Raw genomic sequence first — 144,179 nt, forward strand, 5'->3', positions numbered from 1 at the left:
GTATTGTTTACATGTGAAAGAACCTACCGCTGCCTTCTTTTTCAGAAAAGCTGAGAAACAAACAGGCTTATTTCTAAGTTAGTGTCTGCTAATAAAATAACACGCATAAATGTTGTAGAGAAGAGCGTTAAATGGTATTTACCACTCTCTCTCTCTCTCTCTCTCTTCCTCTCTCTCTCTCTTTTTCGCTCTCCTTTCTGTCAGCGGCTGTCAGAAGAAAAGGAGGAAGAGGAGGAAGGGAAACCAGTGCGGCGACAGCAGCTCACTCCGCTGACGGACTAGACAGCAACACCTCAGCAAACAAGCAGCCACTTCTCACAACTCCAACCAACACCAACAACTATTTTTTTTTTTGCTGTTGTTGTTGCTCTGCTTCAATAAGCGCTCTTTTTTTTTTCTTTATTTTTTTTTTCCCACTCCCTTTCTCTCTTTTCTGCGCACCAACAACTTCGACGTGCCGAGCGGTTTAAATTGAGCAGCGCGGAGCAGGAGCCCCTGAACCCGGGAGAATGGCAGACTCGGCGGCCACCAACAGCGACGGGGAGGACGGACCCAAGCAGCCCATGCGGGGCTTCGCGCGCCAGGGTGCGCTCCGGCAGAAGAACGTGCACGAGGTGAAGGACCACAAATTCATCGCGCGCTTCTTCAAGCAGCCCACCTTCTGCAGCCACTGCACCGACTTCATCTGGTGAGGAGCGGGCGGGTGGTCGTTCGTGGTCTGTTTCAGTTTGGCTTTTTGAACAGTTGTTGCTCCACATCATGATACTGCCGCCATCCTTTTTTTCCCCCTATTATTATTGTTTTTTTTTTTTATTGGGTTACCTTTCACAGATATAGAAACGTTTCCAGTTCATAGAAAAGGGAAACGGATTCTAATACGGCCATGTTAACTTGCCCTTAAGAAATAGAATAGGTGGCTGCCGTCTTCTTAAAATAACCGACTACTTCAGCATTCATCACACTTGTTGATGCTATAACTGTACACCAAGGCAAAAAGGGAAGACCAAGAAATATGTGGGCTGTAGTGTTAAAAAAGAAAGAGTAGCTGCAGACCAACATTTGATGGAATGAAGTAGGCTGAAAAAGTGAGTGGATGAAAAATGTTTATTTATTTTTATATCTTTTTTTAGAACAAGCCTGGCAGCTGGAATAACCTGGGAGAAAATAATTGATAAGGGACCTTTAGCACATACATGTTTAATTGTTTTTCTCCCTAATTTCTCAGTGATAAATGTTTAACATTTTGCTATGGGTCATACGGCTCACCACCAAGGCAGACACAGTCAAGAGGGGGGCGACAAAAATGGTTGAAACAATGGTCAACTTTTATTTACACCCCATATTTCTTTTGCTTTTTTTTTTTTTTTTGCATCTCCAGGAAGGGGGTAGCCTCCCCTGGTGTTTGGCACCCCTTTGAATTTACTGTATACTGCAGGTGGCTATGAAGGCTGACGCTTGCATCTGATTTCTAGCTTTTAGCCTAATGTCAAACAGATGAAAACATTTAAGTCCTTAACGGATGTGATTAACTGAATGATAAAGACGGGCAATTTATAAGTAGGATGGGCTTCAGCAGGGCAGCCTTTCTTTTTCTGGGTTGTGTGTGGGGTTTGGGGTGGGGGCCTAAAGAAGAGGCTTGCCTGGGGAAACTATTCAGGCAAAAACTCCCACTGCTTGTCAGTAACCTGTGCAAACATCTCACCATCCATGCAGGCCACCTGGGTTTACTAGACAGTCGCACAGATCTGCACTCAGGTTGTTAAATTAATTTAGTGCTGGAGTTTGGCCTAATTTGTCCCGTTTATTATTATCTCTGCACCAGTCCCAGAATGGCTGTTAGTTCAGACCTGTGACAAGCTTTTTAATTTGTGAATGACTAAGTGATCTGACCTAGAAGATTATGTTGGGGACTTTAGATCCCACTGGCTGAAAAACTATCTATCTATCTATCTATCTATCTATCTATCTATCTATCTATCTATCTATCTATCTATCTATCTATCTATCTATCTATCTATCTATCTATCTATCTATCTATCTATCTATCTATCTATCTATCTATCTATCTATCTATCTATCTATCTATCCTAGGTCAAAAAGCAATGTGAAAAAGAACAATGTGCGCACTGAGAGATGTCACACCTGTGGAGATTATCTATTTGTAGCTACACTATGAAAATGAGCTGGGCAGAGTGTGTGTGCTACTTTCTGTGTAGACGTCTGTGTGTGTGTTTTCATACATGCACCTGCAGCCATCCCCATGTACCTTTGGAGGAGGTGTGTCAGATCATTTTACCTCGGTGCAGCTGCCGTACTTCCCAGCTGAGTTGTAAAGTTTAGCTTGCGTTCACTCCACACACAGAACAGGTCATGCCCCAAGAAAATATCTGACACTGACACACCTCTCCTGGTGTGTTTTTTAATTTTCGATGGTTAACATTTTGCTCTATGCAAATATCGGACGTTATTGATCTATGTATGTGCTTGCTCAGTCAGATTTTGCATTTGTGTAACTTTTTCCCTCTGGTGTTTTCTCTCCACAGGGGATTTGGGAAGCAGGGATTCCAGTGTCAAGGTAGGTCAATTGAAAGTGCACACACATGCACTTTTCTCACATTTGCCAAGCTCTCTTGATTCTCAAATGACACAAATTCACTCAAAAGACAAAAATACAACATGTCAAACATTGTTCTTTAAGTGCACTTTTAATTGGTTTGAAGAAACCGTTTCCTACGCTCAGTTCTAAACTTAAAACAGGCCACCCAACATCCCTGGTGTGCAATTAATTTTGACTGGCACAGAGAACAGCATCACAAAGCTCTGGGAATAGAATAAATGCCGGTGAAAAGAAAGAACTGACAATAACAATGATTATTAATTAATGCTTATGAGTGTTTTGTTTGTCAAAACTAATGGGGGGTGGAACAGTGAAGTGTGCTTCAAGCTTGAAATCTTCAAGTCGAAGCAAATAAATATTTGCACTGACATAATCAGAGTGTCTGGGCCCCTTGTTTCATGAAGTTGCGTATGTAAAACAGCAAACGTTTAGATTTAGGCGACAAAAACAAAAGCTGAAAAAAATGTCACTGAAAGCCCAAACAAATTTCCTGTCCTGTCATGCATGGTTCAGTGATGAGTGTTTGAGAAATTATGTAACATGAAGGTGAAACTACACATGATGAATAGAGTTACAGGGTCAAAAGTTTACTCATTTTGGAGTTTTGCAAGTGTTTTACATACAACGTGCAAACATACCACCACAGAATTTCACTTGGATTTTCTGTGACAGACCAACACAAAGTAATGTAATCAAAAAGTGGGGGGAAAATTACACATATTTCAACATTTCTTGCAAATATACAATCTGGAAAGTGTGGCATAGATCTGCCTTTAGCTCTCTTGACGCATAATGCTACGCATTAGCAGCAGGGATTTGTAAACAAGTGATTGGAAGGGACTGCAAAAGACTCTAGACTGAAGCAGAGGCTTAATTCATCCTAATGAGAATCTGTGTCAGGCTTCGAAACTGGTCCTAAAAATACTCTCCATCCATTCTGACTGAATTTGAGGTACTTTTACAGAGTAAAATGGTTAAAAATTTACATCTCTAAATGTGCAAAGCTTACAGTGACATACCTTGAGGAATTGTATTGTGATTGGAGTAATAGCACTTACTCCAGAGTTTAAATTCAAATGCACATCACAATTTACACTTGTCATTTGCAAAACTCTCAGCAATTATGCTTCATTTTTTCTTTCCAATTCAGCACTGTGCACTGCTTTGTGTCGGTCTATCAGAATCACAGGCAGTGATGTGATAGAATGTGAAAAAGATTAAAGGGTATGAATATTTAACCCTGCATCGTTAATAATTTATCTGACCTGGCAAACAACATTTAAAAAAAAATACGTAGCAAGACCATTTTAAAATTTGCTTGCCTAGCTTCCGTGGACTCAAACCTTTAGAGTCAGATGCATCATCCCTGTTCTCCGGTCTTCCCTCGACAAATGATCTAATCAACCACAGGAATATTTCAAAAAAAAAAAATGTGGAGGAGCTTTTGGCGGTTTTATCTTTATTCAGTTTGCTTGAAGTCTATCTTTTATTTTCTCCCCACTGTGTTTACAGCCAGTTGGATGTTCAAGGATTTTCTCGTTCCTTAGCAACAGCGAAGCATCCAGACACAGCCCTCTATAGGCTCTGGGATGTAGGAGGTGCTTTTCAACACAGCAGTTGGTTAGCTGGTAATTAGCACATGTGTACATACGACGTGTAAGCTGTCAGTGGTGTGCTTCTAGGGACGTCTTACTTGTTTGACTGAACTCGAGCTTTTGTCCAGTATGACAAAAGTGTGTGTTAGAGTAAACACTAGGCACCAGCAACAATCCAGCTATCTTGTTTCATGTGTGATTTGACTTGTTTTCCGAGTATCACTCGGGGAATTTCTCCACAAGGTCAAACAGATGCACATGTAGACGCAAAAGGAATGAAGCAACACACCAGTGTTTGGGTGTGCTTCACTTCTTTTCAGAGTCACACAGATACTCTGTGTGAATGTGGCAATATCTACCAACTGATATCTCACATATATTATGTACTTCAGTCCTATTTGTAGCCAAACATGCATGCCATTGGTTGTTTATTGTCCAGACGACCTAAATAGTTTGTCCATCTGTTTGAATTTACAGTAGATTCAGCAAAATGCTAATCAGCTATGTTAACTGCACATGGCGTTGCTATTTTTTGCACTGTCAGAGTGGCAAAAAAAAGGAAGTTGGGCTTGCATTTGCAACGCCCTTGCCCATTTGCAAGGGGCTTTGTATGTCTACTTTTGCTTGTACTTTAAACAGTTAGAAGAGCAGTAAATAAAATATATTGCTTCATTCAATTTGGAATGGCTTTTATCCTGAATGAAATGGGTCCCTAGTTTATGGTCTGCTGATGGGTCCTAAACATTGGTTTGTGCCAGCTCTCAGAAAGCAGCAGAGACAACCAGCAGCCACATGTAACACTGCATATAATTAACAAGGATGTGGCCTGTTGCACTTCCTTTTCACTGGCCTGATCTGATGTTGTTTAGATCTGTTGAAAGTCTGTGTGGTATGAAATGCTTTCTGTCATCAGACCTTTATTTAAAAAAAGTGTATAAGCTTGAAAAGATACACATGCAGCTTGTGTCCCTTATCGAACGTTATGTGAATTAAAAACTTTGCATTTACATTAGAGCAGCAAACATTTGTTGCAATGCACAGAAAAAGTTACACTGCATATGAAAATTAAATAACAGTGACCTATGGGAGAACATGCTGTGCAGAGATCACATTCTGTTTTTAATCAGTCCTGTAGCATCAAGCATCACTTTGTTCCCTCCTATTCTGCATTAGGGGCTTTGACTGGTGCCAATTTTAAAATATGCCCTGGAAGCGTCTATTTTAAAATCCAGTCAGATCAATTCATTGTCATTTCGGGATTTCTCTGGGATCCATGACATATTGGTGCAACAAACCATGCAAAATGATATATGGAAATATGCACAGTCTTAACAGCAGTTTAGCATTTCAACAGCACAAGGCAAAAAGCAGTGTAGTTGTCTGATGGTTCTGATTTTGATGGCAGCAGTTTAAAAAGTTCATGGAGAGGATGGGAAGAGCTTTTGTCTGCAGCAGCAGTGCTGAAAAAGACTGTGAATGGATTATAGAGGCTCTCCAATAAGCCATCCAGCTCCCGTCACTAACCTCTGCAGGGCCCTGTTGTCCAACAAACTGCATCACATGGAGGTGCAGAATGTCAGCCCGATTTTCTTCCAATCCCTGTGCAGTGTTGTGAGGATGCAGGTGTGTAGTGATGCTGTTTTCAGATTACTTAAAAAGTGCAGTCTTTGCTGTGCTTTTTTTTCCCCCACACAATTCTCGTGTTCGTTGGTCACCAAGGGGAAAACGATTTTGTGCATTATTGCCAAATTGTGGTAAAGTTCATAACAGCTGGCTCAAAATCTACAATCAGTTTGTGTTAATTCAGCACAAACTGAGGTAAAGGTCAAAGTTTCCAATAGGAAGTGTGAAAGTATGTTAAATAAGTGGAGGATGCATCTGAAAGTCTTGTAATGTGCAATCAAAATAACTTGCAAAGCAAACGTTGGCAGCGTGCCAGTGGATTAACGAGGTCGTCAGGTTTCCCATATTAGTAATCAGTGTTGCATAAAGTAAATGTCCTGTAGGGGGCGTAACAATCTCCCTCCTTAAGATGGCGTCCCAAAGGAATCTCCAAACAGGTCTTTTTACACCTTTCCTGCTATATTCTAACTGGTAAATTATCAAATATCAAACAATAATGATTAAACAACAAGCCTCCAGCTGCTATGGCCTGGCTCACAGACCACAACCAAAAGGGAAGAGGTGTGGAACATTAATTTATTCTGCACAAACTAAGGCTAAAATCAAAGTTTTCAATATGAAGTGTGAATGTTAGTAAATCAGCGGCGTATGGTGTGCACGAGTGGAAAGTATTGTAATTTGCGATCCAAAAAATCTGCAAAGCTAAAGCAGCTTTTAGTTCTCCGCTCTCATGGGGAAGGGGAGCAGAGACAGAAATGCTGTCATGTTATCTCTACCCGCTACTTTTTCCTTCACATTGCAAGTTAAAGGCATTATGCTTGGCTTGAACCTGACTTCATAAAGCAAAGATATTGTGGGCTTTTAATAAAGTTATTGTTTTATTATTTAGTATATCATTTGAACTCTACAGTGTTAGGAATATTGTGACCATCCATCCAAGTGGCTGGTGAATACTGCTATGACATATTCGATTATGAGCATCCCACTCCCTTTTTTGCCATCATCATATTTGCTCCACCATTCTGCCTGTGTTTTCTCAGGCAGAATAGTCAAAGTTCATCCAAGAGGCCAAAATGCATTACTGGCATCCAGAGCTTCACTGCATGACACCTGCAGTCTAATAACCTGCTAAATACATGATATATACACCAAAAACCAACATAAGACCTAATAAATTAGGACGCCTCCGAGTTGATTCCCAATTTTAATACCTAGGATTATTCACATCATTTTAGGTTGGACGGATTAGAACACTTCTACTCAGCATTTTGAAGAGTTGCCATGTTAAAACCTTAGATATTAAGTTATCCTTATGATGAGATGCGAGTCGAGAGGCCATCTTAAACATTCAAAATAATTGCCAAAATGCCCACATGTGGCCGTCCATGCAAGTTCACTCTAAAAGCAGGCTGCAAATAAATCCCACCATGAGTCATGTTGAGTACGAGATGCTGTTTGGGGATAATGCTAAATAACATGTTAAAAAAAAACTGATTAATATCTATTTCATTAATATGAATATAAAATAATTGTTTTCCCATCAACGAACTGTTTGCTTCAGTATCTTGCCTTTAAGACTTTATGTCGATTCATTTAAATAATTTCAAAATGAGAATCAGAAATGCGTATTTTAATGTATACTCTTCTGACTCCACAGATTTGTCATTTTACACAGATATAGAAAAAAAAACACAGATTGTTCATAATAAAACATAATAATTCTTGGGTAAGCACAGTTGTTTATTTGCTTGGGTGTTCACAAGCTGTAAAGCCGGCTGATATTTGCACATGGTGCAAAGTTGTGTAAAACGTTGCGGGTACAAGCAGCTGACAGTGTTTACAGTGTTGTTGCTGTAAACAATAACCTGGAAAGCCTCAATGGGATTCAGCTGTTTTATTTTCTAACCTCTTGAAATACTGTGGGTCTGACTAAACAGGGACTTTTTTTATTATATCATCTTAATTTCTGAGACTTTTCTTTTTTTCTTTCAGTTTTGTGTATATTCAACACTTGTGAGATGGTGTGTACATGCAATGTGCTCTGTGTTTCTGTTAATGAGTGCCTATTTCTTTAATGGCTGCCTGTGCAAAGCTGCATGCACTCCATTTGCTTCCATGTGATTGCCTTTTGTGTTTTTGCGTCTACACACATGCTTGGAAACGAGTGTGTTAATAAAGAGTTGGGTTTTAGTTTTGAACACGGCTGTTAAGTGTCCTCCACTTGCTCCTCACAGAGTTAATGGACATGGCATCCCTTCGTGGAGCTGGAAAGAGATAGAATAAGCAGGCAGCGAGAGGAAGGGAGTGTGAAACGTCACAAGTTGGAGACGATGAGGGGAAAGAGAGAGAATTAGAGGAGCAAAAACAAATAGAAAAGATGCATAAAAAGATTTTAAAGGCAAGACAGGAGGTGGAGGCAGAAACAGAGGAAGACTCGTTGACTAATTGGGGGAGGAATTCATTGAGCGCACAGGGAGAGAGGATGGGAATGTGAGTGGGAAGGGCGTCGAACGGGAAGGAGGCCTACGTGAAATTTTCTTGAAAATTAATAGACGCTCGTGTCAAGTGCAGGAAGGAAACGGCTTTAAGAGCTGCAACACGATGTGAAGTGATTTACAAGCAGTAAACAATCTACACTATTTATACTGTGTGCAGATTATAACTCCTAACTTTAATGTTTTTTTTTTTTTTTAGGATTTTAAGTGATTCTCCATGACATTTGTGAAGTGAAAGGAAAATGACACATAATTTTATGCGTTGTTGTTCAGTTCATCTGAATTACATTAAGGCTGCTGAGATATCTTATTTGTACCCAGAATTCTTTGCAAAAATAATTGAAGCAAAATAGTTCCCTTTGAATAAAGGAAATCTGTGAACATTTAAATTATCTTCACATACAGATCTGGACTTTGACTGGGCCATTCTAACACATTTGTGTAATTTGATCTGGCTCTAAGTTTATGATCATTGTCCTGCTTGAGGATCAACCTGCGCCTCTGTTTCAAGTCTTTTCCTGCCTCTGTCACAGATTCTTCCTGTATTTAGCTCTATCTTCAACTCTGACTAGCTTCTCTGTCCCTGTTGAAGAAAAGCGTCCCCACAGCATGATGCCACTGCCACCGTGTTTCATTGTATTAAGCGTGTTAAATTCGGCCACACACAGTGTTTTGACTGAGCACCTTCTCTCGCTTATGCTGTGCCGCCTACATGGCATTTGGCACACTGTAAACAGGACTTCTTGTGACTCTACAATGTATTTCTTTCATAAACTCCTAATGTGTTTCACGCATGATGTTTGAATGTTGTTTTCTTGAACCATTGGAAATAATTGCATCATTTATTTATTTTATTATCTGTCGTTTCTTTGAATTAGGAAATTAAGCTGGACTGGTAAATAATAGTGAATACATGTCCTCTTTAGAATCCTAAATATAACCCAATTTCTAATATGCTGCATGTAAATCTCAGTAGATATTTTTATTTACATGTGATGCTGCCGGCGGCTCGAGGGTAATCCACTGTAAATAAAACAAGGCAGATGGTTAAAACCGAGTGGGGGAAAAAAAAAGGTGTGCGGGAATGATATTCCAGCAGAGAGTTGGCTGGAGAGACTTTTTTTTTTGCCAGGCACAGAAGATAATGGATAGGGAAGATGAGGTAGAAAAGAGGGAAGATAACATGGTGTAGGCGTGCATAAGAGGAGATTGCACCTAAAACAAGCCCATGAAGCTATTGCATGGGGCAGCTATTAGTGCTTTTCAGAACAGATAATACGTAGTTATAAAAAGCCCCATTTAAGAGGTTTGTTGAAGCTTACTTGAATGTTGCCTAACTGGGAGTCATCCAGCAGCTCCCTGGACTCCGAGGGCAGTTCTCCTGGACGTAAACAAAAGGTTTCTTTTTGCTTTTTCATGCTTCGGTACAGCTTCAAATGAGCTGGTGGAAATTTGCTAACATCGCACGTCTGATCGCTGCTCAGGTGCCTCTGCAACTCCAACCTGCGTGGGTGGGAGGCCGAAGGATCCAATGCCTGCCTCCCACACACACACACCGAAACACACACACACACACACACAAATAAAAACGCGTACAGAAAAACGAAAGGAGTTTTCATGCATTAACATGCCATGAGCACATATTGAGGTTTATCACTGAGGTCCTCGATCCAAAAGAAACGGGTTAAAGCATTTGACTGCCATCCAGTTTTTTTTTTTGTTTTTCCGCTACTTTTATGTTCTTAACATCTCTGATCTCTCCTTTCCGACTCCCTACCTTTCCTCTGCTTTCTGAGCTCTGCATTTGTTTCCTGTTTCTCTCCTGCTTTCTTTTCATTTACTTTTTTTCTCTCTTCTGGTTTCTTTTCATTTTCTTTTTTTCTTTCTCCTGCTTTCTTTTCATTTCTCTTTCTTTTCTCTCTCCTGCTTTCCCTCTAACTCCTCAATTTATCTCCACTTTTCTTTTTCTCCCCGTTTACCCACAAGTGCCTGTGTGCTATTTGTGGACTTTGATGCTTTTATAAATAGATTGTATCACTGAGAGCACCAGCTGGATGGACGGATGGATGAATATATGGGAGAAAGAGGAGAAGGCCAGACTTGGTGTGTGTAGGTGTGATGGGAGAACAATATAAACAAGAAGAAGGCAAAGACGAATTATTGACAGTGGGAAGTATTTATTACAAAGCAACATTTTTTGGATCATTTCAATGCTGACAGTCTCAGGAGAATGCTTGGCATAAGTTAATGTTGAACCAGGTCCTGAAAGGATATTTTTCTTGTTTGTTTTCCCTCTTTTGCTTTAGAACATGTTGGTATTCACTGATGCACATGTTCAAAAAGCTTTACAACGGTAAGCTATGTTGAAGGGACAGATTGAAAATCATTGGTCATCTTTTTTCCTGCTACCTTTTCTGCTGCGTGTTCATGGAAACGTAAAAATGAATAGTTGTTTTGGCCAATATTAAAAACACAACATCTTCAAAACCTGAAGTGTTCCCCCACGTAGATGTGACATTTTTTCATTTGCCAAACACTGCTGGTATCGGTCAGCACCCGTCTTGCCGTTTCCTACCTTGCAGTTTTTCTTGCTGCTCTCCTCACTTTTTCAGTGATGAAAAGGTTGAGGGTATCGCAAAATGTTTCACACCACCCGTGCATCAATTTGTGCACGCTATGATGTCAGTTCTGCTGCTTTTCTTTTCCTCTTTTTGCCATCTTTGCTCAATGCGTCTCTCATAGGTGAGAGTTTCTCCTTAGAAAGTAGCAGAAGTGCACATCATTCAGGAAACATTACAAAATAGAAAGAAGAAAAAATTTCCTAAATTGAAAATATATTTTAAAAATGTTTGTTTTTTGACAATCCCATTGTTTTTACAATTATTTTGGAGTTCTGCTGTCTTGATATCAGGAAATAACCTCTCTACATGGTAGGGTTACTGAGCTCAATATAAATAAAAATAGCATTGTGTAATTTGGTGCTGTGTTATCCATATGAAGATAATGGATAGATGGACAGTAAGGATGTGGTGGATATACTGAGACCATCAGCAACCCGTGTTGATCCTAGTTTTGGCAACTTGTCCAATATCCTGACTTATATTTGGAGGAATCGTTGAGGAAAATCTGGTAGAAAAAGCTTCAGCCTCTCCCTTGCACAGTCTGTGTGGGAGCCAATATTTTAGTTATCTGCAGTTAGATAACGTATTACTGAGGTGTTACGAGGTGAAAAAACTTGTCAAATTTCTTGTTTAGAAATTAAACTATTGTCCCAGGCAGTTTGCCACTCAGATGATTATTGCCATGCACCACAGAAAAGATTATCAGAACTTTTATCTTCATCCAGAAAGCTTGAATTGTAGTCTTTTTTTTCATTAACATTGTGAAGTACTAATAAAAGGAGGCTCATTTACACCAAGATTTTCAGGTTGTTGGATAAGTTTATCCAATCCCTGAATGCTGTTTTTAATGCTTTGTTCTGATGCTCTTTTTGCTTTATTTTTTATTAACTTTACATAATTTTTTTCTAATTTCTTGATATATTTTTTGTGAAACATACCCTCGGGTTTCTGAGTGTCATTTTTCTTGCTGTTACCATTGCACCCAGATTTTGCTTCCAAATGTCAATCACGTATTTCTAATTCACCACATTATATTTGTGTATGTTTTTCTGGAGTGGTTCTTTTGCAGACATTTTACTTCCAACATCCTGCACCTTGCAGAGCATACAGTCAATGCTCTGCATGAATTCTGTAAGTCTGTATACTAACACTTGTCAGTCCAGGTCTGACCCGACCCAAGCGACTTTTCAAGCACTTTCTTTGTAGTGTTTTGTAAAGGTTCTGGTTATACAACAGCACTCTGCGGTCATTGGTGACTTACTGCTGCAGTCTTTACAGTGAGCCTCAGTCAACTTATTGACAGTGCCAAAAATATTGCAGCATTATAGTGCATTGATTTCTCCATCATTCCCCGGTGCTTTTCAGACACAAAGAGCTTTCTCTCGAAACAGTTGGTGACCACAGCGCACAGCAAAATACTGTGAATCGAAGAGTGTAGGTGAAAAGCCGCTCTCTGATTAGAAGTTGTGGCGCAAATGCTGAGGTTTGTCCTTCCTCCGGATTGTTGTGAAGTTACAATGTATGCTACTGTTAGGGCAAAGGGGCAGTTAAATCCTGAGTTTATGATAATAAGGAACAAAGTACAGATATTACATAGTATTATGATATTTAAAAATGTAAAAAAATGCATTTCATGATTTAATCGACTACGAAACAGTACTCAAATCAAATTATGGATCAGTAATTTTTCTGTTAGCTGTTGATTAGCAGACACACAGAGAAGGGGCATAAAAACATAACTTGATTGATTTATGGCTACACCACAAAAATCAACAAAGGAGAGCTATCAAGATATTTTCAAAGATTTTAAAATGTACACAACTGTGTCACAGATTGCCAGTCAGTTTCCTGAAGGTACATTGGGAGCCTGCTAAGCTAATGTTAGCTTATTAAGTAAGTCAACTGCCGCAGTAGTTAGACAGATGAATGTTGCTAACTTTGCCACTTTGTAAGTAAGTTAAGCAATCTTCTTTTGAAACATCTATAAGCTTCGACCCTCATTCCAAACACTCACAGACAGGGCCTCATGAAGGAGTCAGTCCCTCCCAGCTGTAGTCAGAGCTGCTCCCTCCACATCCACTATGTAATTAAATCATGCATGTATGATTTAATTGGCTTATCAGTTTACAGACAGAAGTGTACATAACTATAAACCTTTCTTTGCAAAAATGAATTATTGCATCAAATAAATAACACCTCTGTTATTATTATTATTTTTTTTTTTATTTGTTAGCTTGCTAATATAAATTTTACGCAAAAAATTGTCCAAACTTGTGTCTTTGTGTGACTCCTTGTGGGTTCATAGGTGAATAGGTTTGACAACAAAAACAGGCATAAGAAAACGACACAAAAATGAATAAATATATAAACGGTAAAAAAAAAATTGTTGCAATGTAGTTCTTAATGAAGTCTTGGTGTCTGTTGTTGCAGCCTGAACCTACAACCTCAACCTGTTATTTTGAACTTGTTTGAAGTGAGGTATTAGGAAGTTATTATTGGTAATAATTTCCTCACCTCAGCAGAGAGTCAACATTTCACCATAACCAAGTTGAAAAGTAACAAACTCTTTGGAAAAGTGGATGTTTAACAAACTAGTCAGGTGTAAACTGGTTTAGCTGACTGGCAATTTTAAACAAATTAAACTGAAGTGTTCATGTCATGACTAGTTTGCTAGTGAAGGATTTGCACTTCCAACATGCTCAAGGTGAAATTACATCATACTTCTATTATAGAAGCGAGGAACTATTATCATTAACAACTTGGAAGAAGAAAGATCTAAAAAAAAATCTTAATTAACCTTTAAAAAGGAAATCCACTTTCCTTTTAAGTAGATTCTTACACCTTTTCTTTCAGTTCATTCACTGATGCTATTGACAGTGTGAAAGCTGTAACTGAGGAAAGAACAGCTTTCACACTGAAGAGCGTTAACATAGTAACACTTAGAAATGGTGTGTTCACTTGTAAAAAGTAGAAAGTAGATAGGATTTTTGAGTTTCTGACCTACATGACAATAAAAAAAAAAAGACCAAATGTGGTCACCACCCAATTCTTTGATGGATTTCTAGTCACAATGCATGTTAAGTTAGTACATATAATTTGTACTTCAAAAAAGTCTGAGGGAAGGCAAATACTGTAAACAGTGAATTGCAAAGAAATTGCATTTTACTGAGACAAAGCGGTGGCTATATTTATGGTTAAAATATGAATTGAACACTTGCCCAGTATCACCCATTGCATTTCTGTCTATAATAACTTTCTCCTGTAAGTTGAATGAGGGCTAGTTATAAAGGTCTATTTGCGCTGTAGCCTGTTTGAGGTTTGAGAGCAGAGCTAATGTGTGGAACCGTGCATCCGTGACTTCATCATTGTCGTCAGAGAATAAGAGGACAGAAGCCAAGCTGCAGAGGGGAAAACAGAGATTCTCTCTGGGTTGTTTTTTTAATCAGACCATCAGTTCTAACTGCTTGATGTGTGCGTGTGTGTCTTTGATGTTCCACAGGTGTGTAAAAGAGAGTTTGCGAGATAAAGTCTAATTTTACTTGTCACCGAGGACCAGCTCCTTTTGCGCTGATCTACTTTCACACATTTGAAGACTGATCAATGTCAGCAGTTTGTTTGTGTGTGTGTGCCATGCTTTAAGATACAGATTGACAGACGATCCTGCAGGGCTTGGGCATCCTTGCTGCTCACATTTGAGGCAACTGCATTTCCGTTGCTACAGTGACACCTTGGAGACATGTCGGCATGGGTCAAACAGTTAATGTGGGTCGAGTTGGTATGACATGCTAATGGCCAAGCACACAAGCGTACAAATTCTGAATTCATGTAATTCCTCATGCTTGTTTTATCTCATAAATAAAAACTTTTAGCATTGCTTCCTAATCATTCTATTTTTTAATCTATCAGCCATAAGGGCATCTAATCCTCATGCCTTATGTAATCCCTATTCCTCTTTTGCTTGTGAAAGAGTTGATTATAGTTCATCATTTCAGGCATTTCTCCTTGCTGTTTCTCTTTGTTTTTGCCAATTATTGGATATTTATGCCTCCATCTTCTTGGATTGGAATTTTGCCTTGTGTTGCCTGTCATTAATTTCCTCCATGTTCCTCTGCCTGTGGTGGTTCTTGCCCAATGAACACTGTCCAGCCTTCCAGCAACCCTGCAAAGGCTCAATGGGTGTAGAATGATGGGAAGAGTGTAAGGATTAGGTGCAAAATAGTCCAGTAGGATTTAGGTTCTCAAAACATTCGAGACAGGCGCTGGACATTTCATTTTTGTCCTTTGACATTAAGATCAGTGAATGGTGTGGGAAATGTGGGTGGATTCACCGGCAATGGAGATATAAAAATTTGGAAAATCATAGCATATCTGGTTTACCTCAGTCCGACAGCCGTGTAAATGTGTGAACATAATGCAACACAGTACTAGAACAAAACGCAAGCTTATGAGATGATGAGTTTTTTTTCATTTCTAGAATAACTGGAACCTCAAAGAGAAAATGTTGGCTGAAACAGTATGAGAGCGAATGTTAGCCATTTTTGAAAACTAATCCTTCAGCAAAGGTCCTCTGGAGAGCAAGATGCCATTCAATTAAAATTTCTATGAAATCTACGTATTTTATGAATATTTTACTCAATTTTTTTAGATGTTTCATTTCTAAAACATGAAATCCACAAACTACTGAAATACCTGCAGGCACATTGATTGAGCTGGTGACAGTAACTTTGAAAACAGCCCAACCACCTTTAACACACCTTTTGTGAAAACATTTTGATACTAGGTAGGAAGGAAATGATGGACAGAGATGAACACCAATGATTTCTTAATATTTTGACATCTAGATCTGTTTTAAGAGAATATTGGCTGCATTTGATTATCTGAATTTTAAGTTTATGCAAAGCTTTCCTGGCCTAATCTAATTTGAATAACGTTACAACGAAGAGAGATTTCCTAAAACTAAATTAACACATTTATGAAAACAATTTTTCATTTGTAGAAACTCATAAAAGAGCATTTTTAATGTGTGAGAATTAATCAAATATTCCCATTTAGATAAACCTATATCAACACCAGCTCCAAAATCTCTACATACGAACTGGTTAATTATCAATAAATGTATTTATAACCTGTATCCTTCGACTTATTACAGTTTTGTTAAACCAGTTTTGATGAGAAACTGATTCATGTGAAACAAATATTAGGCATTGTCTCACCTCCTGAGCTAAATTTAATCACACGCTGTATACTTTAAAAACTGCACGTTTCTTGCAACATATCAAAAGAAAATTAAATATTAAGCTTGAGGTTTTCAGATCGCAGCTTGGTCAGACACTGAGAAAATTTGCAAAAATCTCAGAGGGAAAAGTTGTTTTTTTTTTGCTATCTATTTTTGTCAGTGTGGACTAAGCTTTATTTAAAGGCCTTAAGTTCCTGCTTTTCATGTACAGCATTGCCTTTCCACCTCATTGACTCCTGACTGTAGCTTGTTGTGGTTGTCCAGCAGGTAACCAGGCAATCTTTATAGCCTCTCTGGAAAGGATATGAGTTTCCCATCTTATCAGATCCCTGCAATAATTCCCCATAGCCAGCAAGGCAAATATCTGTCTTTTTATTGCTCCCATCAAATGTTATCACAGTAATCATTTGCTCTGGCTTATTATATCAGGTTGTTTGTTTGCTGGTCAAAAAACAAGATCAGTTGTCAACTTTTCAGCTTACCTTTCTTCATAATGCAGGTAAAAAGACAACTTTTTTTGTTATTAAACAAAGTTTTAATAACAAAACACAGTTACATGACAACATAACCAAAGTGTTATGTTGTCATGTAACTGTGTTTTGTTATTAAAACTTTGTTTTAGCAAAGTTCATCTTGCTATCTTATAGTGTCTACTTTAAGATAGCAAAGTAGATAGCAAAAAATTAAAATGTCTACTTTTTTGTAAATTACCTTCCCATTATGTTTTTAGGCTTATGGTCCACTTGTTTTTTATAGATTTAGTTTCACTTCCTCTTGCTGGTGCAATCACTTGCAGATGTGTTTCACTGGTGTCTTTTTTCTCTGCCCTTCGTTGCCTGTTCATGAAGCATTCATTGCCTCTGACCAAATTAGGATTTCTGATCAAATGGGTGAAAAATATACAGAATGACGATGTATTTTCTGTATTGGATGCTATGAACTAAACATTTTGAAGAACTATGTTAGCAAAATATGGATTTCAAACAGATTTAATTTATTTTTTCGCATTTCTTTCATCTGATCAAGCCCAAACTATACTCCTCTAAATATTTTCTACAAGGTTAATTTTTTGCTCTGTTTTAAAAGGATTCCAGTCAAAATTTATTTAATATTTGTGATACCAGTACAGGGTCATAACATTGACATTAACCCAAATAAAATTCGAAAGAAGACCATGATTGTACCGAAAACAGTTCAAGGCTAAAGATTCCCTTAAAGCAGCTGTGGTTCGTATTCTCTTCAGTCTTTTCTCTCTGTTAATAACACCTTGAGCTCAAATTTGAAGTGTAACGGAAACAGACAAAGTGAGAAAAAGAGAGGGGAAAAAAAAACATTAAAGGCTGATGTAATTTCCAAAAGCAGATAGTGATAATGGACAAGCTGACCTCTAGTCATGGTGTTTAATTATCGCTGGGTGTTCAGTCTTCATGTATACTCCACAAGAAGAGTTTTAAGATCATTTAAACTTTGGAAACCTTTTTGTGTTTTTTTTAAAATGATATGTAAATTGCACCAAATTCTCCTAAATGCTTATCAGTGGTAGGTGCAAATTCAGCCGAATCTCCCGGTTTATGGTAATTGGGAGAACTGACTCTGCTGAGCTGCCATAGAGTCAGTTCTGTTGCGATTATTGGTAGCAAGAATATTCCTGTACAGGAATAATCCTGGTAGATTAATGCATAATAACATCTTCCTTTGTGTTATTTCTCAACACAAATATTGTACCATTTACTTTGAATCTCTAATTCTTTCACTCTTTTCTGTCTGAGTTGTGTAATTTTCATTTGCCTGCAGAACTAATAAACTTGACAATATTTCATATCTTCTCTATTCATTAATTGTATGTGATAATGCTATTAAGTGGTTAGTCTTAAGTCTTAAATTCATTTTCCGTTTTATCAGTCTCACGCTAAAATAAATTAAGAAAAATCAAGCCTTTATTTGTACATTTGCTAAACTATTGAGATTAGTGAGAATTATTTTGTCATTGGTAATTTTTTTTTGTTAAAACAAGTAAAAGTTGTATGTTTATAACAGTTTTCAGATTATGCTACAGCCATGAAAGTTGAAATTATTTTAAGGCTCTATTTCACACATTTTATGACCTTCAGATTGCTTTGGTCCTTTAAGAAACTCTGAAATGCTGTGTTGGAGTGATGCAACGTTTCTATTACTCTGCATAATGTTTTCTTCGCAAAATATTCAGTAAAGTATTGGCTCCTTGTTCCGTTTGTGTAACTATAGTCTCTGGGTGTTTCTAACTGCATTCCACCCACTCCACTCTCACCACAAAAATCAATTGCCACCTTTGCTCATTTTTTCTTTAATTATTCACTATTGCAACACTTGGCTCCTGCATTATCACAGGACCTCTGCCCCGCTCAGTTTTGGATGTCTGCAGCGTAGGTGAGCGGATTGAACTCCATCCATTGTCCATCACAGTCAGGGCAAATTGGTGCGCATGATGAGATGAGCTAAATGTCTAAAACTTGAGTCATGATGTGTAGGTGTGATGGCCCACCTGGATTACCAACTGCTGAGGGGGGGGAAAAAAGAGAAAAAGCTGCTGTTCTTGGTTTAAAAGTGTTCTTTGAAACTGACTACGATTGCATGACAAGTTAGATTGCAAACCGAGAAAATGGGGTTATATAATTTCTCGTTTTTTTGGTTTTTACGATTTCACAGGATCCTGTTACAAAGATGCTTCGTCCTTTTATAGTTAGCTATGGTATTTCAGCAACAGCCCTTGGTGTTAAATTGATAAATCAGCCAGCATGTCTGTTATATGTAAATACTGTAAAACAAGTAAATACCCATTTGATGGCATGCTTAGTGTGTGTACACTGGCATGCAGCAAATATATGGTGTGTTTAGCTAGAGACATCTCTAGCTATAAAAGAAGACATGCCGAATATCCGGTACATGTTACCGGACAGATTTCCCGTCAACATTTTAACTTAATTATAGTGCTGGAAAGAAGTATTTGCTGCCTTACAGATGACTTTTTTTATGTTTCTGCTGATCAAGTAAATTTTGACATATTTGTCAAATGATTATTTCATTTATTTTGGAAAAAAAATCTATCTGTGAAAACATAACCAATGTTTTGTTAAATAATCAATTAACTGTAATTTACCACTGTTTTCATTTTCAATTATTACACCTTGGAAAAATTAATATCCAATCTGAAGATCAGCAACTTGTCTGGGAACGCAAAGTAGACTTAAGGATAAATAAAAAATACTCCCATACTTTTTAGAAACCGATACTTCATAATGCTACATAGTTGGCATCCATTAGTTTGGAAAAGGGTTACAAAGCAATTTCTAAGGCTTAAATGAGCCTTTATCCACACATAGAAAAAATATTAAACAGTGGGAAACCTTCCCAAGAGTGGCCAGCCAACCAAAATTACTCTAATAGCATTAATCTAGGATGTAAATAAAAGAAACTGAAAAGAAAATGTGAAGCACTCGTTTTGGTTGAGGTCATTGTTAAGTAAACAACAAGAAAGGAACTGGTCAAAAATGGTAAATGAGACTTCCGAGGCCAAAACCTGCTGACACGTCTCGCATTTGGCAAAGAACATCTAGATGATTGACAAGACTTCAACAAAATACTCTGCAGACTCATGTGAAAAAGTGGAACTTTGTGGAAGTAATTTGTCCTGCTACATCTTTCCAAAAATAAATAATTACACACCTGCTTGAAAATGTTACAGAATTAAAATGATCAGCAAAGAAGACTGGACCAAAATTCTTCCACTGATGTAAGAGACTCGAGATCTGCTATTTTGAAAACCATAGCCCTTTTTTTTTATAATCGTCCATGAAGTTACCTGCCGTTTTGTGCTCACTCAGGTTATATTTGTCTGATATTAACACTTATTTGATGATCTGAAACATGTAAGGACGATGAGAAGAAATCCCTCCCAACTGTACGAGCGATCGTCGCGGTGCAATTCTGCAACGGCCTAATCTGAACACGGATCCAGACGCTGTTGTGACTCACTCCATTTTTGTGTATGTTTCAAACTTGTGTGTGCGTTCTCTGATGCAGACCAGCTAACTGTGTCACTGTTGCTCCTGAGATACTTTAACCCTTTCATCTCTTGATGGTAACCTAGCAACAGGGGCACGAGCTGACAGAAGTACAGGCATCTCAGACCTCTTTTTCTGTCTTTACTTCCATTTTTACATCCTTTTTTTAGCCAGTCTCCTTGTAGTGCAGCCACTTAATCCCTCAACTATGTCGTCCATTCTGTTCTCCTCCTTTTTTTTTGTCTTGAATCCAGCTTGCTCGTCTCTTAATGCAATAAGGTAATATCATATCTCAGGTTATGAGTGCATTTCTTTGAGTACCAGGACTAAAACTTTGCTTTTAAAGTTCATGTCAGCCATGTAGATACAGAGCAAAAGTATTCATACCATTTAGGACATTTAGTTAATCTGTGACAACAAATCCTAATATATCTGAGGATTTTAAAAGAAAAGTGGTTTGCACATTTTTCTGAAAAAAAAACCCAAACAGATTCAGCCCTCTATTTTTGTTTATTAAAAATAGAAAACCAAGAAATCACATCTAAATAAGCATTCACAACCTTTGCTTAATACTTTGTTGATTCACCTTTGGCAGCAATTACAGCCTAATGCAGGGGTGTCAAACTCCAGTCCTTGAGGGCGTCTGTCCTGCAACTTTTAGATGTGCCTCTGCTGCACAACACCTGAATAGAATAATTAGGTCATTAAGGCTCTGGAGAACTGATCTACACAAGGAGAAGGTAATTAAGCCATTTCATTCCAGTGTTTTGTATCTGTGGCACATCTAAAAATTGCAGGACAGCGACTGGAGGACTGGAGTTTGACACCCCTGGCCTAATGGCTTTTTGAATGTGATGTCACAAGTTTAGCAAATCTATCTTTAGGCAGTACTTCTTTGCAGTACTTTTCAAGCTCCATCCAGGTGGATGAAAGATGTTTGTGCAGCCATTCTCAGATATCTCCAACAGACTCACGTCAGGGATGGTGATGACCCGTGTCTGGTTTTCTCCAAACGTGACGCCCAGCATTTACACCAAAGAGTTCAATCCTTGATGAGAATTCTCCTGGTCTGAAAGTTTGTCAGGAGCTTTTCGACAAACTCCAGGCAGTGGCTTTCATCTGGTCGCTTTAACACACAGGTCTGATTTCTTCAGAGATGGTTGTCCTTCTGGCAGGTTCTCCTGTCTCCACAGAGGAACACCGGAGCACATTCGGGTTCTTGGTCATCGATCAGTCGATCCAGCTGCTCGTTTGCGCAACTCCAGTGATCGGAGTATCCGACACAGCACTTTTTAAAACCAGGTCTCAGGGTGAAACTTTTTAGTCGCACTCCCAGTGGAGATGTGAAGTACTCAGCTGAGGTGAAAGTGCACATTCAAAGAATGTACGACTCCAGGCTTTGTTCTCTTCATACATGGACAGATAACAAAAACAATAGCAGTTAGCATTGTTCTATGTTGTTCTACTTAACTTGTTGAGTTTCTGTGTCACATGAGCACTTGGTTCAAAATCCAGGCCTAATTTAAATAAGGAGCACCACCATTATTGTATAGCTTTATTTGCTACATTTGGGCTCTTGTCCACTAATACACACACAAAACCAATGGAGAGAACAAACAGATGGCCCCATATGTTTGTGTATTTATCATTGAGATTGATGATTGAGTAAATTATGCAATACTGCCATCTCTACTTGTCGTTTTCCGTTTGATTGAAATCTTGTACTTATATTAAGGAACCGCCAGCTATTTTCTTTATTCATCTTAACTTTTCTGCATTTAATTGTTGAATTACAACTCAGTATAAACAAATAGGTTTTCACATGCTGTAGTGCTTTGAAATAAAAGAGAAGATCAGACCTCATAGAAAACTATATGTTGGTATCGTCTTTTAAAAAAAACCCGATCAGTACACTTCCGTTTTTAAACTCACATAAGGAAACAGATACCATCACTATGCATGTTCTATAAGGAAACTGTGTTAGTGTTTGCATGCAGGCTGAAGAGTGAGCTGGGAAATGCAGATAAATTAATGCAAAAAGTTTGTGTAAAGAAGATCCAGAACTGAAGAGCAGGCTCCTTGAAGGGGCACCTGTTTAGGAATTTAAGTTGCTTTTATTAATAGCAATAATTTGATAAATGTTGTTTTTATGCATTTTATTTTACAGTGAATCCTGGCATCTTTGTAAGATGTACTTTGTACATTATTCGGTATTCAAACGTCTCATCAGCTCCCTCGTTATCCGCAGCTCTCCACTCTCACCTCCGCGTCCTCTCTCCCACTCTTTCTCCCTCGTCCTCTTCATACCACCTCTCTCTCTCCCTGAGTTAATGAGGAAATCACCAGATAAAGCATCACAATGAGGATAATGACTGCTTCTCTGCAAATTAAATACAGGAAACAGGAATGCTAAAAAAAACACACACACACACCTACTGCACACACTTATGCTTTCCGTTCCTCAAATCTGTTGTCCTTATCCTCTGTATTTTTCTTGCCGTCTGGCCCAAAACAGCAGGTTCTGTTTGCGGGGGAGTTAAGAGAAGCTGAAAGGAAGTGGCAGTGAAGGGCGGAGGGAGGAAAATGTGAGGGATGGAGACAAAAGCGAAAGTTGATATACAATACAGAAGGGTTACAGGATTTGGTGTGTTGCTGTGTGTGTTTGTGAGTTGGCTGCACATGTTCAGCGATTGCGGAGGTAGATGTACTTCTGCAGTAAGAGTACATAAAAAGCCCTCCAGACACTTAGACACACACACCCAAACGCACACAGCAAGCACACACACTGGCACACGCTTCAATTATTGTTAGTGCAAAGACTAACAGAATAAATGCCACACTGGTTTACAATTAGTTCTGTTTTTCAGACATGATGGGGCTGTTAAAAACACATTTTCTCATTCGAACGCACTGTTTTTCAAAATCGCCATTGATAATTTATTCTGAAATATGTGTTTTTGTACTTCTGTCATACTTTATGGGGATGTTAAACATCTGCTTGCTGTATTAAACATTTAAACATTTAGAAAAAAAATTGCACCTAAATGTGAATGTGAGGTAAAATGAAGTAAAGAAGACTTTACAGCATTTGCAGTAGGACTGTTTTTATGCAAAATAAATAAATTAAAAATCCATAATCAAATTGCTTTGATTTAAATCAGAAAAACACAATTGTTCCAGCTACCGCAAACTAAAATATTGACTTCTAGAGTAATAATATTATCTACAGCCTTTCTGTGTTATTTTAAATTTGAAAAATAAACTATACCCCAAATTTGCACAAAATTTATTAGTAGACCTACCACACAGTTTGCCAGCTGTTCTTATTAGGAGTGATTTGTGGCATTACTTTAGCATCGTCTCAATGATAAAAAGTTTATTTTTTTGTCTTTGGAAATATTTTCAGTCGATTTTGTGGTTTTTCTTAGTGAGGAAGAATTATTGCAGATCTTCGTATATTTTACTATTGAGACTTAGACAACAGTTACAAGTTTGATGGAGGCTAATCAGACATTTAATGGACCTAAATGTCATGGGAGATGCTTCGCTGAATTTCTCCTCCCACGTCTAAGGAGAAGCAGAAAATGGCCGAGGATGGGGCAGCAAGTTAGAGTTTTAGAGTGGTGAGAAGCAACAAGTTCATAGTTTTAGTGCATTTGATTTTTTTTTTTTTTTTCCTGATTTATTTATTGAACCACTTTCACCTCTGGAGTGATTCTGCACTTATTTGATGACTATTTGAAAGAAAATAAACTTGAGGGCATTTATTTTAATAAAATTAGGATTTTGGGGTTGCACATGGTATGCAAGTGAATGGGAGCAATTGACAAATATATTACACGTCAGTCCTGTGGTCGGTGTATTAAATACTATAGTGGTCTTTGGATATTAACCACCCATGGCCTGGGTCATCTGTTAGGCAAGGTATGCAAGCCAAACTGCAACGGTCATGCCTTAATCACAGTGATCTTTGGAATATTTTATTAATCCGTGTAATATTGCAATCACTGCTTAAAAAAAAAAGCTATTTAAATAGCAAAACTTCACTGTGATGGGGATACTGTTTGTGGTGATATGGAGTGTGTGATGTCTGTCAGGCTAAAAAATTTTTAAAAAAAGTATCACGAATAAGCATTCTAGAGAGTGAAAACTTTTTATAGGCAATGTACCCTGACTAATTATCCAGCAAATATCAGCTTGATGAACTTCAGTGTTACTCTGTAAATAACAGAATTGGGGGGAGATAATGTTCAGTGCAATAAAGAGTTGAAAAGTACAACTTGCAAATGCCTATTTACAAAATTGCTTTTCCATAAAGCAAAAACAACCTTTGCTTTTGTTGTAAGTTTTTAGTTTATTTATTTTTTTATTCTTTATGTCCGGTAACCAACCCAGTTGTTTAACAGTGCTCTGGTCGCTATGTTAATACCTCATTTTGCATTCATTTTGCTGAACATCCTCATGCATTGGCATGTAATTGGTTTGTAGTCTTTCTGCTTATCAGTAAAGGCATTTCAGTGTGAATCATGGCAGACATCCATGTATCTTGTCTGCTCAGGGTCTGATGGATATAAAGTCAGACAAGACAGTGAATGAGAGGTAAAGAGAGAGATGGATGACTTGAGAGAGAGAGACAGAATAAGGATGGAGGTGTTTGCTGGAGCAGATAAAATCAGAATGTGCCAGAACTTTCACAGAGCTGGCACAGAGCTGAAACGGATATAAAACCAAGCATGAATCTGGCCAGACTCCTGAAAAAGCAAGAAATTGATTGTCTTGTCCTTCCCTTCATTTGAAGGTGTAACACATTATTGAATTATATTCACAGTGAGTGTTTTCAGTTGCTTTTCACACTGCAGTTCTGCTAATTTAAAAACTATGACATTCTCAGTCACAATTACAGTTTAATCTGTCGCAAAAACAAACAAACAGAAAACACTTGGGGGGCCTTTCGAAGAGTTACTTGATACCGGGATAGTTGCTCTTCTGGATTTATGAGATTTATCCTGGTTCTACAAGTCAAAACTCCCTTTTTGCAAATTCAAATTCAAGCAAATTTGATCTTCAAAGTAATTTGTTTTTTCTAGCTTTTATTGAAAGGCTCATTCAAAACTGAATGTGGAGGGATGACAGACAGACGGCACTGTGCTCCATGTGTTTGATTATTCCACAGGATCATTCTTCTGTTGGTTTTGCTGGCAGCTTTAAAGCTTGCAAATGAGTCCACAGACCGACAGATTTTATAGAATTGAGAAAAGGCCTCGCTTTAAATCACATTACATATTCACTTCCCTATTACCCTAATGGTCTTTACTTAATGATTTTGTGATTATTGTTTAAGGCTTAAAATCTTCTGTCAATAAGTATTAGTTTTGGGAGACAGACTTCAGTCCAACAAAGAATCTGTGGAGGAAACTAAAGATTAGGGTGGTGGCGAGGAGGCCTTCCAACCTCAAAGACTTGGAAGTTATTGATAAATGGCAAAAAATACCATTGGAAACACTTAAAAAGCTTCTCACCAACTATAAGAAGAAATTTGATTTCTGCAAGGTCAATAAATGCTTTTACTGATCACCTAAAAGGGTAAAAATAATATCCAATATGCTAGTTTCTGCACAGTTATTTTTTTTCTGTAATAATGCGATAACCCTTGAACATCACTGCAGTATCATGTTCAATCAGAAACTATTTGGTTGCATTTGCTAAATTACTTACCTACGTCTGCAACATCTATGAATAACTTTGGGCTTAACTGTGAATTTTGTAACACTTATAGAACTTGTGCTTTAGGTAGAAACATGGGTCAATATGATCACGTACAAGAAGCAAATAAATAAATAATGCCTTATACTTTTTACAATTTAATATTATAAATGTATAAACTTTAAATTCAAAATTCTAGGCATGGACAGGCATCAGATTCTCATAACCTTGAGTAAAAACACCTTAATGTCATTTGATGTACATAAATTGTTCAGTAAAACAGAGAATAAGAAGACATTTAAAATAGAGAAATCTAAAATAGCATAAACATGGTTGTAAACAACAAACATGTTGCCAAGGACATTTAAACAGACATAGCTTAGCAAATATACAGGCGAACTAAAACAGAATAGAAATACAACACTTATTCTTTATTATTACAGCTATAATAGCATGACCTATGGTAATTGCTTATTGTTTTGATTTTAATATCTGGAGTAAAGCCAAAACCTTTAACAAAGTAATGCAAATATTAGTGTTAATATTGCTGTCATTGATAGTAAGGCTATCCGCTCAGGTAGCTAGCATGCACTCGGCTGCTTAACAGACATGCTTTTTGTAGATTCACAGCTGTTTCACTTTACTCATTAAAAGTGATGGATGGAGGTGCTTTAGTTTTTGATAATGTAGTGTAGGTATTTTTTGTGACTGAAAAAATACCGCAGAAAACACCGCATTACTCTAAGCTCCACACAGTAGGCTCTAGTCACGACAGTAGTTTCTGTGCAATCTGGTTGAAATAACTAAACCACAAGAAAGTTATTTATTTATTTATTTTCAATTATCAAATCTGGCAAAGGAATTTAAAGTTCAAGAATCCTGGTAACTTTTTCTTCTTTTTCCCCAGGGCCACACCTTTTACACCTGTGTACTCAAAAAAAAATTTTATCTAAATGTATACGGGGCTGCAATTACTGTATTGTGGCAGCACCCTCAAATTAAAAGCCTCCTTTTCATAATAATTAACTGCTTTCTTTTGGAAGCCTTGTCTTTCACACGACTAAACTAAAATTGTTTTGTTTGCAGCGTTGCTTATCATGCAGTCGTCACAAACTAGAGGTCAGTGTTTGCCTGCCAAGTGAAATCCTTTGTGCTTTTGTAAAAACTGCGCCAAAAAAAATTGTAGATGTTGAGCCGGAGGAGGACAAAAGAGGATGAGTTGATAGGAGGCAGAAGGAGGAGGAGTGATATGGGTATGCTGACTCAATGTGACCCTTCTCCCTTCTCCACCAGTGGCATTGTGGGTATTTATACATTGGCGTAGGCTGTTCACCCCCTTATATAAGCCCGTACACACATATGTTCTTGCACAGACACGTGGGGAGGCGCCCAGGGTGACTGATGCATTTTGTGTAGATCATTGACTTTACTCTGCCTTCGATTCTTGCGTCGTCTTGCTCTCGTCTTCTTACTCCTTGTTGCAAAAGCCTCGTCTTTGTGTCTTCCACCCCACTCACAAGGATGTTTCCTTTCCTGAGACGGTAGGAAGAGAGCAAGACACAAAAATGGCAACAGGAGTCTAGCTCGCCAAGGCCTCTCTCCACGCTGTTTAAAGCCCGTGCCAGGTCTGCCTGGCTGCAGTCAGGAAACAAGATCTAATGCAGGTGTTTGTAGATGAGCCCAGTAGACTCTTGTGAACGTTAAATGTTCAGTTGGTGGGGTATTTTGCCAGTAACATGATGCGTTCGTTTAGTTGTAGTTCGGGAAATGACAGAGACTGAAGTAACTTTCCTATTGTGTGTTTGTAATCTGAGCTGCTTTGTTCGATGTTTTGCCACGCAGTCCTGCCACTCACGTCATCTTCCTCTTGCAGTTCAGATTGTTCTTGCTGACAGGACTGCTGGCATTTTCTTCTAGCGAAGAAACATCGTTGTTTGGTTAAGCGGCATCCCATAAACAAAGGGACAAGATCATAGTCAAAATGCTAGTGATATTCCTGAGGTGGAGAAGTGTACAAGCTCAGTTGTTGTGCTTTTGCCCCAGTGGTTTCAAATGTCAAATATGGCACAATTACTTTCTTCGTGCCACAAATAAATTAAAGCGATTTCCTTTTTAAAAAATGCAGTTAAACAGATTAAATTAAGGCAGTTTATGAATTTATAATAAGTATGCAATGTTATAGCCATTAACTTCCATCCATCCATCCATTGTCTATATCTGCTTGTTACTAAAAGGCCTGTGCCTGTTACCAATGTTTATAGATATGACAGTGTTTGATACACTGAATTATTTGTGGCATTAATAAACAAACACGTAAATTAAAAAAAACTGTGGGAGAAAATCAAATAATTAAATCAGACACAGAAGTTGCATTAGAAGTCCAATAAATGTGTCCTTAATCCGTCTCCAACTCCGAACCATGGTTTCATTCACGCCGAGTTTACGTACAGCGGCTCTATTTCCCTCCTGTACTGCCAGATTGGTAGCCCTCAACTTAAAAGCTTCATATGAGTTTGAAAACAGTTCTCCGTCGTGCCTGCTGCTAGCATGTGCTTGTTCTAAATGAAAATTAGCGCTTTCTTCTTTGATTTTCAATTTTGACTTCCAATGATTCACTTCCTGCTAAAGAGCCCCCTGGTGGCTGGAGAAAGATCCACAGAAAAGCCGCATGATTCAAAGCGTGGGGGAAAAGTAGCGGCTTATAGTCCGAAAAAAGCAGTATTTATTTCCAAAGTCAAAACTGTAAAAAAACAAATCAAATCTGGCGAAGAACATTGAAATATGGTGGTGGCATCATCATGCTGTTTTAAGTGTAAGGATATTCTTGTATGGCCTGGTATGTTTTTTTTTTTTTTTAAATCCATGTCCAACCAAATGTTTAGATCATGATCACGAACTGAACCACAGAACACGGTGTTTGCCTACGCTTATATAAAAACTTATTTATGACGCATTAACAAGGCTATATGTTGAGAGACGTTAGAAAATAGAAATCTCTGTCACTCTAAACATGGCTGCAGAATCCGACAGCATTTAAATCTGGGACATCGTTGTACAGCTTATCACTACGTTTCGCAAGCACACACAAGTACACACATGTTGGCAGTTCATTAGAGGGAAACGCTGCGTACAACAGCCGTGATCTGTCAACATTTCATGAAGAGGATATACTGGAGCAACAAGAGCAGAGGAGAGGAGATCGGTGGAAAATAATGCAAATGAAAATAAGCAACAAAAGGAGCAGGAGATCACAAATTGTGGAAAGAATAGGTTAAAAATAGATGATGCTGATAAATATCGCACAAAGGAAATGAGAGTGTCATGACTGAAATCTCACACATCCTGTTCATTCAAGGCTAAAGACTTAATTTATTTATCTTTACTCAAGACAGTGTAAACCCAAAATATTAGCTTGTTGGCTCCAACAGTAAAGCAGACGCTTCCACCAGAGGAGGTTCAACCAGCAGTTTGTTCCCACATACTAATACAGGGACCATGATGGGAAGTTCATATCGATTGACTATTAGTTGTTGCGTAATAACGGCGGGCGACTGGTGCTCATAGATTGAGAAAACATGCAAAACTGTGAATATTTCAAGCCACAGGCTCAGTGGTTTTGTGACTGCAAGCGTGTCAGTCAGCTATGCTTGCTTGCAAACGTGCAGCAGTAAACAGAAAACTATTGATACAAATCTGAAAATTGTGGCATCCATTTTTACTACTTCACCCCTGAGTCGATACTTAATAGATTTGCCTTTTAAAACAGTTACAAATGAAAATCTTTGGCCCTCTAATAGCTTTTTACATTCAGAGAATTATTTTATTATGTGCAGTTTTAAGGTGTTTTTTTTCCCCAAAATCTTTGACTCCTCTTACATACTGAGCTCATCATATAAGACACTTCTCAGTGCAATCCTGGCAAAGGCTCACCAGCATAGGGGTGATCCGTGTTTGTTCATGTGTTCATCTGTGGGTATTGTTTGGAAAAGAATGGCATGGAAAGACTTCAAGAGCAGTCCTGACAAGAGGTCGGAGGAAGGTGTGAAAGATGATGATTAGCTCTATAGAAAATGGCAGAAGTCGTGACAACATTTTGAGTTGGAACGCTCATTTTTCAAATGAAGAACAATTGAAACCAGATATTTACATATGCTGTATCAAAGATAGCCTCACTGCCTGAAGGTACAGTTTGTAGGCCAGTCTGGTGGTTCAGGCATGTATGGGCCTGTACCTACTACCTGAGGGTATCAGATGGAACAGAGGATTCGCTCGGTGGAGGTGATTGTGCATATCTTTTGTGGATTCTTCTGACACAACGGAGGGAGATTTCTGATTTTTGGGAAAAAAAATCTTTGATGAATGCTGTCCTTACTCAGGCTGTCATTTAATTTGGATGGTTATGGCCTGGGAGGCTTGTTGTTGTGACCTATTCAAACTTCCCATGACTGATAGACCTGTTCTCAGTTAGATGTTTGAGGCTTAGGGTATCGTTTCATTCTGCTGATGTTTTTTATGATAAAGATTACAGTTATTCACATTATTTGTTAATGTTACATAATGTATTGTTTATAAAAAAATAAATTATTATCCGCAGAAGCCAGAATCTGCTCTGTAAATGGTGGTGATGGCTGAGCAAGCAGTGGCATGCTCTCCCTTTGGACAGAGACCGATTTCTCTTTGGTCAACAACATTAAAACTCACATTGAAATAGCAGCAAAGAAGACATTAGTATACATTATGTCATACAATAAGTTGGCGTCTGTGAGTATTTGCCGATTCCTCCTAACTGCGGGGAGCAAGAATTATTGTTTTTTTAATCAACATAAATGTTGCATGAACTCATGCAGTCGCATTGTTAAGCTAGATGAAGTGTTGAAATATGCAAAAAATATGCAGGACAGAGAATGTTGATGTGTGAAACTAGAATTTGCGTGGGAGAGAGCAGAAATTTATGTGAAGAGAATACAAAACAGAGCTCTAAGAAATGGACATAGGCATGATTATTTTGATGCATGGATGGAAATAATCCTGTAACCCCCTCACTTTATCCTGAATTAAATCTAATACTGCTATCAGGAAATATGTGTCACATCTTCACTTCTTAAATGTGGAATGTTTTTTAAAGTAAAGCAAGAAGCAAACAGGTAAAACTAGAACCAGTTCAGATGTTAAAGTAAACAAAAAATGGAAAGAGCTAGCAAACGTCTGATCGCTATTATTAGCTCTATAGAAAATGGCAGACAACATTTTGATTTGGAATGCTCATTTTTCAAATGAGGAACAATTGAAACCAGATATTTACATATGCTGTATCAAAGACAATGTAAATATGAAGAGGGAGTTTTGGTAGCCTTACTGCCTGAAGGTAGAGTTTGTAGGCCAGTCTGGTGGTTCAGGCACGTATGGGCCTGTACCTAATGCCTGAGGGTATCAGATGGAACAGAGGATTCGCTCGGTGGAGGTGATTGTGCATATCTTTTGTGGATTTTTCTGAGGAAACGGAGGGAGATTTCTGATGAAAAAAAATCTTCTGTGCTGTTTTTACCACCTCCTGGAGAGCCTGCTGATAATCTTGGTGCAGCTGGCAAAACGCACTAAAAATCCATAAATTAAAACGTGTTTATGGCAAAGTTACAAAATATTTACCATCAACTGCTTTGGGATTAGCATACTCCTCAACTTCCTCAAGGAGTACAGCCTATGCGTTGCTTTATTTTACCCACATCTGAGGAAATGTTTTGCTCCAAGTCAGGTCTATTTCAAGTTAGTAATGTTCTCCACCATCTCTCTTCCAGCGTCGAGAGTTTTGTTGTTGTCTTGATGTTATTGTCGTGGAGTGGTTTTGTCAGTTCTTGTGGAAATCCTGGATTATTTTTGCTGTCCTCTTGATGTTATTGTCGTCACACGATGCGGCTACCTTGGCCCTGTACGGTGTGTCGTTGATCATTTCAGCAAATTTCATGACATTCAAGTAACAGTAGCTGGAGGAATGGTGTGATAAAATTGTAGAGTAGTGAGCTTAACACACCCTTGGGGCGCTCTGGAGTTAGCGAATGTCGCTTAGTGTTAGACCGTAATGTAGGTAGTAACAAGTTGGAGGAAAAGATGTTAGCTAACTCAGCTGTGCAGCCTTACTGGTCCTGGTGTAGCAGTCCGTATGCTCCAGGGCCCTTTCTGACCTAAAATAGCAAAAGTTTAGTCAGATTTTATGTCCCGCAATGAAATAAAAAGGTTATTTCTATTCTTATATTGTAGCTGTAAATACTGGGTTAAATTGTGTCTACTGGAACAACATCAAATTTCATATTTATTTGGCTTTCTGTGCGTCATCATCAAAAAAAGGAAAAATAAACATCCTTCTTTACGTTCAATAATTTAAAAATAAAGCCATTCTTCACCTGAAGAAATTTACCAGACCAGATTGAAAGACTCCCTTCAAATCCACAAGATTGTTTATAATTATTCCTTCTTAGTCACCTACTGTATGTCTTCAACCTGCTACTCTGTATTCATGCAATTAGATCCGTTCCATCATCCATTTTTTTAAAAGCATGGGGTCAGACAATTGGATTTTTTTTTTGTAAATATTAGATAAAGCGATCAGTAATTATTCTGGTTACAGAAAATACGATCGCATTTCAGACCCGGCGCTATTTTTGTTCAGATGTGATGTTTGGTTTGACCTCCGAATCGTACCATGGAGAACACGCAGCACAGTTTTAGTACCATCATTATGCGTATGTGTGTGTGTGTGACTGTGTGCTTTGTTAAGTATTTGGCAGTAGCAGTAGCCCAAAAAGAGCAGTCGCCTTGAAGCAATCTGTGCGAACAGCTCACACCAGTCCTAGATGTACTCGCATCCCTCCACCTGCACGTTCTGTTTTCAATCTCATGTCGTTTGAGCGAGGGGGAGGTTTTCTGTGTGTATGTGTGCAGTACAGTATCATTGCTGTGTGTAGGTGGTGTAACCAGAGAGTGAATATTGCGTGGGAGTGAAGTACCATTCAGGTGCACATGTGTGTTGTAATGTGTGTTAGAGTGGAGAACGTGTTCTGTGTTAATTATTCTCCCTCTGCTCAGAACCTGTGAGAAGAATTCAGTTAGATATGATGTGGTATCTGGCCTCTGAGGTAAATTTATTCAAGGATAGGACCTCATTAAGGATAGGTCATGTTATATATCAAAAAATAATTTGTTTTTGTGACTAGAAAACTAATGTAAGCACTATTGATATCCAGTATATCTATGTTTACATAATACTTTGGAAGTAAAAAAAATATTGCACAGCTACTTTCATAAGTCAAGTTAAGTTTACACCATTGAAAACATAATGCAGTAAACAATTATCAAACTGCGATAAACGCTACATTTCATTAAAAGCCAAAATCATAAAGCACAAATACACATCAAATATATTAATCAATGGTCCAGTTTTGAATCAAAGGCGGCTCTAAACGGGGGTGTTTTTAGGCTTGACATAAAGGAACTCAGTGTTTCAGCTGTCTGGCAGTTTTCTGCAAGTTTGTTTGTAATTCATAGTAGTTGAATGCTGCTTCTCCATGTTTGGTTCTGGTTCTGGGGATGCAGAGCAGAACCAGAACCAGAAGACCTGTTGATAGAACAGCAGCAGCAGATCTTTAATGTATTGTGATGCTACAACCATTCAGTGATTTATAAACTAGCAACAGTATTTTAAAGTCTATTCTTTGAGCTACAGGGAGCCAGCGTAGGGACTTTAAAACTGGCGTGATGTGCTCTGTCTTCCTGGTTTCAGTGAGACCTCGTTAAATCCTTGGCACACCTTTATGTCTCTACCTGCCAGCTCAGGACGTACAGTATGTTGTAACATCCGAAATGTTTGTTTTTTTATCGTTTTAATGTTCTGAACATGCTGAGACGTATGCCCTAGTTACCATGAGACTGCACATTATCTTGATTTTAAAGCGAGTGTCTGTTGGCAGTGAGAAACATTTTGAACACATTCTCCCAAGCGTGGTTTACTAACACTGAATCATCTTGTAGGCAGGCAAGTTCATCTTCAATACAGTAGGCCGATGTGGCCTACTGTATTGTCTCCCTCAGGCTGAAGATACGGAGGTCCAACACACCAATTATCTTTTTTTGAAGTAAATGTTAACATGATTAAAATTAACCTTGATCTGCTGCCGAAGCATGGTGCAAATTGGTGCATAAGGATGCACGCCCAGTGTCCCGGAACTCGTTTTCTGTGTGGATATGTGGTGGGCTTTTTTTTTTCCCCTCCCAGTTCTTTCATCTAATTTGTCCACATTTTAATCTGCCTCTGCATCTGCTGTCTGAACTCATTATTGACAGTAAATATGTCCATAAGGAGTGATATAATAATCACATATCTGTCAGTCAACTGTTTGTATACGGTTGATGGGCTTTTAAAAATATTCACAATCACATGTAAATGACAACTCTGGATAAACAGTGTTTGATGCTCTTACAGTTTTGCTCTGACAGAAGGTATTCTTGTACGTATTTTTATTTTTTATTTAAAACTAATTTTGACAACCTGTCTCCAATAATAAAAACAATTTGTATAACTTTCTGTCAAGCTTCTTCTAGTTGAAACTAACAACTTTGCAGTCGTAAACACCAATTTACAAACTATTAATTATGAAACAAAAGTTAATCATTTCTTTTTTATTTTAGTCCAAACAACCTACAGTCTTTTCCACATAATTACCAATTATTAAATTAATAAACCTAACTAAGTAGTAAAGATGAATCTGGAACAAAGGATTTCTTTAAAGGGTTGGTATTAAGCAAAATCAACATTTTTGAGTTTTATATCATGTTCTTATGTGATTCTCTCATGAAGAACATACCTGGAGTTTGACTTTGATTTTTTTCATGCATTTTTGAGAAATGCTTGAATCTCACATGGTTAATGCTTCCTCATACAATGCATCCCCCACATACCCAACATTCTGCCTAGGACCTTCAGTCTCCAGCCCAGCTCCTGCCCCACAGAGCACCATAATCCTCCTACACAAGCGGCAGCAGCGATTAAACAAAACCTGGAACTGCACGTCTGCTGAGCTCATCACACAAATTACTTCTCAGTTCAATTCTCCTAAGAATGATTGTAAATGTCATTATGGAGAAGAGTTGTTCCGATGATGCACTGGAAAGACTAGGAGGTTCTTAAAGAGACAGAGGCCCATTTCATGGCTATAATGCAAAGTCAAGTTTCTTTTAAGTTATTTTTGGTGTTTACAGCATTTCCAGACCAGCTGAAGGTAACAAATTGAGTTGATTGTGCTATGAAATGACTCTATGAAAATTTTATACTCTGTGAAAACACATAGTACGCTCCCTTTAGATCAGCAACAAAACCTTATCGGAAATTACCTTCAAAATGACTAAAATCACAAATCTATTTTTGTTCAAAAATCTGGCCAAAATTAGCAAAAACAAAACATTCATGCCATAAATCTTGTTAAAGATTTCCAAATGTATCAATGTTATGGTCAGAGTAGATTGTATGTGTTGCTGCTACATTCTTAGTGTCAATAAGTGTATAAAACAATCAGCTGGAAATGCACAATCTTTAAAAAAATATAAAATGCTATAACTAATATCATGTGAACAGATTAGTGTGATGTAACCTGGATTGACTTGAGCTTTCGTGAAACCTGTTTGCACATTCAGTGCATCTCTTTGGGCCTTTCTGTCATTCCTCATATGGACTCCAGGGCATTTTTGTATGAACCGTTTCTCTACGTCTGTCTGTGATATTATTACCCTTCTGTGTTTGTCTTGGCTGTCAAGTGGAGCTGTCACTGATCGGGGTGGAGATGACAGGCTCGTTGTGCATCAGCGCTTCCACGTTTGTGCTTCGCTGATTGTTACCAACCTGGAAAGTGGAACCGTGTCACGCTTTTCATCTCATTTGGCTGCAGATTGCATAAGATTTCTTTGATGTAGATCCTTGTTGTTTTTCTGCAAATTGGAGGACCCCAGGGAGGAAAATGTGTAATGCTTGCCCATAAAACCCCATAAACAGAAAGGAATCTTGTGATAAGGAGATGGTGCCCATTGTGCGTCCAATAGGCCGTCTGACTAAATGACAATCCTGCAGGAGTTACAAAAAGACAGACCCACAGAATCCTTTTGTTCCACTACTTGAGCTTTTAAATACTCTGATATAAGTGCTGCTTCCAAGAGCGAAGTCACTACAGTCAAGAAGTCTCCCTAAGAGCATCTGTAATTTGCCTTAATTTCAATAAAAACATTTGTGTCAAGTCAGAAGTGCTTCCGCATCAAGAGCTTTTTAGTCTCATTTCTCCTGGAAGGAAGTCATTAAAAGGCAGAAAATCTGTAATTGGACCCTTCAAAGTTCGTCATCAAAGAGCTGCAACAATATAACACGGCACAGTGAGGTGATGCTAAGCGAAACGTCTTCTACTCGCAGCATGGTTTTATTTAAGTGTTACTATATTATAGACTGGTTGCCCGCAAATGAAGCTTATTTTAGCTGCAGTTATTCCTCTTTGTTTGCATTTTTTTATTTTCAAAAGAGGAAGGGGGACGCCTCTATAAATTTGGCCATGCATGAACATTTTGTTGTAGCTGACAAGCTACAATTTATTTCTGGATCACTATTTGAGTAATTGCAAAGAAGAATTGAAATTGAGCGCCATTTTACACTTTATAACTGCATTAGATAATATCTGCTCTTTGAAATGAAACAAAGCGGAAGGAGAGGCCATTTTAGAGGGGATGAACGTCAGCAGGTCTCCTTTATGAGAGTTTTGAACTCGAGTGTTTTTAATAAGCAGTAAGGCTTTGTCACTTTCTGCTTAAGAGTAAATGCTCGTTCTTCATTTAAATTACTTTTTCATTTTGTTTCATGCCTTTAGTGAAGTTTTTTCACTGCATTTCCTTTTGTGGTTAAACACTTTAATCTGTCTTGTATATAATGGTGGTGTACAGATATACTTGCCTTTCCTCTTTGCCTTTTTTTTAAAGGTATTAGTAATTTAAGCTGAAAGAAAAAGGGGAAATAGACCTCTCCATCCTCAGCGAGAGACTAATAATACACATGTGGTGTTTGAGAAGCGTTGTTCCAGCTCAGTTTAATCTAAATCGTACAGAATCCATTTTTTCTTCTTCTTTTGATACGTTTTGGTTTCCATTTTAGCTTCAGTTTGAAATGTTGAGGCTCGTTTTGGGAGAATTTAACATGTTGTATATTACTGACAACTGTTGCGAGAAAAATTTAATAAATGTGAAATTTTCACATTGAATTTTGATGCATTTTTTCTCTCTCACACTCTTTTCACAGTGTGCTGTTTCGTGGTTCATAAACGCTGCCATGAGTTTGTCACTTTCTCTTGTCCAGGCGCGGACAAAGGACCTGCCTCAGACGTGAGTACAGTCAGATTATTAAAATTATACATCCCTCAGATTTTCAACATTCCACCAAGAGGTAATGCAAAATTGTAAACTGAAATGGAAAGATGTGTGATTTTTAAAACATTTTTAACAGGTGAAAAATTAAATATTGTCGAGTAAGTTTAGGTCTGGAATTAGACAAGATCATTCCAACACCTGGAAAATCTTTGATCTGAACCATTGTATTGTAACTCTGGCTGTATGCTTAGGGTTCATGACCTGCTCTAAGGTGAAATTCCACCTCAGTCTAAAGTCTTTTGCCACTTTTCCATAAAGGCTAGATTTGTGAACCTATCAGCAGGTTCTTCAACCAGAACCAAATGTGTCTTCAATTCCTCGAGTTACCCGAGAAGCCACATTTTATTTGGCTGCTTTTCTGATTAATGACCTTCTTGACTCAATCCTGTTACATGGATATGTTTGGTAGGTTTTCAGCTGCATCATACTCTTTTCACCTTCAGGTAGTGGATTGAACAGTGCTCTGTGCAATATTCAAGGTTTAAAATATTGTATTTCTTGCTCGTCCTTCTTCTTTTCTTCTCCACAACTTTATTCCTATCCTGTCTGCTGTCTGATCTTCACATTGCATTTTGTTTAGTTGTGTTTTCTAAAAAACCTCTCAGGTCTATGAACTAATTAGATGGCTTTTGAAGATGATTAGTTTCACTTTATTTCAGTCGGGGGTAAAAGGAGGTACATACGAGAACACGTTTGCATAAGACCACGTATCTTATACGATATGTGGTCTTATAAGATCACATATCACAATAAAATCCAATAAAATGGATTTCACTGACCTTCAATGGTCCATAAAATCCATTGAAGGTTGTGGTTGTAATGTGAAAATATGCATAAAAGTTCAAGAAATATAAATTCTTTTGCAAGTCACTATATGCGTCAAGAAATATGTGTTAAGTAGTAGAAGCAGTGATTGCATAAACCTTTTTACTTCTTTCGTTTCTACTTTTCTCAGTAAATTTATTACTGTCATATGACTAATGGGACTTTCTTTAACATTTTTTGACTCTGCTGTCAATATGCTATCGAAAGAAGCTATGTCAGAAAGCGAGTCTATAGTTTCATCACTGAGTTAAACTTAATACATGCAGTCCAGGAAGATTTCTGCGATTTCAGAGAAAAACTCGGGCTCTTTGTTGTCATTCTACTCTTAAAGCATTCTAAGAAGCGCTCAATCACGGGTCTTCAAGAAACGAAACGTTCTCATCTCAGGGAAACTAATGATTTGGCCTTTTCTCGTTAGTGGGCTTGAAAAACCCTTCTCAAGTTCCACCTGTTTGCACCTCCCTCTGGAGTGCCCTTTCAGCCTGACGAGCGTAGACGCCTCCAGAGGAAGCACTTGTGTTTGCCTTTTGGTTTTCTGACTGATGAGGCTGTATCTGTGTCTAAAACCCACCTCTGTTATTTTTCCCTGTGTTTCACCTGACTGCTTTAGCATTTCTTTCTTGGTGCCATGATTCAAATAGCGTCTCATTTATCATTTTAGTTTCAGAAACTCACAAAGGTCCAAGCTCTTTCTCCAACATTTCTTCTTCATCATCTCTTTGCCAGCATCTATTTTTTTAGAAACTCAAAATTTTAAACTTTTCTGTATTAAATATTGCAAAAGTCCATTTTATATAAGCTTATTCACAACAGTCTTAATGCAAGGCTTGTTTCATGTTCTTCCCTAGCATTCATGGTTAAAAAAAAAAACATGATTGTTATGTTTGTCTCTAATGCCTCGGTTACACTGAGCGGTACGGCATTGGTCGGTGAGGTTCGGTACGCCACTTTTTCTGTTTCCATCACAAAATCATAAAACTGTCTGGTCCAGTATTACACAACACAAACCAGAAAAAAGTCACTGCTTTTGACAAGCACGAGACCAACTAGTGCACCATGTTTGTCATCACATTAGTCTGACGTCATGTTACGCGTTTGGGTTTAACCCATCCAGTTCAGACTTGCAACATCAAGTTAAAGACAAAACTACTAAAGAAAACCGCATATTGCAGAAAATACAAAGAAGTTACCTGGGATGCATTTTACACATCCCAGGTAAAATGCCAAGTTTTGATGATATAAATAAGTGACCTTCAATTTGCCATATATTTTATTATTCAAATAAAAAATAAACTAATCTCCTATAGGGTGAAACATATAATGAGTATTTGATTATTCATCTGCTTTTTTTAATTTTTTTTAACTGATTAAAGAACTAATCCAAAAATCTCCTCTTGGGCATCTCTTATTTTTAAGCCAGCATTAAGCTGCTGTTTTTTTTTTTTTTTTTTTCCATTTGTCACTTCAAATCTCACCATCCACCTCTATCATCTTCTTTCTATTTTCCACCGGCTTCATTTCTGACACTTGAACATTTCTATATTTGGTAGACATGTACTGTAGCTCTCCCCTTGTATGAAAATATCTCCCACTTGTCTCCCTTTAAAACAAACCTGAAAACGCCGCATACGTTGTCTATTTTAAAAGCTCATCCACCCAGGGGTCTTCTGCTCTTAATTATGGGGCCGTGTCACCATCATCATATTGTTTCTTTAATAAGTTCATGACCTTATGACCTCCGTCCCTGGGAATGTAGGCTAGCTCTGCTCCAAACTAGTTGCTTACTTTATTATTAGAGATGGAAATGGAGCGGAGGACTTATATCTGTGCATAAGAGCTCCTACCGAGAGGAAGGAAAATAACCAAGATGTACATTAATTTAGAAACAGATGTATAATGTTATTTAGAGTGATGCAGTCAAATCTAAAAACAGTTCATCCTGGTGTGCGCAAGATCATCTCTCTGTCTGTAGTTCCTTAATTCCCATACTACCTCTCATTTTTCTTCCCTTCCGTCAGCTACGTATGTATAAAAGAAGAATTCAATTATAGATCTGGGTTAATAGAATGGGTTCCCTGTGGGAGAAGTCGAGGGATGATGTCCTCTAATGAAACCTACATTTCAGGCCCACAGCTTGCTAATGGTATAGAACATCTGCGCACGTTTTACAGACGTCGTGTTGGACATGAACTGATTTATGGTTTCAAGGTTCAGCGGTACAGGCGTAAAAATTATGGTTTCAAAACTGCAGGAAAAAGCTTACACAGGATATAACAGTTTTTGCATTTTAGATGTAAAGGAATATTTGCCCTTTGCCACCTGTTACGTCAAGCTGTCTCTTGTGTTCTGTGGCTGGATAGAGGAATTTGCTTAAACTTTTACCAGTGATGGGGGAAAAAAATGACGAAAATGCTAAAAAATGCTAAAAAATTATTACTCTGTTTTGAAACAAACATAATGCAAAATGCTACAAACGTTAGCACATCTGCAGGTAAAATAAATAGCATGGCTTGTAATGCAGCTAATTTACAAGCTAACATCACATTGTCAGGCAACCAGCATTACTTTACAGAGAAGAACAGAGAAGAAATGTTTTATTTATCTAAGTTGCTGGTAGTTAACTTGTTGTTTTTAACTTGTTTGTACAATATATATCCTTGAGTGTTTTGAAAAACACATTTAAACAAAATGTGTTATTATTATTATTACCATCATTAATGTGCTGCACAGTTAACATTTATTTTAAATATGACTAAAAATGGGCATAGGCGTGATTTAAAAGTTTCCTGTGTGGATAATTTCAAGGAAGAAAATAAATTTTTGCTTCACCAACTAAGTGACTCTGAAGCCTGTCTATCACAGAGTATTTCCAATAACATGACAGCATGTGTTTGATTTGTGTGTTGGCGGGAGATGACTAGTGCCGTTGGCAGGAAATATAATTGGACAGGAGAGTGCTGTGATAAAACAAAGGAATGGAGAGAGGGGGAAAGGATAGACATCGACATGGAAATAAGTAAAAAAATAAATAAAATATGGACCTTATAATGCATACCTTAAATGTATGGTTGTATGAAAGTTTTCATAACTGTCAAAACAGCTACTTTTGTAAATCTAGGAGTTTTAGCTGTTTGCTGCACTGGAGCGTAGAGATGTTTGTTTACACACATTGACCTTAGAGATCAATCTCAGAAGGGTTATGAGGCAATTTCCAATTAGGCCATTTTGTTGGACAATACATTGAACTGAACGTAACTGTACCTCCTAGCTGCTCATTTCTTCCTCTGAAAGACGAGAAAAGAAAAATTAAGATATGAAAATGATTCAAACTTAACGACATACTAAGACATTCCTATAATTTGAAGATGTTGAGTATAACTGAGGCAATGGTCAAAATGCTACATTAAGTCCCAGGACAAATGCAGACTAGAGCAACAATTCAGGCATATAATTTGTTCTGGCTTTTGATTTGAAAGTTCTGAACATTCACAAGAACTGAGAATATGTCGCTTCCCTCTGGACATCTGTACTACCACAGAGCTCAGATGCAGGTGTGTATTCTCTCCACTGCGGTTGCAGGTTTCACACATGCATGAACTCACGTGGGCGCTTGATAGACAGCAGACAAAAATAGACTGTGTTTCCCCCTCTCCCTGGTTCCACATTTAAATATATTTTCATAAAGAGGATTTGTTGTACAATTTTCACCTCAAAGAATGTAACCAATATCAGTCTCGGCAAAACATCAAAAATAACTATAATCGCTTTTTTGTTGTTTGAGAATTGAGGGGGAGCATATTAGGGGTTTTATTAAGAAAACAGGTCCTTTGATTCAGAGTGAAATGATGCCGAAACCTGAAGGCAGCGTTCCCCTAAGAAATCACAGTCCACCTGGAGATATGGCCCGCCCTCCACACTCCCACGTAAAACCTCTAATGTACAGTTAAAAGCAACTTATGAATGTTAATGTGCAGAAATGATTTAGTCACAGACAATAGGAAGACAAAGAGTGTGCAGGTGGTATTCTCTCTTCACTGCAGGAATTGTCAAAAACTCTCACTGTAATGACTGTAGACCATAACATGAAAATGATCCATCAAGCACTCGCAGTACGCAGTTTAACAGTTTACAATGACTTATTTAGAAGATGTTTATGTACATGAGATGAATAACCTAAATTACTTTAGTCAGAAATTTTAAACTTTTCGTTTTGCAATTCTTAGATGTTATTTGAGAATGACAGTACAATAAAAGTATTCATATCCCTTGAACTCATCCTCATTTTATCACAAACTTCAATGTTGGCAGAATTTTAGATCAACTCACTTATTTAACTTGAATGAGTTAAGTGTAAGAGTTGAGTGAGTCATGCCCCTTCACTCTGACACATTAAGTAAATTCCTTTGTGGCCATTAGTCTTTAGAATGTCACTGAATTAATAAATACTGTAGAGTCCAAATGTGAGTATTTTGACCACAGTATGAATCTGTGAAGCCTTAGCAGTTTGTTTAAGAACATTACTGGGGGAAAAAAGCAACACCACAACACCATATAACTCAGCAGAGAGATCAAGAATGTCATCATCATACAATGGTTAAGCAAAGGAAATCCATGTTAAATGGCCCAGTCAAAGTTCATACCTAAATTTGATTGAGATCTGTGAAAACCCAATCTAACTGAGCTTGAGTTATAAAAAGTCTCCAAATATGCTAAGATGGTGGAGACATACAGCAAAACCAGAAAAAAAAGAATAGAATTTTCCCAAGTTGAACGGACCAAAAGCTAACAATTTAGCAAAATTTTAGAAGAGGACAGGTAAGAAGTTTATGAATAATGTCAAAATCTTCCTTCAGTATTGCTTTTCTTACAGCACAATACGTGACCACCAACATCTGCAGCAGTCAGCAGCTGAAACGGTTCAGCTTTTGGCCTGTTTGCTCATGGCGAACGATGTTGCTGCTTAAAATTGGTTGAGCTTAATCTTTGAGCTAGGATGCAAAATTAAACCAAACAGATATTTTACTTGAATGCATTTTGCCTCTAAAACTTCGTCTCTCTTTCGAAACATTAAAATTTCCAGGTCTAAATCTCTCTTCGTGGTTTGAATAAAATGTGCCTAGAAACCTGTCGTGTCATTCCAGCAGCTGCATGGATGTTCATGATTGTTCAACAGACCAGTATCAAACTTCACGGAAGACTGACTTCCTATTAAAGACAGTTGTGCCAACAGAACTGCGCGCACGCTCACCTGCACGTGCACACGCACTCAGGCTCTGAAGGGAGCTGCTTTTATTGCCTCGCAAAACTGATGAGAATCAAAGCAGTTCAGAGGAAAGCTATTGTTATCAGACAACAGTCAACCCCCCTCTACATTCACCTACCCCCATATAAACTTCCTGTAAATGTTCACAGCAGAGGAAAGTCTGAGATGAATGGCTTGTGGTGAAAGAGACGGAAGATCATTTATTTGCTCTTTGATTCTGCAAAGTTCCCCTTCTTTAATCGTGTATTGTGAAATGTTTGCTCCGATAAAAAAGGATATTTTTAAGTGCCTGTCAAGTTTTTAATGTTTCTCTTAATGTTTCTCATCAGGACCCGAGGGCAAAGCATAAATTTAAGATCCACACCTACTCCAGCCCCACCTTCTGCGACCACTGCGGCTCCCTACTCTACGGCCTCATCCACCAGGGGATGAGATGCGACCGTACGTGCTCCAAACTGCACATAGCCTCTCAAACCTGATCATTTTTGTTCATATCTACATGAAAATATTTACAAATTTTCTTTTATTTGCATGTGGATTACTATGTGGCTTCCTTCAAACATATCCAAACACAAACAGTTTACTCTTGATGTAATCTTGCATGTGCTTTTCAGACTGTATGATGAACATCCACAAGCGCTGTGTGCCCAATGTGCCGAACCTGTGTGGGACGGACCACACTGAGAGGAGAGGCCGCATCGAGATCACCGCCGAGGTCAAGACTAACGTTCTCACCGTCACCAGTGAGTGTATTTCAGGAAAACGCGCAGATGCAAAAACACAAACACATCGACTTGGAAGTGTTAGGAATGCAGGTGTTTGTCTCCCTCTGCTGTAAGGATGGCAGAGATGAAGGCGTGAATACTTGCTTCATGATTTAAGGATTGATCTTTTGTTTTTTGGTTCATGGTATTTTGCCAGGAGACTCGCCGTTAAAATAAATCATTTAGGCCTGTTAGTGATTTATTTGATTTATTTCAAAGTCCCTTATCGAGCTACAGAGAAACCAGATGCTTTTTTATAGGTATTAATTTCTTATGTCATAATTGTGGCTGAATTTTTAGTTGCTCTTTTTTTTTCAGAAACCGTACACTTCGATCTGTTTTTCTTTTATTATTAATATATTGCTCAACATTTGAATGGAGGTGAGGCCAGGGCCATATCTGAGGCTTGAGGCCTTTCAATATGTATTCAGTCGTGTTTTGGTTCATTGTCCTGTTCGAACACACATAAGGCACCCAATCCAAAACTGAGGTACCATACACCGACTGTCGAACAAGGTTGAACACAACCGGGTGTTGCGGCAAAACGATGAGCCCAAACCCTCGTCCTTTCGAATGTTTAAAGTTGGCGTACATTTAGTTTTTGAAATAGAACATGACTTGAACTTGCACCCTCCATTTAAGAGGCTCTCTGCAATAATTTCCTTAAATAAGAATCTAGATATTAGACATTCAGAAAATGTTTTGGGAAAATAAAATAATTCCCTAAACAAATACCACATGACCAACCTCTTCCACTTCCCCTCCAGAATAAACGGCAACAAGATGAGAAGAAATATCGCTTGTAAATAGTGGTCCAGTTTTATTCATCACAGTAACATGATAAAAAATGACTAATATCAGTGTTAGTGTCGATATAATGTGCATCCATATTAAAATTCATTTGCTATTTTAACATAATACTACTTTAAGATAAGGTTAAGCTTTTATTTAGTTAAGGTATTATCTTTCTTTTTGTACATTTGGAAATATTTGTATTGCTGAACATGGTATAAATGTACTTTTAGTAATTCTGGACCCGTTTTGCTTGTTCAGATTCTGCCAAATGAAATCTGCAAAAATATTCACAATACACCAGTTGGACATTCTGGAACTTTTAAAGAACCATTTAAAAATTACCAAATGAATAATTAACTGGACAATCAGATTACTGTTGTGGATAATAATCCGGCTGAAATTTGCCAACATCAACTAAGGGCTTGCCAACAAAGCAGGAATATTTTATTTCTTACCAAAGTAATATCTATAAAATAAGTATTGTAGTTGGGGTTTCACTCTGAATTTTATTAGGTAATCAGAAAGAAATTTTAATTATGACTTATGAATTTATTCATGTATTTATACTCTTTGTTGTTCTCTCAATTTTCTTATGAAAAATAAAAACCTGCAAAAATGTGTCCCTTTGTTGTCAAAGAACAAAACTACCTTAATGTACTTGACTTAATTTAGCTTGGAGCAAAAATTGTTTTGCTTTTAATCTATTATATTTAAAAGGAGCCCAAAATAAAAAGTAGAGTTGGTTTAATAGAATTAATTTTTACGTGTAATGCCTATTTTCACCTGAAGGAGGCAGCAGAGGACTATAACAAGCGTTCTTAGAAGTCAGCTTAATTTTAACAGTACACGCATCAAGCTGAAATATATCTTGATTTATAATAAACCTTAGTTATAATACATTATAACTACTATTACCATAATATATTTATAAATTTTCTTTACAGTAATATTACCTCTAAATGGCTGACTTGAGAGTGGAAAACCTGAAAAGCAGGAATAGAAAAAAGTTCAACTAAATCTTTAAATTAATTTGACTTAAGCATCTGTAATATGTCTTTAGTTTAGTGTATTAAATTCAATATGCAGTAAATATTTGTCTTATTCTGTGTTATCAGACATGAATATTATTTTGGCGCTTGAACCAATATGCTGAATTCTCCTTCCCTGCTGCTCAGTGTGATTTAGTCTCATCTTTGGTTCTGGTTCCCACGCTCCAACACGGGATCATTAACTGCTCGTTAATGTGGGGAATGATAAGAGAGTGCACTTATCACACACACACTGCCAGGACAGCAGTAAATCCACTTAGCAGACCAGAACGGCAAACTAATTCAAGTATGTAAATGTCCAGGCAAAAATTATCTGGACATTGTTAAAGGTTTTGTTCAACATCTAGCTATTTTCTTTTTGGTTTTATGAGATAACTCTTTAATGGTAGAAGCCAGAGGCAGTTCCATTTTTTCCCCGACAGGGATCAGTGTGGAGCCCTGTGCAACATTCTTATTTCAGTGCTGAATAAGAAGCAGAGAGTGCAAGCATCTTCCCTTAAGCTTAATAAAGCAGGATCTGGTAAACAAAATATGGCTGCTCCACTGAGAGACTTGTTTGTGTTGACTCCGATTTTGGATTTCTTGAAGCTGTTGCTGCTGTTGTAAAGCAACAGATTCTTCACAGACTTTCTCTTATCGTAGGTAGTTCAATGTTCATGGTGATACAAAGCTCATGGGAGCAGAGAGGGCCTGGCCTCTCTTTTAAAGGGTCTCCAGCACGGCAAATGCAGTGTAGGATATCGAACCAAAATCTTTTGGATGCTATTTTTCGTTGTGTCGCCCCCCGTAAGAGAATGTGCAAGACAGAAATAGTTTAGTAAACAAACCTTCAATGGGAAAGGAGTTATTGTGATCAGCTGTTGAAAGACTGGTTTAAAAGTGCACAGGACTTTTCAAACCCTTCACACCGGACAAGGAGCACATCATAAATCACAACCTGTTTAATCTTTAACTCTTCTACGCATGCACAAAACTTGTGTAGTGAGGTCTTGGTAGTATAACATTGTGCTGGCAACTTCTTTGGTTTCTGGAACATGCCTGAAGGAGTGGTAGCTAATCCATTGCTACATGCCTGACTGGTAACACCTAAAGTAATTTATCCCAATGTTATTGGTGATGCTGTTGCTGTGAATCACTTGCATTTGCCAGTCCTGTGGATGCAATAACAGGCATCTCTTCCAGCTGAAATGAACAAACCATAATCTTCCTTCTCATAAGTACCAAGTATAAGATCATGCTAAATCATATTTTATTTAAAAACTGATGTACCTGAGATTATCGAAACAAAAAGCTTAATGACAAGAAGCTGCTGGATTAGTTGCGTTTCAATACAAGTGAAGATTTTTTCCTTCTAGTTTAGATCTCAGTAAGCTGTTGAAATGCCTGATGACATTAGAATAGGGTGATTTCTGTGAGCTCAATATTGTGCTAGGGAACAGTGCAAACAGAAACAAACTGCATAATTAAAGAAGCACCCCAATTAGATTGGGTGAGATTGAACTTCTGTTTAGTAATTGCTTTATTTTAACATAACTCTTTGTCTCATCTTCACCAAAATCCTTAAAGTTCCCGCGAGCATCTTTCCTTGTGTGAAAACCCTTATCTGTAAACATCAAGTTGATTTCTGTTGACTGAAATTGATTCTATCATCACAGAGAATATTATAAAAAATGATATATAACTTTACTGCTAAAAAAAGGTGACTTTTACTCAACATAGGCTGAAAAAGAAAGAGCGTCAGAAATAAATTGTATCTTTGGCTTTTTAATGGGGTTTTTTTTTCAGAATAAACCTAACTTCTGAAATGATCTTAGTGATAGATATCAAAATGTTATATTTTGAACTGAATTTTGTATTTTAAATTGTTTTATTTGAATCAAAACCTGTCACTAGATTGTCACTAAATTTGCTAAGAATGTTAATGAAAAATCAGGTACATTTTGCACTTAGATGCTTCTATTAAAATTCTAATAATATCCAGAAATACTGATTAACCAGTGAATGAATCCTCCAGGTTTGGGTGTCTTAGTACTAAAATCATTTGAGACACAAACACTGCTTTTAAGTGATCTACATTCTAATAATTTTCATTATTTTGTAGAAATAAATTTTCACTTTGACATTAACCTCTTAGGTTTCATGCAGACATCAGACCATTGTTTTTTTTTTTTTTTCTTTTTTGGTCAAAAATTGTGTTGATCACAATCAGTTTACATAAACAATTACAAAAATAAAACATCCAAGGTGGCACTGTAAAGTAATCTGCTGTTCCGTTTGCTTCCATTGATATGTACGCTCGATCAGATGCGTTCATTTACTCACAACAACAAATTTGCACACATCTTTGCTGTTTACTCTGTGTCCTCTGGGACTATTTGGTATTCTGCCCTCTTTACAGCTCTCCTCCACTGCTATTTGATGGTCACTTTAACTGGCATCATCTAATATTTATTGGCCCGCTCTGCTGAGAGTTTAATGCTGGGGTCTTCACTGCGGTTAACCTATTGGAGGTTAGTGAAGAGTAATGCTTTAGCGGCAGCATTTTTCCTGATCTCCTGGGAAGCTCTCCTTTCTGTCTTGGTTCAAAGGAAACTTACATGCCACCTTATGAGACCTTTAGATGTTTATGGGACAAGTACATGATTTTCTTTCACTGAAATATGGAGGGGAAAAAAGCATGGCAACTATCTACAGTAGTTAGTAGATTGTCATTTTTCTCTTATCTTGCTAAAAACGTTATAAAAGCTAGCCTGACAAAAAAAAATAGTACATAGGCAATCAACATAATCGTTCACAACGTCTCTTTCTGATTTCTGATTGGCCCATTTGAGATTCTACCAGAGAAATTCAGCTTAATGGGAGAAATTCCAGCCAAAGTAGAGAAGAGAGATGAGAATCAAGCGGAATTGCATAGGAAGACAATGGCCAGGTCAGATAAAAGCAGCCAACTCCTCACCAGATCACAGTGTAAAAGCATTGTAAAAATACACAGTTTTTTAACCTGTAAATATGAAAAGGCTGCCATAAACATCTAAACTTGGTGAAACAAAATTTGCAAGTTTTAGCTGCACTAGTTTATTAGTTATCCATCCATCCATCCATCCATTTTCTAACACCCTGGTCCTAGTGGGGCTGGGAGGGGTGCTGGGGCCCATCTCCAGCTAACGTTCTGGGCGAGGGGTTTATTAGTAATAGTTTATTTTTAATTAATTTAGAATTTAATGAATGACTAAAGAAATTGTATTAGAACACATGTGACTTGTTAAGTAACTTATGTAGGGTTTTGCATCTTCAAGAAGAAACCACTTTTTTTTTTAAAATTATACATTTTATAAATCTTTTTCCTTTGTGTATCTTCTTACATCGCTTTAATTGGTCTGCTTTTTTTTTGGATTTCAATGAACCAAAATTAAATGTACTAATATGTACTTACAGTGTTACTGTGGATCATGGCTGGAAAAACTTACTACCCCACCCAACATGCACCAGCATCTCTTCTGGTAATCGATGTGAACTTGCAGGTTGACCCACAACATTTGTTGAACACATACACACAGTGGGGCAAATAGACACACATTTTTATTACATTAATGGAGTACAATTGCCTCTCGATGACAGGCTGTCTCAACGAAAGGATTAGTATTGAAGTTGGCAACGTTCCACGGTCATTACAATCAGATCTTCCAACCCTGTGAAGGGTTATTTCCTTTGTCTGCATCGACATCTATGAACACTGCAGTCACATTTTGTCACAAAGGTTCTGAGTAACGCTTATGTTGAAAACAAAAAACTGCACTTTCCTCTTGAATTCTCCATCAATCTGACTCAAATAGCAAAAATATGCCACTACTTCTCTAATTTCCTGTCCTTATGATCTGTGCCGTGTTATTTTATTTCTATCCAAATTCAGTTTTCTACTTCACTCCAAACAGTTAGCATAGGCAACTTGAACGTCTTTCTTTTTAAGCTAATCGTTTCAGTACCTTTTAGATGCTGCAACCCTGGACCACCACAAAAGAGACAACTGTCCCTCCAACAAATGCTTTTTAAATACAGTGAGAATTGAAAAAGTTAAATTATTGGTGACTTTGACCTGCTGTTTTTTATTTACTTTGCTTTCTTCAGTTAAAGAGGCCAGGAATCTGATTCCTATGGACCCCAACGGTCTGTCAGACCCATACGTGAAGCTGAAGTTGATCCCAGATCCACGCAGTGAAAGCAAACAGAAGACCAAGACTATAAAGTGCTGCCTAAACCCCACATGGAACGAGACCTTCAAATTGTAAGAAAGTTTAACGGCTTCTTATTGCTCTCATTAATATCATGTCTTCTTCTTAATGAAAGAACTACTTTCAGGCCGCTGCATTGTACCGCTCTTCCCATGCTCAAGTGACCGCCGGCGCTCGGATGAGAACATCTGGCTTCCTGTGTCTTGTAAAACCTTGCTTTTGGGGTTGTTTTGCTGCTGCTGCATCCTTGATAATCCTCACGACGATTAGTTCGGGAGAAGACTGATAACTCCAGGCATTTCAGTGCAGATGTTCAGGCTTAGAGGAACTTTGTGCATCTTTCAAGCCACCAAAATAAGAAACAAGCGAGCATCGCGCTTTAGTAAACAAGTTTGTAAAGACAAAAAAAATAGTTGTTTTGGGGCTTTTGCTTTTTGCGCATTCTTTTGCTGTGTTTTGTAATTGTCTTAGCTCTCCTTCATCTCTGTCCACCGCCCCTTGTGAGTGCTAGTTTTTAGCCATTTCTGCTTTATTTCCTGTTCTCTTAAGTTTGTTTCACATTTAGTTGATCAGACGCAGCTGCTTAATGTTCCTGTGATTACCAGTAAGTAGTAATTAATACTGGAAGAAGTTTCACCATTTAAACCTTTCAGTTTCTTTCGGTGGATTCCTTTCATGTCACTTGTTGTTTTGTATGTTACAAGTCTATTCTTGCATTTTCCACAAAAACGTATTTATAAAATCAAAAATATTGGTTGTAGGCACATTGAACTTTGGTTCACCAGAAACTTCTATAAACACCAGATAGGATTTAAGTTGATAACTCTTAATCAGAAATAATTACTGATTCAATTACCTCTTAATTGAAGGCTTTGCCAATTCATACATGCACTATTGTCATGCTAGCTGCTAGAAACAATGAGCAGTGAATTGAATTTCATTTTGTACTTGTACATGATGTAATGTCACAAAGTAGAGTTTTGTATCTCGGAGAATATCGCCACGCACAAAACTTTCCCCCGTGTCTCCTCCAGCCACCTGAAGGAGTATGACAAGGACCGCCGCCTGTCGGTAGAGGTGTGGGACTGGGACTTGACCAGCCGCAACGACTTCATGGGATCACTGTCCTTCGGCATCTCAGAGCTCCAAAAGCAAGGGGTGGACGGCTGGTAAGACATGGAGGCTGGATGAATGGGTGGAGTAGGGGTGTGGAAACATTTGAGGCGGCGAACACAAGAGAGCAGGAGGGAGAATGAAGGTGACCTTGTTCATTACCGTAGCATAGGAGAAAAAACTTTTTTTTTCTTCTTTTTTTTTGGAGCTCTTCTTCCTAATCTGGTTATATTTAGTGCCAGAGTAGCTCTTCCCCTGTCTTTTTATCTCTGCTTCTTTATCTCTCCTCTCCTCCACCCTCGCGCGCCCCCTCCCTCCATCCCTCTCCCTCTGTGTCTGCAGCCCAATCACTATCTCTCTAAATCTTCCTCTCTTTTTTTTTTTTGCTGACACTGCTCTGTCAGGGTTTTTAATGAGATGCCAACTTTTGAGGTGAGACTGGGAGGTGGAAGGATGCCTCGGTACACCTGATATTCGCAGTGAGCCTTTTAAGATGCAGGTTTTCCTCTAATCCACCTCTGTGCAGCTCCGTACACTTACTGGCATGACAGGAAAGGGACAGAGACAGCATGAGAGAGACTAAAAGATCTTTGATTGGATTTGTTAGTTTCCATATTGATGCTAGCAGATGCCACTTTAAATAGGAACTAGGGTCTTATAGAAATAAAATGTCAGAGGTTTGTTGGACAATGTTTGGGATCGGACAGCATCATGAAGGCCAAGGAACATAACAGGTCAGGGAGGAAGTTGTGAAGTAGATTAAATCAGGGTTGGGTTATAAATCAATACGCCAATCTTGGAACATCTCATGTATTGTTTAGTCTACTGTCTGAAAATGGAAAGAGCATGGCAAATCTACCTAACAAGGTTTGGCTGTACCGTTATCCTGGCCAGGCCAGGCAAGGAGATTGTTAATCAGAGATACAGGCAAGAAGCTCTTCCTGGTAACTTTGGAGGAGCTGCAGATATTCAGAGACCAGTGGGTAGATTCTGTAAATGGCAAAAACTCTATAAATATGTTTGTTTTTTTTAATGGAAGATTGTCAAGATGAAAGACATTCTTGAAAGAAAGTCATGTTTCTAGTTTACAGCCAGCCATGTAGGAAGCACAGCAAACCTGTAGAAGGCAAATTGGGTCAAATTGAGACAAGGATTAAATTGAATGCTGCATGTGGATGAAAACTCATATTGCTCTTTATCCTAAACACACCATTCCCACCATGAAACCTTGTGGTGGAAGCATCATTCTGTGGGAATTCTGTTCTTCAGCAGGGACAAATCTGAGAGTGTAATCTCACTGGGTTTAGGCTTTTAGTTGAGAAAGGTTTGTGGGAAAAAATCATTCTCTGAATGTGCAAAGCTGGTAGAGACAAACTCCTTGAAGACTTTTAACTGCAAAAGTAGCAAAACGTGAATCTACAAAGTCTTGACTTGGGGGAGCTGAATATTAATGCATTTTTCAGATTTCCTGAAAAAAAAACTGTAGAACCATACATCACTTTTGTTTTAATTTACAATTATACTCCATTTTGTGCCATTCTGTACCATAACATTTCTCATAATGCACAATGAGGATTCATCAAACGACTATGAACACTTTTGCAGACGACTTGTAGCTGGGATACATCATTTCTAACCGCATTTTGGTTTTGATTGAAACATAAACATATTTTGCTCTCACATATTTTTGTTAAAGAAAAAACAACAACATTCGACGTAGGCTGTCACCTCAGGGAGCGTTTATCTGATTTCAGGTTGCTGAAGGTGAAACCGGAGGATCTGTGACAATAAATCAATTCTCTAAAAAACTCTGCACTGGTGAAGCCGTGTGGTTTGTGCTTCAGCCAAGAGAAGTTATTTTTATTATGGGAAAAATGTTTCCCTTTTAGCCCTATAAAAAATAACCATTTCCCCCCGGTTATGTATGTAAGTCAATCATCAATCATGTAAGAATGAATATCTCTTCATTTCAGGTTTAAGCTCCTTTCTCAGGAAGAAGGCGAGTACTTCAACGTTCCCGTGGCTCCAGAGGGAGAGGAGGGCAACGAGGAGCTACGGCAGAAATTTGAGGTGTGTGTGTGCGCCTGCGTGCGTTTAAATGCGTTGTGTGTTTGGGAATGTGTGTGAGCAGTTGACTTTGGCCACTCTGTGTGCAGGCGCGTGTGTGGGTGTGTGTCTGAGTGAGAGCCACTCTGGGAGAGCTGTTAGCAGTTGGCAGGCACACTTACAGCACCATCCGGTTTGGCACACGGCAGGTCCAGACGTGTTTGTGCGTGTGTGGGTGGGTGGGGATGCTGGGGGGGGCCTGACCAGTAGGCCCATTCATTAACACATTTGGCAGTGATGAGGATCACCCCACTCCGTGATTTTCCCTTTTCCTTCCTCCTTCCTTCTTCTTTTCTCCATTTGTCACACTGACTGCAAGCTGCAAACAGGAGTCGTCTTCTGAAAGTGTGTTAAGTTGCAGTTTGCAACACTTAAGGGGAATGCACTGGGAAAAATAGAACATAATAATACTCCTTAAATGTGGTGATGCAATTGCCTATTTGAATCCTTCCCCTTTATTGTCCTCATGTTACTTTTTTCCTCTCCTCCTGTTATTTGTTTTTTGTCCTCTGATTCTGGACTGTCTTGTGCGTTTCTTACCCGTTATCTATTGTTGTCTCCGCTTTTCCTTAAGGTCGTGGTTCTGGGTGGCTGGGATTGGCGGCGCACATTAATAAACAAATACACCAGCTCTTGTGATAGCTCTAGGGGGAAAGCTCCCAGGAGGAAAGCAAAGACCTGAAAAGACACAGACAAAGACAGAGAGTTTGAAAGGTCGCGTTGGTGACATGAGATGCATGTTCCCATGTAACCACAGCCACACACTCATAAAGGTTTATATACAGTATGTGGATTTGGCAAAACAAGAGCTAATTCATAGAAGGTTCCAGTCAAACACTATATAAAAAAATATTAATGTTACATTACATTTCTGTGAGTGTTAAAAATGTTTGAACTGCTCGGATTAGAACCTCAAGTCCCACTGGACTGGGTGACTGGCTGTATTCCATATTTTTGTAAACTAATTTTGCTTTAATTTATTAAGAGTTAATTAAATCTTACTGATTTAAGCTTATTGACTGTTTAGCTTCACAATCTTAACCTACCTTAAAGAAGCTAGCCTGCTTGAATCAGCTGGGAAGAGAAGTGAACTTTGGTTGAGCCAGCTTGAGGGAAAGGAGGTGATGAAGGCCTTTTTAAGTTTCAAATGTTTTAAAGACAACAATCACAACAAATTTGAACCGTTAGACTTTGTGTATTAACTTTGTCAGTAGAAGTCAACCCCAAGACTTTCACACTTTAACTAAATTCAGCTGCATCGTCAATCCAGTTCCTTTTCTGTCAAATCAAAAGATGCTGGACTGGAACATTTAATTAGCTTCTCAAATTCTTAAGTATTTCGATGGAGGTTTGTCTAATTTATTATGGATGCAAGTGTATTGTTAAGCCATTTCTCCATTTGTAATCTTTGTCATTTCAGAGTGTAATAAAATCCTCCGACAAAAGCAAACACTTTTAAAATAAATCCTCCTGTGAGTGTCGACGTGTTTGTGAAAAAACAGAACTTTTTATCTGTTGAGAAATGGAAAACCATAAAGATTACAAACACACACATACTGAAAAAACTGAAACAAAAGAATACAATATTCCTATTTCTCTTTCCCTTTATTATACGTACAGTTTCTCTATATATTTCTATCTTTCTTGTCCATCTAGAGGGCTAAAATCGCAGTGGGCAAAAACACGGAGGGAAAGTCAGCGAACGCAGCCTCCCGGTTCGACTCCAACGGCAACCAGGATCGCATAAGGCTATCCGACTTTAACTTCCTGATGGTGCTGGGCAAGGGCAGCTTTGGCAAGGTGAGAACTACGTGTCCTTGTGTGTTTACCTTGTCTTTGTCACTTAAACAACTGTTTGACTCCTGATTACCTGTCCGCTGTGTGCTGTGGCTCATGCATTATTTTGTTTTCAGACAATCTTTGCAGTTCCCAAACAAATTGTAATAAAATGCTATAATAATAGAAAGACATTGGTTTCAGCTACTGAGTTCCTGAAGGGTATAGCTTATGCAAAGCAGCCATCATGCATATGCAAAACCACTATTTTAACAGGGTGGCGTAGTGACCGCCTCAGAGGACTTGGACTGAGCTTAAACAAGAGATGGAAGGATGAAAAATTTACACAGAAAAAAAAGAAGACGAACACAGAAAGAGTAAGTACAGATAGATAGAAATGGATGAAGGGAAGGAGACACAGAGGAGGACATGGGAAAGTGATGAAAGGAGAGGGAGAAGGCGATGAGATCCGTGGTGACAAGGCTGACATGAATGAATCGAGAGAGAGGTAAAAACGTCAGGATGAATGAAAAGCGAGTCAGCGAGATAGGTGTGAGGGGTCCTCGGAGATGGGGAGAGCGAGGGGAATGGTGTTGGGAAAGAATGAATGGAAATTTGGGAGACAAAAAAAACAAAAAACGGGCAGAACAGGAAGATGCGACATGAGAGAAAGAATGAGAGGAGGATTTTGGGAGCCAAAGATGAACGGAGCAGTGGGGTGGAGAAAGACTGAGAGTGACATAAAGAGCACGACAGAGAGAGAGGGAGGGGGGAAAAAGACCATTGTCTGTGTCAGACCTGTACAGCAACTGCCTGTTTCCATGGTAACAGGGATTTAAAGCTACACTGATGTGTCACCGCGGAGAGCCTCATTCATTATTGGAGTCGTCATTAGCGGAGTACCTGACTCACATGCTTAAGCGTGTAAATAAAAAAAAAAGGACATTCCCGAACGCAGGCGTCTTTCTCTACCGGGAACGCATTCGAAAAATGCAGAAGCGGACGCTCATGTGACGCGGAGCACTTTAAGGGTTTCTCTGGCGTCTGTGTGGGAGGCTGAGGATGAATCCCTCAGAGCTGTTTTTATGGGGGTCTTTTTGTTGTTTGGTTTTTTTCCGTGGCCAGATGAGTGATGTTCTGTTTGAAGTTTAAGCTTAGAACCAAAAAAAGTGTTATATGTTTTAGTAATAAAAGACACATATTAACAGATGTTTCCAATATAGAAATGCATGTATTTGTTAGCCCACTGACAGTAGACGGTCTGATGCAGACTACCTGTTAGCTTCTTCTTTGATTTAAAAAAAAAAAAATGTTACTATTGAGACAGAGGAAAATAAATGCCAAACGTCTCTGATGTGTTTCGTGCAAACACGGAGGATATAAATAAAGGTTAATGTCTGAGAAGAAAACATTAAAGTCGAGCAATGCAGGCTTTTCTTTTGCAGCAGGAAGGCTCGCTGGTTTACAGAGGTTTGCTGTATTTGCTGCAAAGCCCTGTTTGCTATGATTTATACAGAATCTGAGAATAGGAATAGTGTTGGGAAATCCATGCAGGTTCATATTTGACATCTTAACTCTACCTGAATTTGCGCATTGGTGATTCAGAGTATGCCTCTCTTTGATAGAAGCATTTTAAATGCCAAAGGGCAGAAATGTCTTGTTGTGGAAAACTAAAGTATTTTGGAAATATTTTTTTGTCATTTTGTACGTTTTAATTTTCATCTTCCTCTCTTGACAGGGATAAACATCATCGTAACACAATATGACAATTAAGCAGCACACAATCACATAGATTAAATGAAGCATTGAATTAAAGGCAAAAAGCCTCAAGGAATTTTTTGTCAGCAAGTTACATAATAAATTGTTTCCATCTTGCTTGCATATATGCTGTTCCTATACATTCAGCCATTTTCTTTCTCTCAGACTAGCCCTCAATATAGAGTTTCAGTCACACATGTTTGCCATTTTGCTAGATTAGACATTACACTGAGAGGATGAGGTGAACGCATAAGGTCAGAGTTTTCTTATTACAAGGTTTCATGCTGCCATGGCAATTCACATTAGTCTGGCAAGCGTGCTGTGTTGGAGAACAACACTGCAGCGGCTGAACTTTTTTAGCACCTGGTGTGATAAAGGACTAATGGCTTCCTACCTTGCTTTCTTTTCATCTAAGGTCACTGACCACAATTTGCTGTCTGCCCTGTGAGTGTCAAACAGTGAGGGAGAGGCGGCAAATGCCAAAGAGAAGAGCCTGCGTTTCTTTGTTTATTTGAATCAGTTGAAAAAATGTTGGAAACAAACTGCAGAAGAGAATGAAAACTGGGATTTGCTCCTTTAAAATGTCTGCTTTATGTCAAGTCAAGTTTATTTGTAGAGTGCATTTCAGCAACAAGGCCGATTAAAGTGCTGTACGTCATAATAATGTCATAGAGTCATACAGTTACAAAATCTTCAGGCGTATTTTAGCATATTAAAGTTGAATATGTGTTAATGTGACTTTTGCTGTGATTACTAAATGCCTGTAGAAAAATAAGAGAAATGGCTGGAGTGCTACACATGGATCCTATTTTTGAACATTTACCTAAAGGCTACTTTAGTTGAGACTGATTCAGGTTTACAAAATGTAGTTTTGTGTTATTGTGACACTAGAAAAATTAAGTGAATTGAACAGTTTGGCTCTATAATTCACAGATTTTTCTCACTTTTTGTTTAATATTTTTCTGCTGCTGGATACTTTCAGTTTCATTTGCTGTTTTTTTTTAGGCTTAGCCTTTAAAACTACTCGGGTTTAGAAAATTGTTCTCATTTGATTTAAATGAAAGCTTTTCAATCTCTTGCAAGCTTACTCAACACATTTTCAATGCTTTACACATTGTACTGACCCTTGCCTTCAGAATCACCTTAATTATTCGTGACATTGTAAGGTGTCAAAAGATTCCTGAGAGACTTTGGTCCATGTTGACATGATTTAATCACTCAGTCGCTTCAGATCTGCCAGCTGAACATCCATGATGTTCCAGCATTGCAAAGGCGCTGTGTAGGTTGAGACCTGGTGACTCTTTATATCATCGGATTACGGTCTTATCTTGCTGGAAGTAGCTGTCAGCAGATAAATAAATAGGTAAATAATACATCACCAGGTTGCCTCTAAGCATATAAATTAGTATTTTTCTAAAGGTGCTGCATTATTTTGCAACTTCTCCTGAAAAGAGATGGTTTTCACCTCAGTTTTTTCTTCTTCTTAATTATATGCAGCTCAGTGGATAGAAAGGTTGCTGCATATATTATAAGAATGATGGCAAAGGCCTTGCGGGTCCATCCAGTGCTTGTCGAGTGTTGGTTAGTTAATTTTGCCTTGATAGAGTCGCTCTCCAAGGTCATCAGAGAAAACACGCAGTGTTCAGCGCTGTTTACGTCACACGTCGGCTAATATCCTCTGGGCTGCTTATTGGCAATTGACCCCGAATAACTTTTCATGAATGAACCACTTACACACGCCACAGTTCACACTGCTCTCTCAAGACTACGCATAACTTTGGAGTCAGATTCACCTTGAGAAACGCACTTCTGCATTTGACTCGGTTCGGTTCATTGCGCTGTGCTGCGCATGTTTAGCTTGTTGAAGTGTTTTCATTTCTGATATGCTTCTCTGGTTTCCCCATCATCGTTTGTTCTCTTTCTCTGAGCGTGTCCTTGCAGTTCTGTGAATGAACTTTGGGCCAGATGGTGTCCTTTGGTGTCGCTGTTTCATTTTTAAAGCGTTTTTTTTTTTTTTACATATTGTTACACTGCACCATACGCCGAGTTCATGCACACACACACACACCCATGCAGACACATATGTTTCTTGCTAGAGGTCTCCAATAATTTCAATGTTGAAATGTTTTCATCTGTGTCAGCCTTCTGTGCAGAAGTACAAATTGCACATCATCAGATGGGCGAATACACACACTGGCACATCTTCACACACAGTGGATCCATTTGTGCCACACTTCAAGTAGGATACCGGTCCCAATAATCTCACAGCATTATCATACTTGAATATGTATAAAGCACAAGCGCCTGAGATGCTAATTTTCAATTTTGTTCAATTTGAAAAATGCGCATTAACCTCTTAATTACATGCTGCGTTTGTTTAAAAAAAAAAACATTTGTTAGGTCAATCTGCAAAAAACATGTCAGACTTTCTGGTGTATTTAGAAATGAAATAAGTTGATCAATGTTTGTTATTTGAGACTATATGCAGGATTAGAAAAATTAGAAAAGAACCTGAAACATCACAGTTAATTTTATACAGTAAATATTCAAAAGCAGATCAACACGTTACGTTGATTTGTTGCATTTGTTAATTTGAAACCCAAAATTTGTTTTTTTCTGAAAATGTAAATCTTACATAAGAGCAAAAAAAATAAGAACATCACAATTTTAAGGGAGAGCATTCAAAGCTTGGATAAACCATATCATGAACCACATTGTCTCAGTCATTACTTTTTTCTTTTTTTTTTCTACACATTTAAAGCTTGATGGAGTCAGAACAATGAAGGATAAATGTCCAAATCCCAGTGTTTTAGGTGTCTTAAGCCTAGAAAGTGGTAATAGGCATAGATTAAGTAGGGCCCATGACATTTAATTTTAAAAATCTTCATTTAAATATTGACATTTGTCTGTAGAAAACACAGTTTAAACAATCACCACCTCTGTGTGTACATGAAGAAGTGTAGACGCAGCAGGAACTGCCCGGCCTTGGACAAAGTGAACTGCAGATTTGATTACAGTTTCTTTAACTTACTGGTTTCCCAGTCATGATCTTACTCAGGTGTTCCTGGACGTTATAATTTAAAACGAGAGCAACTATTCCTTTTATTCTCTTCTTTCTTCACCTTCAGGTTACGCCACATTTTTTTGACCTACTTACTTTTTAATCCCACTTTTTTCACACTGCAACTGTCCTTGATCTCAGCTCACCTCTAAAACTGATCTTACTGAAGTTTCTGGGTAAAAAAAACAACAAAGTTACAAAATCCTTCTATTCTTGTTCTCATTTTTTCTGTGAGATGTTTCTTTTCCTCTTAGTGTCCTTCTCAGATATTGTGAAGGGCAAAGAAAATCCCCATGGAGAGATCTTAGAGAAGCACTATATCTTGGTGACTTTCAGATTGCTGCAGCTCATGTAAACCAAATTTTATTCTCTCAGAGTGAACCCCGTGCAGGAAATACTGACAACTGACAGAAAGAAACGCATAAAATGCTGAAGGTACGGTAAGATGTCTCAATAGTTAATTTTAGATTGACAATACAAACATCTAAGATGGAGACGATCTATCTTTGGTTTGGACATTTTGACACATTTTACCTCAGTAGATCCTTTACATTAGTTTAAGCACTTGCAGTGAGACAAAGAAGACTGAATCAGTACTTTTCTGTGTTTTCAGGCTGTATAATGCACAATTCAAGCTAATATTTAGATTTTGTGACTCCTATTTTGTTATTGTCAATATTTATCTTTTCATAAAGGAATTTTGCAGCACAATTTCTGCTCATAAACATCTCAGCGTGTCAGAAGGTTTCCCCGTGGTTTCTCTTTTCCACCTGTGACATCTCAAAATATCATGTTTTTTTTTTCTTTTGTCACTCTTTATATTTTCCCAAAATGGAAACAGTCAATGTACTATGTGGATTCTTTCCATGCCTCCCTTATCACTTTCTCCCTTTCCTCCATTTTTTTTTTTTATTATTTCTTCTCTCTGGACCATGAAAAGTGTGTGGAAAATTGTTTTATCCTTGTCTCTTCAACCCCTGCCTTTGTTTCTCTCCTCTTCCTCTCTAGGTGATGCTGGCGGAGCGTAAAGGAACGGAGGAACTGTACGCAATAAAGATCCTGAAGAAGGACGTGGTCATCCAGGACGACGACGTTGAGTGCACCATGGTGGAGAAGAGGGTGTTGGCTCTGACCGGAAAGCCTCCGTTCTTAACGCAGCTGCACTCCACCTTCCAGACCATGGTGGGTCGATTGGCTTATTCCTGCGACTGCTTTGTTGACACTAAAGTAAACTTCTCATATTGCAAAGTGGAGTCAGGCTTTTGATTATTTAAATCCAATGATAAACACTGCCTTTTTCCAAAGACTGTCTTCTAATTACAGCAACAGTTGCAAACATAAAGGGAAATAATGTTCTATTTACTTCAATACTGCTATAGCCTCATATTCACTGAAGATGAAACACTTAAAATTATTATCATAGTATATTTTTTTAAACAGAAATCAAATTAAACTTTTACAACCAGCTTGACACACATAAAATAATAGTTTGTCATTCTCACCGCTATTCTTTGCAACTCCTGGTAAAAATATGTAACAAACAATCAGTCGCATAGTTTCACATTTTAAAATCAAGGGAATCAAGTTTTGTGCATGAATACTTTTATTCATTGGTGAAAAATTGCATCTTAGGAAATGCATCTATGACACAAACATTTGTGAAACAAATGTTCAGCTCCTCAGATTTTCAATAGGATTTAGATCATTTATCACCATGGAAAAAGGTTTATTTTGTGTCTGATGAACCAGTTCTTTTTTTTTTTTCAACTGGTCCTATGTTTTGGAGAACCACTGCTGACCAATTTTCAGTTTTCCATTAGAGTCAACCAGACCTTTATTTAAAAGTGTGGCCTCTGGAAAAGAAACAATCCAGCAGATTCACAGATACTCCATCAAACCCCACTGTGGGTATGAGATGCTTTTCACATTTTCATCCTGTTGTATCTCAGTAAACCAACATGCAGTGTCTGCTGCTGAAAATCTCAGTCCTAGCGTCAAAGTACAGGGTTCCAGTTAAAGTCCTAGTATTTTTTAGCAAACGTTACACCTGTACTTTTTAGACACAAATGGCTTCCTCACCATCCAGTTGCCTTAAATGTTTTATATATTCCTCTGACTGTAAATTTATTATTTTTACGTTACTACTTGTTGCCACTTCCTGACCTGTGGAAATCAAGAAAACATGAGCCTGACTTGAATATCATGTTATCTTGTCTGTCTCATTTTGAAGAGAGGCAAAGAGAAATTTGTCATATTTATACTCCAAATTAACAGCAGTAGATTACATAATAAAATGTTACTCAATGCTCAAAATAAATAAATAAAATCATGCAAATGGAACACTTTGGTTACATTTATTGAATAGATTATGGGTTTGCCAACAGTAGGGACACCTGTAATCTTTCTTGAAAAATATTTGTTGATGCAGTTTATAAGCTTTTTTAGGAAGGCAGCTAAAGAAGCATCAAGGCACTTGATGTTTAAAGGGGAAAATGCGCAGATTTTCCCCTTTAAATGTTCCACCGATAACAAGACAAAACGGAGCTGCCTTTGTTGATCTCCACACTGTCAGGTTACGTGGGAACAATTGTAAGAGCAGCATGCTGCTGCAGGGCGCGCAGGGAGCGCTGTGGTCTTAACAGCAGCTACCTCGACTGCCGTCACCAGCTCCCAGCTGGAATACACAGCCTGAATTCATGCTTGATTCATGCTCAACTTGTGATGTATAATCCGTATTACACCAAAGATGAGTCAACGGGGGAGTAAATATAGCTTGGTGGTTTCATGCGTAGCCCTCAGTGCATGACATTTCATTTCACAAGCCATAAACGCACACTGTTATTAGTGATGCGTTGTCACTTGGTTGAGAGATGCCACAAACTCAGCTGACCTGATCCACACACATGCCCACACACCCCACTGAGAGTGGATGTGCTAATCCAGTTCAGCAGTAATTCTCTCAGCAGAGGAGGACTTTGGCCATAAAATTTTGTTGCTGTACATGACTTGTGGTGCACACATGCAAGTACATTTTTAATCGAAAGACACACAAGTTCAACATATTGCTCTCAAAAGGTCAGTTTATGAGGCTTATCAGACAGTACAGACCCTAACACACACACACACACACACGCCTACACACCTACATATACACTAGATTTTCTGAAACACTGAACCATATTGGCAATTTCTGTAGATAAGTGAAGACAATAGGTTCTTAAATTGATGTCCCTTCAAGACTGATTGGCTGTACTTACAACAGCCCAGTCACGTCCTCCTCTCTGTCCCCTTCCTCTTTCATCCCCTTATGACTGCTCCTTTCACTTCTAGTGTCATTTGTTTCACATAAGCAGTCTACCCCTGGGCAAACATTTTTCGGGCTACAGTAATTCACCATTTTTGGTCCTTGTCCTGCTCAATCTGCATTTGATATTGTGGACCGTTCAGGACCAAGAGGTAGACTGTCACGAACTGACCCCGGTCCTGAAACGGTTTAGCATCAAAGCTTTCAAACCTTTTAGTTATTAGGTAAATTGTGGTTTTCCACATGGCTCAGTTTTAGTTTGTTGTTCTCTAAGATGCTTTGGGAAAATTGTAAAGAAACATGGTGAAAATTTCCACAGTTATGCAGATGATACTCTGCTGTGTTTCCTCCTGACACAAGACCTGTAGATGCTCCTTTAACTGTACCTTGATGTCTGCCATCAATTTCAATACAATGCTAAAATATTTCCTATATCTAAACCAGGAAAAGCAGAGGTATTGGTTATTGGTCCTGAGACCGACGCTCTTGCAAAAATACACTTACGACTTTCTCTACACTAATTCTGATTTATTTTATTCCTTCTGGTCTCAATTCTTGTGTTTTCAGTCATTGGTTTAATGTGAATCTCCTGTAGAAAAACATTGGGCTCCCTCATGTGCCATACCCTATGATGACATCACACCGCAGCTGACCTCTTTGGTTTTGATTTTATTTGCCACAAGTCTCATCTGTCTGATAGATTGTTTTATATACAGTACAGACCAAAAGTTTGGACACACCTTTTAATTCAATGAGTTTCCTTTACTTTCATGACTATTGACATTGTAGATTCACACTGAAGGCATCAAAACTATGAATAACACATGTGGAAATATGCACTAAACAAAAAAGTGTAAAACAACTGAAAATACCCCTTATATTCTAGTTTCTTCAAAGTAGCAACCTTTTGCTGTGATTACTGCTTTGCACACACTCTGCATTTTCTTGATGAGCTTCAAGAGGTCGTCACCTGAAATGGTTTTCACTTCATAGGTGTGCCCTGTCAGGTTAATAAGTGGGATTTATTGCCTTATAAATAGTCATGAAAATAAAGAAAACCCATTGAATTAGAAGGTGTGTCCAAACTTTTGGTCTGTACTGTATATGGATGTTTTTTTATATATACAGTATATATATATTTGCACTCTACACTGTATTTTGGTGTTCTTTTTTATGAAATCTTAATTATACTATACTCATACTTAATTATACAAAATTATTTCATGTCACCTTTTTTGAACATTCTGATGAAGCATAATTAATGTAATGAAAGATCATGACACTGTCTGTTTTCCTTCCTGACCCTTCTCTCATCACCCGCCCTCCTGTTTCTCTCCGTAGGACCGTTTGTATTTCGTCATGGAGTACATAAATGGCGGAGACCTCATGTATCAGATACAGCAGGCTGGCAAGTTCAAAGAGCCCCATGCTGTGTGAGTACACAAAACATAGACCTCATTCCTGCCATCAGTGTAAAAATCTCAATCCTCCGGAGATACTATAGATGTTTCACAGCTCAGTGATGCTGTTTTTCTCTCAGTAAAGAAGCTACCAGCTTGGGGTTAATTAGTTTTATAATCTGCATCTGCGAGAACTAGGTGTGTGATATAAGACGTGTGTCTTTCTCTGGGTACGTTTTCTGCTCAGGGGAGTGTTCGTGAGTGGAATAGCATGCTCACAAAAGAACATAGCTACTCGACATGTATGCAAATATCCCACAAGTCTAAGCGCAGTCCCTAAATACCAGTGTGAACGAACTGAGGCTTGTCTTTGTAATCTTTTGGTCTTTCATTACGTCCAATGTGTTGTCACCTCTGATTAGTCCTTGAAACATCTCATCATTGTCATAACGAAAGAGTTTGAAAAATTTGACCTGTTAATCTACACAAAACATAACACCGCCAACACTGTGCATCTTAGTAGAAACATTGTTTATTTGTGCCATTAAAGTAGTAGAACATTTATAATAATTCTTACTTTTTGTCCTGCATTGTGTTCACTAACAAACATTCCTCATTTTAAATTCAGATAAACAGACATCAAGTTGACTCTCCTTGTTCTAACCTGCCTGCCCACCTTCAGATTGTCTTCTCGTATATTTCGTGAACAAACCACGTTGTTCAAACATGGCTGCCTGCGTGGTCAGTCTGTTAAAGGCCCTTCCTGTTGATCTTATCAGCTGTTCTTTGGCCTTCAAGAGACAGCTCTGACCTTTATGCAGAGTAGACACACGCAAATTAACTCCCCTGTTTTCCCACCGTCTCTCAACCTCACTGTAATTGGTGCTGCTGTTTGTCTCTTCCTGCGTTTCTTTTGTAGGTTCTACGCTGCTGAGATAGCCATTGGCTTATTCTTCCTGCATCAAAAGGGCATCATCTACAGGTAACATCCACAATGAACTGACTGACTAAAGTGCAAAGGTAGCAAATGGAGCAAAATTGTGCTAAAATGCATAAATATCATTTATGCAACTCCCATAAATATCAGCCTACCTAGTTGTTGGAAAGCAGAAGGAGTTGTGTTCACACAACAGTACATGTATTTTATTCACCTGCTTCATGTAAAACCTCTCTGAAGAACAAGATGATCTCAATAATTCACTTTATCTGTCAGTAGTTGCATGATCTAGCAAAGTGGAGTGTGTTTAACAATGCACGCACGCTGGCAAATTTAAAGGAAATGTGATATATTTTTTTTAAACTGGACTGTGGGAAGGGTTAGCAAAGTTTAAAACAACAGATAGAAGTTTCAGAATGGTGAGTTTTTAAGTAATATTCAACATTACACACATCAGATTATCTTGATCTTTATATTTTTCATTTAGTATCTACTAAAAAAAATTGACAAGCATCTTTTGAGAGTTGAACCACTCTAAACACGTATGCCGTTCATGACACAGTTCTCAAAAGTACAAATCACATATTTACTAGATCAGTTTAGCTGTAGCTAACAGAAAACTGCAGGAAGGTAATAAAATTCAATTTCTTTACCAATTTTAGGGATCTGAAGCTGGATAATGTAATGCTGGACTGTGAAGGCCACATTAAGATCGCAGATTTCGGTATGTGTAAAGAAAATATGCTTGATGGAATCACAACCAAGACCTTCTGTGGAACACCAGACTACATCGCTCCTGAGGTATTCAGTCCGTGTGTGTGGTGCTCGCAACATTCGTTAATCAGGAAAACTCAAATTCAAACAGTTTGGTCAAAGTTAGAGAACGTGTTCATTTTAAAATCTGGCTATTTGCTAAGTGTTTAGGATTATTAAGTGTTGCTGATTATTACAACTGTTCTTGTTTAATTTCAGATTATTGCCTATCAACCTTATGGGAAATCTGTGGACTGGTGGGCGTTTGGAGTATTGCTTTACGAAATGTTGGCTGGACAGGTTGGTCTGCAGCTTTATGAAAACTAGAATGTTTTTTTTTTTTATTTATTGAAAAGAAAAGTAATACTTTATCGGCATTATTTATTTGCTCTGTAAAGGCTGCTGATAACTGATTGCAAATTGGATTTTCTGAATTAGTTTTAAGGTATTAAAATATTTCATAATTGAACATCTTTTGCCCTCTCCATTATTACTAGCATCATGTGCATGTTTATATGTATGAAACTCAGATAAAGGGATGCATGGCATTACACTGAAAATTAGAAAACTTTAACTTTTAAACTGATCGAATTTGTTCAGTTTTTGAGAAAAACAAATTAAAACATTCAAAAATTTATACAAAAATATAATAATAATTGTGTTTAGCATACCCTCTGTCTGTCCTGTGTTACATTTCTCCTTTTTCTCCTCAACTCTTCCCTCTCTTCTGCAGCCCCCATTCGATGGTGAGGATGAGGACGAGTTGTTTCAATCCATAATGGAGCATCATGTCTCCTATCCCAAATCGATGTCTAAGGAAGCTGTCGCCATATGTAAAGGAGTGAGTATTCATACACACACACACACACACGGCTGCTTTATCAAACACACACAAAGTACCAGGGGGTCTTCAGTTAATTTAGAAAGAAAAGGGAGTAAGGAGGACAAACAGAAGAACAGAAAACATTAAAATGTCCTTCATAATTGTCACATGCATCGACTACTGTGATCAGATAGCATAAGCGTGTGTGGTTTGCTCAGCCTTTACCAAAATTATGATCTGATAACTTCCAGCTGCGTTGTGGACTGGTGTGTGTGTGTGCGCGTGGGTGTGTATGTGTGTGGGGGGGGAGGGTGGGCTGATTACTACAACAAATGGAGTCGGTACTCTTTATTAAACCTCTGTCTCATCTGCTGCCTCTAAGCTTCACTGCAGACTACACACACACACACGCACACACACACACACACACAGTACCGGCTGATGGATGGATGGTAACATATGTTCGGTCCTTTTTATTTTGATCATGTTGTCTCTCTACAGCAGCTTTGCTCATGTTATAGATCTAAGAAAGCTTAACAAAAATCAAAAAGATATTCAAACATTAAACATTATCTCACATGAAATAGGCGTCATTGATTCAAAAGAAATCATATGTTTTTATTTTAGCCTTTTTTTAAATCAAAGTACACCGAACTGCACTTATTCTGGCCCGATACTAGTCACACTGCCTCCTCCTAAATTTAAAGGCAAAGTCATTCATCAACAAATTAATGGCAACAGTGGTCTCTTAGATACATACACACACTCACTCATAGTCTGTCAGTGACACACAGGCTGTATGTTATGTATTAGTTATGATTACAGTGTTGTAGTGCTATGAGAGTGAATCTTCACTGGAGCATGAAAGCTCACCCGTGTCCACCCCCGGATTTCTCTGCTCCCTGCCAGTGCTGCCTGGGTTAAGTCATTTTGTGTCTGTGCATTTGACTGGATGAGCCCCGGCTTTTTAAACTCTACAAGTAATTTCCATTAGAGAAAAAGTAGAGCTGACTTTCAGGTATGTGCACAGAGAACAAATGCGGAGGCAGACGTTATGTCAGCCAGAAACAGTGGCCAATTTTGACAGATTATTATTTTTTTTCCCTTAAGAACAATAAATGAAACCTTTAGAATATTTAAGGACAGTATGGACGATTATTCCGTTGAAAATCATGCGTACTGTGAATTATAAAGTGGAGCTGCATAAAAGGGATCGACATGTGAAAAACCTTAACTGCAGGACTACCAGTATAATTTCAAAGCTCCTTAAAAGGATGTGCAATATTTGAATTAAAAATAAACTGTCAGATATGTTAGGTTTTAGATTTTTTTTTTCTAATTTTTAAAAATAAAAACAAACATTCCCGTAGATTGACATCCCTTTAAATCTCTGTGTTGCCGTCTCTCAGTTTTTGCATCGTAGTTTGTAAAAAGTTGAAAAAGTTTTACAAACTTTAGTGCTGCATATCTGTTTTACTTACGAGTCAGAAGTTTTATTTTGATCATAGATTTAATACATTTCTTTAATTATTATCTCCTCTACTTTAATTGTACTCTTTAAAACATGTAAGATATGCAGTTGAGAGAGCAAATCCAGTGTATTTTACAAGTTGAAAGTGCTGACTTCTTTGTTGCATGTTTTATAACGGCCCGGGATGACTCTGCTGTGGATTGTATTGTACATCTTCATTCACTGTGACATTAACATCGGATATAGGTGATGCTAACAATGTTCACGCAGCAGCTTAAGCACAAAAGGGACAGCGAAAATTAAGCAGCACCCCCGTTGACAGACATGTTCTTTGTACAACACGAACAACTGCAGATGATTTACAGTTCATAAATAATTAATTTGGTGGAAGGAGATGGTGAAGGAACAACGAGACCGAGAGGGAAAAGGTCACTGATCCACCAGGCCGGAGCGCCGGCGGAGAATGTAGGTGGGAGAAGGTGGCGCGATGCGCATCAAACCTGCGTCTCTCTTGTCTGTTTCTGTGCAGCTAATGACGAAGCATCCGGCCAAACGACTGGGCTGCGGTCCGGAGGGCGAGCGGGACATCCGAGAGCACAGCTTCTTCCGCTACATGGACTGGGAGAAACTGGAGAACAAGGAAGTGCAGCCGCCGTTCAAACCCAGAGCTGTAAGTCTGTCGCACAGATCAAACACGAGATGTTCAAAAGACACTCGCCAACTTAAGCAGAGAGCAACGCTCCTTATGCCGGATCTCTCCTCTTGTCTTTCTTTACTCTCACATCGCGTCTTTATCTGTTACTGCCTGTAACTTTACACTCTATCTCTCCTATGTGGCACTGTGTGCACAGGTAAGTCTGAACATAATGAGGGTTGCTGAAGGATGTGTGGCTGGGATGGGGATAGCATTGGATATAACGACGGTGGTGATGATAACACCACTGTGGCAGTACCGTGCATGCACAAGATCGGTGCTTTGCAGTTTGCAGTGCAGATGTGCTCTGCATGAGCTCAGAGGGGGGTTTTGTTTTTCATTTTGGAATAAACCTCCAGGGAGTAGGTGCACGTCCTTAAAGTTTCTGAAAAAAAACAAAAGAAAAGTCTTGAAAATAACTCTGTTTGTGTGTTTCTTCTTGTTCTTTTTTTTATTTCTCTTTCTCTGACAAGATGGGTTTGATCATAACTGTAGTCAGAATGATGTCACCTAATGCTCACACACACACACACACGCCATACGGACGCTCTCACAGCCTTGGGCCCTTCTGCTGCTTAAGAGTTTCTTTTTTTAATTTCTCTGAGTTTAGCTTTTTATGCATCTTTCTCTGCCTGCAGGGTTTTTTTTTTATGTTTTATTTTTTTGGTGGACTGTGTGCTTGATCACTAATGCGGCTGTGTGTAATCATGCATGCGTGTGCATGTGGGTTTTTATTTTAAAAGTAGAGGTCATCCCGAGGACCTGGCTGTTGCAACACAGGCGGATCTAGAGTAAATTCCTGTAGTGCGAGATCAGACAGAAGCTGTCTGATCTCTTTTCTGTCTATATCTGTCTCCTCTTTCTGTTGGATCTCGACTTTCAGACACCTATCGTCTCCCAGGCCTTTGCCTCGTCTCAGACTCCTCTCTTTATATCTTTTCTATTAATAAGAACAAACAGCGTTAGTCTTTTCTGGACACTTTCGGCAGAGGTTCTTTGATCCTTTATGGTGGCCTATTTCAGTGAGGGAAGTTTGTTTTTGATTTGTGTTATTTTTGATAAAGTGAATTACTTTCTTTTACTAAAAACACACCAAAAAACGTGCCTTATCCTGTTGTATATTCGAGATATTTAATGCTGATCAAAAACTGTTTTTTTTCATCTTTGGTTTTAAAATGCTGTTAATGCCTTTGGAGAATCTGCTTGATGCGAAGGCACATTAACTTGTGAAGGACTCGCACACCGAGAAACAGACCAGCTGAATGGCTGGTTCATGCATTTACCCAGCACATAAACATGTTCACGCCGTCACTCTGAAGCTTCATTTGAAGGTATCGCTGTGCGACCGTCTTCATTCATCTGTCCTCTCAGCGATCAATTGTCAGTTCATTTCTCCTTCATCGCCTCTCCATCTGTTCACATCTGCCACGCATAAACCCATCAGCTTCATCTCATCTGCACATTTTATTTGTCCTCTCAGTGTTTCAAAGTTGTCTGGGTATTTCTGTTTTATTTGCATGCTCTGGGGTTCAGTCTCAAATTAAACCTGTCATGGAGTGCACTAGAAAAAAAAAGAAGAAGTCACTTGAAACCGTGTCAAAAATTTTTCCAGAAACATCTGAACAGGTGTAGTGTGGAAAAACACTAACAAGCCTTTAAAGAAGCATTTTAATCTAAATTAACTCTGCTGCGTCCCTTAGCTTGTTCACTATTACAAAGTCCTTTGTCTCAATCAGGTACAGATCAGTTAACGATACCAAAGTATATCAAGGATTTAAAAGGTTTCTATCATATTGTTCTGACACAAATTATAAATAGCATGACCTACTGTATTCAAAGAGCAGCAATGATTATTCATACAGCTGCTAGAATGATGAGTTTTAGTTATACTACAACGTTTGCTAACATTCAAATTAGCCAAGTCCTGTAGCAAATGACATCTTAAATGTATACACTCATCCCTGCCAAATAAACTAGTAAAAAAAAATAATCTTTTTAAATATTAGATGGAATAAAAATATAAACACTTGCTAAATTACTTTTCAGTTTAATTATTGTTGCTGTTCTTACAGAGAAGCTACATATTATAACAAGCTAGTTTAACAAAAATATTGTATGTTTAGCTCGTTAGCTAGTCTGGCTATTTGCTCGAGTAGCAGGCCTGCAGTCTGCTGCTTGACAAACATGCTGCTTGTAGCTTGAAAACGCTAGTTTTAAAACACTGTTATGTCAACAGCACTGTAGGGCATTACGCAAGAGTGAATTTGTTTTAGACTGCAGCATGTGATGCCGATTTTTGGAAGCCCATCTTTATACCTTGATACCGTTAACCGCTCCGTAATTCATCCAGATACTTCTAAACTTCCATTCCAATTTTGATTCTCACTTTGTAAACTGTCCCAAATCTCACAGCAGTCAGTTAAATTTCATCTGGAGTTAGATTTAATAACTTTCTAGTTGTCCTCTGGGCGATGTTGTCAGAGAATGCAGGATCATTGGTGTGTTAATTAGAGCTTTGCATAATGATGGAGATGGGAGGAAATAAGTCCCTCTGAAGCACTTTCATGGGGAAAACTAGGTTTTAGAGCTAGCGACTTGTTGGATGTTCATAAAGAGAAGCCCTTCTCAGGGGTAAGCTTCCCTTTTTATGTGTGCGGTGGTCATAACTTTTTCTCCCAAAACTGCTTTGCCAAGAAGGGAGAAAATTGTAAAATCTAAAATTCTCGCTGAAAGGAAATCATGAATGTTAATCTTTTCAGTTACAAATTATTATTTATGAAACCAAAACAAATGTGGGAATTTAAGTTAGTTAAAGTGGTCCTTAGCATCTTAGCTGATTTAGTTTATTTCAGCAGGTTTCAACAGCTGCAACATCAAATTAACCTGCAATTAACCCACAATTATTCAAATAATTATCTCGTAGCTCTGAGGCTGTTCTTGTGTAAATAGAAAACCAACTCTAGCTCCAACAGTAATAAAATAAGACGCTTTGGACACCAAATTTTTTGAACTTTGCATCACACATGCATGGTTGCCGGTTCAATGCAGTGCACTGCTCCAGGATGTTTGAGACGTTTTTTGCTGTTTGAAATTTGAGAATACGCTTCAAATATTTGAAAAAGGAAAGCAAAAGTGAGGTGTGCTTCAGTTATTGTCTCCCGCTCGGGGCACAAAATCGAGCGCACCACAGTTACTTTGCTTGTTCTGATATTTGAAACCATTTCCAAGTGATGTCATCTCACACCTTGGTTCCATTCCCTTTTCTTTTGTTTTTCCTCTCCATCTACCCTCACCCGCTCCATCCATTCCTGTCCATCCCCACTCCTCCTTTTCCCAATCCATCCCCTCTCCCGCCCTTCTTGACAGTGCGGACGGGAGGCCGAGAACTTTGACCGCTTTTTCACGCGCCACCCGCCGGTGCTGACCCCCCCTGACGAGGAGGTGATTCAGAACTTGGACCAGGACGAGTTCCAGGGATTCTCCTTTATCAACCCTGAGTTCCCAGCAAGTGCTGCTACCGCCGCCACTGCCGAGCAGGCTTGATTTCAGCTCCACGCACCGGAACATGGACTCACACGCAGAAAACTCCACGGCACACACACAAATACCCAGGCTGTCAATGGACACAATGACGCTTTGAGCACAGATTTGTTGTTCAGACTTTCACGTCTTATGCTAACCCCAATCTGAGGTTCAAAACATAACTGCATGAACTGTAGCGCTCTGGAAGTATAAACAGCATAGTTAAAATAACTACAGTATCTTGCAAAAGAATTGGTAGACCTTTTTCATGTTAAAAAAAACTAATTTAAATGTATTATATCTGGGTTTCCAAATGATAGAAATACACAAAGTAGTTCATAGTTATGATATACGAAGGAAATGATCATTAAATAACAGTTTTCTTAATAAAAATCTGAAATGTGTGACATGCATTTGCATTAAATTATATCTGTAAATAAAATTTGCCAAGATAAGACTAAGCAGGCCAGGCAAAGAGAAATTAAAGAAAAAACCCCCGCAGAAGTCACCTTTAAAGTTCCCCACAAGTCACGTAGGAGCGAAAACCAATATGTGGAAGAAGGTTTTTTTGGTTAAAGGGATCAAAATTTAAGACTTGAAAGTTGATACACAGATGCTCTGTAAGAACTTTGGCTATTTTGGCGAAAAATTGGCAGAAATCTCAAAGCTCAGGATCTCAAATCTCAGACATCAAAAAGCTGAAAGTGTGACTACAGGTTTAATTTCTAAAAATATTAACTTTTCACCTTTTCCAGCTGTGAAAATATGCTCTATAGTTTTGGTTGGTTCCTAATAAAATACCTTTACCTTCTTAGTTGTTACTGGGACTTTGCAAGATACTGCAGCTATATTCTTTATGCTTTTGCTGTCCAGTTTTTGCGACAGCATAGTAAAACAAACAAAAAAAGTATGCCATCAGTGTATTAACCAATGTATTATAAGGATATGCATGATACAGTGAAAACTTTTATAGATAAAGCATGGAAATCTGATTCACCCAAGTTTTCAGAATCATTGTTAGCTTGTGTTTATTGCAATGTGAGCAAAGATTTGTGTTTAATAACTATCAGCACATAACCAAAACAAGGACGGAAAAATAATTGGACGATTAAATTGCTCATAAAATGTCAATTAGAACAGTTTAAAACAATTATATCACGCACAAATAATTTAACTGACAATCAAATTACTTCTTATTACCATATATATACATATATTAGTAAACTTTCGGCTAATAAAGGCCAAGTATTGAAAACAAATGCAGATTTTCTGTGTAAACAAGCTCTGACCTTTGAGATTTTTACTTAATTTTTTGGGGGGGTTGAAACTAGAACATTTTAGTTAGATATGTGCATTTTAATGAGTATATACCTGTATGAGTGTCTGTATGTTTATCCTTATCTAAAACTGGAATGCTTCACATACTTGCATGGTTTCTGTATTAGGAGTTTCTCTAGACTTTTGCTCCTTCCTGTTTATTGTAAGTCATTTTACAAAACCTTGTTTTACCCTAACAAGCCAACATGTGTACAGTCTCACTTGCACCACAAATATCTAATTCTTAGTGCATGTTATTGCTTTCCATCCACTGGATCAGTATGGCAAAATGCAGTTGAGAACTTGGTGTTACTGGAAGGCTTGAAGTAGTTCATTATCTAGATAACGCTCTTTCTTCTACTCGGATCGGATGTGTTGTTAAGTATTTAACCTGGAAACGAGCCTTTTTTTGTTTACGTAACAAATGCATGATTCCTATACCTGGACAAATTGTTTACAACGTGAGTGTGTGTGTGTGCATGTGGGTTTTGTCAAGTGTGTATGATGCTTGTATGCAGAAAATGTGAGGGTTTTTTTGTTTTTTTTTTCTTAACACGGACAGCTTCACCTGTCCTCGCTTACATTTTCTCATCTGCGGAGTGTTAGCATGGCCACCTCATATCAGTTCAGCTTTTTTTGAAGTAATTAGTCAGAAGCCAATACATTGGCAGAAATAGATTGTTAAAATAGTTTTTAACAACCAAGTGAACTTCTTTTTTTATTAGTATTATCTAAAAGTATAGTTTCCATGAAATCCAGAAATGGGAGGAAAGGAAAGTTTGGATTCATTTTTGTATTTTCCAGATGTAAACAACATTGGGTTAAAACGTGATAAAACTGAGAATTAAAATAAAAACTACACAGCACACTTTTTACTGTTTTTATATGATGCATTACATCACCTCCTATTAATTGACCCTAAAAACAAAAACTGTACTGTACAGATTATATTCTTTCAGCTTCTTCTCTCAATTGGCATGAAAATTTGTTTAATTGAAGAATAATCTCTTTGGTCCACTTCACTTTTAACTAATTGCTTAAAATACTGTATGCAGGAAACGTCATTCCAAGTACTTCAATAAACTGCTCAGCAGGTGAGGCAGCTAAGTATTGATCATGTTGGTTTGCATACATGACACAAATGGAGACAATTAGAGAAAAGATGAACATAAATCAGTTACAAAATCATTTATTGCAAGGACTTAAAGACAAAAATTGTATGTCACTTCCTCTAAAATGTCCTTCTTTGCTTTGCTAGAAAGTTAATGGGGGGAGTTGCTTTCATACTCCTCCCATGCATCCACTTGCAAGGTTGACTTGCAAGTGGATGATTCAGTAATTCAGAAGTCCTGCAAACAGATCTGGGCTCTTACTGTAAACGATTCAAATGCTAGTAGCCAGTTAGCTCCATTCACAAAACTGAAAATGGAAACAATTCATAGCTCCTCAAATAAAAATTAAGAAGTCAAAGTGTTTGTAATAGATCTAAATTAGATTATGTTCAAAGTTTTCAAAGAAATGTTATCCTCAAACCCTGCTAATTTCAAGATGTTCGCTACACTGGATTTTGATGAGTATTTTCAAAGATAATCGCTTCTTGGGTTCACACTTGGGGGCTCAAATTTTTAAATTCCAGCACAGAGAAATATTTCAGAATGCCCTGAAGGCAAAACTCCAACATAGAAATTCAGCATTGAGTGAGTCACGACAAGTATATCATCCAATATGGCTGCCAAACAACTTAAACACTTATGAGAGGTAATTTTAACAAGTTAATGATCTGTTAGTTTATGTGTATGCTTGTTGGTTTAGTCCACATACAAGCAGAAATTTGCCTGTGAAATCTGTTGAACATGTTGGTTACCTTAGTGTTTGAATACATACAGTACATTGGTCCCTCTTTGGTCCATATAGCTAATTTATAAATACTGCAGACCATGACACATAATTCTCTCCACCAACCAGGAAACACACCATGCCTCTTTTTGGCATTGTAACATCTACTGTAATACGGCGCTCTCTTTTTAAATGTCGTTTGGTCTTACAAAGATATTCAACTCTTGTTTGTGTGATCAGTGAAATGGTGTGTGTGTGTTTTTTTTTTCTGCTTTGCAAGGCAAGAATTTTGACATTTAAGGTACCATTAAAGTAAGAGTTACAAATATCGAGAGCAGTGAAAAAGTCTGGATTTACATCTTTTCATATGTTGAATATAATTATGAATCTCAGAATATTTATCTTCTGTATTTTAACGCCAAATTCAGTCTAAATTTGTGTTCATCGCCTGTGCTCTCGCTTTTTTCATTTATGTTTTCATTTCCTGCTGAATTTCAACACGACAAATATAAAATGTGTTATGCACCAATATATTACTGTGTCAAATGTCTTTATATGCTTACAATTATACATGTGGTCAGTATTGTAAAGGAGGAGGAGTCCTTACTCACAGATTGGTGGGGGGGTTTTCTACCCATTCGTTTTGCTCAAAAGACAACGATAAAACAAACAGTGCATGAAAAAAAAATTCTTATCATTTACTCAAATATTATTATGATCCATGTTTTCTATAATAGCAGTACTCCAAAGCTTTGATCTAAACTATTATGTGTTTTGTGTGTGAAGATTCATATAATGAAGGAGTGTGCTTTTTTACAATGCTTTCCATGTGCCAAATTTCCATTTTGTTCTTTATTTAAAAAACAAAAACAACCTCTTTTTGGGGTATTCCTAGAATAGCAGACGTTCCATAAATAAAGAATTCAAAATCCGTGCTTTTCAAGTTCACTTTGTACATTTTATTGTCCCTCAGTGCGTATCTGTTGGGTGAGAATGGTACCTTCTGCATCCCGCACTGCTGTAGCTTTAACTCATTACAAAAACTCACAAACCCTGTTGGTGCCACTGAGAAACAAGCTGATGTGCTTGTAAAAGAAAATGGAGAATGGATAGACTTAAAGAAAAATAATCTAAGAGGGAGAAATGGGGGGTTGCAGGAGGTGAAAGAGAGGGTGATCTTTGACTCACCACAGGGTTGGGGTGGGGGGAGTACGTTTGTAAAAGAGGAAGGAGATTCACTAATGAATGACTGGAAATGAGGGAGGAAAGGCAGGGAGAGCGGTACGAGGACAAGATGGAGGGAACTGACGGGAATGCAAAGCAACGCTCTGAAACGAGTCAGGCCGGTAGGGCAGGCTGTGCATATTTCATGGCTGCCACTTATCATAAGAGCCTTTCCATGATGGGAGAGCGTAGGTCTGATGACTTCAAGGAAATAACATGCAGAACACGGCCTACATACACACAACACCGCTAAGCCACTCAAGCGCTCCTCGCCGCCTCTAAAGCTGCTCTCAATTCACCGTACTAGCTGTTATGCTGCTGCTCTGACTGGCTGTGCCGTTTCCTTTTTTTAATCATTGTACCGCGCACCATTTACTACCCGCAGCACATTATAGTGTTAACAAGCACGGACACAAATTACATGCGCTGATTTTTGACTGGGCTGTTGTAAAATGTAATGGGAAGGCTAAATCTGCAGTGCTGCCACTGTGGTGTTTATAAGACTGGCAAAGGCAAGCCAGGAGCAGAAGTCATTCGTTTGAAGATAAAAACTGCTAATTTGGTTGACCGCTACATTAATCTAGAAGTAAAAATGTGTGGCAAGCAAGATTTGGACGCCATTAACTTTGAGTTACGATTCCTGTCTGATTTGTGTGAGAATAAGTTATTTTTTGCAAAAAAAAAAAAAAATAGCACATCTTGTTCGCAAGGAGGGATGTTTTTCTATAAACCAGCATGTTTAACAACTTTTTCTTTTTTTTTTTTTTTGCCAAATTTAGGAGCTAAAATGTCAAACTGATCCAGAATTGGTCCAATTTTGTCTAAAGTTGACACAACAAATGTTACATCTCTGTGTGGCGCATTGGTCTGTATTTTCTTTGGATCTTCTGTCTCTGTAGCATCTAAGTGGGTGATAGTAACAATCCATGTGTGCCTAACGTTTCTTACTGACAATTTGGAAAATTGGTAAAAAAAAAAAAAAAAGGTGATGCCGTTATTTGGTGTAGAACAACTTTAAACTGTGGAAATCTCACACCTCTGTTTTTCAGTTTCTGTCTGTGAATGCACCACATTTTATTTAAATGATTGGCGGCCTACCCATTGGAGCGAAGGCTTTCTACAAGGTTTAGGAATGTTATTATGGGATTTATTTGTTTTTTTGTTGTTGTTTTTTTTTTACAAATACTTCACGATATACAAGAATTGGGTTACAGAGCGCAGCAGTTTTAAGGTGTTGACTTGGTCTCTAAATTCCCAGGGCATGTCAGGGATGTGCTGTACAAAGAAATCTGCTCCACGAAGGCTCCGTCATGCAGGTGGTCATAAGACTATGCTCAACTTAAATGAGCTTGTGGTCAATAAAAAGATTCTAATACATCAGGAAGTTATTTTATGGAGAATCAGCTTCGTCTCAGATACATAATATAGAGGTCCATATTCTATTGTTTTATGTATTCTTTATTTAATCGTTCTGGGGGGGGGGGTTTCTTAAGAAGCTAAGCATCCCCTTTCCATATGAAAACCTTACATACATTTTCCATATGGTAACTTGACTTATACATGCATATTGATTGAATCTGTGATGTTTCATAAAAATGATCTGGTTCTGTCTGGTAAGCTGAGGCATCATGAATTTTATTGATCAACACAAAATGAAAAGTTTCTTGCATTAACATAGTGTTGTTTTGTTTTATTGTCTGAAATGATACATGATTTACCTTAGGTTAATAGTTTGACATTTAAGAAAAAGACTTGTTGCTCACAGTCATAGCAGAAGATAAAATCCTCTATGTGCATTAAATAAGAAGATGGAAGCAGCAAAGGGCTCATTGATTATAAAAGCTGAAAACAAACGTGAACGGCTTATTGTGTTTTAATAAAATGATCCTCCCTGCTCTGTTTAAGCTTGTATGCCGACATTTTTCATCTTCAGCCGGTAAAAAAGATGCAACATTTGCAGAAGATTTGCTTTGTGGAGACTATGTCCCTGATCTGACACATTCCACTGCAAAGATGCACATTTGCAACAGACTTTGTCAAACAATTTTACAAGCGTCACAGCATTATTAATAATTCAATATGTTACTTGCTCGTCATTGCAACATGTCTTTTATTCAGTATATTATGGCTACTTATGGCGTAAAAGTACCATGCTGTCATGATATTACAGAACAAATGCTAGTAGCACCATTAATATCTGCCGTACAAATAACACTAATATATTAACTGCATTTCTATTCAGCATTTGTGTTTTTTTTGTTTACTACGGTGCACCTCAGGGCCACCGTAGTTTACACACACATATACAGAGATCAAATTAAACTATTGCTTCCAAAGTTAGAGTATCCTTCATTGTAGAGTGTTATCTTTAGACTGGAAAGCATAATTATCACATGTTAGCTAGTCTATTAGCTGGGTGGGTTTCTGATAGATATGTTAGCAAATGATTGTTTTAAGATGCAGTTACACTGAACACAACAACGCCTGGTACTTCCAGAGACTTAAACTCGTTAATATTGTCTCCTTTTGGTGTTCAAGTTGTGTCTCTAGTGGCAACTGGACCATGATACACAGCTGACTGACAGCTCACATGAACCAGTGGAGAAAGAGAAGTGGTCAGGGAGAAACACATTGGCAAGACATGCCGTGTGTTTTCATTTTATGCATGACATGCCAGAGTTTCAGCGTCCAGCTACAGTGTTGGGAACATCGGTCCTTCTCATTAATATGAAATACAAAGTCAATGCGACTATGAAACGTGGTTTACACAGCACAGAACCCGCAATCTTTAGCTACATACTAGCATATGTATTTCATCCAGATTCATTATAAAGCAGGAGGGAGTCCTCTGCAACAGTAAATTCCAGCACATAAGCTGTATAAAGTTTGCATTGGGTTGGATGTAATATTCTGCGTACACTGTGAGGCGCAGAGCTGCTGTATTGTGTGATAATTAATTCCAAATGTTGCGGCCCCCAAATTAAAGCCAGTGGCTTCAGCACAAAGCGGCAGCCGCTTATCAGCCCGAAACAGGTCAGCGTTCGATACCGCCTTTTTTTTATTCGCCCTCCTCTCCTTCCCACTTCACCTCCCCTCTCCTCGGTCCCTCCCACTCTCTCCCCGCATCCTCAGCGGACAGCGTCTCCCACTAATCCTCTCGTCACGTAAAAGACGTGGACTGGCGGAGAGAGAAAGAGAGGTGGAGGAGGAGAAGGAAGGAAAGTGGAGACTGGCAGTTCCTCCATTAAAGCCACCACTTCCAAAAAGCATAGCGATGTGAAAGCTACTTGTGTTTATTAACCGTCTTGCTACTGTTTACTCTGAGTTTTCTATCTGTGCATCAACACCGAAGGCCTCTGATATTCATCTCACCATCTGTCCGATGCTGATTTTGGTTTTTGGTTTTTTTTCTCTCTCTGTGTGTGTGTGGGGGGGTGGGCGTGGGTGTGTGTGTGTGTGTGTGTGTGCGTGTGCGTGTGCCTCTCAGCGATAACTGCAACTGAAGCAGGCTGAAATGGAGCACTTTATGATCCGGTCTGCATTGCTGGCAGATGTATGTGCTAATAATGTACATGTACATGCATGGTTGATATACGAACGTGCAAAATAGTCTTCTTGGGAAATTTAGTGGAGACGTACTACTTATCACCATGCCAGTACGAGCTCACCCATCAGATGATTAACAACTTTAACTGCTATGAGTGGAATGAGTGCTGACTAGTCCATGCAGCACTTAGCATTTCCAGCTTACTTCATCTACATGAATGGGACAGTGAGATTTAAATGCACCCAGGTTTTTGCAAATGTGCATGTTACGATTCTGATTTGAGAAAAAAAAAAAACTTAGGAGCCAGTAAGACAGTAAAACCTGGGAAAACCCAAAGAAAACTGGCCAAGAAAATAGCACTCTGTGTGCTTTTCTGTTTTGATGACAGAAAACGGTGAGACTGTAATCTCTACAACTTGTAAAAACAAAACAGACGCTACACAACATCTTGAGATTCTCAGGTCGTGAAAGGGAATAATATATAGAGGCCAAAAATACAGAAGCATTAATATTGTGCAAGATTTCTAATATAGTAGTCCTGTTATTACAAGTAGAAATAAAAAAGTATTTCTTACACTATTTTATTATTTGTTATTTTATTTAGAAACAGTACAAGTTCTTCGAATAAAACTGAGATAAGTATAGAGCTGTTAATTAGCTATTGGGAAAATGAAAAAGTATAAATAAAGAAGAGGAAGCTTAAATAGTGTTCTGCTGTGTCAGGACAGAATAAACTACCTTTACCAGAACATCCATTCAACAATTATCAAACCTGTGCCGACATCCAGCCACGAATATACGAAAAGTTCTTTAAAATATCTGTGGTAGTGTGGAGTCGACAGGGTAACTGTTGAAACATACAGCGAACGATGCATTCTGTCAGCGTGTTGTTCCATTTCGAAAGGAAACGCAGGAAGCCTGGCAGCGAACGCGGCCCGACGGGGCCCGTCGGCTGTTGTGCTCCGACCAGGTCCCAGCTCGCTGCTGCTGCATGAAAGATGGAGAAACTAATTGGAAATGAGCCACAGCTGTGTTAATTAGTTTCTGTTGGCGTCGTTCCCTAAAGTGTTGCCCCCTCCTCATGTCTCCCTGTAGCAGCTGAACAAAACAACAAAAATGTTCTGTCAGGATTGATATCCAGATTCTTCTTTAATTGCTTCCTGGATTTACAAGCACGCCTTAATGTTCAACGTCACCCTCTGTCTTCTTAACCCTCCCTCCTGTTATGTTGCGGGTCAAATTGACCCATTTTAAAGTTAAAAAAAAAATAGTTGGAAGTATTTTTTTTGCATGAAACTTTTTCTATTTGTCTTAATAGGTGCACTCTACATATAAATTGAAAATGTATTCATGTTACACGTTTGTAACCCCTCCTGGGTCTACTTTTTACATAGATACTTTTTACAATTTGACCCGGCAGACAAGTTGAAAGGTAAAAAAGATTAAAAAAAATCTCCAATTCTATATGTTTCCTTGTAGCTATGAACCATATTTCACCGCACACACACAAACACGACACACAACAAACATACATGTGCATGTGCACCCACACGAACCCACTTTCTCTCTATTCTCTTCACTAGGAAACTGCGAGAAAGCAGGTGTTCATATAACTTTTGACGGGAATATTTTCTGTTCCCGTGGACAAACTCCACCCACACTGAGTGGACACTCAGCAGAAGTAGAGGAAAACATAAATACTCTCTGCATGACTCATTTATCTCGATTTTAATCAGCGGGTCAATTTGACCCAGAACAGTATGTGTGTCTCAAGTTCAATTATAAAGGTCACCCATTGAAAAAAAAAAAAATCAAAATGTGATATAGAAAAATTTGCAAAAGATCAATTTCAAGGAAATTATTGTTTTTTGTGTCTAGGTTTTTTTCAGTGGACATAAAAAATGGAACTTACATTTTTTAATGTCCAAATGAGTAAATGAGTAGGTTGTGGTTATTGATCCTTTATTTGTGAGAAATAAAAAAACATCATTGCACAAATATTGATTGAAATGGTTAGTATTGGAGTTAATATTCAGATACAAAAATGTTTTTGGAGGAATGTTTTGGTTTCTGACACTATTGCATGACTAAACACTGTCCGGGTCAAACTGACCCACGAACATTATTGATGTACCTCAGAAACGAACATTAACGGGAGGGTTAATGTCAAATTAGTAAACAAAGTGCCTTTAGAAGCCGATCAGACATCGGCAAAGAACGGAGGAGATCGTAGCAAGTGATCCAGCCTGCCCTCAGGGTTGCTGAATGGCCAACAGATACCAACTCGTCTTTCATATCTTCAGAAATTGGAAAGTTCTTTTAGAGGGGTTCAGACGTAGAATATCTAGATTGAGCACTGAAATAAAATGTATATATATAAATTAACGCTATCAAATATGAAGTCAGAGAATTTCCATGTTCTAAATGTACTAAGGCAAATTTCCTGAGTGTGGCTTTCCCTGTTCCCTCTAGAGAGAGTAGAGCGTTTTAAGCGGGAATGCCACCGTCTCCTCGGTAGCGTATTCAACCCCTATAAGCTGCAGTTATGACAGGATGACAGCCCTTGTGTGTTTGAAAATTAATCGAAAGGCTGCAGTTTTTATTTACTGCATTCAGGACGCTCTGCCCCTCCCCTGTCCATTTCTAACAGCCTTTTTCTTTTTCTTGTTTTTTTTTCTACACCACATGCCTACTGAGGCGAAATGTGCAATGACACTTTCCTGTCCAGGAGAACCCTTCTGCTACTATTGCTACACAAACATGTTTCCCTCTGAGTCACAGTTGTCTACAGTCTCTCGAGTGTTTCCTCTCTCTCTCTCTCTCTTGATTTACAGTATGTTGTTTTGGAAATTCTCTCATGTTCTCATATTGCTCTCAGTATTCACATTTCGTGATCGTGGGATTCGCTCCACGTATCGACCCTATAATCAGCTTCTGAATGCTTTAGTTTTGAGAGTATAGCACAAAATCCAGGTGCCACTTTAAATCAATGGTGTCTAAAGTCAAAAGATTCTTCTGTTACATTTGGATATAAACGGTCTTTTGTTTTGTTTTTGTTTTTTTGAAGAAAAAGACTCAGAGATACACATCTGCACCTTCTACTCCGACTTTGCTCAACGCAAATCCATCATGTCTTTATTTGTGAAAATGTAATGACACATGAAAAAGTTTAACTTGACTGAAGATTTATCCAAAGAACTTTGTACTATATTGCGTTAGATTGGATTTTTTTGGTATAATGTTTTACTATCATAAACAAAGGAGGTCATGGATCCATAGTACAACTCTCAAGTTCCCACTTCAAACACCAAACTACTGCAGTTACGCTAAATCTCCTTCAATTTCGAACATCTTTTTGGTGCCTCAACATGATAATATTTGTCACACAATCTAAACACTGATGTTGTTGGTCATATGTTTTTCAAGGCCTCCCAAAGAGATACCAGGCATTATTGAGGTAAGTAATGTACAAGTGCCTTTCCTGGAAATGCATGCAATTGTTAATTGCATGCATTTACCACCGGACAAAACATCTTGCAGAACAAATGCCCAACAAGGGCTTTACTAAAACACCACTTTAAACATGGGAATGCCACACAGCATGGATAACAAACTGAAGCACCAGGAAAAGAAGGGAAAGAAAGCTTCTTTGAAGCCACTTGAGACAGAAGGAAAGGTAATAAAAACCCAGGTGAATAAATGCAAGATTAACCATAAAAATTTCTAAACATGTTTGGATCCAAGACATTTAACCACTTCAGATGCAGACTTCAATCCTGAGACATCACACCATCCAGAGCACCTCAGGTTATACAGTCTTCTGCTGGCCCTTCTTTCCATCTTGTTTTGTCCGGTGGTAAAATGGTGCTTTCATCGCAGTGGCAGCTAAAAAAAAAACTCACTTAGATTTAAGATGTAATAAAGTCTGCTGTTTTATTAATAATCTGATCAAATGAAACATTTAGTGTTATAAATGACTGGTGGTACTGGATCAAAAAGAAGAGCGAAATAACTCAAGAAACTTGGTCACAAAAGGACAAACTATTTCTTTACGTTTGTCCACATAAACTGTGTGTGGCAGTATATGTGTTGCCACACACTTTAATGTTAAGTCGACCGGGTGAAGCCTTCAGTTGGCTAATCAACTACATTTTCCACTCCTCTTTAAATCTGTCTGACTGTGTGGTTAAAAACCTGGATGGAGATATGTTGGAGTCAGGGAAATGATCGGTTCCCGTTGCGATCAATACAAGAGTGTGAACTTCCTCCTGGACTGCGTCCAGAAAGCCTCCTTTTCAACATCTCTGGGATGTGGGGTCATAGTTCAGGTGTTATTTAAGCTTTTGAGATGCTAATCATCTGCTCCCGGGTACAAAAACAACCTCGTTGCCATGGTTGTTTTTCACTTTACTGTCAGAAAGTAAAAAAGTAGGAGCAAGAATCCTTCAAGCTGCACGGCATCGGAAAGCAGAGGGAATAACTGTTCAAACATACCTCAACTAAAAAAAACGAATAGACCTAACCTAAAAGAACCTAACCTGAAAGAGTTACTCCAACATGCTGTCACCATCTGCAGTGTAATTCTACAATTTAAGTTGTTTTTTTAAAAAGATGCAAAGCTCTTTGAAATACCTTGTTGCTGAAAGGTGCTATACAATTAAAATTTGACTGATAAGTTGATAATCCACTCTGAGTTGTTTAACGGCAACTTTGCTCTCTTCTTCCCATACATTTCATTCCATCCCTCTCCAAAAATGTTTCCATTGTTATTTTATTTTTTACACTGTCGTCTCTCCACTTCCTCCATCGTCGCACCATCCACAACTTTCAAAAACCCACTCGCAGAGAAACCGCCGAGACACCTGTAACTTTGACAAGGAGTTCACCAAGATGGCCGTGGACCTGACGCCGACAGACAAGCTCGTCATCATGAACCTGGACCAGGACGAGTTCCTCGGCTTCTCCTACACCAACCCCGAATACGTGGCTCCTAATTAATTTAACACAGTAGAATGGACTTGAACATACAACACAGAGAGGTAGAAAATAAGGTTTTAGCACAAAATTGAGGCAAAAAGAAAAAAAGACGACAAAAATTGTTTGTTTTTTTTCGTGTGTGTTCACCAAATGATTTTTTTCTTTTCTTTTAGGTGTTACTTAGGTTTGAGTTAATAACTAATCGCGGAGATTTGGAAATGAGATGAAGAGATTCCAATCTCTCCATACGAAATCTGATCGAACCCAAAATGAGCACCCCTACAACTGATCCAGTTCTGGTTGCCACCTTTTCATATATTCGTTTTACGTTGACTGCAAGAAAAAAATACATTTTCTTGAGTTAGTCCTCATTATTTAAACATAACAGTTAAAAGTGCTGGTTTTATTTGATTCCCTCATTAAATTTTTCCTCATATAAAATTAGTAGGTCTTAACCACAGCGTAACTAATGTGCCATGATGTTAAGGTAGCTATGTAAAGTTTTGTATGTTTTCATGTCTTTGTATAAATAAATGTACAGTGGTCGACTTTGTATCTACTGAAAGACTCATCCGTGTTTTTAAGCGTTACTGTCGACAGTCATTTTTGCAGCCGTTCCCAGGCTTTCCCTGACATTATCCATCCAGATTGGCATCATGAATGTATTAATATTTTACCCATCAGGCAACAACTCAAATGTCACTCAGCCTGTTTCATATTCGCCTTGTTGAAGGTGGTATCGCTCCATCCTGTCTACAGCCGTTCCCAAAACTATGCCCGTATTTATTTGATCGTTCTTCTTGCTGGATGTAATTCGTTCTTCTGCCGAGGCCTCAGCCGCGGCCAGGTTTGTCGTGAACTTAAAGCTTGACCGATGCAGCAGACGCCAGAAATTGTGAGATGCTTTGACAGCACCCGCGTGAGTAATTTCGCAAACGGCAATACGAGCAGCATTGCTGCCATTTTATTTTATTTTGCTTTCTACAATACATTTAATAATCTGTATAGATTTTTTTAAATGTAAGCATACTGCACCTTGCAACAGTGTTCATACCCCTTGAGATTTTGCACATTTTGTCATGTTAGGAAAACAAACTTATTTTTGTCAGGATTTCATGGGATAGGCCAACACAAAGTTGTGTGTTATTGTGAGGCAGAAGAAAAATGCATACGTGGTTTTTCAAATGTTTTACAGATAAAAAAAAAAGAAAAGAAAAATGTGGCGTGGATTTTTACTGCAAGTTGTCTTGATACATTGTCTGTAGGAGATCCTCTTGTGGCTGATTCTTTAAACATGGAGAGTTTCTCCTTTTCTTTTCAAAAACTGAAGCCTGGTCGGACTGAATGGAGAGAGCACATGTAAGTGTCAACTTTTAGTTGCTACCTCACATTTTCAATTGGATTTGAGTCTGGACTTTTTCTGGGCTATTCTGACATTTGAGTGTAGTTTAAACTCCTGCGTGGATTGTGGAAAACTGGAAAAGAGACACCTTATGCCTTTCTTCTCTCTTCTCTTCCATGAATGCCAAATAATCAGTGTTCCTTGTTCACCCCGTTTTCTCTAGCAAACCGCCAAAGCCTTCTAAGAGATTTGAAAACAGATTCAATTAAACCGAAAGTTTTCTGAAGCCCCTTGGTTGCCTTAGATTTTATTTAGGAGTATTAGATTAAAATAAATTCAAATGCATGCACATTTTTTTAGATTTTGTTTTTGAAAATGTAGGAAAACCATGCAATCTTTTTTTTTTTTCTCAGCTTCACAATTATGTACACCTTTGTGTTGGCAAAGCCCTATTCAAATATTTGCAAGGCACTACATGTGTATTTACTACCAAACTGCTTGACTTTGTTAAAAGAAGGAACATTGCATTAGAAGCCATATTAAAAATTTAAGAAAGTCCTATTTCTATTTGCAAATCAGATATTTTTTTTTAAACATTATGCCATCTAACAAACAAAAACAAAACAAAAGGAACCAGAGAGTCTGATCCTAGATTAAAGTATTTGGTGAAAGCAGAGCGCTGAAAAATGAGATATTTTTTCAATTCAACACAAACCGTTTCCACTTGTGTGCATTATAAATACCACGTGCCGTTATTGTACACACACCGTCGCAGTGTCTCGTCTTTTGGACGATTTAAGCCTACATTTGTTTGGCTTGGATGTCGTACATGTAAAATACCGTCAGCTACGTGTAGTGACCTTTTGCAAGCATTCGGCTGTATATTTTGTTCTAGTGCAATGTGTAAATATCTACCTTAAGTTCTCTTCGGAAAGCCCCACAACGTAATATTTGTTCTTGCCACCGGCTCAGTGGCAACTACTAAGTACGAATCAGATCATTGCTCTGTGTTTGTTTCTTTAATAAAAGCATAAAACTGGACAAATGAAACAAAACGAGTCTGAATCCGAAAGCTGAAACAATCAACCAGTTCTTGGGGATGTTTGATTACTAGAAGTACACTTTGTATGCATGTGATGAACTTTCTATTATCTTGTTCCATACAACATGGATTTATTCTTTATTAGATGTAGGTGTGCAATAAATGCTTTATAAGAAGAATAGATATAATTTGTGTTGCTGAATCTATGATATGATTATTATGCTACTTATTCACAGATGTAAAAGGACTATGCCCAGCTTTACTTGTACATATAATCTGCTTCTGGACGCGTCGGAGGAAGAGTCTTCCATTTCTCAATTTGTGTTTATGTGCGGGGAAACTGGTGCGCTTAAATGGGATTTTTATGCAGAACATGAGTTTGATTCCCAGCCGCAAGAGCTCTGTCCATTGGTTGCTTTGGCCTGGATTTTCTCTGTATCTCCTTCTCTGTTCTGTTTTCCAGACCTTTTCTCTGATCTAACCTTTCAATCTGTCTTTTTGTTTGTTTCGACCTTTTTTTATTCCTCCTTCTTTCTTCTCTTCCTGCTTTCTCCTCGTCTTTTCCCTTTTCCCTGACCTTTCTCCCTCTCTGCAGGTTTTATTATTATTATTATTATTTGCAGGTTTCTTCGTTTTGGTTCTGACCTATGCTGGTGTCTCTTTCTTTTCCCCTCTCCATGATTTGCCTTATTAAGGCTGCTCACCGTTAAAATCCACTTCTGATTAGGTATCGTTAAGTTGGTGGCCATGTTTCAAATTCTGCTTGGAGTTTTAGTCAAGGTTACGCTCCTAACAACATTTGAGTCCTGCAGCTGAAGATGATTTTTCAGAAAAGTTACTTTAAGAGAATGTGTTTTGTGAAGCAGTTAAATTATAGGAAAATATGTGTTGTCATGTTGGGGGAGGTTGTAAAATAATAAATTACATTGGAAAAAAAACTCACTGGCTGTGTTTTGTTTAATCCATTAAATGATTTTTAAATGGGTAGTTGTAGGACATGTGCGGCAATACGGTGCAAGGGACAAAATTTCTGCAAGACAAAGTGAGAAACTTATGAAAATTATAGCTGAGCTTTATTGCTGGTAAAGATAATTTAATAATTGTTCACTTTTTGTTTTTCCACTGTGTACTGTTTGTTTTTACGTAATAAAATATATAGCAACAGACCTTTCCACATTTAACATGAATGAAAAAGAAAGTGCTGTAGGAAATTTTTTATCTAAAGTACACCATATTTCTTAGGTTGCAAATATTTTCTATTTATATATCTAGAATTTCTGGGTGGCTCATGTATTCTCCACTTTTATTGTGAGTTTTTGTGATCGCTGCCTAAATATTAATGGTGTAGAATTTGTGTTGTATTGTTTTGCACTCCAGGGATCCACTAAGTATTGATTTGCCACCCAAGATAATCCCAGAAAGCATAGTTATTCATAGATTAGCAACAAATAATCTTTGGAGTTGTAACACATTTATTTTCACCTAATTCAATCCAAAACTCTGACCAAGCTGCAGAATATGTCAAAAGAAACATCTTTGTCACAAATAGGTTTTGCAAATTCCTCTGATCAAAAGCGATGTAAAAACACCGTTTTAGAGATTGCAACCATTCATTCCACGATCACACTGCAAAGTCTAAAATATACCACTTTCAGGAAAAAAAAATATCTGGGTTTTAGTGAAATCTGAGCAAAACGTCTGAATTGGAGTTTCTTTCTTGCTGATCTAAACGAACCTCCAATTTATTTCATTTACTGCATCTTAAAAGCGCTTAAGAGGGGAGCATGACAGTGGAGCTTATTGGATTTATTTCACACCATCTTATTTGCTTGCCCTCTCCTTTCCCTATCTCTCTCTCTCTCTCTCTCTCTCTCTGTGTGACTTTTGCAGCACTACTGTCGCTGCCGTTAAGCAAATATATTAGACACACTTTCACCCAATTGAACGCGTTAACGTCACCTCGCTCTTAATGAGCCGGTCTCACTGCTTCTCATTCAATTACACGCAATCGCACAGAAAAAAGTTTCAATCACTGAAGGCCTTAATGTCCGGTTCTCTGGTTTTACTATTATTTCTAAACCCTAAAAGCATCCCAGTCGTTTGGATTTTGTGACGTTTTGTCCAGTTAAAACCTGAAAATTCAATGGACGGTAATTGGGATTTTAAGTCATTGACATAGCTTGCAAAAATATTAGTTTTAATAGCAGAAAATGTACTTAGGTTTTCTGGAGGCTGTAGATACAGAACGGAGAGTTTTCTTGTTTTATAAATGTAAAGAAAGCTGTGAGTTTTCCTGTGAAAATGGGGTGAGAGCCAGGTCACCAGGAGGCAGCGGTGAATCCAGCTAGCGTAAAGACAAAATCACCAAAATCAAAAAAGTTGGAAGCACCATCAAGTCAGAAATTGTTGTTAGATGTGCAATGGGAAAGAAGCGGGATTTTAGATTTCGTTTTTGGGAGCAGGAAATGAATGTGTAGGATTGGCATAAGGAAGATAAATATGATGCAATTGTTAAGTTTCTCGTTGTCAATAAACATGTATCTGGAAAAGACATAAACGTAGATGTCTTTGGATCCTTTTAGAACCTTTTCTGGATTATTTGTCCTTATTTTCAGTTAACTCCAGCAAAATAGCTGTTGACAGGTTATTTTTTTGTTACCACAAGGTCATAAAATGTACCTTACCTTTATAACAACCATAAACCAATACAATGCTCATGCTCCCTGACCTATTCCTTGGGGTCTCCGTCTGCAGAGACCACATAAATCACTCCTCTGACATACGAGCATCATGCCAGCATCGTTCCACATCGCCATATGTCCCCTTCTGCCCTGAAGACTGCTCCATCTGCCAAAAGACACACAAAACAAAGAAACACATCTGCACATGCCTAATGCTGGCAACAGATTCATCAACGTCCTGTATCCGTCAGACACCCTTCACTTCTTCCTCTTCTTTTTTTCCCCTCTTCAACATAGTTTGTTGTTTGCTCACTAATTTCTGCAAGCTTGTCAGATTCCTCTAACTTTCGCTCCTCCGTCCTCCCCTCCTTTCCGTCTCCCCGAGATTGGCCAGAGGCGAGGAAGGGTTCCAGTTCACTGAGTAGAAACCACACCGTCTTCCTCCTCCTCCTCCTCCCTTCGACGGCCGCCTTCGTCTCTGTCTGTCTTCCTCCTGCGAATAGCTTGGAATAGCTGGGTGCACAGGAGTAGTGGGGATGAAGAGAAAAAGAGAGGAAGGGCAAGGAAAGGACACTTTAGGTGACTGCAGACTTCTTGTCTGCTTGAGGAATACAGAGTGCAGTGATCATTAAATCAACCAATCTGTTCAAGCTTCATGTGACCAGAGAGGTGTGATAACTTTTTTTGGGGGGGGGGGGCGGGAGGATATATCATGATTATGAAGTACTGCTACTTTAACATACTGTGAGTAACTTTACTGAATGAAGAAAAAAACACGATTTAATCAAAAATACACCAAACACAGACCTGTGGGCTCTAAGCCTAACCATTTATTTTTACGTTTTTGTGTTTTTTTTGTATAAATCAGAATTTGCACATAACTTTATATTTTTGGCTGTCTGATGACAACATTTGAAAATATTAAATCAGATGTTATAATCAGCTACCCAGAACTTCAGTAGACGTTTTTGCCAAATACATTTTTTTGTTTTTTACCTTCACTTCATCGTAGGGGTGAGAAGTGTGTTATGTACGGTCCAGGCACATGGTGGCTTCTTACAGCTCAATGAATTAACTATGTAAATGTTTGAAGGAAAATGGAGGGAAAAACCTACAACTCTTCTTAGGAGCGTTGGACTGAGAAGCTGTTTGTATGAGAGCAAACGTCAGTAGACGTGCAGCTCCACCAGGTGCTTGCTAGTCGCTGCTGCCGCTAGTCTGGTGGAGCTTGAGTTATGTAATAACTGTTTAGGTCAGGTTTATGATGAATATTTTTTCATTGTGTAGTTTACCTAATATCTTTAAAAGAAAACATTTTAGGAATGCGACAAAAATTTCAAAAGTAAACATTTTGAATATAGTTTTTTTTTTTGCTGCTCTTCACTGATCTGCTACCGTTGCTTTATTTACTGTATGTGCATTGTTTTAAAAATAAATTTGGTTTACTTTTTTTTTTAAAGCCACTGCTACCTTCACATGATAAAAAAAAAACAAAACAACTTGCTTCAAAATTCTTAAAGCTAAAATCTGAATTTTCATAGAAATCCAAGTTAGGCAGACTTAGAAGCAAAACTTAAACGGAGTCATGAACTTGAAAACCTTCTGAAGTGTACTTAAAATTATGAGTTTTGCTGTGCCTTCTGTCTTTTTTTGTATACAGTGATGCGGCCTCGTTGGAGTGGAGTCATTAAAAACGGTCTGTGGCTCTTTAAGTGGCGTCTCTGCTTCTCTCTCGGGCGCGATTCTCCACGCATCGCTTGCCAATCTCTCACTCCCCCTCTCTTGTAGCTAATCAGTGCGGTGCAGGGGCTGCTGGGAGGATGCGAGAGAGAGAGGGAGAGGAGGAGGAGGAGGAAGAAAGAGGAGGACGGAGAAGTGAAAGGGTGGCGAGCGCAGTTTGAAATCAGCACCAGGGACAGCTCCAGAGGTGCGTTGAATCCGCAGCATGGGCATCCACATCACCCTGAACCCTTTAGGAAAGACAAAAAAGCCAAAATATAATCGATACCTAGTTTCATAGTTGTCATAATGAATAAATTAATGCATCTATTTATAATAGTGGAGTTGTGTTAATAATTAAATGAGTGATCAAACCAATAAATGTAAAATTAGTCATTTACATTTGGTCAATTTCGTGCTTAAGCTAACCTAGAACTCTTCTCAGATTGTCCCATGTAACAACACAGACCTCTGGTTGCTGCACTCACCAACTGTTAGAGTACAGATCCGGCCCACTGTTGCATGGCCTGGAAGAAAGCCTATTCATCTGAATCTTAGATGTTAGGTTAGGAGTTCACTTTCAACACCTTATAGTGGATTTTCCCATAATGGTTAAAAAGCGTAACATTTGGAAAGCATTCCTTGATCCCCAATCTTTGATATTGGGACCAAAGTCTGTCACGCCACAAGTGTACTACTAGCGATCCCTGCCATGGTGAAGAGATGTCACTGATAACCACCCATCAAAGTCCACTGCAGTCAGAGTTTTGGGGAAAGTTTCATCTACTCCTGTCATCTTCAGCTGGGCAATGTTTTAAAGGCATCAGCAACCTCTGCCCCAGTGATGGACTTGCTTGTTCCCTGCATTCCGGAGTCTTCCCCCACATTGAGGAGTGTCTCAAAGGGCTCTTTCCACCACCTGATCAGGTCCCCAGTCCTGGGTGCTGTCCCCTAGTATTGCTATTGAGTCATCAGATGATTTACCAGAGTTTCCTTGAGGCTGACAAAAAGTACCTCTCCATAACCACTCTGAATTTGCCTTAGACCCTGGTATTTGTTCCTGTAGCCAGAGAAAACGCATTCCTTCTGGCCGAGACACAAGCCCTGAAAACATAATTTCCTCTATTTGTACATGAAGATGTATTTATTTTGAAGTTTAGTTAGTGGCACATTTGAATTACTATCTCTATAATTATTTAATTTACACCCTTTTGGAACCTCCACATATAACGGAGTGTAATCCATTCTGGCTGTGTTGTGAAAATGTTTGTGTTACAATCCAGATATATCTTCTCTTGAGATCTCTGTGGTGGCTCTGTGGCCACCTTCACGCTTCTTATACAGCCAGAGTTGCGGTGGTGGGCGGGACCCAAAGCAGAACGGAGGTTTGCGATTGGCTCCTGGCATGCGCTGCTTTTCCACGCGCCCAATCCGCGCCGATCAGCGCTGCCGCGGGCGGAGTTTGAGGCACGCGCGGTTAATTTTAGTTTGAGTTGGTTGGACAGAGAGGAGGAGGAGGAGGATGGGGATGAAGAGGAGGAGGAGGACAAGGGGGAGGCAACCGCTATCTTTTTTTTCCTTCTTCTTCTTCTTCTTCTTCTTTTCTCTTTTTTCCATTTGTACCAACGGGCACAACTGGCTCAGGCTTGTTACCGACCAGTCCAACTTGAAATAGCGTTTTACTCGTTTTTCATCTAAGCAGCCTGCATCCTGGACAGTCGATGATTTCTTGGTGTCTAACACTAAACGTTTTGCATGCGCGAGTCTGGACGACTTGTGGCGGCTTTTGACATGGAAGAGGAGAAAAATAATTTGTCGACGAGTCAATAAACCCACCATGGATAGCCTACAGGTCCTCCTCCTCTAAGGAATGGGATTTTGTTCCGCTTAAAGCGACATGGTCGAAGGAGGAAACCCAGAGGTGAGATAGGGGCGAAAACTGTTTATAGAAAACAGGCGTTTTCACCTACAGAGGTGAGTTATTTGGGAAGACGAGCGACAGAAATAAAGAAGGCTTAAAAAATATTAACTGGGACATATGAGGCCAGGAAAGGCGGGATGTGGCATCACCCTCCGCTCTGAGTGAGTGTGGGCAGTGTCGAGCTGTTGGGGACAACCGGTGGTCGCTTCAGCCAGCCTCCCACCTTCCCGAAGCTATTTTCCTCCAACTGCTCGCCAAATATTTAATAATTTTTCAGTTTTCAAGTGCCTGTCCCTGCTCCTCTCTTTGACTCTCCAAGTCTCGAAATTAGGAAAATAAAAGGGTGAATCTATATTTTTTTAAAAAAGAAGAAGAAGTGGAGGAGAGACGGAATAAGGCACCCAAGGAGCCGCCTATATGAAGATGCTGATGTGTGACCGCGGCGTCCAGATGCTCGTGACGACGGTGGGCGCGTTCGCCGCCTTCAGCCTCATGACCATCGCCGTCGGCACGGACTACTGGCTGTACTCGCGCGGGGTCTGCCGCGTGAAGAGCAGCGGCGACAACGACACGAGCCGCAAGAACGAGGAGGTGATGACGCACTCCGGCCTCTGGCGAACCTGCTGTCTGGAAGGTACGTGATCAGTCTGACTGACTGACTGGCTGCTGACTGACTGGCTGACTGGCTGCTGGCTGTCTCGCGGTCCAAGCTGTCTTTCTCCCTTTCTGTGTGCGCGTGTGCATGGGGTATGTTGGTGCGTTTGTGTGCAGCTCTCAGCTCTAACGCGCAAGCAGACACCTTTTCCCGTACATTGCGATACCAGAAGAGAGTCGGTGTTATTTCGTCTTCACGAACGCGAGCTCAGCCTGTTATCAGGACCTTGGAAATCCCTTCCCTGCATTTGAAGCTGGCATTCCTCAGGACTGAGACAGGAGTGTCATTGGCCAGAAGCATAACTAAGCGGGACGTGGATCTGCATGTATCTTTTATTTATTTATTTTTAAAAAATAGGTGTCAGACAGCTTTCCCTCCTAACAGATCGTTGGCTGAATGACATTGGTGTGAATGGAGCAAACAACTGTTGAACACAGCATACCAACACAGAAGTTGTAACACTTTGCCTTTTATTTTGCTTTTCTAAAAGTGTTGATGTCCTGGAACCATTGTTTCATTACGACCACATACTTAAATGTATTTCTATTATTTGTCTATTTAATCCAAAGAAGCCGTTAGTCAAGTGGAAAGAAAACTATACATAATTTTATGCTTAAGAAGAAAATCACAAAGGTTTGTTTTAAAAAAAAAAAAAGACTCCGGTAGAGCTTGAATGGTGATTTCCAATCAGAACCACTTCGCTCTCATATATTGACAACAGATCTGTGCCTTTTATATCACCCTCACAGCACTGACAGGATGTCTCCAACGCATATTAAGAATAAAGTTACATTTTTAATTGCTTAAAAAGGCGCTCCACAGGATGGGCAGTAAAACTATTGGACTCTCTTGTGTAGCTCAACAGGTGAACAGTGAATGCTTGTAGAACAGAAATCTTGAGTTTAATTTCAGTTTATGCCACTATATCACTATCCATACCTTCTAAAATAGCTTATAAAAGTCTAAAAACCTGATTTAGACAACAAAGAAACTTTCACTTTTATTCCAAATAAATGCACATGGTAGCATAGCTGTTTATAGATATTATCTAGATGCTCCAACATGAAATTGTTACTGGGTAAGGACAGCTACATTTACTTAAATGTCAGTGAAAAAACAACGTTATGAAAATCAAGAAACACAGCAGATAGACCAGAGAAACTGGTAAAGCACTATTAGGTTATAAAACAATTTCCCAACCTTTAAATATCCTATAGCACTGTTGAATTTGTCATCTGATAATGGAAACATGACTGTAAACCTATTAAGACAAAGTTGTGCAGGGGAGCGATGACCAGAGAAGCAGCCAAGAGGCCTGTTGTAACTGGAGGAGCTGCAGAGAATCATAGCTCAGTTGGAATGAGCTATGAGCAGGGAATTGAACAAAATTCACATTCACAGACTCACCAGTAAAAACACTAAATCACAGTAACGTCACAAACTGAAATAATGTCACAAATTGTCTTCGTACATCAAGCTTCAATGTTATATTTGAAAACAAGTCAGTTTTATTGTGTAACTAAATGATAGCTTTAGGGAGTTTTTAATCCGCTTAGCTCTTGCCTTTGGCAGTTTAAATCTTCTGTCAGAGGGTCAGAGCTCAAATTTCTCTGTTCAGTGGTTGCTCAGGACAGCGGACAATGTCACAAGTGACTTGAGACAAATCTGGCTGCTTGATGCCAATGACCTTGCTGGCAATTTTTTTGTTTCGTAATGAAAGACAGCTGAATCTTGTAATAGAGACAAAAATGAGAGCTGTTTCAAAACGTGGACATGCTCTGCTGTTTTTCTGTTAAATTGATGGACATGACCTTTTTCTAAAATCTATACATGCCTTTATTTTTGTGAGATTCTGCTGATAGGACAATTATTAGTCATGTTATATTTGTAAAAAGGTTTGGAGAAGAACATGAAGGGGACAATCTAACCATATGGAAAAGTAACTCTGGTGAAATTAGACCAAAATAAAAGTTTTCTGCTCTATTTGCAAAATGTAAACATGGTGTTGGCAGTATTATGTTGGGTTCTACTTTTCTTTAGCAGAATGGTTCTGGTTTAAATCTAAGCATATCGGCCAAGTCAGTCCAGACCAAAATGTGCCGATGACACATTTTACATTTTTATCTGAAAAAGTATTTTAAAGGCTTTGTGTAATTGTTCTTTTACTTCACAACTATGCTATGTTTTGTGTTGGTACTCCTCATACTATCACAATAAGATAAACCTAGTTGATGGCTTGAAGCTGTAGAAAGACTAACAGGTGCAGGAAGGAAAATCTGACTTACGTCTCTTCAGTAACATTGTCCAGCTCATTGTGTATGAAAGAATATATATGTCCCCTAGCAAAGGCCCCAGAAAATTATAGGGGATGCCCAGAGCCATCCTGATTGCATCGTTGCTTCGCTTAATTTATAATGAAATGGTGTTTTCTTGTTGGTTGCATCTCTTGACTCTGACTTTTTTCCTCATTTTTAAACCCGTGGTGTTTATATACCTTTGATCTAGGATAGATACACTTTTCTTTCAATACATGAGAGTAAAAAGACATCCAAAGTCCATAAAAAAAACTTTTGCCTTCTGAGTCAAAAAACTTTTAGAAACCCTAAAGACATAATGATCAAAACCACCTTAAATCAAAAGAAAATCTCAGGAACAAAGTGCAAAAGAATTTCTGGGTTGTGTAGCAGTTTTTTTTTTGTTTTTTTTACTTTAACCTTTTTTGTCTTTAATCTGATGTATTGCATTTTCAAACTGCCTAAATTATACTTTTTCCATTAACAGCACCACCTACCAAAAGCAATAGTGGACAGGGTGCGATGTTAGAAGTTTGCGAAAAAGAAATCTCCTTAACTTTCACAGCTACTTGGTATTTTGCTTCTGTGTTGTGTGCAAACCAGGAATTGTATAAGTCTTTAACCAGCAGAGAAACACATATTTTTATTTCTGATTTAGTTACAATATTGGTGGTAATCAGTGGTAGATGTTGACTGCATTTTTGTTTTTACGTTCTTCTTGGAGACACGTGACTTTCTTTCAGGTGATGGGGATTTTAATTTTTTCTTTTTTTATTTTACACATCTGACACGAGTTTCATTTTTAAATTTGCTCTGCTCTAGTTTAGTTCAACTTTAGAATGTCGTTAACACCAACTAACATTTAGATCTTAGCATGCCATTTAAATAAACTGAACTGAATTAAAATAAGAGCAAAAGATGAAGTGATTGGTTTACATTTTAGAGCAAACAAATGGAACTTTAATAAACTACCTTTAAGGACAGATGCAGTAATTTATCACTTTTTGAGACTCACAACTAAAATGATTAAATTTTTCAGTCCTGCTGCTCTTCTGCAAAATGTCTGATTTTAATATTTTAATATTTGGCATGCATCTCCAGTGCCATCCCATTCTTATTAATGCGTGCATGCATGGATCAGCGTGAAAGTCACTGCCAAGCATAACCGCCTCATTCTGGGGGGCAAAGAAGGCTATTATATGGCCAGATGGTGCAGGTACAGAGCTTTAAAGGAGCACACTCATTTACATTCACACTGACACACACCTATACACACACATGCATAAATTCAAATGCACATCCTTGTATCTGCATGAATAAATTGAGAAAATTTGGGATATCCCCAAGCCACCATATAAGCATAGCTGAGTTAGAGCTGTGCGGAAAGTTAATTCAATGTCAGCACAATGTCAAGCACACACATGCACAGACGCACCAGCGAGAAATGCAGAGAGACGTGTGGATGTACATTTGCTCACGTTTACACAACTAGCTGCAGAACATTGGCCATGCCCTGTTATATTTTTAGGCTTTTTTTCCCATAGTGACCACACATCTATTTTTTTTTTTCAATATATAAATATATATAAATTTTACTCTATTTACCTTACATCTTAAAAGATTGTGTTCTGTGATGTTGAATTTGATTTGCAATATAAAGTCTTAAAAATACAACATTTTCACTAACCAGAAATTTGAAACTGGATCATCACTGGGTCTTTTCTACGCTTTCTGTTTTGTTTTGTTTGTTTTTGTTTTTAGGATTAGCAAATTAAACAAAGTGAAAAAAAATAAGAGTTTAATCTTTGCAAATTTAGGCTTTTTATCTGGTTTGCCTGCCTGATTTGTGGTTCTCTTATGGCTGAACAGCTATTCACTCCCAAACATTCCTAATTTTTTTTCACCTGCATTTCTTAGAAGACGATGGTTTCCGTCTTTCCTTCCTGTTTTTAATATTGTGTTGGACAATCTGCTTAGATGTTTCCTTTGCCTGGTGCCAATGATTTGACTCTTCTTAAGTAGACTGACATCTTTTCCACAACCATGGATGTGTCTTTTGACTTGGTGGTTTAAGAGATGAGAAGCTACTCATTGCATCAGTTGAGGTCACATAATTTATTTACAACTGACAGATAATTAGATATGCAGTAATTATTCCTCATATCTGTTTACTATTCGCTCAGTTAAAGCCAGGTGGCAACGTTTTTTTGTTTTTTTTGGCTTAGCAGCTTTATATAATATGCATTTCCTAAATCTGCAAAGACGTATTTCTTTAAAAACTCCAGAAAAAGGGTGTTAGAGGTATTTTTATACCCACAAATAACAAGTATGTTTAGATAATCACTTAGACTTGCAGACATTATTTATCTGGATTTGTTGTGTTTAATGGCTGTAAATGTGTGCAGCTACTTTGCCAGGTAACAGCATGTGGTCATTTTGAAATCTCTTGCAGCAGTAAATTGTTGTCTCTGCAGGTGTGCTGAGGTGTTGTGGAAAAAAACGAGGGCAAGGGAGACATCATTGGGGGGGGGAACATGAATGAAGAGAAACTGGAATGTTCATGAATGAAGCAGGGAGAAAGGGGTGGAGAAGGGAAGTGGGTGAAAAGTGATGGATGAGATATGCATGCCCTCAGTTTCTAGTAAATCTCCAGGGGCCACACTGTTCCTAACCTAACGTTTTCTTGTGATAGAGATTAAGAAGAGCACTAAAAGCACAGAAATGGATCCAATGAACGGCATCACCATGAAAAGAAAAACAGCATAAAGAAACAGGCGATTAAAGAAATGGAGTGTTTCAGTGTCACCTGACAGCAAGGGGCACTGGCATGAAGATAGAAGAGGTGCAAGGATGGTTTAGTGGGAGATAGATAATAGCTCTTTAAGCTTCATGTGGTGCTGCAGGGATAGTCTGGCGAATATTCATCATTTGCTGGGTAGGAGGTGGAGGGAGATGTGGAAACAGCTGAAGAGTCAACGTGAAGAAACAAGTATGATACAGGTAGTTTTAGGAACAATAAAAAACAAAAGGTTTAAATGGTGACCAGACTCATGATCACGACTGAAAGGAAGATGGAAAAGAAAACATAAATGCATAGTTGAAACTAGATTTTTACATTTATAGTAAAAAGAAAAAAAAAGAACATTTTTTTTCTTATTGTCCGACTATAAAATAGAGCAAACACTTCTCATTTTAGGTCGGCTAATATTACCAAGAAGTATTTGCACTAGCAAACTGCCAGAATACTAAGAGAGTATTTTTTTTCCCTCTACCTTCAAAGTCAGGTGTCAACAAGCACTGAGATTCCTGTGAGATGTAAGCCTCTGTTAGAGTAACTAACAACATTTTAATCTGAGGCAAATGATTGGATGCATCTCAAGACAGCAGCTCAAAAACACTGTTTCGTCAGGCTGCCACCAACATACTTAACAAAGAAAGTAAAAATAAATGCATTACTCTTTTATCATCTTATAAACATACATAAAATTGTATTGTCCTAATCAATGTAAAACTGCAAAAGTTTGTAAAATATATTGTTTCAACTGAATGTGGAGTCAATTACAGGGGGCTTGAGAGCGACCTATGGGGAACACCATATCTAAACGGACTAAAGAAGAGAAGGGACTGAAAATAAATGCCTATATTAAAAGAAAATATTAATTTTAATCATGGTAGCACTGTCTTTTTAATAGTTTTGGTCAATTCAAGTCAAGTTTCTAATATTGCAACGTTGTAATGTTGCTGAAAAAAATATGATCGGGATTTAAAATCAAGAAATTGATCCAGATTTATTGTAATATAAGGATCTGTGATGTCTTTTAAGTACTTATGTTGCTTCTGATGTTCTCCCATATTGAACAACTTTGATACTGGGATCAAAGTTGTGCAATTCAAAGTTATCAACTGTGTCAGGTTCAGGGTGTGTTGCTATTTCCATGAATGTAGCTCGGAAATACATTATTTTGCATTATTTTGTTTTTTTAATCAACTGAGTGTCTGCCAAAGAAATTTCATATTTGTGTGTGCATTCAAGAGGTCATATAATTAATTGCCAATTTGATCAGAGAGTAGAGAGTAATTTCCAACACCATACAATGTCCAGGTGAATCTTCATCAGTGCAGACAGAGCATATGTTGCATGAGATTAAATAATGTTATAATCAGGTCAGGCTGGGATATTTGAATACTAATTTAAACTTTAAATACATTGAAAAATGTCAGCGCAAATTATGATTTAAAGGAATTAACTGAAAACTATGATTCAGTGCTACACTATGAACATTAATCATTCAGCACAGTGAAGGTCAAGCACTGGTGAACAAAATACACCAGTGCAGAGGGACTTCATCTACTCAGCCTCGGGATATTTTTTGTCTTTGTGGCACCGTGGTTTGGTTTAATAGCATTCTAATTCTCGATTAGCATTTTAGTCAGTGTGCCTCATGACAGTGCCCCCGGCTGCTGGATGAAACAGCGGACAGCTTCCCAACTCTGGACTCCCTAAAGAATGTGGGCTCATTCCCACCGTTTGGAAATGTGACATTGTACAACAGCGTAATGTACGCTGGTCTCCAGTTTTCTTAACAACTGGAACAAGCATTTATTAATCTGATAGCAACTCAGAAGAGATGAGGCAGGGGACTTGAATGGAATGAGAGGATGTTTTCTAAATGTTAGGAGAAGAGCTAATGAGAAGAACTGAAACACAAACAGAGAGAGGTTTTTGAGGAAGCCGAAGAGAAGGAGGACCTGCTGTTTGAGAATGAAAAAGGGGAAAGGAGAGAGAAAAGGAAGAGGTGCGCAGCTGAGCAGAACCTTCCTTCTTCTCTTTCATCAGGCATCACCGTGGAAACTAGTCCCTCCTCCCCCCTCCGTCCCGCTCCCCCATCCTCCTTCACCCGCAAAGAGGTAATCAGGGAGAGCGAGAGAGGTAGAGGAGCAGAGAGAAAGCGGCACAGTCACCCAGACTGAGCTGTCAGAGGCACTCTGAGGAAACAAGCGGTCCAATTTGCTCTGCTTTTCGACTTTCTTTTCCTGTCGCTGGCTCACTCCTTTCTCATCTCTTCTCTTATCTGGCTCGTAAAGCCATTTAAATGTTGAGTGCATGTGGCCACATGCTTCCAGCTTTTGTAAAACAAGTCAACCGATTGAGGGCAGCCTGAGTGGGGAAGGTTGTCCCCTTCACAAAAAAACACAGCAATCGCCATTTGTATATTGAAGATCTCTCAATAAGAACTTATTCTGTTTAGGGTTGCAGACTTCCACACACATAAGAAATTTGTCAAATTTGAGGCTTTTAAATCTGAATTTGCTTTGCAGAAACCAAGAGTAAACAAAAGCAGTTACACCCATTGAACTGTTTATCAATTTCCAGCACAACTATTGGAAACCAGAATGCATCTAATTACAATTTTATGTCATAGACATAAAAGAAACTAGTGAAAAGTTGTGCTATGGAGTGAAAAGCATAAAGGTTTCAACATGTTAAAAAATGAAAATCCAAATGGGTGTGGCATTCATCCCTAAAGAATGATGCTGCCACCACCGTGTTCCAGAGTGTGGAGGGCCTTTTATGTCTTTCAATAAACGGTAGCTTTATTTTTGAAATTGTTGCATGAAGGCCAGATGGAAATGTATTTGTGGGTTTGCAGTTTTTCCAGCCTTTGGGTTTCCAGGTGATGGATTGAACAGTTTCCCATCAGATGTCAGAAGCCTTTAAAGGATTTCAAACAAGCAGCTGTATGAGTTTAAAAGGCACCAGCTCTTATTGTATTTCTGACCACTTTACTGACCAGCACAATCTGACTGTATGCACAATTGCTCCATTGATTTTTTTTTTGTTGCCATCTTTTATTCTCCATTTAATGTATTGAAGAAACCTGAAACCAGAACAGCCTTTTAACATTTCCAGATATTTCAGTGATGGCTGTATGGATTCGTAGATAAGCTTACACTGCCCTGTAAGGCAACTCAAATGGTGACTTGTGGCGTTTTAGTCAGTGGCCATCCCAACAGTTTGACTATTCTGCACACACGCTGCTTGTTTGTGAGAGCGAGATAGATCAAGGACAAACATCTGGCACCTCTTGGCTAGTTGGTCATGGGGGTGTCTCTGCTAACAGTGCTGTTTTTGTTTGTCTCCTTTTTAACCTTGTTTCAAGGCACTATTTTATGAGTTATTTCGGGTGTTTGTTACATCACAAAAAGACTTAGAGTCATAGCTGGTAAAATAAATTTAAAAAATGCTTAGCCTCTACAAAAAAATATATATAAAAGTTCTTCAAGTTTAAAATAAAATGAATTTGTCTGTATTTTATGTCAACAGCTGCGTCCTTGTTTATGTTTGTTAAATGGACATTTTAAGAACATTACTGCAACATTCTTGAGCAACATATTAACAGCAACATATTAAGAGAAGGTCTTTAGGAGCAACTTTAATGTTCTGCACTATAATAGCTGGCCTATTTATTAGTAAACACTAATAAATGACTAAAAATAACTATTATTATCCATCTATCTGTCCATCCATCCATTTTCTAACAGCCTTGTCCTTAGTGGGGCCGGGAGGGGGTGCTGGTGTCTATCTCCAGCTAACGTATCGGACGAGAGGCAGGGTTCACCCTGGACAGGTTGCCAGTCTGTCGCAGACAACTATTATTATTAATTACTAAATACAGTTAATGAACGTTAGAGACTAGACAAATCTGCCTTTTTATGCCTGCTGCTGAGTATGCTTGAATTTAAGTTTGTGACACATCTGACAGATGTACTTTGGTGAAAATGTATTGGTTTTTGTAAAGTGGAAACTTTATAGTGCTGTTTGGAGGCTACTATCATTTGATGAGTGGACTTTATCCTTTATACACAGGGTGGGCCATAAGTTTCCATACATAGGAGAACGTAAAATGTATATTTCTTTTGTATGTCAGATTCCCAAGAAGATGCTTTTGACAAAAGAGCAAAGAATTGAAATTATACTGATGACTGGATTGGGAAGCTGTCACATAGTTGCACAAAACCTTAACAGAAAACATGGAACGAGCGTCACAAGTGACACTGTGGTAAAACGTATTTGCAAGTTTCAGAAAACTGGAAATGTTGCAGATCAACCACAAAGTGGTCCAAGACATGCAGCGACTACACAGAGTCCCACAAAAATAAAAACCGTTGTCCAATATAAAATGTAAATTTTTTTCTATGTATGGCAACCTATGGCCCACCTGTATTGTCGACAACAACGGTGTCCAAATCCGGTCATCAGGTCTTGGTGTCTTGTATGTTTTAGATGTAACTGTAATTGCTGAATTACCTTCTTAGTTATGGCATTCTGCAGAGATTTTTCTAGTAACAAGTGTTCTTGATCGACGTAGGTTGAACTCAGAGAACATATAAAACATGAAGACTGTCACTGGATAACGTCGGTCTGCTACTCTGATGAGTAATGTTATCTAGCTCAATTGTAGACAACAGTCCCAGCTCGAGGTCTTTGTAGTTTTTTCCACTGCTACCTGTGGTCAATTAAGAAAACATATCAAGTTATCTTGATCTTGGTATGTAATTGTGTACAATAAAATAATTTTTTGGAGATTACTTTGGATATCAGAGATGCCAAAGGTTGCTGAGAGAGATGAAAGTACACATGAACAAGTGAGGAGTGAGGAAAATCTGAATTTATCTCAACTAATGTGGGAAATTGCCTTTGCATGTTTTGCTTACTTTATGTAGCCCCTTTCCTGATGTGCGACAGAACGCTATTGGTTAGATTCTACATGTTACATGTCGATTTCCCAAACAATTCAAGTTGCTTACCCTCCTGCATATCAGTGTATGGATGTGAGCACGTCTGGATGTATGTGGCTGAGACTAAAGTTATGTCAGTCTCAGCAGAAATCTCCATCATAGAACCAGTTCACTTTTCCACAACCTAAGTAAACATTTAGTCAGTGTAAACATCTCATCCGGCAAACATTAGGCCCTCCGGCTGTTTTTGTGTGAATTATTGTGGAGGACTGCTGTTCAGGGAGACAGTTTAACTTTACAGATTACTTTTGATCTCAGTATCCTTGCAAACAGACGCCCTATTATCATTAGCTTAATATATTGACACATTAAAAACAAACTGAGGATGACTTTATGAGCGCTTCACAATACCAGCCAGCTGATCTCTGAAGAAAGAGTTAGTCTATCAGTGTGAGAGCCAGAACTTACGGCTGTGGAAATATAAAGAACTGGGTCACTTGTGTAGGAAAAGCCAGAAAACTTTGAAGAGCCTTAATGGTTTTTGGATTTGGTTTTAAATAGTCTAGCACAACTTCTTGAGGAGCGAGGGAGGGAATCTTAGCCAACTGGGTTTGACAACTTGAGAGACCTAAGAGCTTTGAGTGTGAGTTCACAAACTGGTACGTGTGCATGTAGCAAACGGCTGCAGAAAGCACAGGAAATGAGCCTGAAGAGGAGAAAATGCCAAGTCAGAGCAAGTAATGACATGTGGAAGACAAAAAATATAAAGTAGTCCCCTCATCTGTCCTGAAAAGGGCAAATTTGTGCATCAGTTTTAATGATTTTATTCATCTATTGAAAGTAAAATGGAGATTGCCCTTCAGAGAAAAGTTGAATGCTGATTTTAATATCTTAACCTCACATACTAAGTGAGACCAAACTGAGAGGTTTTACTTTCACAAGCCAATTTTAGTGCCTCACAGTTTTTTCAGACTTCCAAATAACTGATTTGATCTTGATAAATGTCTTAGAAAAGTAGGACAAATTAGATGAGAGACGTTAAAACGCTTGAATCTTTCCCAACACATTTCATCCGGTTTTATCTGCCGGTTTTAGGCACTCCTGCTATCTGTGTGTGCATGCAGAACTGTTTAGTGGTCAAAAGGAATTTGACAGGTTATGACACTTGACGTAAATCTATGTGACAACAGTTGACTCACTTGCTGATAAAGCATTCGGAGATTGCTCAACAAAAACATATTAGGGAGCCGACAAATACGTTACTCATATGTACCTACGCAGATCTTGCTTTCTCAACAAGAGAGGAAGGGATTTGACAGACAGCAATGCTGGGTGTTTTTATCTTTCTTTTTCTGTCTTTAACATTCTGTTTTTGTAGGGTAACATTGTGGCGTAACATACCTAGTACAAAACAAATCAACCTTTCACCAAGCCAGAGCTGGATAAACTTATAAACTTTCAATGAATTGAAAATCAATTGGTTGTGGAGGATGCTAACTGCAGGTTAAAAAGACAGAGAACCGTTTTTTTTTAATTATTATTTTTCTGTTAGATTATCTTTGTTTTGCGCTTACCTCACAATACAATATAAATTTCTATCATTTTTTTTAAAAACATGTATAAAGACATTTTTTATGGTAAGTTGAAGTTAAAGTTGTTCTGGTTGTAAATGAAAGTGTTGGTGTTAACTTTAAATGGGCTTCATATACAAGCAACCACTAAAGCGCTCTTACTTAAATGATCCAGATTACTGATCAAGGTTGAATGATACCTGAACAGTGCAATGTGCTCAGTGGTGTCAGATGTCCTGTTTTATAATCACATGGGGTTTCCCCATGGATTAATACTGAGACTAATTTTATTTTAATTACATATTGATAATTTTCCTTAGGCCTTCGTAGATGTTGACTTACAATTAGCTGCAGTTAGCTGTTGGATTGAGATTCATCGACTCTCACTGAAGAACAGAAATCAGTTTCAGATGATTTGAGCTTTGTGACATGGTACGGTATCCTGCTGAAAGAAACGAGCAGAAAAAAGGAATAAACGTGGTCAGCAGGAAGGCTGCCACATTTAAACGATGCTCAATTTATGCTAAAGGGCCCAATGTGACAAGATGGATGCATTCTATGAAATGAATGCTGCTGCTAAAAATTTGTACTAAGCAAAGTTTCTCCAATCTGTTTTTTTTTTTTTTTTTGGTAAGCCTAGGTGAATTGTGGCTTCACTTTCTGTTTCTTAACTGAAAGGGATGGCGCCAGAATTCTGAATATTTGGTACAGCAACTGGTTTTTCACGCTTCCAGTTGCTTAAATGCATCCTCTGATTTGCTGCCAATTAGTGGCTGCTAAAATTCTTCAGATTACACGCAGCTGGACAGGTGTACTTAATGAAGTGACCAGTCAGTTCATGTCAATCAATCAATCAATCAAATTTTATTTGTATAGCACATTTCAGCAGCAAGGCATTTCAAAGTGCTTTCCATCATAACAAACACAGAATCACAATGCAATATAGAATCAATCATTAAGTCAAGTTACATCAATAAATTTGTAATTGATTACATTTCAAATACAATCCTAAACAGGTGGGTTTTCAGTTGAGATTTAAAAGAAGTCAGTGTTTCAGCTGTTTTACAGTTTTCTGGAAGTTTGTTCCAAATTCGTGGTGCATAGATGCTGAAAGCTGCTTCTCCTCGTTTGGTTCTGGTTCTGGGGATGCAGAGCAGACCAGAACCGGAAGACCTGAGAGGTCTGGAAGGTTGATACAATAAAAGCAGATCTTTAATGTATTGTGGTGCTAAGCCGTTCAGTGATTTATAAACTAACAACAGTATTTTAAAGTCTATTCTTTGAGCTACAGGGAGCCAGTGGAGGGACTTTAGAACTGGTGTTATGTGCTCTATCTTCCTGGTTTTAGTGAGAACGCGAGCAGCAGCATTCTGGATCAGCTGCAGCTGTTTGATTAATTTGTTGGACAGACCTGTGAAGACGCTGTTGCAATAATCAATACGACTGAAGATGAACGCATGGACGAGTTTCTCTAGATCTGGCTGAGACATTAGTCCTTTAATCCTGGAAATGTTCTTCAGGTGATAGAAGGCCGACTTTGTAACTGTCTTTATGTGGCTCTGGAGGTTCAGGTCAGAGTCCATCACTACTCCCAGGTTTCGGGCCTGATCGCTAGTTTTCAGTTGTAATAACTGAAGCTGTGCATTGACTCTAGATCGTTCCTCTTTAGGTCCAAAAATAATAACTTCAGTTTTGTTTCTGTTCAGCTGGAGAAAGTTTTGGCACATCCACACATTTATCTGTTCTAAGCATCTGTTCAGTGATTGGATGGGCTCTGAGTCACCTGGTGACATCGTAATGTAGAGCTGTGTGTCATCTGCATAGTTATGGTAGCTAATATTATTTCCTGTTATAACCTGAGCTAGTGGGAGCATATAAATATTGAATAAAAGGGGTCCTAGGATTGAACCTTGGGGTACCCCACATGTGACCTTTGACCTCTTTGATGAAAAGTTTTCAATTGAAACAAAGAAATCCCTGTTCTTTATGTAGGATTCAAACCAGTTAAGCACTGGACCGGAGAGTCCGACCCAACTCTCCAGTCGATTCAGTAAGTGTGTGTGTTTCATCCATATTTAGTTGTGTTAGGGTGTTCTGTATCCAGTGCGTCAGAAACATTTGATGAAAATCTGTTATTTTAAAAGGCAGGAGTAATAAATAATAATACATTTCCCTGACACCTGGCAGGTCTGACTGATGATGCTTTGTACTCAGATGAAACTAATCTTACCATCTGAGGGAATAGTTGGGTTCTTCCACCCTACTACTGCCAATTACATATTCATACATCCATATGATAGATAAACAGTATTTATGTTCACTATTATGTTCACATAAAATAATGAATTTAAGTGTGCAGATCATTTGTGTTCAATTAACTCTAAATCAACTCCAACTCTCAGAGTTTTGCTCTCCAATTTAGAGAAACTGCTGTTGTCTGCACATTAGATGACACTGGTTAAACCAAGTGGTTACTTGAAATGCAGTTTGTCATTTAATGTGTAAAGAAGCAGTTCTTTTAGGAGCTTCTAAAATTGTTGCTCACCTCAGGTGTAGTAAACCACACTCCACTGACTCCATTATGTTATTATTTATTAACTACCAACCCAAAACCCCAGATATGTGCTCTGAATAGGTAACTAAGTCAGTCTGGCCATTCTTTCACCTTAAAATGTCCATTTTTCTCCAGAGCACTGACATTCACTGGATATTTTTCACTTCTTTGCTGTAACATTCTTTTGGAAACCCAACAGAAATGATTGTGGTAAAATTGGTTCGACACAGTAAAAATCACCCACCAGGGTCAAACAGAGGGACACTATTAAATCATTTTTTCCTCCCCAGTCCCGTTTAATTTATTATTGATTAATTGTAAACTTGCAACCACCACCAAAGAAAAAAGTTTGCAATCATCTGCTAGACAAATAGCTCCAGCTATTCAGAATTAAAATATCCAAACTTTGAGGACCATTGACACACTTAACTCTTTCAGCTGAGCAGAAGTCCAGTGCTTTTATTGTGAAAATGCTTGACATTATTCTTTAAAAATAACATATTTCTTATTTTGTAAAATAAAGCTTGCCACAGACTGGCGACCTGTCCAGGGTGACCCCGCCTCTCGCCCGGAACGTTAGCTGGAGATAGGCACCAGCACCTCTCCCAACCCCATTAGGGACAAGGGTGTTAGAAGATGGATGGATGGATGGATGGATGGATGGATGGATGGATGGATGGATGGATGGATGGATGGATGGATGGATGGATGGATGGATGGATGGATGGATGGATGGATGGATGGATGGATGGATGGATGGAAAGGAGCAGACCTTTATTCTGAAGGATAAAAGTGCTTCTTATGTCAGTTTAAATTCACAAATCTTTTTAGTGGTTGCATGGTCTGCAATATTGCTATGCACCACAGTTTTATGATTTTCTCAGCCTCCACATACATTGCTGACAATGTGCAAAGCTACTTAAAATAAATGGATCTTTTTTGCACTAGCAAAATCTCCCCTTGGAAAAAATTATATACACTATTAGCTACCAGAAGGAGCTCATAACAGTTATTATAAAATAAGTAGAGCCACGTTTTAGTTTGTACTTTCAGTGTCCAGGAACTTTTAATCAGTCTTTGATTTACTGCATCACATGTTGAATTTCATATTTTATTTACATATTTGTTGGTTTTTGATTCCCTGACTGAATGTTCTGTAATTCAAAACTCAATCTGGTTAAAATGCCAAGCAGCACACTAATACTAATCATTTTTGTAGTTGGATTTTCCAGGGTTTTCCTCCGTGACCTTCAACTGCTGTGACCTGACCTCAGTCTATAGGTGTAAGAATGTCTACAAATTACCGGATTTCTCAATATGCCAACTTTTGCACAGAAATCTTTTTGTTTTTTTTCTGGTCAAATCTTTCCTTATTTTTTTAATCGTTAACCCCCTGCAGTTATGTTAAAGTTAGCTGACTGTCGAGTGATGAACTTACTCTCTATTAAAACCAATTTCCATTTTTTAAAATAGATCATTCTTTATCAGTCTAATTATTTTCCGCTGTTTTGACTAAATCACCACTCTCACTGTCTGCCCTAAAACAGTGGGGGTGTTTTTTTTTAGTATACTTTGGAAACTGAAAATCTCCTTCTCCTCGTACCACATCACCATCATACAGAACAGAGAGCAAAGAAGAGGGAAGGAGGGACTGGAAATCAGCTTTAAGTATATGTAGCCATGGCAACCACTTCATTTGGAGTGTGAGTATACAGCAAGACCTTTAGTCTCTAGATGTGAATATCGTTTTAAACGTTCCTCTGAGATCATGGGTCGCTGCACTTTAAACAGAAGAGAAGGGAAAAAAAACGCTAATGAAAAGATGAAAGAGCTGTGAATTAGGAGCGGTACTACGCATACGCTTGTATTCAGATGCTGGAGTGAATGGCGCATCCATTAATGTCTACCTAAACAGACCTTGATTCCTGTAAAAAAAAAAAAGTTATTTCTCTTCAAATCGAGTTTTGAAAAGAGTCGGAGGTTACTTTCTAATCCTTAAGTGCGAGAGCTGGGATGAATCAATTTGTGAGTATTTTTTCTGAGTGTGGGTACTCGGTCCTCTTCAAGTGCAAAAAAGCCATTAGGTTTAGTCATTCATTTGTTCATCGCCAGCCTCTATTCCCTCTTTTCTCTCTGATTCCCCTGTGCCATTTTACCATCAAGCCTCTTTCAGCCAGCCCTTCCTCTTTCTATCTCTCTCCTTTTCTCTCTCTCTCTCTTCATCTCTCTGTCGGCTTCATCCTTCCTCCATCCCACTCTCTTTCATTGCCCCTGTGGTGTTGACCATGTGTGAATGGGGCTGAATGATGGGTGGGAGGATGCACGCCAGAGGTAGTTACACATCTGCATGGCACATACAAACACACTTCCAGAGGCACACACACACACACACACACACCAGGAACACTGGTGGATGCGTGCAAAGGGTTGGGGATGAGGATGAGTCACTCCGCGCGACACATGGCGTGCTCGCAGGAGACTGCATCCGATTTAATACGACACAAACAAACACACACACAGAGAGAGAGAAATGTAGCCGCAGAAGACTTTAACTTACACGCGTAATTGATGATGGTCATGCATCATGTTAACGAGCTTGGTTTTCCATTCCTGACGTCTGTTAAGTGACTGTATGTTTTTGTCCTTAATGTGGTAACTTTGTGTTTGTGTGTGTGGGGGGGCGTGTGGGCGTGAGTGTGCGTGTGCCAGCGTTCTTGGTCTGATGAGGCTTTTCATTAGTGTTTCCTGTAAACAGCCTGATTGCTCCAGCTTTGTCTTCTGTCATCTGCAGTTTCTCTACCTCGATTGTCCCCTGTTGTGTGTTTTTTTTTTTCCTCCTCTAATTTGTATTAGAGATGACAATTCTGTCTGACCTCACAATTTTCTTCTGATGATGACTTTCAGGTCATGTTTTTAATCATTTTTAGCTCCATCTCAACGCACGCTGTACCCTCACCAAACCATAAAATAAGACCACATAAATGTATGAGCTGCTCCTCTCTAGCAGAATGTGTTTTGTAAGGTTGAAGCCCAAATTTAAACTAATTCTTAAGTGATGCCAGCACCAACATACAGTATATGTGACAATTGACTAAACTAGTGTAAAAGGTGCTACACACGTCAATGTATTTGATCAGAATTTTGTTTGATTGAGTGGCAACCCAGAAGAAGAAGGCGACATGCTTTCAACATTTCTTACATTAAAAATCTGAAAAGTGTAGCATGTATTTTTATTCAGCTTTGCTTAGTTAATACTTTAGAGAGTAGAACTACTTTTAGTTACAATTACAGCTGAAAGACTTTCATTATTTTTCCTATTCTTATTTGCTGAAAGATAAAACTGTCAGAGTGAAAGTGACGTGTTTCCAGTTTTCAAGTCTTCCCAAAGATTCTCAATTTTCTTCCAGCATTGTCCTGTATTTAGCTCCATCCATCTTCCCATTTACTTTTACCTGCACTCCTCTAATAACTCGAGAAAAACATGATCCGGCCACCACCATGTTTCATCATAGGGCTGTGCTCAGTGTGCTGTGTCTGTAGGTTTTATTTTGATCTCATCTGATCAAAATACGTTTGTTGGTTTTTCTGATTAATCCTCCCCTTTTGCAACCTGGCAGCTTAGGTGGACGACCATTTCTTGAAAATGAACAGAGCTCTTGGACATTACCAAAGCTTAGAATAGTTTTTTATAACCCAGCCCTTCATGACTTTGCTTCCTCTTTACTCTCTAAAATTTTTATGTCGCACCAAATATTACAGGCATAGAGAGCCCAAATTGATGGCACTTGTAGTCCAGACAGTTATTTGGGATATGCAAATTGCATAAAGCAATATCACAAAAGCGATAAATTTATGATATGTTGCGCATCCCAAAAGGGACACTTTATTTTTGGGCTTAAAGATTAATGAGTATCCTTTTCTGCTTGAAACTTGGCCTGGATAAAGTGAGAGGTTGTTTGCTTCATTTCATAGTCTGATCAGTTTTGTCTGACATAACCATGTGACCATGCACAGTAACACAAAGTGAACCTCATAGCAAATTGTAAGTACAGACTGAGACTCTTGCGTTGCTGCTACAAAGCCAGTAGATGTGTTTTTTATGTGTAGATACCTGATGGTGAGGAATCACACTCAGACTGCATTTAGCTCATTTTTATTTATGTCATTTATTTGACAAAGGATTCATCAACAACTTACTTTCACAATTAGCTAAAAAAATAATAAATAAATAAAAATACCACATCACACACTTGCCAAAGCTGATCTCGTACTTATGCTTGCAATCAAGGAAGCCGTCGCTGTTTTATGAAGAAACGTCGATCCCAACTGACTCGTGTTGTTTTCTGCAGGAACATTCAGAGGCGTATGTAAGAAGATTGATCACTTTCCAGAGGATGCAGACTACGAGGCGGATGCTGCTGAATACCTCCTACGTGAGTAACCACTCCTGACTTCACCGTAATAATGCAACTCAATTACTTTTTTGTACTTGTTCTATCAGATGTGAAACAAAAGCTGAGAAGGATTTAGATCAAACCATGACGATACAGGAAATCCACATAACCCATTTTGCACCAGTTTGTCATATCATGCCTTACTAAAAGGATTTATCTCTGAATTCTGTATGTGTATCAATAAGACACTGATCACTGGTGACCACTGTGTGCAAGTGTTTGCCTTTTGACATAAAATAAAACACGCATCTACTCAAGACATGCAGACGAGATGCAGACACGTTTTAAGTAGTGAGATTTTACGCTGACAATTCTAGAAACGAGCAACGTTTGATTCGAATATGCATTTTTAGAGGAGAATTCCTAGATCAGAAATAACTAATGTTAACATATGAAACCCCAACAAAACCTGGAAAAATAATGCAATCATGTCATTTATTTTATTTATTCCTGGGTTTTTATGGATTATTATGTTGAAAAGCACCTCATGATCTGTGAGCCTGTTTGTCTTCCAAAGGCCTTGAGAACCTTGACAAACTATATGCCACCATTAACTCTTTAGCACATTTTAAATTAAAATCGTCTCAACTCTAAAAGTAAACAGACCCTTGGACCAGTCAGCAGAGTGATCATTTTGAAGTTATAACACAAATTCAACCTTCTTTTGTGTTTTTTTTTCCACACCCTAATTCCTACTAAACCAGTGAGATGAGCAAAAGAGAACAGTGAACGAAAGGGACTAAATGATTTGAATCTTGTCTATACCAGGTGTAAAAGTTTATCTGCCTCCTGCTTCTCGACTCTTTCATGCCTGTAGAGTAGAACATGACAGGTATGAGGCTTTTTGAGGTAAAATAAAATGCTTTGCCAAGTCATTTACCTTTACATTTATACAATTCTGGGTATTTAACAGAAGAAATAGTCAAACATTCCCCCAGACTCAACCCCTAAATATCTGCTAGAGGTTCTCCATGTCCATTTTTAAAACACCAAATGAGATGTGCAACCTTTACTAAAATAGAGCCTCAGTCTTTATATTGGAGTACAAGGATCTATGTAGTAATGTGTAAGCATGTGATGTGTTTCACAGCTATCATGAAATAGCAGAAAGCACAAACAAAAGAAAAGAAAAAAAGGGATTCAGCCTGAGTCTTGTTTTCAATGCTCCACTAAGCAAAGAGCAACATCCCCCCGAGGCAGCCAATTAGCCCACAGGACTCAGAGTGGATTAGCCAATAAGAAGCTGGGACCTAGTGACCAGCATTACACACAGCCCAGGGTTGTGGGCCACATAGGCGGGGCTTGTTTTGCTGTTATTCCAGAGGTCAATAAGGCTGAAAATAATTATAAAATGCTTTAAATAAATTTTTAAAAATCTAAATGTTCTTTGAAACTCCACGACTCCGACACAAGTATGCAGGAGATACACATGCACATCTGAACGATTCCCACATAACAAATTGTCTGCAGCCGTCCTTCACTGTGATCACGTCGAGCTCACATATGGGGGCTCTAAATTTTCACCCCTGCTGCAGCCTCACTTTCATATTCATCTTCTCTGTTGTTCATTATTTCAGTGTGCATATGTCAGTGTGACTCTCCATCTGTCTGAGTTTTTGGCCATCTTTTCCCTCCCCATCCATCCATATCTCTCTCTCTCTCGCCTCCTCTCTGGTTGCGAGGCCTCCGAATGCATCAACATGTTCTGAATTCAGGCGCAGTCGAGCGTGTGTCGACATACTGCAAAATGTGTGTCTTGAGTGCATGCTCTAAGTGGTGCAGTTTCCAAGCACAGTGAATTTAAACTGAGTCTATGACCGTCATGTTCGAATGCAGACTTGAGTGGTATTGTTCTGAGAGGGAAGTTCAACTCTTTAAGGGTATATATACTGAAATTTCCCCCAAGTTTTTCTTTTCAGTTGTGCAAAAGAAGGATAAAACGGAAACACGTGGCAGTGAAGAGAGACCACGTCATGTATCGTCAAACTAGGCCTGCAACAATTCATCAGATTAATCATAATCGATTTATTATTGAAGTAATTGTTCATTAATTTGGTAAATAATTAATCGCTAATTAGAGTACACAGACACAAAAAAAGCGATTTGATGAAAGAACAACATATTCAGAGCCACAACCGAACAAAAAATACGTACATTTTACATTTAAGATTTAAAAAAAAAGAAGCTTCTTTGTCTGTAAATATGTCTTACTCAGAACTCGAACTCTTTAATCGATTGTCAGAATAATAAATAGAATAATCAATTATTAAAATAAGAGTTTACTAAAAATAATTGTGCAGCTTGAATATGTTGATGTGTTTTAAATATAAACTCCAACATCTTAGCATTATTTCTGATGTGACAGTCGCACCAACACGTTACAAGCCATCTGCAATTTGTTCAAATCAGGTCAAAATAAACATTATTTCAAGTCAAATATTTTCTTGTGTGTGTGTGTGTATGAGACAATCCTTCCTCCTGTTTCCTCTGTGCATGCAGGTGCCGTTCGCGCCTCCAGTATCTTCCCCATCATGAGTGTTGGTCTGTTGTTCCTGGGGGGGCTTTGTGTGGCTGCCAGTGAGTTTTACCGGAGCAGACACAATGTCATCCTCAGCGCAGGAATCTTCTTCGTATCTGCAGGTTAGTCATCACTGTGCGTCTACCTCTGCTTGCTACAGTCAGTGTCCTCGCTCCTCTTTCAGTGTAGGAGTGTGGCGTTTACCTGTCATCTGTGGCGTGATGCAAAGAGATAAAAGCAGGATAGCATTGTTAAACGACACATTTCACCAACTATGCCCCACTGTTTAACAGTCACAGGATGTCCATGGTTGTAAATGCGACATGTTGCCCTTTCTGACAGGTAATTTCACACTTCACGCTTGATCCCGTCAGTACATGCTACATCCAGCTTTTGTGAAAAGCGTCTTAGCTACAGCGCTAAGAATAAAATAACTGACCCAAATTAATGACTTCTTCAACACTCTCAAACCGAGAGTTACCTCTGTTATTAGAAAACCTTAGATTTGTATATTTCTCGGGATTATTTACAGTCAACAAGATCAGATCACAGAAAAAATAGAATCAAGACCTAAAATATTAATCAAACTCGTTCCGGTTTACAAATAACTAGTAATTTTATTCTACTGCTAAAGGGTAAATTTAAGTTTTATGACAAATATCTAACATTTATTAGCCCTCTATCTGTCTCTGAAAGGCCCTTTGAAGGTTTTATTGCCTAATCCTGAGATCTAATGCCTACTTTACTCTGAGAGGAGAAACGGGTAAAATCAATTCTTCCACCAGCCATCAGCTCCACCATAGAACTGAAATGAGGGACTTATTTTGGTCAAATGTGCGCCATACAACTGTGACGGAACCTGCTTCCACCTTCTACGTGCCTGCATTTGGGTTCTGTTAAACACTCATGGTTAATAAAGAGCGGGCACCTCAAATGCATGCTATTTGACTCATGTTGACGTCATAAAGTTCAAAGTTCTGTTTATTATTGTGAAATAAAGTCTGTCCTGTAAGCGCGTTTTTTTTCTCCATGTGTTTCTTCCAGGCCTCAGCAACATTATTGGAATTATTGTCTACATCTCAGCCAATTCTGGAGATCCAGGTCAGAGTGACAGCAAGAAGTCCTATTCGTACGGCTGGTCCTTCTACTTTGGCGCCCTCTCCTTCATAATGGCGGAAATGGTGGGCGTGCTGGCGGTGCACATGTTCATCGAGAAGCACCGCAAGCTGCGCGCCAAGTCCCGCACCGAGCTCATAAAGAAGTCCGCCTTCAGCCGCATCCCCTCCTACCGCTACCGATTCCGCCGCCGCTCTAGCATGCGCTCCTCTGAGGCCCCGAGCCGAGACGCGTCGCCGCTGGGGAAGGGCGGCTACACGGGGCCGGCCGCCTCCGAGATGCCCATGTACACGCTGAACCCGAGAGAAGCGGGCAATGCGGGGGGCAAAGCGGGTAGCGGCATGGGTGGGCTGCTCAACTCGGAGAGGGATTTCCTCCAGAGCAGCACGCTCACTAAAGACTACAACAAGGACCCCAACCGCAGGACCACACCAGTCTGAGGGAATCTGGCTGCAGATATCACCCAATCAGAGTGTCAAAGAGGAAGAGGAGGAGAAATCCAGTGGAATTCCAAGCAAACAAACAGGAATATGAAGGGTTGTGGGATTGGGAAGGGGTGTGATTAACCCTGACTGTGAACTGTGAAATTTTTAGCCTTTGAACTGTGAATCCTTTGCGCTCTGAGAGTTTCTTAGTGTGTAGCAGGGTGGGTTTTGATGGAGAAGTTCTTCCCAACATTCATGTACGCCTGATACACCTTAAAATTATATCTGTAGCCGCTTACAAATGACAGCTGTAGCAATTTAGGTTCATGATTTTCCTGTTCATAAACTGACTTTCTGACATTTTTAAGGGGAAGAGAAGAAGACATACAGAGTTGTTGCTTGGAACAACTTCTCCTGACAAATCACAACTAATGTGAAATTGATAAAAAGACAGAAGAGAAGAGAAAACGTGTGATCTATGATCTTCACACCTCTCTCCTGTCATTTTGGGTAGCAGTAGAGCTGGAGGGGAACAGTGAACTTTCTAAATGTGATATTAAATAGTGAGAAAGTGAAACTTATCACAAGGCTTAATTCAGTTTTGGATCGGCTGAGTTCAGAAGAGAAAAGAAAATCTGTGCCATTGACATTTGTTGAAGTGATTATTTCTACATTTGTTTACTTGTTTCATATGAACTGACTTCAAACTGAGCTGAAACTGAATTGAGCTGATTCCGTGATTCCTAGATTTGCCCGAGGCTGACTGCAGATCAGCTGCTGGAGAGTGAGCAGAAAAGGTGACTCAACAAATCTTAACGTTCGATCCATTGGTGCTTCCTCTCAGCTGTGTTTTTTCTGCCACTTCTTGAGTTATTTTCTTTTGTACCTAAAAAGAAAAAAAAACTCCACACGACCAGATATCTGTCTGTCTGCCTTCACAAATCACCTTTCGCCTTCCATGTTTTTCCGTGTGGCCCCATACTTCACCTCGCTGACACCCTCCTCTCACCCTATCTTCCCTGTACTTAAAGCAACAGTAGATTTAGCTTTTGTCTTCCTTGTAGAGTAGTTAGGTTTTCTGGATGTTATTATTTCAGGGTAACGTGTAAGGGAGACCGCTGAGCTGTGAAGTATACATTAAGGCAGTGCCAAAACAAAAACAAACAAAAACATTTGCACATACCGAACTAGAAAAGGACCTTTTGTGTCTGCCCGCTACCTCTCCTGTCAATATCTTTAATTCAACATGACGTTGTTTCTGCTAGAGCAACTTTAAAAGCTTCAGCTGCATAAGTGAAAAGAGACAGAAATGCTCCTTTCATTGAATCCAATGGAGTGTCTTGTATAATAGGACTTAAAATGTATCCATCTGTAATTGCAGCAGCATAATCTCACGCTGCAAAATTTCGGAAAACCCAACCTTCAATTCTCATATATTTATTCAGTTGGGGAAAAATTGTGTTATTATTGTTTTTATAAAATTGTTAATTGCTCTCCACAGTATCTGTGATGATGTGGGTCTGTTTTTCTTCCAAACGACCTGGGCATCTCATAAGAGTGCATTGCATCATGAACAGAAAAATCTGCCGAAAGTTTGACTTTCTAAAAAATTGTACTAGATTATGCTACTGCGGTTAGAGATCAGCTTTATTTTAAGGTTTTTTTAAAAAATACTTTTGCCGGGGATGCCCATCGGTAAGGCCAGATCTGAACAGATGTAATCCATCACAACATCCAAAAACGCGCTGCTTTCATTTAAACATGTTGCCCCAATGCCTCCTGTGTAAACATGCTGTTTTAGTAATAATGTTTGCAAAGGACTGAAATTACTCTACATCCCAGCATTTTGGGAAACATGTTTTAAATCATTCCCGAAGACCTCTGAGAGAATCTATAAATAGCATTTAAAGGCAAATTTGACAATTTAGTTATAGAAAATACGAAGACTGCTGCCTGATTTCATCTAGATAGGTCAGAGTGCTCAGTTATCAGCAGCTGTGTGAGGATTGTGTTAATAAAATGTTTAATAATGCCAACTAACTGATAAAAAAAAGGTGTCTGTGCCAGTGAGACTTTATCAAGTCCTTGAAAAGAACAAGAAGATTTATATTGCCTCTAAGTCTTCTAGCATTTACTAATTTGTCTGTACTGTTATTGCTGATAGCAGGTGTGAAAAGAAAAAGAAGCCATAAAAAAAGTGGGAAGAGAAAAAGAGTTGTTTAGACAGATCATACAGCGCTGTGCTAAAATACAGTAGTATCCCACTCACAGATTTCTGATATTTTTTTGTTTTTGTTATTATTATTTTATGTCTGACAAATTAACTTGAGTAAATACATAATGCAGTTTTCAGATGACCCCCTCTGGTGGTAGTGTGATGGTCTGGGATTGCTTTACCTGTTGCTTAATCTGAACCGACCCGAAACATATCCACTTATAAATCACTCAATAAAAAGAGAGGGTTTCCACTGTCCTCGTCAAAGTTCAGATTTACATCCTGCTGAGATGCTTAAGCAGGCCGTTCATTTCTAAAAACCCTGCAGTGCGACTGATTTGCGTCTCTTCTGAGGCCCTGATGGCAGCTGTTGTAACTTAATAAATCATAGTCACGAATGAAAGAATACGTTGGAAAATCTCTTTTTGTATTTACGCAGGCTATTGCAAATTTTTTGCTCGGGTCCCTCTTGAAAATGAGATCTAGATCTCAACGGGGTTTACCTGATTAAATAAAGGAACATATATATATCTTTGTTTAGAAATAAAACTCGTTGAGTGATTGGGAATATCAAAGTGTGATTAAAAAGGAAAAGCAGAAGAAATCTGTCAGGAGGTAAAATCTTTTTTCATAACATTGTAAGATGTTTTTTTCCATTTTGTTTATAGGACTTAAGAGTGAGGATAAAAATATTTCTAAACGTGTTTCTTGCCTCCCAAAGCCATCATTGCACTCTTTTTGTACAAACTAAAGATGAGTCGACGCTGACCCGACACCTCCGCACCCTGCTCTGACAGTCACCAACGACTAAAGATCTTCTAACCGCAGTCAAACTCTTTAACTCACAAAGCTGCTGTTTTGTCTCCCATCTTTCACGCCATAAAGGGAGCACACGGGGACAGACGGGCACCTGCGCATGCTGCCCCTCCACCTGTGAATATTAATTTTGCAAGCTAACCGCAAAATCAGCCGCTGTTGTGGGCTGCGAGATGAGAAGGAGGAGGAAGGAGGGAAAAAACACTTCTCTCTAAGCAAGGGCTTTTAATTTTTAAAGAACAGGAGCACACAAGGGCTTTTTATGCTCAGCACTGCAGCAATGTCACTTTTAGGGGTGTAATCTTGGAGGGAGAAGTGGAAAAAGCAAAAGACATTTGCACAGAAACAACTGTTTTAAAACCAGCTGAATAGCTTAGTGGTAATATAACATGCTTTGAGCAAAAGAGAGGTAGAAGACATTGCTCTTCCACCCAGCTTTTCTTCTTCTTTTTTTTTCAGTAGCTAGAGAAGATAAATACTGCCTTAAAGAAATATAGGATAATTCTAAGTTATTGGAGTTAAGATTCAGCGTACTAGCTAACTGCTCAGAAACAGTGCCAAATATTAGTCAAAATGTCTCCCGTGTGTCATGGCGTCCGGGTTAGCTTTAGGTCATAGAGTCACTGCTGTATATAACCGTTTTCTGTGTAGGATTTACAGACTCAGCAGTCGTAGCTATGTAGCTCAGCATAACGAGGGGCCCCTTAGATCCTTAGGGTCTGCTAGGCGCCACGTTTAGTACTGCCATCCATGAGCCATGTCAGCATCGACCATTCAAACCCATGCATGCCCATATCCATTCGCTTCCAGTGCTTATAGTTGCTGTATCTTAAATCGGGCCTCAAACAGCACCCTGACCTCTGCACCCGATCGGGACGCTCGGTTGGTACATTAAGGACGCTTCGCCCAAGGCCTAATCTCTGCAGATGTTTACCCCGACGGAGCGCAGGGGGCTCTTTGAGACTCTCTTCCTGCCACCATTCAGCTTTGATACTCTGATATCAACAAGTAATTGTATTATTAGTAAAGAATTATTCTAAAGGTGCCACTGTGCAGAGGAGAACCAACTCTGTCACACTATATACTTATAATGAATATATTCGTTTGAGGGGAGCGGGGTTGGTTATGCGGTGCAGAGTTGGGAAGCAGGAGTCGTAGTCTTTCTATTATATTATTCTATAGTTTCCTTTTCTACTTTGTCGTGATTGTGAGGTTTTGTTGTTTCAATCACATCGGACACCTCCGACGGGAGAGACGAGCGAGGAGCCGACGGACTGCTTGTGGACATTGACCTCACCTCACTGGTGCCAGAGACTACGTTACCCAGCAAGACTTGCAGCACTGCAGTACACACAGACACTAACACGCAAACTTTACCTTCCTGCGCCTACAAGTTCCTGTACTTCTGAGGAAAATATATCCATTCTAAAGCAAGATGTTTAAAGCAGAAGGAAGTGAAACAGGATACTAAGCCTGTCAAGCTATATGATGATAAGTAAACATATTGAAAATGTTTAGCATTTACATTTGAGTCTCTTCTTAGTGCTTTATTTGACACTGTGGCAAACGTAGAAACGATTTTGCAGGAAAGCTGGCTTAATTCATTTGTGTTTCCAGAATCAAGCTAAAACATGATGAGTTGAGGCATGCCCGTCACTTTATTTTGATGGTAGAAAAGCAAGATCCTACAAACAACTTCCCTTCGCCTGAGGTCTGGCTTAAACTGCCAGAGTCCTGTATAAGGGGAAACGCCAACAATCTACGAAACAGCGCCCAGCAATCCTTTTTTAACCTCGGCTAGTATCCTCATCCGACAACTGACAGAACACAGCAATGTGCTTGGAAAGGCGTAATATGGTTTAAAAGTGAAAATATCCCGCTAACCAATGGGACACCCCCTAAAAAAGACAATACGTCATCCATTATCACCAAAGCTTTATACACAAACCTACATTTTTGTTAGTTTTAATATGCTATGTGTGAGTATTAGCGTGTTACCGGTGTTACCTATTGCTGCACATCACCAGTAAGCTGGGAGATAGATGGCTACTACACTTTTCCCTTGCTTACAAGAAAGATACATTCAAATTGTTGGGAAAAAATATTTCTGTTAAAGTCAATGACAATCTCACACTGGCCAATCCTTCACCTGGTAGCTACTTCTTTGTCTTGCAACGGTCATCAGCATTCAACTGCGTTTCCAGTAGGTTCCTCTTAAGGTTGATGATTACGCCAAATGTAAAACTAGACATGTGAGCCTGTAGTCCACATAAAAACAATTTCTCTTAAAAAGTGTGAACATTTTATGAATGAAGGATCAGACAGCTCTCTAACAGCTCAAAAAATATTACTAAAACCAAAGGGCACAGGCAATGTGTTGAAATATTTGTCCTCATTAGTACAGAAACAGAACCACACAAGAATAAATACACATATGTGATCACAACTGCATACACACAGACATTCCTCCATGAAGAGACATGCACAGACACCCACACTGAGACAGCACCCACTCTAGCTTTGCCCAGTGCGGTGCAGGAAAGATGTGTGTACTGCTCTATGAGAAATCACTGTGTCATGTTTAGTGTTTCTTTGGGAGAAAAACAACAAACTGTTCCCGACGAGTTGCTGTTGCGTCGACCCGATAGGTGGAGCGTTGAGTAAACTGAGCCAGCTAATCACACATGGACAACCAGATGAACTGAAATGTGAATTCAACGGTGTAGTTCTGAGACAAAAAGACTCGCTATGCGCACTCTACAACCAACATTCACTACCAGCACACACTCTCACAAACACTGACACGAATATGGTAACGGTGTGAGGAGGGCTTACAGGTGGATTTATGTGCCTGCATGTTTGTGTATGCATGTTTCGGTGGGGGTGTACGTGTGTGTGTGTTGGTGTTTATGTGTGTGTACGTGTGGAGTTAGCCTCTCCTCACCCATGCACCCAGTGCCTGCCTATCCTGCCTTCAAACAGCTACGACATCAGCTCCGGGGCTTCCAGGATAACTGTTTTCTGCATTCCCATGACACAGTATGGTTACACTGGTTCAGAGCTAAATGCCCCACTCATTCCTAGGCAGTCGTAGCCATAAAAGTTGATTAGGCTGCTTTGATTTTAGTGAGTTCTGGTGGACTGAGTTCTTGTTTTACCCTCTGGATTTGACGGGACTTCGTAGTAGCAGCCTTCTTCTCAGACCTGACCGTGTTTTTTTCTTGAAAATTTCAGTCTGTCTGTTCAATTGCATTAAAGTACAGCAGAAAGATCCTCGCAGGAAAGGGAAAAGTCTGATGACTGTCAATGTTCCTAAAACTTAGGTTCAAAAGGAGCAGTGTAGCTTTTACAAATCTTGTAGAATAATATACAAAAACTTTACCCTCTCATATTTGCTGACCTCAGTGGATTATCGACACAAAGTCAAGTGTGTTTGCAGGGCCGCTCCATGTTACTTATTTTGTTTCTGGTGTTAAAAGACGCCGTGTCTTGGTACTGTAGTTGAGAGGGAGATGCTTGTCTTTGATTTTTGAAAATAATGTAGCTCTATCGTCGTGAGGGATAAGAAATATGGCAATAGGTAGCAAGGTTGCAGTAGTTTCTGCATTGCTCATGGCTATCATGAAGAAGCAAGCTGAATGCCAAAGCTGTTGATTTACTGGTCCGTCCATGTTCCAACTCTTGGCCATTGTCACTAAATAGAGATCAAGATTCTCAAGATCCCATATTCTGCCACCTGAAATGAGCTGTGCGGTGGCTGCACTCAACCTTAGCGATGCAAAACAAACACTAATTGATAGATAGAAGCTTATAGTATCAAATTAGAACAACCTGGTTTAACTTACATTAACCAACAGTAACCAAAACTACTCCCCAGAAAAAACAAACACCTTCCTGCTTAAGGAATTTTAACAATTTTATGTGATGGATTTACCTGTCATACGATTTCAAGATATTTTAGCTTTTTCTACAGTTATAGGAATTAAAATTTTTGGAGACGTCAGTCCCCAATAATACAGCAGCCAATATTTAAAAATGTATCCTGGTCGTGTTGATTGAAAGCTTGTATTTATATTTCCTTGCTAATTTTTAGTTCATCAGCTAACAGATTCCCTCTCTGCTGTAGTTACGCTGCTTTGACCTAATACATTTATTACAGTAAATGAAATGCCGATGAAACTATTAATTTGATAATTCTGTTGAATTTTAATTTAGTAAAATTCAAAAATGAAATGTCTTGCAGAGTTTTGTATTTGTTTATTTAGTGGCCAGACACACACAGTTCTTACAAAGAAATAACAATATAGACTCCAGAGTTCTAGGTTTCTAACATGTGGCATATACAGTTTAGCTAATTTTAGTGGTTGCAGTTCTAATGATGCAAATTATTCAGAAATATTTTTAGTACTACCTCAGCTGGATTTCCAAGTTCGCCAAGCTTGCGATATGAAAATTTAATCTCTGAGATATGACAGGTCAAAAAGATTTACTACTACTAGGCGCTAACATGTTTACCTTGCTGTGTGTAGCCATGTCAAAGTCCAGCAAATTATAAGGAATATCACAGACATAGTTACCTGTGATTGATGTTTCATAAGCCTGTTCAATAACGGTTACGTTATCGTAACCGTTATCGAACAGTAACGTAACGTATCGAACAGTAACGTAACGTAAAAACATTACGTTAGGGTTGCACAGCTCTGTCTGTAATATCCGATAAGAGCTAACTTTGAGTTTAGCTAGCACTGCGCGCGTGGAATAAACCCACTAGCGATAGCCTTAAGGGGCTGCGCCTATGGAGCTTTGGAACCAACGTCACTGCGTATGACATTTACGTCTCGCGCAGTCGCTCGCCGCCATCTTTAAAGGCCACAGACCAAAAGAAACTTTATTTTATTCCGGCGTGTTACCAGGCGCAGTGAAGTTGTTTTCAAGTTGGATGTTGGATATCCGCGCTCCGCCAACGCTTATGAGCGCTAATTCCGGCCAGCTGTTCTCTACCGCTCCCTCCTCAAGCGCTCGGAGGTTCACTTGTTGACCGTCAATTTCCGAACCAAACACTCCTGTAAATAAATGCCTTGTGACCAACTGATACAAAAAAGTGGTAATTCATGCTATTACACGAGGCACACTTTCCTCTATTAAAATGTTAAGTCATATTCAATATTTTAAATAATTGTAATATTAAATGTTTTCTTCAATAGCTTCCAAATTGTGTGCCCCATTAACTCAAAATCAGTGTGAAATTGTTCTACTAGACTGTATAGATGAAACACTCTCATCTTTATTACATTTTGACCCCCTTTTTTTATCTTTTTACTAATTTTATATTTAAAAAATGTTCTTAAAATATATTACCTCAGATGATCATCACATTTGTTACCTGTAATGTTCAATCACATAAAATTCTAGGACAGGATCTATTTCATTACATGTTCACTTTTTAAATTCTTATATATATCAAATATTTACTTAAAGTGTGATCTATTTCATTAAATTTACTTGTCACCTTTATTGTTTACTCTGAACTGTTTAATTACACATTAAACATTTAAAGATAGGCTCTTCCATCTGGTTTGATTGTTTATATTAAATGTTTACTGCAAAATGTCTGATTATATAATTGTTTACTTTAATCACACAAAATGTCTATTTAAAAATATAATCTTTCATTACATGTATGTTTATTACCTGCAATATTCTAAATATCAAATTTTCACTTAAAATGTGATTCATCTCATCTGTGTACATGTAACTTGAAGTGCTTGAATCAAACGTTTCATGAATGTTTATCACGTTAAATTATTTAATGAGAGAAAACAGCCACTTCCAACTGTACACACATTTCAACACAAATGGTTAATGTTCCTCTTCAGAGTGTGCAGCCTTGCTGAGCTCCTCTCCTGGGGTTTCCTCCTCAGCCTCTAAAACTTGCTCCTCTTCTACAGCCTCCGCTACTGTTTTATTTACCTCTTAAGGGGTAAATAATGAAAACACAGTCTCTGTAACTTGCTCCCCCACTTGTTGATCCATCATGGTCTTGCTCGCCTCTTTAATTGACGCGCATGTCGGACCGATGTTGTGGCGTTTACCTCGCAGTGACCCAGATTCAGTCTGGATTGAGCTAATCCATTTCATACGTCGGTTTGCCTTGAAGTTGACATATCAGAACACACAACAGTATTAATACTGTAAATTTGATAACACTAGTAAAATAGTTTACTTCACAATAATGGAATAACCTCAATGTCCACTGACAAAACTCAGACTATGCTACATAAAAAATATAAGCCCGACTTAAACAAGGTTGACCCACTTCAATGAACTCAACGTAACTGAACATGAGTACACCCGGACAAAATCATAGCAAAAAAATTATGACACAACACCAACAAAGCGATTTTAGACGCTCACCAGAATTGACATGTCTGGAGCAAACTTGTAGATATCTTGGGATGTTGGAGAACATAATATCAGGGCGTCTCACCGCTGATACCCGGGACATTCGTCTCCTTTTCATTAGCTCCGATAGCTTAGCCTCCTTGCCTTGTTTTACAGGCAGGAAAACAGTGAAACGAAAGTCCGTTTTCCATCTTTTTACCGTTTCGGTCGTGTGATCGGACATTACCTCCAACGACGCAGCAAGTTCGTACCATTGATAAATTATTTTAAGTAACTTAGATTCGAAATGTCTGTGAGACAGTCTTTTGTCGGTTATGTTTATGGCCCTTCAAGATGGCGCTCATAACCCTACGTCTAGAGCAGTGACGTCACGTTCCAAAGCTCTATACTCATAGAATCTGGGGTTACAATATATGTAACCAACGTTTTCCGCTTTACCTTTAAGGCAAAAATTGTGTAAATCAGTGTGACATAAATATGCGGCAATCAATTTGCCTCTGACATGGAAAATTAGGATGCTTAGTGGGACTTTTAGCAACCCAAGATTCTAACAATGGATTTATCTTCTTTTTTTATTAATATTTTGTTTTCATTCAAACAAAAGGTAACACTTTATTTGACAGGGTGTGCATAAGACTGACTGTCATAAACATGACATAACACCTGCCATGAACATGAAGGAGTCTTTATGAATGTCTATGAGTGTTATCATGAAGCCTCATTCTGTACATAATGACACTCTCAATGCAAAGTTGCTTTACAAGTTGCATTAAAAGTCCATTAGAAGTGCCGACTTTGTATTATTTGTAAATAATGACACTTTAATGCAAAGTTGGCACTTTTAATGGACTTTCAATGCAACTTTTAGAGCAACCTTGCATTAAAAGTGTCATTATTTACCTAATAACATTTATGACAACAATCATAGACATTCATAAAGACTTCTTCATGGTCATAACAGGTGTTATGTCATGTTTATGACAGTGTCATATCAGTATTATGCACACCCCGTTAAGTAAAGTTCTACCAAACTAAATAGAAGTATGCTGGTAAATAGAAGTTTTACAGTACTATATGTGCTATTGGCTTACTGAGATACAAACAAATATGTGACAAAATCCTACTCCTAGAACCATGTTTATGCCCATGTTGGGTTGTGAATCTGGTGGCTGTTAGTTGTCCTCTAACTTTCCAGATTGGAATTACAATTTAAGGTGCCGTTTTTTGGGTTATTTCCAACTAGGAACTCAGAAAATTCCACTTCTGGGCACATAGAGAACAGTCAACACACCAAAATTGTGAATGTTGTGAATAACTAATGCCACCCATGTTGAGACGGTACTTTCAACTGTAAATATGGATGGAGTTAAACAATACATTCCCAGGTGTAGGATCAAACATTTTGACAGCTCATTGGTCACAAGTAGCAAAGGGAAAGATGCTTATTGTTTGGTTGAGACATGAAATCAAGCTTTTAGAAGTCACAACGCAAACACATGACTGGTATTTTAAAGCACTATCTTTGACGTAAACGTTGGTTTCTGGTTGTGGAAGAAAGAACACTATCCCAGTTTATGGGGGTTAAAATCCTCGCTCTCCATAATCTGTTGTAGTACTTGCACTGACTCGATGACAAATTATCTGAATTATACCTCTACAGACTTGCCGGGTATTCCCTGAAAAGTTTGCTGGTTTCTCACATGTAGCTAACTAAGCATTAATAAGAACTTCAGCATGTCAAATGGCTAACGACTGTAACCTGACTCTGTCCACCTCAAAAGGACCTGAGGACTGTTAGAAAACAAACGCCAGAGCAAACTCAGGGGAAGGCTCAGTGAAAATTACATTAATTATTCAACTTGGTTGTTTTTTTGTGAGTACAGGAAATCACAGTTACTGACTGAAGGCTCTTTGGTATGAGATAAAGTGTAGCATATTAGTGAGTAGCATAACTCTTTTGGGTTTTGGTTTGTTTTTTGGTTGTGTTTTTTTTAGAACGAATGTGTTGGCAGGAAATGTAGCAGGTGGCTGGAGGATGAGACAGTTCTCAGATGAATGTGAGGAGAAGAAACAGGAAACAACTGTTACTCGTGTTTTCTTTGGGGGGCGGGGGGTCATTGTGTTTCCTTTAAGCGAAAATGAAAGCCTCAAGTCGTACGTGCAGCTGAAACCCTGAGTAGCCATTTTAAAATGCATAAGCAAAGGGAACGTAGGTGAGACTTTTTCAAACATGCGCCAGAAAGCTTGTTGACGGGTGATAGATGTCTGGTTGGATATTTGGGCAGCTTTTTATTCCTGCTTCACACCTCTGAGCCCTGATGAGAAATAAGTAGCCCTCTGCAAACATATATGATGCACACACATGTATACACAGACATGCTGGCTCTTACACACACACACACACACAATACCCCCACACGCCCACACCCCGACACACACAACTCTTAGCCACTTTCACTGTATACTTTACAATGTGAACCTCCAACAAACAGCAGTCTGACATGGACACGTGCTGTAAAAATAAAAGCACACTTTTACTTACATTATATTAATATGAATACCTATATGAATACAGTATAATAATTAGAAAATAAAGAAACCTCTTTTCCAAAATGTGTTGTGGATTTTTATTTGTCAAACATGTCTGATGCGTTTCTTTGCTTTGCTGCGACTTTGTTTCCATTATATGGATAGATAGATAGATAGATAGATAGATAGATAGATAGATAGATAGATAGATAGATAGATAGATAGATAGATAGATAGATAGATAGATAGATAGATAGATAGATTATAAAATAATCTTTTTTTGGTGAATCTTCATCAGAAACAAAATCCAGGGTATTAAGAGAGAGGAAGCAAGTGCACTCAGCACGTTTCCAACTAAACCTGCAATCGCAGACAGATGTGTATCATTCTGCATTAGCTATCTGATGGATAAAAACGTCTGCTTATCTCCAGAGCTCCGGTGCAGGTCCCTGAATGATGGAGAGAGAGGAAGAGAGAGAGAGGATGGGTAGAAGGGGAGAGCCGAGAGAGGAAAAGGGAAGCTGAGGGGAGAAGCACACTGAAAAAATTAGAATTGAGGGGTCTTTCATTTTGCACAAACAAAATAAGTTAATACTACACAAGACAATCATGTCTCTTGTATTTACACGATTGAATAAAGAATCATTTACTTAATTATCAACAATAATGAAACTACACATTTTCTTTACGTTGGTTTAACGTAATTATATTACATTACTAAAACCATTGTAATCATGTTTTATCATCACCGGAAATGATGCAATATATCAAAAGACACTATCAAATATGATTGGACAATAATAAGAGCGGTCTTTTTAATCTTAACCAATCAGAAGCCAAACAAGATATTTGTAAAGATATCGCGATTGCCGCCCAGTTTCTTCCGACTCCTCAGCGACAAGAACGTTTAAGACAAATCTTTAGAGGAATATCGATTAGGTAAGTGATCTAAATATATATATTTTTTGTAGTTCAGAATGTTTCCACATGATTATTGTCTTGTATAATAGCTCATTGTTAAACTATCTGCATGTTCTTTTGTTTTCATTTTGCTAGCTATTCTTATTAGTATAGCTAATAGCTGTAGCTAAATACAGCAGTACAGAACAGTATGCTATAGTCCATCAAAGTTGTCCACAGAAGACGGTTGTTACCGATCATATTTTTAATTTGTGTGCTTGGGATAGATCAACGAGGTGGTTTCAATAGTTTCCAAGCAGTGAAATGCCACCAGGAGAAGTGTCCGTTACTTTATTTCCCTCATGGCTACTGTGACGATTTAGAACCGACTGGCTTCTCAATGTTCTGTTCGTATAGAAAATGCATGTTTTTTGTTCTTTCATATTAGCACTGTCAAGCAAATGAGCCACCTCTTCTGGGATTATACCCTTGTGGAAACATGATACACTAACAGAACCGATATTCGTTATTATGGTAACAATTCTGCATGTAGCGTCGCTGACAGAACTACAAAATAAGAATATGAGGGATTTTGAGTACTTCGACGGGTTTCTGGGTTATTTTCCCTTATCTGTGGTGCACTGCGCAACATTAATGATCCCCTCCATCTTCATATTTCAATTTGCTAACGTAATGGTTCGACTGCATCAGCGCCGCTGTATGGATGCCAAGGCCATCCAGCACAGTTCGCTGGGGGCGCAATGGTCCAGCGCAGTGCTGGAGCACAGTATTCGGTATGAGTAAAAATCCGAATGTTTTCCAAATTCTCAAGACTTATGCAAAGTGTCCTTTGTAAATATCTACTGATAACTGCAATATATGGTAACACATTTTTTTTTTTTTTTTTTTTAAATGTATAGAAATATTCGAAAAATAGTGTGCTAGGAACATTTTTGACAGATTTATGAACCACCTGCATCGGAACAGTACTGTTTTGTGAATGTGACATGCTTATTAATGACAGGTAGAATGTTTGTCATGTAGATGTTGTTACTGTGAGCCCAACAGTCGTCTCTGGCTCGCTGTCTCTCGCCGCTCCGCAAGTGTCAGCCCCTCCAGCGGCGGCGGCGTCTGAGAGCTCACCCTTTTTTCAATAGCTTAAGGGAAGACTCAATGTAAAGTGTTTACAAATTTGGGTTGTAGAACAGATGTAAATTAATTATGGCTCCTAGATAGGAATTGCTTTTTTAATTCATTTTTGTAAGCCAAGATGATTTAGTATAAAAAAACAAATTTAAGTTTCAAATGTGCCTTCCAAACTTTAGCACCCATGAATTTTATGCTGATGGCAGATATTTGTCAGGACATTGAGTTTTGGTAATCTGGTGAAGAGCTTAGATTTTTTTCTTTCTTTTTTTTTTATATATGTGAAGTTACCTGCTGGATTTTCAGTTATCTCACTCAAGGTTATCTTTGTGTGTTACAGGTTTAGGTGGTGCTGGTAATGTGGAGTTGTAAGGGGTGCTCAGAAAAAGTGTCAAGTAGGTCCAAACTTTTGCATACAGAAGACATGAAGTTGTTCGTGATGCACCGATGGTGGAGGCTTTCATGTCAAGATGGCCTGGTCTATTTGACATTAGAGAGGTATGACCTGTCTCATACATGTTTTTTTGGATACTGTGTTAATCTAAGATGTCTAGGCACATTTACTTCACTGTTCACTTTGGCAACACGAGTGATTGTGGCCTTCTTCCAGATGTTTATAATTTGAAAATCATTCCTTTGTGCTCATTTTTTCAGATAAATGCTGAGTTTAAGAGAATTACGACCATACCGCTTCATTCAAAGTTCTTCTCTCAACTGGATCTCCACTGTGACAACCTGAGGAAGCTCTTCAAAAGAAGAGGAGGACAGCTCGGACAAAAGCTTAGACAAATTGTTGCACAAATGGATGATGTAAGTGATGTAGCCATAACACAACTAATAATATAGAAAATTACATTTTTCTTGTTTTAAATGTTGTCAACTTGGACTTTTACTCTTGCTTATTTTCATTTAAAACTTTACTTTTAACTTTATTAGTTTCTATCTCTTCACCATAAAAAACATTTGGGTAAAGTACATTATTAAACTTCATTGTGAAGCACAAGGCTTGAAAAAAATTCTAATTTTTTCATACTGAATTTTCTTCAGTGTGAAGATGTTGATGTTGCACGGGAGTGTGTCATTAAGGGAGTCTGCATATATATGGGAGAAGATCCAGCCAAGCTCATCCATAAATTTGTGGTATGTATCTTAATGTGTATTTACACCTAGTGATAGATAAATCAATCTAAATATAGAAATAGATTTAGATCTGCATATAGTTGTATCTATATAGACTTAGATGTCTCTAGATATCTAGAGATAGATCTATCTTTACATGAATAGACACATAGATCTGTCTATATCTACATGTAGGTATACTTAGAGATATCTGTAGAGAAAGGACTAGAGATATCTATCTATCTAAAACTATCTATTTCTCTAAATCTATCTCTAAAACTGTCGATCTATATAAATCTATCTATATATCTATTTCTTTCTCTATGTTATGTTAACTATATCTATATATCAAGAACTAGATACAGCTAGGTCTAGAGAAAGAGATTAATTTGTCATTTCTTCACATAGGGTGTGGATGAAGCTAATATTGAAGAGGGTATTGGAGCCACCACCATCGGTGTTTTTCATCTTAAAGACTGTTCTTCAGCAGATGAAGACATCGGGGTCGTTCTTGAAGGCATCAGAGTGTTGTCCAATTTGGATAGTGTGCCAACAGCTGTTGCAATGCTTTTTGGACTGATTAATGCAATGAACCTCGCCTACCCTGCTGACCTCCGCTACACTTTCGAGGTATTACAGAAAATAGTAATGGAACTGGATGGAGGTAAACTGTCAAACAAGGCATTGTCCCTTAAAAACCACCTCTATGAGTGAATAGAGATTTTCTCATGTTTAATTTGGTAATGTTCTCATGTTCAGTTTTTGTATTTCTTGTTGTATTCTTTATTGGAGGACACAAATGTATTTTTTTAATGAGGAACGTTCACCTGAAAGACTGGGCTTCAGCAGCTTTTACGTTCCAGTATGTAGTGCTACTTATAACACTACTGCTACTTAGTGTTACAAATATGTTAAAGAAATTTGCTATAAAAGTTACATTACACTGATTTATTGTCATGCAAATTACATGTTCAGAATTGTTTTAGAAATTTTACATACTTTTCTAAATCATTTTGTCTTTCATATTAATATCTTATAGATAAACTTTTAAGATGTAGTGTTTCCCTTGTAAAAAAATGTTCTTGTTTTTACACATTTGTTTAGACTATCACTATGGTATTACATAGTAATCAGTAAGACATGTGACAGATAATTGGTGTAAAAAGTTTAGCTTTGTCTCATATTGACATAACATACTGATAGTTTTAACAAATATGTTAAAAAAGTCTGTAAAGCTATGTACTGCAGCATTAATTAATGTCATTTGAATACATGTTCAAAAACAGTTTGTAGAAATTTGACATACTTTTCATAATCTTGTACATCTTTTATAGAAATATGTCTCAGGTTTTCCTTCATGTTCATAAAAATTGTATTTACTAAATTTAAAAAAATTTATGTCTCTTCAATTTAAAATATGTTAAGTACAAAATGGTGTGATTTAAATTTTCTTTCAAATAAAACTAATTTGTTCAGTAGCACTCGCTTTCTTTGTCTTTCTTGTCAAATATCAGTCTTTAATTTTTTACAGTAGAACAGCATATAGAGAACTTGAAAAAATTAAGTAGGATTTAAAGCTGTAACATGTGTTCCATTAACATGATAGAATTGTGTTCGCCCAACACAATTTCATTGAGTAATACTGGCAATGAAAAATAAGCTGGTGTTATTCATTACAATAGTGTTGCTGAGACATAAAAAAAGTTATTGATAATACATAATATATTTACATTATGGTAAGAGATAAAATGTTTGTAGTTTCAACTTAATATTTTCAAGTAATCTCATGTAAATAAAATATGTTGATTTGACGAGCTTTAAGTATTTGAGGGAAAGAGGGAAAATATGTCGGTTCTACTTATTTGCATTGTGTGGGACGGATGTACACAATAAAATTAAGTAAAATGAACAGCTTTTTTCTTTCAGTGCAGATATGCTCAAAGTTGAGAAAATGCAACAGAATAATGGAGGACTAATACTTTGTCACATTATGTATTTACTGAAATTTTATGTGACAGCCTCCTTAACGTAGCATATAATTATGAATTGGAATCACAATGGCATATGGTTTTCAAACGTTTTCTCAAAATAAATACTGAAAAGTGTGTGTTTATGGCTTTCTTTCTACAATTTTAAGTCAATAATTTCTTAATATTGATGAAAAGTATTAGTTCTACTGGTAGATTATTTCACTTATAACAGGGGGGGAGGTGTTGGGAATGTTATAAATGAAATAAACTGCCAGTAGAACTAATACTTTTCATCAATATTAAGGAATCGTTTACTTAAAACAAGATCCTATATCTTACTGAGAAGTCACTTGTGAATTAGTTTAGTCTTATTTCAAGTGTTCCAAATATTTGAACTGGAAAAAAGACCAAAAATACTTTGGAAGATTTAAGTGGAGTACGAGACTAACTGTTGTCCGGTCACCAGATTATCTCACCTGAGCTGTTTGTCTCTGCAGCTTCCAGAGAATTACCAAAAGGCTCTTGGATGAGATTAAGTCACACACAGAGGAATGCTGTTTGCATTTGCCACTTAGGGGACTTCTGCAATAAATATCATTTAAAATGGTCAGATTAAAACCACATGTCCTTTTCCATCCACTTCACATTTGTGCGCTCCTTTATTCAGGCTAATCACACGCAATTCCAACAATGTACATGAAAGTTTGTGGTTGTAACCTGCTCAAATGTGAAGAGGACAAGAGGTAATGAATACTCCTACAGGACACTGTGGTGAATAGACACATGCTAGTTATACTTCTGCAGAGTTCCTAATGGAACGTCAAGTAATTCAATAGAGCAACGACGCCTTAGCAGGCAGTTACTTATTCTTATTTTGTGTCAACACTGGAAGAGTGCTTTGGGCTTAGCCTCACATGTTGCATAATTACCCCGCTAACATTTGTGCCTGATATAAATCCTCTGAAAATACCAACACGGAAAGGCACATGAAGAGTGCCGCGTGAGTGGGAAGATTTAGCCGAGCGTTCAGATTCACCTTATGAATAATCCGAAATCTGACGTCACAGATGGAGCCTCTCGCTTTTGAATATGGAAATGAAGGTGTAGGAAGGCATTTTAGGAGTCTTCCCACCAGTCTTTGTTTTGTTTTGCTGTGACTCTACCCTTTTGTTCTTCTAAACTGATTGTGCCAGGTTCTCTATCCATCACGTCCTTCACCTCCTCTCTCCTTCACACAGATAAACAGTGGACATGGCCCGTGTTTTTCCACTCGTCTTCCCTCTGATCCTCTTAGCCGGTTTTTTGTTTGTTTTTTTTGACCCTCTGCCACAAATGTTCTGGTTTGAAGCCCCAACCTTTCATCAAGCAGCGTGGTGCTGTAGTAATTGCTTTCTTCAGCTCCATTGGCCCAAAAAAAAAAAAAAAAAAAAAAAGAGAGGGAGAGAAAATGTCCTCCGTATGCTAATAGCCCATAAAAAACACTGAGCATTCCCAGCAGGAATCAGCTCAGTTCCTGAGCGAAATCAACATAAAGATGATTTCGTTGCGTTGCTGTGTGAGGCTAAAAATAAAACGGGAAATTTGTGTGCTGAAGACGACGTCCACAGACCGATCATGTCTGTCATAGGGCCCAAATGATCCATAAACGTGTTAAAATTAATGCACCCCATGAAACCCTGTGCGTATTTAATGGATTTGTAAATATATTTGGGGGATCTGTAAATGGAGAGCCTTTAAAACAGCTGGCCTTCCGAGCGAGTTCACCCAAGAGCAGGCCGCATGACGCTAAAAGAAGTCTCCAAATACTCTAAAATATCAAATATTTGACCTTCAGAATAAAATAATTATTATTATAACAGAAAAAAACTTTATAATATGAGTCGCAACAAATATTTAAATTCTGTCTGGAGTGATTAAATTATTTTTTGATTGAACTGAATAGAATTGATTTAAAGATTTGCTATTACTTAGGCGAAAATGTTTTTCCTAATTAGCTTAATTAGAAAAGCTGTCACGATGTGCGGGGTGAGGTGGTGAGGCAGACGCTGTAGACCCAGATGAGGTGAATAAAGGAAGTTTAATGATGAAAATAATGTCAAAAATCCAAAAACCTGGCAGCACAGTTGAGCAGAAGGCTAGGGCTCAGCACTGGTAGCAACAGGCTACACGAATGGACAACGACAAGACATTGACGAGGAACAAGGAACACAGGTGGAGTTAAATACACGGGAGGGTAATCACAGAAACGAGACACACCAGGGAACAATCAAGGGGAGGACAGGACAACGAAGAGACTTAAGGACACAGAAAACTCTAAATAAACACAGAAAAACACAGATCCTGACAAAAGCAAAGTTATTTTTGTGCAATACAACTAGACATCAACATGGACATTCATTAAAGAATTCATATTTAACATTCTTAATGCACCTCATGTCGCAGTAGAGATACTCGGGGATTAGCACAACAATAAGCAGCACATTTATGAAAAGCAGAGAAATAACTCATTCAGGACTTACCCCGACTAATTACTCGCGTCACTTCTAGAAATCTGTCACTGGATCAGCTTCTGTCTACTCTGAAAGGTCTAAAAAAGGAAAATAAACAGCTTCCAGATAAGGGCAAACTTTGAAGGATGAGCACATGTGAGAGCGCCTCTCGCTGTGTGTGCTTCCAGTGGAGTAACACTATGGCTATTTGAAGCGTGAAAAAAAAAGAAAATGCCTCGGAGCTGTGAATGTTGCTCAGGCAGAAAGACGAGATTGAGGAAGGGGAAGATGGAAGAATGAGAGAAATAGGAAGGAGAAAAGGTCAAAGATGGAAAGATTCCAGATAAGTTAGAGAGGATCAATAAAGAGCATAAAACATATATTTGAGTTCATTTTCCTATGAAAATGTTACTTTATCTTTATGATTTATCAAAGATGTATAGCAATGCATCCTCTCTGCAAATGATGGATGTAGCTTAAAGATGTAAGCGTCTAAGACGTCAGGTTAATCAGATTCACTGGAGCTGAAAGGATGTGTGAACTCAAAAGAACTAAATGCTAACACTGAATCATCTAGATATGAAAACTTGTGCAACAAGCTTTTTCTCAAAGGGATTTGTTTTTCAGATGCAGAATAAATGTCACATTGCTAGGGTTTGAGATAATGAGCATCTATTTCAGATCGTAGACTATAAGACTTGTCTTGCGGAAGCCAAACGAATGTCAAAAATGTTTTTTTGGCTGAATTAGGATATTCTTTTCGGATAAATTTCAGTTTGTTAAAGTAAGTGACGTATTAGGTTTACCAACCAATCGCATCGAATTTTAGAGAATAATTGAGTTCTACTGAAAAGAGTCGAACTCTCTTTCTCTTTCTCAGAGAAAGAACTCTCAGAGTCTTTCTCCGAGAGTTCTCAGAGAAAGACTCGTTCACTTATTCAACTTGAAATAGCTAAGCTGTTTGCAATAAAGTCAAAGCACAATATTTATCCACTGTGGCACTTTGTTTTTAGGTTGTAAATGTACTTGTGAACCATTGAAATTGTGGCTATGGCTTCTACACTCTAAAAAGTGTATTTGGGCTGTAGTTCATGTTATGGACTTATTTACATTAACCTGACTTAATTCTTTTACTTTAGTTATGACAACTTGCTTTCATGAGTTCAATTAACTTAACAATCACGCATTTTATCTCAAATGAACTTTTTAATTTGAGTCGAAGTGAAACAATTAAGTTTAATGCAGCTTTACGTCTGACGTCATTACGTAAGCTCCGCCCGGGGCAGATCCTGCATCTCTGGTACCGACCGCCATTTCTTCTGAGCATTGACTGTCGACGAGATTGAGATAAAACAGTAAGTATGCTGCCCCACCATAACCAAACATTAAATAAACGGTGTAAAAATATTTAAAACTTTTTCTACCTTAAATTTGAAACATTGAACTGTGTTTAACGTCGAAGTGTCATCAGTTATTTGCTCTTAACACATTTGCTAATTGTAATTAGCCGCGCTGTTCGGCGGTTCAAATCTCAACATGTTTTAACATAACTACTCTGAGTCAGACTGAATGTTTATTTTGTATGTGTACTTTTACGCTAAAAAACCTAACTTGAAATTACAGAGGTGGGGGTGTTCTGTGCAAAACTAATTTAATGTGATGCAACTCCACTGTGCTAAGCACTGTTAGCTGCAGCCGGTGAAGCCATTTTTTCCAGTTTTCTCATGCTGCTTACTGGCGACATAATATAAAACGCATAATATCCTGACAGCGCTAAGAATCCATCAGGTGTCATTTCTCTTAAAAAAGCAAATTGTGTCTGTAGGAACATTGCGCGGTGTTCTAGCTAGCCGTTGATCCCCAGGCACTGGGCCGGGCTTAGACGCCCTCGGGCTGGGCTGAGGATTTCACAGCTTCACTTTCGGAGCTCTGCATTTAGTAGCCTGCCCCACAGACTCCGCCCCGGCTAGATCGCTTCTTGCCCTGTATTATTTCTCTGCAATTTGCAATCTACCACAGCGCACGGACAGTTCACAATGTGCATGTTTGATCTCCCTATGGTCGTCCGCCCCTTGATTTCACCGGCTACAGAAATCGAAATGACAACCGGCATGAACGCGAGGAAAAGAAAGAAGAAAAATTAAGATCAAATGAAAATTTCAGGCATTAGCATTTCTGGCTAGAACCCTGTTGTATTAACTTCTTTTACCCACTTCTCTTTCCAGGCCTAGAACCAAGAATCATCAAACCACATAAGGTGAGCCATATTTTCTTCATAAAGGATTCATGTAATATCAAGCTTCTAATTTTAGAAAAAAAAGTTAAATGCAAAATGAATATGTAATTTTGATAATATGAAATATGTGTGCTCTAAAATGCAAAGTCTTCAGGATTCACACAAGTGGGGAGGTGGCTGGGGAGAGGGAAGCTGCCCTTGCAGTGGAGAACTGATTATAGTCAAATAAGCATTTTTTCCCACCAATATCTAAAGTTACTGTAATTTTTAACACTAAATAGTGGACAGATATAAAATAAGAATAGAAATGACATTTATTGTCCTTCAGTGGGAAATTTCCAGTGCAACAGCAGAAAGTGACAGGCAATTTATTCACACAAACAGACATGCATATATATTTGTGGATATATATGCACACAAAAAATTTAAAATTACAACCTAAAAATACTGTGGAGTCATTAAAAAAAGCTTACTCCCATCCTAAGGAATATGCAACTGAGAAGGGCAATTTAAGAAATGTGCATTTGTGCATTAAGAAAATTCCTTGCAATACTAACAATATGACATTGATTAATATAGAGTGTTTTCAGTATGGTATTAAAAACAGTGAAATAGTTATGGTAACAAATCCATTCTGAATCTATATTTTACCAAGCAGTAAAACAATCATCTAAAGTATTGCATGGGGCTAGGGTTGTCACAGTATTCAAAATTGACTCTTGCCTCCATATTTGTTTCATCTTCCTTGCCTTCAGATTTGGCAACATATAGGTAACGAAGTTCCTCTCTTGTCCTTCTAGTGTTGCACTTAATGTGGAGATGCAAAGACTGCAAGAGGGTGTTTTCCAGAAGATCTGAATTGCTCAAGCACTACAAACTAGACCACAGGCATTATGGACGGGGTTATTCGTATCCATGCTCATATTTAAGTTGTGCATGTAGATTCAAGACCTGGAATGCTTTACTGAGCCATTTATCAAGAAATCATCCAGTCAAACAAACAGTTACCAAAGACTTAACCAGATTCAAATGCCCCATTTGTGATTTTAATCAACTTTCCACTGAGAGAGATTTTTTTCAACATATATTTCAACATCTCAAGAACAAGGAAACTGTCACGTGTGTGTTTCAGGACTGTGTTTATCAAACAAATATTTACGAGAACTACAAAAGTCATAAATACAGAAAACATTCTGACATTAGCAATACATTTAAGACTGGGATTACTGAAAAAAAACAATTAGACTGTGGTGAAGAATTGTGTGTTAGTTCTGGTACTGATATTTTTGATCAAGACAGTACTGCACAAGCTAATCAAGATCACACATTTAATGAGACTGATTCTGAAAACTTACAGAGAGATATTGAACTTAAACTTGCATCAGTTCTTCTAAAGTTAGAAAGCAGTTTTCTTGTGTCAAATGCAGCTATTGATGAACTATTGCAGGAGTTAAACTATTTAATTGGTTCTTTGTCCCTGCCAGTTACATGCAGAACTGTAACCCAAATACTACATGATCACCTTTGCCAGTTTGACCAGTCAGTTATTGAAAAACTTGCCAGGGCCCTCTGTGAAACAAACCCTGTAAACAAAGCAATAGGAGATAAAGGCTCCCTTTCTAGTGCTTGGAGACGAAAACAATTCTATAAAAGACATTTTAAAGTGGTAGAACCTGAAGAATATATTCTTGATAAAAAAAATAATAAGTCATTCCAGTATGTATCAATCCTAAAGTCTTTGCAGCAAGTTCTTGACTGTGAGGTTATCTTGGATCAGACTGATAATTTAAATTGTGTGAATAAACTACTACAAAGAAGTAGTGTTCATACATATAGATCTTTCTATGACGGGTCATTTTTTAGTGAAAATGAGCTTTTGTGTAAGGAGGAGAGCATTTCATTAATATTGTATATTGATGATTTTGAAATATGCAACCCTCTCGGTACATCTAAACGGAAGCATAAAATTTGTGGCTTATACTGGATTCTTGGTAATTTGCCACAGGGGTGTAATTCTAACTTGTCTTCCATTTACCTGGCTGCTTTAATCAAAACTAATGATTTGAAGTGCTATGGTTACGAGAAGGTTTTAGAACCTTTACTTAATGAGCTTGTGATTTTGGAACAAGAAGGGGTCTTTGTGTCAAAGTTGGGTAGAGCTGTAAAAGGCACAGTTCAGTGCGTGGTTGCAGATAATCTTGCTGCCCACAGTCTTGGTGGCTTTGTAGAGAACTTCACAGGGTCATACATATGTAGGTTTTGTTTGGCAGTTAAAACAGACATTCAAACTACAGAGGTTAGAAGTGGTGCATTTACCCTGAGAACGAAAAGCATTCATGCAGACCACTTAAAAATTCTTCAGGAACGTGAATTGCCAAGTTATCAGGGTGTCAAATCAACTTCCATTTTATCACATTTATTGTATTTTGACATTACCACAGGTCTTCCTCCAGACATTGTGCATGACCTTTTTGAAGGAGTTGTTCCTTTTGAATTAGCTTTGTGTCTGGGTGTTTTGATTAAGAAAAAATATTTCACATTGGTATCACTGAATGACGCAATAGCATCTTTCAATTTTAAGGGGACTGATAAAACTAATCGACCTCATCCAATTGCTCTCAATTTTGAAGCCAAAAAAAGTGTTGGGGGTAATGCACATGAGAATTGGAGTTTGATCAGATTTTTACCTTTGTTGATTGGACACAGAGTGCAACATGAAGAGCCAGCTTGGCAGATCTTAACAGACTTAAGGGACATTGTTGATCTTGTGGTCTGTCCTATTCACACAGAGGACTCTATTGCTTACCTTGACTTTAAGATCTCAGAGCACAGAACACAATTCCAGGAGGTTTTTCCTAATTGTGACCTTAAACCAAAACACCATTTCTTGGAACATTACCCGCACTTGATTCGCCAATTTGGTCCTTTAGTAGCCTTATGGTCCATGCGCTTTGAAGCTAAGCATAGCTTTTTTAAAAGAGTTGCACGAAATATCAAGTGCTTTAAAAATGTCCTCTGTTCCCTTGCAGAGAGACACCAGTATCAGATGGCACATCATTTGCATTTATCTGGTTTTCCTAAACCTCTTTTGGAAGTTACAAATGTTTCCACAGTAACAACTGATGTTCTCGACAAGGGAATAGTAAATGCTCTAAAACAGAAGTTTTCAAATCTGGCCACAGTGTGCATGACTAAAAGTGCAACATTTAATGGACTGAAGTACAGATGCGGGATGATCTTGATCCATGGCTCATTAGGAGGATTACCAGAGTTCATTGAAATAGTCCAAATGGTGATCCTGGCAAACCAGTTATTCTTTCTGGTCAGAAAACTTGAGGGGTGGTATGTTGAGCATTACAGATCTTATGAGCTGAAAACATCAGACAAAGAACTGAAACTGGTTGAGCTACAAGACCTAACAGATGTATACCCGCTGGAAGACTACAGAATTAGAGGAATACGTCTTGTTACTGTGAAAAGATATATTCACGTTTAAGGGTGAGGTAATACAAGATTGTACAAAAAATTAAATGCGTGGTACAAAAGACTTTTGTGTTTGTATGGCTGAACTTAAAATACAGTAATATTTTAATAACTACCTTAATATTTTTTTGGCCCTCTACAAGCAAATGTCCAAACATTTGACTAATAATGTATATAAAATATTTTGTAATGACTTTAAATAGCGACCAGCATTGCTTAACTCTGTATGTACCCTTTTCTCAGATTGTCATGGCAAGTTCAAAACCTGCAAGACTGAAGGTGATTCTAGGAGAGAGCAACACTGAAAAACTGACTCTTCCAGATGGCATACCAGACTCTCTGGATGAGCTTCTCAGCAAGGTGAAGGATACCTTTGGTTTAAAGACCAATGTCAGATTGCAATATATGGACAAAGACTTTGGTAATGACTTCTTCAACCTCAGCTCAACTTCTGACCTGGAGGACTTGGGAACAGTCAAGGTGATTCAAGAAAAAGCCATTCAAACTTTTGTTGATGTCATTGAAACAGCTCCATCTTGTTCTACAGTTCACTCTGACGACAGCAGTTCTTTAGCCTCAAATGACACTATAATCCTCTCCTCCCCTGAATCCTTGTCATCGCGAACACAACAATGGCCAGCCAACTTTCCCATTCCCATATTTTCATATGACACTGAACGTCAGCTAGAGAAGGGGAATTCTGAGTATCAAGCAAACAACAAAATGTTGACAGTCACCTCCCGAATGAAGACTGACATCCTAAATAGATTAGTAGAAGAGATCTACAGATACAGAGCCTACCCAGAGGATGCACAGTTCTGTGTAGTTGCAGAGGCCTTGGTTAAAAAACATCCGTGTTTAAAAGAGCCCGGTTCATTCAATGGTTGCTACGGTTGGAAGCAAAGGCTGAAGTACAAAATGGG

At 38.4% G+C, this 144,179-nt stretch overlaps 4 protein-coding genes and 1 long non-coding RNA gene across 12 annotated transcripts in view; all 5 read left to right on the forward strand.

The window, feature by feature from the left end:
- The first annotated feature begins 208 nt into the window (after nt 1–208).
- On the forward strand, nt 209–89,246 carry prkcbb (protein kinase C, beta b). Of its 3 annotated transcripts, XR_004342463.1 has the most exons (18): nt 510–688; nt 2,544–2,575; nt 37,248–37,330; nt 43,793–43,904; nt 44,078–44,206; nt 50,197–50,353; nt 51,335–51,469; nt 53,387–53,483; nt 55,176–55,319; nt 61,123–61,296; nt 64,760–64,851; nt 65,738–65,800; nt 66,418–66,556; nt 66,728–66,808; nt 67,242–67,349; nt 69,332–69,472; nt 72,863–73,550; nt 73,581–77,114. XR_004342463.1 is itself a non-coding variant. In XM_032588177.1 (17 exons), the coding sequence occupies exons 1-17, from the start codon at nt 510–512 to the stop codon at nt 73,037–73,039; spliced, it is 2,043 nt and encodes a 680-aa protein (XP_032444068.1). In that variant the 5' UTR covers nt 209–509; the 3' UTR covers nt 73,040–77,114. The 3 variants fall into 3 exon arrangements, 2 of the variants coding, with proteins under 2 accessions (XP_032444068.1, XP_032444069.1); XM_032588177.1 differs by having other exon boundaries at nt 209–688; nt 72,863–77,114; XM_032588178.1 differs by lacking the exons at nt 72,863–73,550; nt 73,581–77,114 and adding an exon at nt 85,788–89,246.
- Nucleotides 89,247–94,221: 4,975 nt separating this feature from the next.
- On the forward strand, nt 94,222–120,444 carry cacng3b (calcium channel, voltage-dependent, gamma subunit 3b). Its single transcript, XM_032588180.1, has 4 exons — nt 94,222–95,258; nt 113,788–113,871; nt 116,392–116,532; nt 117,455–120,444. Exons 1-4 carry the CDS (start codon nt 95,042–95,044, stop codon nt 117,964–117,966), a joined length of 954 nt encoding a protein of 317 aa, XP_032444071.1. The 5' UTR covers nt 94,222–95,041; the 3' UTR covers nt 117,967–120,444.
- Nucleotides 120,445–120,695: 251 nt separating this feature from the next.
- Nucleotides 120,696–130,000, forward strand: LOC116735981 (uncharacterized). Its single transcript, XR_004342464.1, has 2 exons — nt 120,696–125,599; nt 125,671–130,000. It is a non-coding gene; the product is annotated as an uncharacterized LOC116735981 (long non-coding RNA).
- Nucleotides 130,001–130,453: 453 nt separating this feature from the next.
- On the forward strand, nt 130,454–135,008 carry LOC116735980 (uncharacterized). Of its 2 annotated transcripts, XM_032588182.1 has the most exons (5): nt 130,454–130,852; nt 132,300–132,457; nt 132,614–132,769; nt 133,007–133,099; nt 133,487–135,008. In XM_032588182.1, the coding sequence occupies exons 2-5, from the start codon at nt 132,407–132,409 to the stop codon at nt 133,790–133,792; spliced, it is 606 nt and encodes a 201-aa protein (XP_032444073.1). In that variant the 5' UTR covers nt 130,454–130,852; nt 132,300–132,406; the 3' UTR covers nt 133,793–135,008. The 2 variants fall into 2 exon arrangements, with proteins under 2 accessions (XP_032444073.1, XP_032444072.1); XM_032588181.1 differs by lacking the exon at nt 130,454–130,852 and having other exon boundaries at nt 131,113–132,457.
- A 3,883-nt stretch (nt 135,009–138,891) lies between these two features.
- The window catches only part of LOC116736303 (uncharacterized), an 8,767-nt gene continuing 3,479 nt past the window's right edge, over nt 138,892–144,179 (forward strand). The window contains exons 1-3 of one of the 5 annotated variants that reach the window (XM_032588707.1): nt 138,892–139,794; nt 143,500–143,616; nt 143,700–144,179. The exon at nt 143,700–144,179 is cut by the window's right edge and continues 340 nt beyond it. In XM_032588707.1, coding sequence (XP_032444598.1) covers nt 143,579–143,616; nt 143,700–144,179 — 518 coding nt within the window. In that variant the 5' untranslated portion in view covers nt 138,892–139,794; nt 143,500–143,578. Of the gene's footprint in view, nt 139,795–143,065 lie in introns of those variants that run through there. The other 4 variants (XM_032588708.1, XM_032588705.1, XM_032588706.1 and 1 more) reach the window with 4 other exon arrangements.

This window comes from Xiphophorus hellerii, chromosome 16, assembly GCF_003331165.1.
Source record: "Xiphophorus hellerii strain 12219 chromosome 16, Xiphophorus_hellerii-4.1, whole genome shotgun sequence".
Lineage (NCBI taxonomy): Eukaryota > Metazoa > Chordata > Actinopteri > Cyprinodontiformes > Poeciliidae > Xiphophorus > Xiphophorus hellerii.

Coding starts and splice junctions, on each gene's coding strand:
- prkcbb (XM_032588177.1), top strand. CDS start 510: ATGGCAGACTCGGCGGCCACCAACAGCGACGGGGAGGACGGACCCAAG. Junction 50,354..51,334: donor TGGAACGAGACCTTCAAATT/GTAAGAAAGTTT, acceptor TGTCTCCTCCAG/CCACCTGAAGGAGTATGACA. Junction 61,297..64,759: donor ACTCCACCTTCCAGACCATG/GTGGGTCGATTG, acceptor TTCTCTCCGTAG/GACCGTTTGTATTTCGTCAT.
- cacng3b (XM_032588180.1), top strand. CDS start 95,042: ATGAAGATGCTGATGTGTGACCGCGGCGTCCAGATGCTCGTGACGACG. Junction 95,259..113,787: donor GCGAACCTGCTGTCTGGAAG/GTACGTGATCAG, acceptor TGTTTTCTGCAG/GAACATTCAGAGGCGTATGT. Junction 116,533..117,454: donor AATCTTCTTCGTATCTGCAG/GTTAGTCATCAC, acceptor TGTTTCTTCCAG/GCCTCAGCAACATTATTGGA.
- LOC116735980 (XM_032588182.1), top strand. CDS start 132,407: ATGGTGGAGGCTTTCATGTCAAGATGGCCTGGTCTATTTGACATTAGA. Junction 132,458..132,613: donor GTCTATTTGACATTAGAGAG/GTATGACCTGTC, acceptor TCATTTTTTCAG/ATAAATGCTGAGTTTAAGAG. Junction 132,770..133,006: donor TTGTTGCACAAATGGATGAT/GTAAGTGATGTA, acceptor AATTTTCTTCAG/TGTGAAGATGTTGATGTTGC.